Source organism: Mus caroli, unplaced genomic scaffold (genome assembly GCF_978045245.1).
Source record: "Mus caroli unplaced genomic scaffold, Mus_caroli_1 scaffold_17, whole genome shotgun sequence".
Taxonomy (NCBI): domain Eukaryota; kingdom Metazoa; phylum Chordata; class Mammalia; order Rodentia; family Muridae; genus Mus; species Mus caroli.
The window spans coordinates 14,303,182-14,442,837 of record NW_028227272.1 but is presented as its reverse complement, the minus strand read 5'-3'; the positions used below and the strand labels follow the sequence as shown (position 1 = coordinate 14,442,837).

General features: G+C 47.6%; 7 protein-coding genes and 1 non-coding gene across 22 annotated transcripts; 4 read left to right on the top strand and 4 right to left on the bottom strand.

Moving 5' to 3' along the window:
• The first annotated feature begins 13,933 nt into the window (after positions 1-13,933).
• Positions 13,934-17,702, top strand: Slc7a4 (solute carrier family 7 member 4). Of its 5 annotated transcripts, none has more exons than XM_021184814.3 (6): positions 13,963-14,014; positions 14,447-14,569; positions 14,685-15,698; positions 16,072-16,712; positions 16,995-17,103; positions 17,207-17,702. In XM_021184814.3, exons 3-6 carry the CDS (start codon positions 14,717-14,719, stop codon positions 17,380-17,382), a joined length of 1,908 nt encoding a protein of 635 aa, XP_021040473.1. In that variant the 5' UTR covers positions 13,963-14,014; positions 14,447-14,569; positions 14,685-14,716; the 3' UTR covers positions 17,383-17,702. The 5 variants fall into 5 exon arrangements, with proteins under 5 accessions (XP_021040472.1, XP_029326667.1, XP_021040473.1 ...); XM_029470808.2 differs by having other exon boundaries at positions 14,682-15,698; XM_021184813.3 differs by lacking the exon at positions 14,447-14,569 and having other exon boundaries at positions 13,934-14,014.
• Positions 17,703-19,471: 1,769 nt separating this feature from the next.
• P2rx6 (purinergic receptor P2X 6) lies at positions 19,472-28,608 on the bottom strand. The gene is made up of 12 exons (XM_021184811.2): positions 28,397-28,608; positions 27,709-27,859; positions 25,532-25,603; positions 23,091-23,166; positions 22,805-22,898; positions 22,650-22,730; positions 22,429-22,570; positions 22,233-22,342; positions 20,222-20,315; positions 20,075-20,140; positions 19,857-19,934; positions 19,472-19,744 (listed from the first exon to the last, which is right to left on the bottom strand). The coding sequence occupies exons 1-12, from the start codon at positions 28,564-28,566 to the stop codon at positions 19,709-19,711; spliced, it is 1,170 nt and encodes a 389-aa protein (XP_021040470.1). The 5' UTR covers positions 28,567-28,608; the 3' UTR covers positions 19,472-19,708.
• Positions 28,609-29,342: 734 nt separating this feature from the next.
• Positions 29,343-46,801, top strand: Lrrc74b (leucine rich repeat containing 74B). Of its 3 annotated transcripts, none has more exons than XM_021185493.2 (9): positions 29,343-29,504; positions 30,319-30,461; positions 30,809-30,941; positions 31,743-31,949; positions 37,169-37,278; positions 38,145-38,260; positions 40,515-40,593; positions 41,572-41,667; positions 44,693-46,801. In XM_021185493.2, exons 1-9 carry the CDS (start codon positions 29,372-29,374, stop codon positions 44,849-44,851), a joined length of 1,176 nt encoding a protein of 391 aa, XP_021041152.1. In that variant the 5' UTR covers positions 29,343-29,371; the 3' UTR covers positions 44,852-46,801. The 3 variants fall into 3 exon arrangements, with proteins under 3 accessions (XP_021041152.1, XP_085688381.1, XP_021041153.1); XM_085832255.1 differs by having other exon boundaries at positions 41,572-41,712; positions 44,693-44,778; XM_021185494.2 differs by lacking the exon at positions 41,572-41,667.
• A 12,916-nt stretch (positions 46,802-59,717) lies between these two features.
• Positions 59,718-62,980, top strand: Thap7 (THAP domain containing 7). The gene is given in 6 exon segments (XM_085832420.1): positions 59,718-59,817; positions 59,985-60,111; positions 60,114-60,165; positions 60,457-60,612; positions 61,982-62,122; positions 62,318-62,980. Coding segments are annotated over 5 exon segments (1,029 nt in total). The 5' UTR covers positions 59,718-59,817; the 3' UTR covers positions 62,871-62,980.
• Positions 62,981-64,740: 1,760 nt separating this feature from the next.
• Lztr1 (leucine zipper like post translational regulator 1) lies at positions 64,741-82,697 on the bottom strand. 3 transcript variants are annotated; one of them, XM_021184769.3, is made up of 21 exons: positions 82,148-82,694; positions 81,671-81,733; positions 79,200-79,256; positions 75,494-75,573; positions 75,299-75,407; positions 73,418-73,501; positions 72,329-72,386; positions 71,375-71,514; positions 70,258-70,459; positions 69,849-70,004; positions 69,324-69,434; positions 68,633-68,725; positions 68,406-68,501; positions 68,159-68,324; positions 67,745-67,914; positions 67,449-67,605; positions 66,667-66,793; positions 66,432-66,581; positions 65,746-65,851; positions 65,587-65,667; positions 64,741-65,404 (listed from the first exon to the last, which is right to left on the bottom strand). In XM_021184769.3, the coding sequence occupies exons 1-21, from the start codon at positions 82,336-82,338 to the stop codon at positions 65,288-65,290; spliced, it is 2,514 nt and encodes an 837-aa protein (XP_021040428.1). In that variant the 5' UTR covers positions 82,339-82,694; the 3' UTR covers positions 64,741-65,287. The 3 variants fall into 3 exon arrangements, with proteins under 3 accessions (XP_021040428.1, XP_085688545.1, XP_021040429.1); XM_085832419.1 differs by having other exon boundaries at positions 64,741-65,667; positions 82,148-82,697; XM_021184770.3 differs by lacking the exons at positions 73,418-73,501; positions 75,299-75,407; positions 75,494-75,573; ... (1 more) ...; positions 81,671-81,733; positions 82,148-82,694 and adding an exon at positions 72,638-73,411.
• Positions 82,698-83,880: 1,183 nt separating this feature from the next.
• On the bottom strand, positions 83,881-101,644 carry Aifm3 (AIF family member 3). Of its 7 annotated transcripts, none has more exons than XM_029470767.2 (22): positions 101,353-101,439; positions 99,758-99,948; positions 99,140-99,322; positions 91,611-91,824; positions 91,265-91,374; positions 90,977-91,086; positions 90,841-90,885; positions 90,515-90,611; positions 90,320-90,432; positions 89,804-89,890; positions 89,173-89,264; positions 88,959-89,089; positions 88,744-88,859; positions 88,571-88,642; positions 88,398-88,461; positions 87,813-87,889; positions 87,594-87,711; positions 86,355-86,453; positions 85,595-85,670; positions 85,019-85,123; positions 84,446-84,466; positions 83,881-84,236 (listed from the first exon to the last, which is right to left on the bottom strand). In XM_029470767.2, the coding sequence occupies exons 3-22, from the start codon at positions 99,168-99,170 to the stop codon at positions 84,197-84,199; spliced, it is 1,818 nt and encodes a 605-aa protein (XP_029326627.1). In that variant the 5' UTR covers positions 99,171-99,322; positions 99,758-99,948; positions 101,353-101,439; the 3' UTR covers positions 83,881-84,196. The 7 variants fall into 7 exon arrangements, with proteins under 7 accessions (XP_029326627.1, XP_021040366.1, XP_029326633.1 ...); XM_029470772.2 differs by having other exon boundaries at positions 84,148-84,236; positions 85,024-85,123; XM_021184707.3 differs by lacking the exon at positions 84,446-84,466.
• A 2,748-nt stretch (positions 101,645-104,392) lies between these two features.
• On the bottom strand, positions 104,393-139,387 carry Crkl (CRK like proto-oncogene, adaptor protein). The gene is made up of 3 exons (XM_021184986.1): positions 138,582-139,387; positions 121,860-122,325; positions 104,393-108,167 (listed from the first exon to the last, which is right to left on the bottom strand). Exons 1-3 carry the CDS (start codon positions 138,890-138,892, stop codon positions 108,033-108,035), a joined length of 912 nt encoding a protein of 303 aa, XP_021040645.1. The 5' UTR covers positions 138,893-139,387; the 3' UTR covers positions 104,393-108,032.
• Positions 108,643-108,747, top strand: LOC115029698 (U6 spliceosomal RNA). The gene has a single exon (XR_003835244.1). It is a non-coding gene; the product is annotated as a U6 spliceosomal RNA (small nuclear RNA).
• Positions 139,388-139,656: the final 269 nt, after the last annotated feature.

Below are 139,656 nucleotides of genomic sequence, written 5' to 3'. Positions count from 1 at the left end.
AAAGTGAGTTCCAGGACAGCCAGGGCTACACAGAGAAACCCTGTCTAAAAAAAAAAAAAAAAAAAAAAAAAAAAAAAAAAAAAAAAAAAGACAGGTTTACCTATGCAACTGTTGGGATCAAACAAATGAGACTTATCCTAAGTGCTGCCATTTTGTTTTCAGACTCCATTTTGATCATAAGGTGAAAATAAGAGTTCAAGTTCCCAGGCCCTAGGGGAGCTCTCCAGATGGCTAGCCGAAGTCCTCCTTATTCTTTCTGTCTTCCTCAGAACATAATTATTGTTCCTAACCACAAAAGAACAAATGATTCTGATTGATAAGAACATTTCGACAGATGTTTATGGTTTTCATGCTATACTGTGACACTCTGGCTGGGGGTAGAGCAGGTCTCAGTTCAACTCCTAAGTCTGCTCTTCAGTCCTGAGTACATTACATTTTTGTCATCTGCAATCACTCCCGAGTCTGTGCTGTTGTCTCTGACCACTCAGATTTTGCTCTGTAATCCAAATAAAGAGCTTCCTTTGCTGGACTCTTGTGCCTGCTTGGGATGCGTGGGATTTCTGGACCCCAAGAGAGGAGTCAAATTTCCTTTCAAGCCCCAGTGACTCCTGAGGTCAAGCTCCTCAACTGGCCTTGACAGTAAAAACAGTTTAATTCTGACCACTTACGTGCTTTTAAACACTCAGCAAAGAGACTGTAACCCAAACCTAAAATGATTGGTATTTTTTAACAGTTAAGGGATCCCAGTCCCCAGACACTAGACTTAAATCCAAAGGAGATGTTATTTAGACAACCATTTCTCATCAATACTTTCTGTTTTGTGACAGAGTCTAACTGTGTAGCCCTGGCTAGATTGGAACGTGCTGTGTAGAGTATGCTGGCCTCAACTCACAGCAATCCCCCTGTTTCTGCCTCCTGAGTACTAGGGCTAAAGGCTAGTGCCACTATACTCAGCTAATCTTATTGCTAAGAGGATGCTGTTCAGATAAAGAATGTCAGATCTTGTCTCGCTTCGCGGCTATCTATGTCAGAGAGACAGGTTTACTTAAAAAAAAAAATTAGCCAGTGGAAATGGACACATCCTCTATGTTGTGTTCTCCTAGGTCCCTGCTTAGGACTTGTAAAGCTAATAACTCGTATCTTCTCCTTCCCTCACGTCTCTTTTCCCACACAGTCACTGACTTCCCTACGTCTGACAGATAGGGTCTTGCTGATAGGCTCTCTGGAAGGGCACCCCAAAACTAACATATACAACACCCTAGATTAAGCTGGAAGAAGCCAGATGGGTCATCACCCCAATCCCACAATGCTAGTGAGAGTTATCTCTTCAGAGGGAGGGGGATAATATGAAAAGAAGGTATAAATTGGCTAAGCAGTTTAGGGTAAATAAGACCCACCTCCCCCCCAAAAAAAAAGTAACAGTTTTTTTCTTAGCTAAAAGTAAAAAATGTCCTTAGGCCCCTTGGCATGAAAGAACCTAGTGGGGAAACCCCCACTCAATTCCCGATTTGGAGTGCACCCAAAGAAACACGAGAGACCGTCTTGATGCAAACACATGAGGTAGTTTAATGACGGAGCTCTGGGCCAAAAACGTATATCACACAGGAGACAGCAGTTGTCGGTCACGTGGCTTGAAAGCTAGGGGGTTTTATAGAAAAGGGTCTGGGGCTGGGGGGGAGGAATTGGCGCGGTTTCACATGATTGGTTCATTTAAACATTAGCAGACTGTACGTGCAGATAGAGGAACAGCAGAGCATCTGGTTAACATTTAACTTGGGTCAGAAGGGCGGGAGATAGGGAGGCGCTGGGCCAGTCTGGACATTCTTGTATGTCTTCCCTATCTTTATGGCTAGTTGGTTCCTGGGATGACTTTACAGCCTTCGTTCTTTGCTCTAGGCTCAAAAAGTCCTCCTAACTAGCAAGCCACATGAGTCATGGACCTTGAATTTTAATTTTCTTTCTTTCAGGTAGAGACCAGGTACTCCTTCAGAGAGGAGAACAGAACAATATCAGCAAAGGACTGGCAAGACAAAACTCTGATCAAGAAAGTAGAATTTTTGGCCAGGGTGAAACTTCATATTCCACTTGGGCCAGGTTGGCTGCTTAGTCAAGAAACAAGTCCTAGGAAGGGGGCAGCTCATCTCAGACCATTGTCTCACTTATCAGGATCATAACATACTCTTATTAGGGACTTCAAAAGGCCAACATAGCTGGAAAAATTTGAAAAAAGAGATAAAATAAAAATGTGGTAATTATGAGAAACTTTTTTAAAAACAAAAGGTAGTTAGCCCAGCACGGACTCATGTCTAAATTACTTTCATCACCTGTGCTGATCTCATAGACTGTGAAGTTGAACTCTCACCAATGGCTGAGAGCCAGTCATTGTGAGACCCCGACTTAGTGTTTCTCCCTGGAAGGTAAAGCCCCTGGACGTTCCCCAAGCTTGTTTTCCCTGATCTCTAAAAGTACAGCCAGAAAGAAGCTCTTTGTTCTCTATAGCCAGCAAAAAGCCTTTTTGTTTCTGTGCCTTACAGCCAGAGATGCGATAATTGTAGGAAGACCTACAAGGACATGGACCAGAGAGGAGCTACAGCTCACTCCCCACCCCTCTCCAGAAAGGAGCTGTAGCCAACTCTCCTCCCAACTCCTCCCAACTCCTCAGCTAGCTGTTAAAAGCCCCCTACTGTTACTGCTCAGGGTCAAACTCCCCTGCCCTGCACTGTGGAAGGAGTTCGTCCTCCCCTCGCTGACAATAAAGCCTCTTACAGTTTGCATCAGGTGTGGTTTTCTCTCGAGTTGTTGGGGTGCCAGCCAGCTCATCCCGGGACTTGAGCAGAGGCCCAGCTTTGGGGGTCTTACAGTTGAAGTTAGACATGGTGGTACATACCTTTAGAGCCAGCTCTTGCAGACAGAGGCTGGCAGATCTCTGTGAGTTCAAGGCCAGCCTGGCCAACAAAGGGAGTCCAGGACAGCCAGAGTTCTTACACAGCCAGTGAAAGGACCTAGTGGGGAAACCCCCACTCCATTCCCGATTCGGCGTGCACCCAAAAAATCATGAAGGACCATCTTGATGTAATTACATGAGGCCCAGACAAGATAGCCCTGCTTGTCCTTGCATTTTTTTCATTTTTACAGTCAAGCTGTTCTTAGGAATGTCTTAACAACAGCCCTGTCTGTCCTGCTTTGTTCTTGGCCGCAGGCTGCGGGCTCATAGACAACTCTTTTACATGAATCACAGGTTACAAAATCTCATTTTCCTTCATTAGAAACCCTGTCTCTAAAAGAAAACAAAACAAAAGATGGGAGCCATGCAGGCCCTACGTGCTCTGCTGGCCTCTTCTGGGTCTGGGTTCTGGTTCACTCTTTTTGCAAAAAAGATGTGTCTGCCCAGTCGCTTCTGTTTCTAACATCACCACACTTTTTTTATATCACACCAAGGAGGCACCATCAGACCTCCATGTTGGGTTTCTTTTTTCTTTTTTACTTTTGTTTGGTTTGGTTTTAATTTTGAGACTTTTTGTTGTTGTTGTTTTGTTTTCTTTTGTTTTTCGAGACAGGGTTTCTCTGTGTAGCCTTGTCTGTCCTGGAACTCTGTAGACCAGGCTGGTCTCGAACTCAGAAATCTGCCTGCCTCTGCCTCCCAAGTGCTGGGATTAAAGGCGTGCGCCACCACGCCCGGCTGCCTTGCTGGATTTAATGTTTCTTACAAGCTCTCTGCAACTAGCGGGTTACACAGGGAGTGTTAATGAAGGTGACCTGTCAACCATTCCAAAGCTTAGGCTTGTCTCTTAGATTTCACTTCCCCCTAGAGTGAGAATTTTGGTTTCTTTAAAAACCTAGTTCTGTTATGTGACTATGTTTTGGTTTTAAGCTCGAGTGTGGGACATGGGGCTGCTCAGATTGTCCACAGCCACGAACTATGATTTGTCTCGTGCTCTAGGAGGAGTGAGACTTTTGCCAGCTGCAGATAGTTTATGTTTGGAATTCTGGAGTCGCTTGAGAGAATATAAATGCAAGAGCCCTAGAGGGCTTGTGGTGGCGGCAGCTCCCCCTGCTCGCTGCACTGGCTATTTTGCTGTATTGCTGGATATTCTGACAAGAAAGAATGGACCTGCCCCAGGAAACTGAATGACCATAATCAACAGGAAGAAGTCTAAATAGGTCTACATCCCCTTTCCCCTCTAATCTTTTTTCTCTTCTAACTAGTGTTGGGAGTTGGGATGGATTGAAGTGGAATAAGGATTGGAAGGGTGGTAGATACAAGAACCCAATAAAGTGGCCCCAAAAATGCACCTACAATTACCTTTTTAATCTTATTGCTTCTCTCTCTCTCTTTTTTTTAAAGATTTTAAAATTTTATTTTATGAGTACACTGTAGCTGTCCTCAAACACACCAGAAGAGGGCATCAGATCCGATTATAGATGTGAGTCACCATGTGGTTGCTGGGAATTGAACTCAGGACCTCTGGAAGAACAGTCAGTGCTCTTAACCACCGAGCCCCTGTTGCTTTGCTTTGCTTTCTTTCTTTCTTTCTTTTTTTTTTTTTTTTTTTTTTTTTTGAGACAGCATCTCACTATATAGCCCTGGCTAGCTTGGAACTTGCTATGTAGATCAGGCTGGCCTTGAACTCAAGTCTGCCTGCCTCTGCCTCCTGAGTGCTGGAATTAAAGGTGAGGCTGGAATTAAATCTTGCTTAGCCAGATTTAACCATCTAAATGTTTATGGATAATGTAGCTAAATAGAGAGAAGCAGGGGGCTTTAGCAGAGGGCTTGAGTGTTCCAAGTTTGGGAAGGACTCTGAGTCTAATGTTCCTGCATCCAGGGTGAAGCGTTATTCAGGATACACACTGTTAACAGTGTGGTGTTCCTGACTGCCTCACTGTGCACACTATACTATGGAGTCCACATGTACTCTTACAACATAGAATGTAAAGAAGCTCCCATCTGCTCCTCCTGTCCCCCATCACCAAGACCCTTTTGTCTTCTTTCCAACAAGCAGTGAGTGATTACGTCACCTCTCTCTGCAGCATCTCTTGTCTCTGTAGTTGGCATTTGGGGAAGGGGGTGAGCCTGTGGGAATGCTGGAGTTACTGCTTCCCTGGCCATGGACACAGATGTATGTAAGCCATGAGCTCCATTAGTTTGTTTTGAATAGGCTCTCACTATGCAGCTCTGGCTGCCTAGAACTTGCTATGTAGGTCAAGGCAAGAGGGTCAAGAGTTCGAGGCCTTTTCTAGCTACATTAGGAAGTTTAAGATCAGCCTGAGACACACGAGACCCTGTTTGGAAGAAATCCGAAAGGCAAAACACCAAAACCAGGAAACAGGGTTTCTTTCAAGATCTCCTAAGGAAGCAAGGTCTGCCTTGTTAATAAGGCGTATAAGACTGAGACCACCAAGGAAAGGCCACCAGAGCATCGGCATCTTGGAACAAAGAGACACCTTCTGCCAGATTCCAGTGGGTTGCTGCCTTGGACCCGCCAATGGAGAGCAGAACTTCAGCACTGGCCACAAAGCCAAGGCTTCAAGATCTGAAACAAGCCAGGAGTCTTATCTTTTTCTCTTCTGGTAAACTACACAAAATAGAGATAAGAAAATACTGAGTACAGGCTGCGGCCTGTGAATCTCGAGCCATAAATACACAGCGTGACACTCACAAAACCAAAACTTCAAAGGGCTGATTGTTACGAGGGGCCATTTTACTCATCTCTCAATCAACAAGACAGAATCCAACAGGGCTGACTTTGGCCTTCTTCTTACTCAGGCTCATCCTCTCAGGATCTCATCTCCAGAGAAAATGGGGGTCCCATCATCCGCAGCAGAAAATGGAGGCAGGGGAAGCCCTCCTTTCACTCTCTAAGGGCCACCGCCTAATCTGAGACTTAAACCAATGTGCAGCAGACTAATAGGAAAAAGGCATAATAAGACAGCAGTTTACATGTTATAGGAACGATTTCAAGCAAAAAAAGACCCCAAGCGACAGCTCCTTATTTATTCCGTTCGATAAGGAATAGGAAGTTGTGAAGAAGCAACTGAATTATGTGGTGAGTGCTTCTTTCTCCACCGGGGGATCTGGGTATCCAACTCAGACGCTCAAGGCTGTGGGGCAGTGCTTGCCTTTGTTTTCGAGACAGTCTTGTGTATTTCAGGCTCCGCTGACATGCCATGTGCTCACTATGTAGTCAAGGATAACCTTGAAGTTCTGATCCTCTTGTTCCTCACTCCCACATGCTGTGGCCATAGAGACGTACTGCTGTGCCCAGTTATGCTGTGGTGAGGATTGACCCCAAGGCCTCCTCCAGACTGGGCAAGCACTCTAGCAAACATCTCTCTTTGACCATCTTAAATTTCTTAAAATGTAGAGTGTGTGTGTGTGTGTGTGTGTGTGTGTGTGTGTGTGTGTGTGTCTGTGTGTGTGTCTGTGTCTGTGTCTGTGTGTCTCTGTGTGTGTGTTTCCCCAGGGGCCAGAAGCAGGTGTTGAATCCCCTGATTCTGGAATTATAAGCAGTTGTGGGCTTCCTGGCATGGGTGCTAGGAACCAAACCTGGTTCTTTGCAAAAAGCAGCAAGAGCTTATAACCACTGGGTCTTGTCTCCAGCCACTGGGCCATGTCTCCAGCCACTGGGCCTTGTCTCCAGCCACTGGGCCTTGTCTCCAGCCACTGGGCCTTGTCTCCAGCCACTGGGCCTTGTCTCCAGCCACTGGGCCTTGTCTCCAGCCACTGGGCCTTGTCTCCAGCCACTGGGCCTTGTCTCCAGCCACTGGGCCTTGTCTCCAGCCACTGGGCTTTGTCTCCAGCCACTGGGCTTTGTCTCCAGCCACTGGGCCATGTCTCCAGCCCCTTCTTCTAATGGTTTTTAACTTACATCTTTTTACTTAGGAGGTAGAATCAGGAGGATCAGGAGTTCTAGTCTATTTTCAGTTGTAAAGGAAGCATGAGACTATGCCGGGGCCTAGCAAACACAGGAGTGGATGCTCACTGTCAGCTATTGGATGGATCACAGGGCTCCCAATGGAGGAGCTAGAGAAAGTACCCAAGGAGTTAAAGGGATCTGCAACCCTATAGGGGGAACAACATGATGAACTAACCAGTACCCCAGAGCTCTTGTCTCTAGCTGCATATGTATCGAAAGATGGCCTAGTCGGCCATCACTGGAAAGAGAGGCCCATTGGACTTGCTAACTTTATATGCCCCAGTACAGGGGAATACCAGGGCCAGGGGAATGGGAATGGGTGGGTAGGGAAGTGGGGGGGGGTATATGGGGGACTTTTGGGATAGCATTGGAAATGTAATTGAGGAAAATACGGAATAAAAATAAATAAATAAATAAATAAATAAATAAATAAATAAATAAAAAAGGAAGCATGAAGCCAGCCTTAATTGTTGAAATCATTTGTTCTCTGTGGGGTGGAGACTGGAGCACAGGGCCTCTCATGTACTGCCTTTTTTCCCTGCCAGACTTTCCTTTCCTCCCTCCCTCCTCCCTCCCTCCTTCCCCCTCTTTCTTTCTCTCTTTATTTTTTTTTTCTTCTTTTCTTTCGTGAGACAGGGTCTCACTATGCAGCCCTGGTTGTTCTGGAACTCACTATGTAGACTGGGCCAGCCTCAAACAGAGATTTGCCTGCCTCTGCCTTCCAAGTGCTGGTAGCAAAGGCATAGGACATATGCTAAGTCTTTATACTTTCTCAGTGACAAGTGGCACAAAAGCCTTCTATTTTGATAAGGCAATGACAAAGCCCGTTTTATAAATATTTATAAAAGCATTATTCATAATTTCTAAAACTCGGAAGCCACCAAAGAAGGTGACCTTTCAGCAAGTGACGAATAGATGAGCTGTCAAAACACAGAGACACAGAAGCACCATGTTTAAGTCAGAAAAGCTAATCTAAAAGACTCCATATTGTGCAATTATTTTTCTTTTAAAATTGTTTGTGTTGCCAGACAGCAGTGGTGCACACCTTTAATCACAACACTCAGGAGGCAGAGGCAGGTGGAGCTCTGAGTTCAAGAACAACCTGGTCTACAGATCAAGTTCCACAACACCCAGGTCTACACAGAGAAGCCCTTGTCAGGAAAAATTAAATAAGAAGAGACTAGAATAGAATACATTTTTGGGTGGGTGTCACTGTTGGAGTGGTGCATGTGGATGCAGTACATAAGGAGGCCAGGAGAGGGCAGTAGTTCCCCTGCAGCTGGAGCAGCAGGCCATTGTGCACCACCCACCTGGATCCTGGGAACTGAACGGGAATCCCCTACAAAAGTAGTTCACCCTCTACACTGCGGAGCGATCTTCAACCATTTGATAGTCTAAGAAAGGTAAGCTGCATATAGTGCTGTCCACCCCTCAGAAGGCGGAGGCAGGAGAGCGATGGGTTCCAGGTCTTAAACATTCACTGTGCTGGGCATGGTGGCTCTTATCTAAAATCCCTGGACCTGAGTGGCTGAGGCAGGAAGATGAGGAAAGGTTCAATCCTGCGATTTCCAGAGAGTGAGACCATGTCTTAGTAAACAAAATCATCATCATCAACGTGCTAAGAATGTAACGCGGTGGTAGATCATGTACACTCAGAGAGAGAGAGAGCGAGAGCGAGAGCGAGAGCGAGAGAGAGAGAGAGAGAGAGAGAGAGAGAACTAGTTATGATAGTGAAAATGAGCGTCTCTCAGGGACTTTAGGGAGAAGCAGAGTAGGTGAATGAAGAACGATTTTAGAGCAGAAAGTATTCTGTGTGATGCTGTAGTTGTGCAAACACATCTGCTGGAACCCCTGGGATGTGCAGCATGGGAGGGGGAGGGGGCTGGGAACCCCTGGGATGTGCAGCATGGGAGGGGGAGGGGGCTGGGAACCTAATATAAACCATGGACTGGGGATGACAGTGTCTGTGGGAGTTATTGGTTATAAGAAATGTGTCCTTTCTGGTGCCTGATATCAGCAGTAAGAAAAGGCTGTGTACTTGGGGGCAGGGCATTTTGGGAACTCGCTGTACTTTCTGTCCAATATTGCTGTGAACTTAAAGTTTCTCTCATAAATAAAGTCTATTTTTAAAAACCAACTGATCCTAAGTCTAAGAATTGAATTCTGAAAATTTTTTGAGACAGGGTTTCTTTGTGCAGCTCTGGCTGTCCTGGAACTCACTCTGTAGACCAGGCTGGCCTCGAACTCAGAGATCCACCTGCCTCTGCCTCCTGAGTGCTGGGATAAAAGTCATGAATATACTATCAGGTCCAGCCTGATTTCTAGATTTTTAATTCTAGTCAGTTAAAGTCTATGCCTAGTCATACATTAATACTCATCCTAATTACTGTTACTTTGAAGCCAGTTTAAAAATCAGGAGCTTAGGGACTGGAATGATTAAGAACACATAAGTGCTTTCAGAGGACTGAGGTTTGGTTCCTAGCACCCACATGGTGACTCTTGGCCATCCGTAACTCCAGTTCCAGAAGATCCAATGCCCTCTGTTGTCCTCAGCAGACATGCATGTGTGGACATACATATATACATGCAGGCAAAACACTCATATACATAAACATAAAATATATAAATCTTTCTAAAAATAAAATGAAAACTGGGGAACTTGGCCAGGTATGGTAGTGCACACCTTTAATTCCTGCGCTCAGAATGCAATGCAGGCAGGTCACCCGAGTCTGAGGCCAACCTGTACTGTATAACAAGTTCCAGGCTAACCAGGGCTAAACTGTGAGAGCCCGTCTCTAAATAAACAACAGAAACCGGGGCTGCGGAGAGGGCTCTGTGGTTAAGAGCACTGGCTGCCTTTGCAGAGGCCCTAGGTTCAGTTCCCAGCACCTGAATGACAACTCACAACCACTGGAGACAGGCAGATTGTCACGCCTTCCAGGCCCGGCTGGTCTATGTTTCATGTCTACCTGGACTACAGAGTGAGATTCTGTATGGGATTTCATACAGAAATGCAGCTTGAGAGCCATGTAGGAGACCCTGGGTTTGATCCCCAGTATCACTAAAAAGGAAAAGTAACATTCAAGGCCATAAGCTGCACGTGTTTCCACGTGGTTTAAATCTTTAATAATGTTTAATGGTGCTGGGCAGTGGTGGCGCACGCCTTTAATCCCAGCACTTGGGAGGCAGAGGCTGGTGGATTTCTGAGTTCAAGGCTAGCCTGGTCTACAGAGTGAGTCCCAGGACAGGGCTACACAGAGAAACCCTGTCTCGAAAAACAAAAAGAACAACAACAACAAAAATTATGTTTAATGGTTTGCAATACATATATTTTTTAAAATCAATCTCTCTCTCTCTCTCTCTCTCTCTCTCTCTCTCTCTCTCTCTCTCGCTTGCTTTCTGGCTTGCTGAGAAAGGGTCTCAGGTAACCCAGGTTGGCCTTGAGCTCACTGTGCAGGATGACCTTGAACTCCTGCTCCCCCTACCTTAACCTCCCAAGTGCTGGATCACACAACCACATGTACTTGACCTTCACAAGGTGGAGGCAAGAGCTGACTTCCCAAAGTTGTCTAGCCTCCATATGCATGCCACGGCATGTGCATGTGTACATGCATGTGCACACACAATCAATACATTAATTAGAATATATTCTAAGTGTCTTGTTTTATGTTATATGAACAGATTTGTTTCCCTAATTCCATTCCATGTTAACACATTATTAGTGTATAGAAATACAATTGATTGTTGTGTATTAATCTTTGCTGAACTTATAAATTCTAATGCTTTTTTCTTGTTTTTGTTTTTTGAGATAGGGTTTCTTTATGTAGAGTTCCGCCTGTCCTGGAACTCACTTTGTATACTCAGAGATCCGCCTGTCTCTGCCTCCAGAGTGCTGGACTAAAGGTTTGTGCACAACAGCCTTTTCTGAAATTACAGATTCCTTGGGTCTTTATCTACATAAGGGATAGTTTTCTTTCTTTCTATTCCAGGCTTCTTTTACTGATTTTACTTTTCCTCCTTGCCTTGGCTGAAGCTACCACTGTAGCCTTAGGACAAGTGTGGTTAATGAATGTCCTTAATGCTGTCACTAACCTTGGGTGAGGACATTTACACAAAGAAGACTTTCTGACATTTACTACAGTAGCTGTAGATTTTTTTTTTTTTTTTTTTTTTTTTTTTTTGGTTTTTCGAGACGGGGTTTCTCTGTGTAGCCTTGGCTGTCCTGGAACTCACTTTGTAGACCAGGCTGGCCTCGAACTCAGAAATCCGCCTGCCTCTGCCTCCCGAGTGCTGGGACTAAAGGCGTGCGCCACCACGCCCGGCTCATAGATTGCTTTTTATATATCAAGTCAACTTTGCATTCTTGGGATATATCCAGTGTGACTCTGTGTGTGTGTGTGTGTGTGTGTGTGTGTGTGTGTGTGTGTTTAATTTGTTAGCATTTTTTCTTTTGAAAAGCTTTTAGGGCTAGAGAGATTTCTCAGTGGCTGTTCTTCCAGAAAACCTGTGTTTGATTCCCAGTACTCATACGGCAACCCACAGCTGTCTGTAACTCCTGCTTTTGGGAATCCAGTACCCTAAAACAGCCAATACCTGCAGCTAAAACATCAATGTACATAAAATAAAAATAAATAAACTAGGGTCTGGAGAGATGACTCAGTGGTAAAGAGTGCATGTTGCTCTTGTATAGGACCCAAGTTCAGTTCCCAGCACCCACATCAGGTGCTACAACTGCCTGTAACTCCAGCTCCAGGGGATCAGGTGTCCTCTTATGGCATATGTGGGCACTGTATTCTCTTGCACATGTCTCTTGCCCACACATAAACACATAATTAAAATAAATTAATACAAATAAAATCTTAAAAAATATGACTTGTTAGATAGTGTGTGTGCATGCATGCATGTGCACATGCCACAGTACACATGTAGAGGTCAGAGGACAACTTACTGCAGTCAGGTCTCTCTTTCCATCATGCTTAGGAAGTGGAACTCAAATGGTCATGGTAGGCAGCAGGTGTCTGCCTGCTGAGTGGTCTCTCTGGCTCTTTGCTAGCATTTTGCTGAGGAGTCCTGGATCTGCCCAAATATGGGATATCACTGGCTGGGAGCTCAGTTTCTCATGTGCTGTCCATTTCAGTGTCAGGTACTCCAGGCCTTTCAGAGTCAGTGGGAAATGTGTCTTCCTCTGTCTTCCCTGGTGCTTCCTCTTCACGGCATCCTTAGAAGGCTGCTCCGTGTCATGGCCTTGCTCACTGAGGTCCAGCACTTGCTCAACCTCATAACTAGAACGTAGAACACGTTGTTGCATCGCCCAGCGTTAGCATCAAATACCAATTGTATGCTGGTGCTTATGGTGGCAGTGAGATGAGGTTAGCACTACAGAAACGCCCAGGTCTCTTGGTCTGCTTGCTTCTTTCTAGGCTTTTGTGGAAGTGTCTCATGATGAGGAGCACTGGCTTGGTTAAGTCCAGGAAGTGAGGGCGAGGAGATGGGGGAGTGTGCTAAACAGCAGCAGCACCTTCAGATGATATCGGCTATTAGGAGGTCACAGTGTTCCAAGTGTCCCTGTGTATCTGGAATGTCACCCAACCACTTTGTCCTCATCTGAACGAGTCATGCAGACTGCATTCTAAGATTCCAGTAACCATCCATAAATTTGAATATTTGTGTGTGTGAAATATAGATTTTAGTGGTGTATTTATATCACTATCATCATATATAGTCAAGTTATATATTATATAGTTGTATATTTATTTTATTGCATATACATACTAACTACATTAGATATGTGTTGTAGATCAAATATATAAAGTTCTGGGAGAAACATGCCTACCTCAGTTTTGCCCGACTTGGCTTCGCTGGGCTATTGTCTTGCTGTCAACAAGTCAGCACCTCACCACATATGTATTGCCACACATACATATATGAGAACTACGTATACATACTTATACATGGTCTTCAATCTTTTGATCCTCCAGAATTACAGGCATAGGTCACCCTACCTAGCTGCCACCTTTGTTTTCAATCTGAAAAGAAGAGAAAGAAAAAGATTCCTGGGCTGGCGAGATGGCTCAGTGGTTAAGAGCACCGACTGCTCTTCTGAAGGTCCTGAGTTCAAATCCCAGCAACCACATGGTGGCTCACAACCACCCGTAATGAGATCTGATGTCCTCTTCTGGTGCATCTGAAGACAGCTACAGTGTACTTACATATAATAATAAATAAATCTGAAAAAAAAAAAAAGATTCCTCAGAGCTAAGCATAAGCGGACCCTGGAGACTTTATGCTGTAGCTGACCCAGGCACTCTGATGGTGGGAACGCTGGCGACAAATACGGAGTGCTGCTGGCTATCACGAATGGAGAGCCGATGTTGGAGTCCCTTAAGAATGTCCAGGTCCTGTCAGGTGCTCTGAGGTTGTCAGTGATATTTGAGGGCGTAAATGGCAGTCCTGCTGTAGAGTTGCAAGCTGTCTTCTGATGCTGGCTACTGTCTTTTTATGGGACACTACCAGACAGACAATAGCTTTGTAAATTCTGCCAATTCACAGAACACATCCAGAAGGCTGCCCTCTCTAGCCTAATGTGCAAGGTGCTTACTGCCACTCCACTGAGGTTTAGAGTGCCAGGGTCACTCTGCCAGACCCCTGTCTTCATCTCACTGTGCTGGACATTTGCAGGCCCCGTGGTGGGGACCTGGACGTTTTCCAATTGTAGTTGTGTTGGGGTGGAGGGAGATCAAGGAGAGTAATTGCTCTGGGGCGGTATCAGGCTTGACTCTACCCCCAACCTGGACCCAGAGAAGGGGTTCAGCAGGTTAGTAGAGCAGCTTCCTCACCTAGGGAGGTGGATGAAATGTGGAGTAAGCCCTAGGACCCTGGTCAGCTCTAGTCTCGACTAGAAGTTTGGAAGTTTACTCGCTTAGAGGGTTATTCTGCTACGTGACGCGGTGCGGGGACCCTGTACAGAACCCAACCAGGGATGTGAGTCGTGATGCTCGGGCTTATCTGGCGCCTGGCAGCGAGGGGCGGGCCCTGCACGCAGGCGTTGTAAACTAGCGGGGCAGGCGCAGTGCGCACGGTGGCAGCGACGGCGACAGCAGGTGGGTCATAGCGGGTCTGGAGGGACCGCTGCTGCGGGAACGTAAATGCAAGAGAAGGCTTGGGTGTCTAGGGGCACAGGGACATGGCGGAGGCAGCTAGCCTCAGCAGCCGTGGCTGCGGAGCTTATGGCGAGGGGAGGTGCACCACAGCTTTCACATCCGGGAATCGGGCCCTCCCTTGCAGCCCTGGCCTCCTGGCTTCAGGTGAGCTGTTCCTCCAACCTGGCAGAAGAGGGGGTGATCGCTTTTCTCTGAGGCCATGTCCCTTTGGCCGCGTTCCCGGCTGCAGGAGCGGCTCCTGTTCCGGGTCCTGACAACCTGGCACTGCTCCAGGGAAGCCTCCCATTTCTTCTTGCTCATGGTGCAGCCTGTTCCAAGCCTGTTCTTAAGCAACCTCCCACTCACTCACAGAACCACCTACCTGGTTCGCAGGTCTGCTGCAGGTCTGCTTCTCCCTGCCAGTTCCACTGCCCTGAAAGCTGACAGGAAGGACTTCCATGCGTTCTATCCCTCTGCCCACAGTCCCTGACACGCGTCCCATCCAAGCCTTCTAAAGTAGGTTCATGGTGCAGCTGTCCTGGGCTCCTAAGGAGAGGAGGCGAGGACTGGGGTGGGCTGTCTATGAAAGAATGGAGGATGGTTGGTTATTCCCGCTGTCTGTCCCCAGTAGGTTCCAGAAACTGGTTCAGTACTCCGTCTGCCATGGCCCGGGGACTGCCCAGTACTGCCCATTTGGCACGCTTCTGCCAGAAACTGAACCGTCTGAAGCCACTGGAAGAGTCTAGCATGGAGACATCACTGCGGCGCTGCCTGTCCACACTGGACTTGACCCTACTGGGTGTGGGTGGCATGGTGGGATCTGGGCTCTATGTGCTCACAGGCACAGTGGCCAAGGACATGGCTGGCCCTGCTGTGCTCTTGTCCTTTTTGGTGGCCGCTGTGGCCTCCCTGCTGGCGGCCCTATGCTATGCAGAGTTTGGAGCCCGTGTGCCCCGTACTGGCTCAGCATACCTATTCACGTACGTGTCCATGGGGGAGATATGGGCATTCCTCATAGGCTGGAATGTGCTTCTAGAATACCTCATTGGAGGTGCCGCTGTAGCCCGTGCCTGGAGTGGCTATTTGGATGCCATCTTTAACCACAGCATTCGCAACTTCACGGAGTCTCACCTGGGCGTCTGGCAGGTGCCCTTCCTAGCTCACTATCCAGATTTTCTGGCCGCTGGCATTTTACTCGTGGCTTCTGCCTTTGTCTCCTGCGGAGCCCGAGTCTCCTCCTGGCTTAACCACACGTTCTCAGCCATCAGTCTGATTGTGATCCTCTTCATCATTGTCCTGGGTTTCATCCTGGCCCGCCCTCACAACTGGAGCGCAGAAGAAGGTGGTTTCGCACCCTTCGGCTTCTCTGGCATCCTGGCTGGCACAGCCACCTGTTTCTATGCCTTTGTGGGATTTGATGTTATTGCTGCCTCCAGTGAGGAGGCCAAAAACCCACGGTGGGCGGTGCCCATGGCCATTGCCATCTCCCTCAGCCTGGCAGCTGGTGCCTATATTCTGGTCTCCACTGTGTTAACCCTCATGGTACCTTGGCACAGCCTAGACCCTGACTCGGCGCTTGCGGATGCTTTCTACAGGCGGGGTTACAGCTGGGCTGGCTTCATTGTGGCAGTTGGCTCTATCTGTGGTAAGGGACCCTTCTGGGCAGGGTGGGAGGGGACAAGGTAGAGGGCCCTGCCCCAAACCTCTCAAAATACTTCTATCCATGCTCCAGCTTTACTACTTGTATAATAAGTTTATGAAAACAAAGACTTGCTGGCAGACCCTCTCCCCACAAATTGTACACAGAATATCAGTCTGGTGGCACATGCCTACAGGTCCTGCTTACAGGCAGTCGTTGAGCTTTCAAAAGGTTCATTAATTGGCCTGAACAGAAGTGCCCCAGTCCTGGGTGGGAGGTGAGAAGCTGACACCCTCATTACACATTCTATCTGTGAGCCTAGCAGTGGCCCGCTCTGAGCTTATCTGCTGTGCTGACTGCTCCCTGTGCTCTGCTGCAGCCATGAACACCGTCCTGCTCAGCAACCTCTTCTCCCTGCCACGCATTGTCTACGCCATGGCTGCCGATGGGCTCTTCTTCCAGGTGTTTGCCCGTGTACACCCCCGGACACAGGTGCCTGTGGTAGGAATCCTGGTGTTTGGGGTCCTCATGGCCCTCCTGGCACTGCTGCTGGACCTTGAGGCACTGGTCCAGTTCCTATCCATCGGCACCCTGCTGGCCTATACCTTTGTAGCCACCAGCATCATTGTGCTGCGTTTCCAAAAAGCTTCTCCACCCAGCTCCCCTTGCCTAGCCAGCCCTGGCCCCACAGCTAAGAAATATGACTCCTTTTCAGACCATATACAGCTAGTGGGTGCTGAGCAGACCTCAATGTCTGAGCCTGGGCAGCTGAGGCCAGCCCTGAAGCCCTTCCTGGGCTTCCTGGATGGATGCAGCCCTGGAACCGCTGTAGCCTGGGCGCTTGGCATCTTGGTAGCCTCGGCTATCTCTCTGGCGTGTGTGCTGGTCTTCGGGAACTCAGACCTACACCTCCCACAGTGGGGCTATGTCTTGCTGCTGGTCATCAGTGGTGCTGTCTTTCTGTCCAGCCTCCTGGTCCTGGGGGCTCATCAGCAGCAAAAGAAGCAAGACACTTTCCAGGTACACCTCCCCCCTCCCCCATGCCTCATTGATCCCGTTCCTTCTCAGTCCTCCCTGTTCCCTGTGCCTAGCCCTCTTAGGCTACCTGAGAATGCACAGGGCTCATGGGGCTAGGGAGATAGGTTTGTCCGTTCTTACTTGCTCCAGCTTTCTGCATGGTGTGGGTACACATGGCTCCAACTCTCCAGAGGTGAGGAAGGGTTCTGTGGAATTTCCACAGTCAGGCTCCGGGCTGGCGTATATATCCTATAGCCACGCTTAGACTCACCCTTGTACCCCCAGATCCCTTTGGTGCCCCTGACTCCAGCCCTGAGCATCCTTCTCAACACTTGCCTCATGCTGAAGCTGAGCTACCTGACCTGGCTACGCTTTATCTTCTGGCTGCTGGTCGGTGAGTGGGGCCTGGGCTTGGACCCAAGTGTATTACAATGGGAAGATCAAAGAGGTCAGGTGGGGTTGGAACCTGGCCCTCACACTCTCACCCATTCCTGCAGGACTTGTCGTGTATTTTGGCTATGGCATCTGGCACAGCAAGGAGAACCAGAGGGAGCCATTGGAGCTGACTACAGCACACTACGTGGTATTCCCCAGTGGCAGCCTGGAGGAAACTGTGCAAGCTGTGCAGCCCTCTAGTCAATCACCAGTCCAGGAGTCAGGTTGTGCTGAGTAGCTGGCCACGGAGGCTTGCTCATGGAGGTCTCCATCCCCAGCATCCAGAGGCCAGACGAATTGGCAGCTGCCTACTTAAGGAAGCTTGGGTTTGAAGCCTGCCCAGACTGGGCTGGGAGTGTTCTCAGAGCCTCAACACAGGAACGGAGTCTTTGGCTATCATGGACTAGGCTGAGGCTAGTGCTGGTGTGGACTTGTTGCTCACTGTCTTCCTGTTTATGATTAACTCTGGATACCTGGGCAGGTGGGGCAGAGTGGGCAGGGAAGTGGCCTCAGCCCCTGAGACCCAGAATAATAACTAATCAGGTAGTGTTGTGACCAGCTGTCATGTACACTGTGGTATTCTTCATAGCGCTGAGTTCTCACCTGCCTGGAGAACCAAGCAGTTGTTCCTAGTCCACAGCAGAGACACTGAAGGCTTGTCAAAGTCTTTCTGAGGAGGAAAGTTCCATGCATGATGTGAAGAGGAGTATATGACAAGACAGGAACAGATTTCTGACATGTTCTCAGCAGCGTGTGCATGTGCATGCGGGTGTGCACACATGTATGTTCATATGTGAGTGTGTGAGTACGTGTGTGTGTGTGTGTGTGTGTGTGTGTGTGCACGCGCACACATGCACAGGTGGTACTTGAGGTGGGAGCCAGGTCCTTGAGATTGTTAGACAAGCATTCCACTACTGACATATACCACCCCCCCCCCAAGATCCCTGACATGTTCTCTAGCAGGGAATATCTATCACAATCTGGATTTAAAATGGGTAACTCAAAAAGGCATTGGATGTCAGGATCTTTTGATTTTCCTGGGCTTCCAGGAAACATGTGCTCAAGGTCTGCTTAGGGCCACTGAAATGCACTGAACAAGCAATGCCCCCAAGACACTCTCCCTAGCACATTCCTGCACGCTCGGGGCAGCCACCCTTGCAGTACACACTATGTACAGACTGAATTGACTGATGTTTCCAGATTCAGGCTCCTGGCCACAGCTCATTCTCTTATTGTCTCTGTATACCTGGGAAATGTTTTCAGATGGATCCCTTGGGTTCTCTGCTACCTAGTCATCTCCAGGGCAACAGTGTCCCTGGGAGGTGGGCTTGGATTAGTGCATGAGTGATACACTTGGGTATGCACAGGTACTTGGACCTGCATCCACTACTTCCAGCCTACGGCTAGAGTTCAGAGAAGGAGAAAACCCTAGGTCTACTCTGAGCCTCCTGCTGGGGTCCCCATGGCTGGGCCATCTCCCTTTTCTTGTTCCTCCCTTTAAGGACTACACAGGACTACGACTACTTCCGGCTTTGGCAAGCTTTACTTCAGCAGTGATATCAGGGGTCTTTGGGTCCCCCTCCCCCCAGGACTACTGTGTCCACGTGAACCACCTCCAGGAGCCGCGCCTTCCCATCATAGTCCTTTGCAGGGCACAGTCCTGAGAGCTGAGTGGCACCAGGAACTCCAAAGGTTTTTTTGGAGGCTGTGGAAACCTGGAGATCCCAGCTGTTGCTGCTGTTTTCACCTCAGCCTTGGTTCTCTCTCGGTGACCACACATGCACAACAAAACTGCCTCTGTACTTCCTAAACTATGCCCTACACTTGGACCAGGTTCGTCTCTGCAGCCTGTCCTTGCCATCCTTTCTATGGGCTCTGGTGCGCAGGGAAAGTCTCACTGAGGGAAGGATCACGGCCTCACATGGTTATAGATCCAGAACCAGCCAGCCCTAAGGAACCTTAGTGCGCTTCATCGAGATTATACCTCAAAACTATGGCGCTCTGGCTGGGGCCAGAGTTAAGGTTCTGGCAGGCACGTGCTTCAGAGTAGGCTGAGGTTTCCAGGACTGACTAGATGGCAGTAAATCCTAGACATGCAATTTCTCACACCTTAGGCTCCTGAGAAACCTGGTAACCAGGGCCAGGGCAGGGATGGAGGACATGAACTGGATGGCAGAGTCCCCCAGCAGACATATAGAAAGTTCCAAGGATGCCAGCCACCACTCATTCAGCCACATCGCCCCCCACCCCACCCCTCTGACCGAACCCAGGAGAGATTCTGCATTCGGAGTCTGTCGGAATTATCCCAACCCACCTCTAGTCCCGCTGAAGCTTTGTCCTCCGTCTTCCCAAGCCAGAACCCTCTTCATTCCCAAGCCCTAGACTTTAACCAGCAGGGAGAGGGTGTAAGCCTCAGGAATGAATAGGCCAGTGGGTGACAGCCATCCAGACAGGCCACGGGTGTGTGGATGCCTGGATCCCATCAGCAGGAGACATGGGGCAGGTGCAAACCACTCCTAGGACACTTGGGTAACAGGGTTAGCGGGTGAGAAGGCTGGCTCTGTCTATGCACTGTTGGTAGTCGTCTTTGGGGCTCTTGCCTACAAAAGCAACAGATTAGGAATCAAGCTAACATCTCCCCTGAGTGAGGCAGAACCCAGTGTTTAGGCAGAGTGACCTCAGCTCTGGGACACAAGCAGGCCCACAACTCACCTCTTCATATTTGGTTCTCCAGTAGAAACCGGCCTCTCTATCCACGTACAGTAGCAGCAGGTCACAGAGGAAGGTGACCTGGAAGAGGCAGGACCTACCATGTTCCTGAGTTCTCAACTTGCCCACCCTCCGGAAACAATATGTAGATCCAGCAGGTGCCAGCAGGCCCTGGCTGGTGGTTACTGCAGCCCAAGAGAACCTTAGGTGACTAAACTCACCATGCCCAGCCAAGCCGCTCCTGTGCCCACTGTGATGGCCGTAGGGATGAGCGCAAACTTCCCTGCCTGAGAGACCTGGGATGAAGCTCTCGGACTGTGGCTGTCCTCCCCACCCTCCACTGATCCTTCCCCTGGTCTGAACTTTACCTGCCCAGTGACAAGAATGTCAAAACGGATTCCATAGAGCTTGAGCAGGCTCCGGGTCTCCACACCTGAGGCTGCCCACCAGTGATTGGCTGTCCTGGGGATAGCAGAGAAGACTCCAGTGCTTGCATACTGTGTTCCAGGCTAGCTTATCCATGGACTCTACCTGGTCTTGAGTCCTAAGGCTCCACATAGGTTTTCAGGATAGCGGAAGCAAATCAGAACCTGAGCAGGGCCTGACTGAAGGGAGAGCCCTGCTTCTGAGAGTCAGAGAGGCAGGAAGCATGCCGATCTAGATCTCGGCAGCACAGGTCTGAGAGAAGGAAGGCAGAATAGCCGTGAGGGCTGGAGGAACTCTGAGGCAAGGAAGTCCTGTAGCACAGAACCAGGGAAGAAAGCAATGCGGGTGCTGATGCGGGTGCTGTGGCAGGCTTCAGAAGAGGCATCCCAACAGAGAGGTGCCAGCAAGGGCCCGAAGGCCAAGAAGCCTTCTGCAGAAGGTTGTACAAGGTGGGGAGCCAAGCACAATGAGTCACTGCCATTAAACCTATGGCCACCTGTGCACACCAGCTACTACGTGTAATAAAATGATATTACATGGCAGGAGGAGCCCAAGATTCTCTTGGGAAACTAAAAGATAGGACAATATTTGTAATTTAAGATTTCTGGGTGCTTCTGGGATCAGAAAATAAAATATTCAGGAACACTAATAACACAGTGGGGGAAATATAAAATGTTAACTTAATCTACCAATAGCCTTTCCCTACTTCCTTCTTTCTCCTCCCGCCTCTGTCGTCCCCTCCCTCCCTCCCTCCCTCCCTCCCTCCTCCTCCTCTCCTTCACCAGGTTGCCTCAGACTGGCTACAAAGCAAAGGATGACTCTGAGCTCCTAATCCTTCTCTGCCTCCTGAGGACTGGGATTAGGGATCACAAGCCTGTACCATGACCGCCTATCCAAGTCCAGAGTTGTCTGTGACAATGGGACGGTAGTGGAAGCATTCCGTGACAGTATTGGGAAGGGTGAGCACACACTATCTAATATTTACTCTCAAATAGTTCTGAGGTCACAGGTCCAATCCCTAGTGCTGCCAAGGAAAGAAAAGGCAACACTAGCAAACCAGGTACGGTGGTTTGACTAGGAAAGGCCCCATAGACTCATGTGTGTGAATGCTTGGCCCATAAGGACTGGCACTATTTATTAAGAGGTATGGCCTTGCTGGAGTGGGTGTAGCTTTGTTGGATGAAGTGTGTCACTGTGGAGGTGGGACTTTGAGGTCTCCTATGTTCAAGCTATGCCCAGTGTGGAACACAGAGATGTAGAACTTTAGGCTCCTCCAGTACCATATCTTGCCTGCACTCCACCATGCTTCCTTCCATGATAATAATAGGCTAAATCTCTGAAACTGAAGCCAGCCCCTATGAAATGTTTCCTTTTAAGAGCTGCCATGGTCATTATGCCCCTTCACAGCAAGGAAGAAACCAGGTCAGAAGTACATGAATATTTGTTTTACTAGTCTGAATTTTCCCACAGAATTTTTGGGGAAATTTTTAAGATAAAGTCCTACAGGGAAATTAAAAATGTAAAGGGTCAGGCTGGAGAGTTGGCTCAATGGTTAAGAGCAGTGACTGCTCTTACAGAGGTCCTGAGTTCAATTTCCAGCAACCACATGGTGGCTTACAACCATCTGTAATGGAATACGATGCCCTCTTCTGGTGTGTCTGAAGACAGCTACAGTGTACTCATATAAATAATAGATAAATAAAACTTTTTTAAAAATGAAAAGTGTCCTTGCTCTAGGGACACAGGGTCACCTGGGAGAGGCCATGAGAAGATCTGCAGGTGGGTAGCAGGCAAGTGAGGGAAGCAAGGTGGAGCCCGGGGACCGGGAACACCCAGAATCCTTGTACACACAGCAGAGACCCTGAGTCCAAGCTGGGTATGTTCCTACAGATCTAGGTGGAGGAGGCCCTGAACCAGGAACAGCAGCCAGCATTCGAGCAGTTAGGGCCATACCTGAAGTTGTACCCCTTCTGCTGCAGCTGGAAGGAGTACTGGGGACAGCAGTCAGAGCCTTTCGTGTCCAGGTTGCAATCCCAGTGAATGCTGATGCCCACAGCACCACCCTGCACACAACACAGCCTGTTCCACTGGTGTATGGTCCTGGGAACCTGCCCCTGAGCTACACAGGACTCTGCCCCAAATAACTTACCAGCAAGGCCAGGTCCTCAAAGTCCCCTCCAGCCATGGCCACAAGGTCCCCGATGCGGAACACTGGGCAGTACGGACTGGAGAGTGGATCATAGAGACAATGCTTGAAATATGTGCTGTCCCAGGTTAATAAGGCATTGGTTCTAGAAAGGACATTGATAGCAATCAGATGACTCAAGAAGCATGAAGGATATGGGCTCAGCCAAGACCTGCCCAAGCTACCTGGAGAAGTTGAACTTGCTGAAGGTTACAGTATTTTTGATGAAGAGTGTGAAGTTCTTGGCCTGAGCTAGCAGGGGCTTCCTGAAGATAGACGGTATGCTGGCATCATTTTGCTTATTCTGGGACCCTGCCCTGGGAGAGAGAGGGAAGCTTACCTGGGCACAGCACCACTCTCCACTGGGCACCAGCTCCAGATCTCACAGGTCCTATGGGTTCCGTTGAATACCACACACTGACCAGTTTTTATGCCTTGAAAATACAAAATGAGCTCCAAGTCCTCTCATCTCCATGGATCCTGAGGAGGCTGTGGAGTATGGGCTTGTTGGCAGAATGGGATGCTGCACAGACAAGCTCAGCGGGGCCTGCATTCAGGGACCCCCAAGTATTCCCTCCCCTTCCCTTATTCTAGCAGAGACACGAGAGGTCCAAGGCCACAGTTACCATGGCTGTATGTCCCCGTCTCTCCTTCGGGGCAGTCTTCATCAGCCCAGCAGTTAGCCAGAGGAACGGAAGGATGCTGAGGTAGGTAAGAGAGACCCTAGTCATCAATAGCACAGAGGATGCCTCCAGTTTGTGACTCAGCATCACAGACTGCAAAGACAAGAACTCCAGCTTCGTCCCAGGCAGCCTGGGTCTGGAAGCACAGGGAAGGTGAAAACTACAACCTAGGAGGGAAGAGCCATCAGCAACATGGTGAGATGCTGGTACAGGGCTGTGTGCCCAGAGCTCTCTGTTCAGCTCTGTTCCTGAGACTCAGCTCTTCTGTCCAGTGTAGCTGGGATAACAGAGTGGGGGTGGGGTGCTAAAGAACTACAGAAGGACAAACTGGTGACACTCAGTATGTGGTAGGTGTAGCTATCCAAGAGGGACCTATACAGGGTGGAAAGCCCCCTCCCCCCTGGGCCAATCTTTTTTGCCATACATGGATGGACATTATGTCTACATAATGTCAAAGAGTCATGGGGGGAGCACATCAAGGAAAATGTGGGTGAGCTTCCTGGGGGTCCCTGACCTAAGAGAGGAAGCAGCCTTGAGTTTCAGGACCCTTATGGGGGTTCAGTTTATAGGGAACTCCAGGAGGACCACAATACCATGGAAGCAAGAATGGCTGAGGGATTGAAAAGCCAGGAGACTTAGGACTTTTGTGAAGGATGGCCTAGGATCCAAGGTCAGAGGACAGCTACCTTCTCTGTTTTGCTGTCCCAACCTGTGTCTATGTCTCCAAATCCTTCTGACTCTGAGATGAGAGGTGGGCGCCTCTACCCAGCAGCCTGAAAGATGAGAGGCTGAGAGTCTCTTCCACACACTCATTCTGCTCATACATTAAGTCCAGATTCTTAGCAGAACTCAGAGGGCCCATGATATCTTGGGCTGTCCTTTCTGTAACCTAACCCAGATCTATGCTCTAGCCACACTGAGCAGCAGGAATGTATCCTGAGACACTTCATCCCCTTAAACATGGCCTCTGCCCATGAGGCTCCTTCTGCCTTGGCATCCTGCTGCAGCCACACTGATCTACATCACCAGCTCCTTTAAGATTTAGCCCATGCACTTCCCTGAGTCTCCGCACTGTGGCCTCTGCCTTGTGTGAGCATCATGGAACCTGCTGCCTTGGCTGGACAGTAACTGCAACTTGAAGTACAGGGGGTTGGAGCTCTCTGCCAGCCCAACACAGGGCCTATCCTAGATGTCGTGCAGGGGAGGGGGAGTGTCAAGAAAGCTTTGCAGAGGGATATGACACTCGAGATCATTGAGCACGTGCTTGGAGGGACCCAGTCCCTCACCCAACTCATCAGGTCTGGTGAGCAACTGCCCAGTTACTAGAAGTTCACAAGAAGAATCAAGAGCCTCCGACAGGGAAAGAGGAAGGACCATGTGCTTTTTAAGAAGTTGACACATAGGTTTGATGACATTTTGGAGCTGTCTACATGCTGAATCTGAAATCGATGTCTTCTTAGCGTCTAGAGGTGTGATTCTCCCTAGGTCCCCTGAGGGAGAATCATCCTTTGTACACATATGTCACCTCCTTTGTGGATAGGTGTCAACCATGGACATGTGACAGCCCCTGGAACTGTAATGTGACCAAATACCAGAGCCTGGAGTCCTGCTGAGCAGAAGTTGGCCTTGAATGTGGTGCATATATATGGGATGGATCCTAACTGTTCACACAGAAGCCTTGGTTGGTGAGAGCTAATATGCTCTTTGAAGGATTTTCTGGAATATTCCCAAACAAGGGGAAAAGGTGAGATTGGGAGTGGGTGTGTGGATGCCCCCATGGCTGTGTCAGAATCTAAGAATCGGGGAGAAGGCTGAAACAGGAACACAGTTGGGCTGAAAAGCACCCAGACATCATATATTACCGGAAGGCAAAGCAGAGTGTGCTAGCCAGTCCCCCAGATGACATCGGACTCTGCATATACTAATAAAAGCTGGCAAAGAGGAGAGGTGATCTTCTAGCCTGCCTTTTGCCATTAATGCTCAGGTGAGTGTGTGCCTGGCTATAACCCAGAGGCAGGACCAGCATGGAAAAGACACTGGACATCTCAATGAAACTGTCCCACATCAAGGTCTGGTGTTGTGAAGGTTGGAGACCCCAAGGGGTGTCCTCAGATACTGTGCCGGTAACCCATACTTGGGGTACCCTTGGAAAAGTGATTGGACATATGGAGCCCTAATCACCTGTTTAATGGGAATTAAAGTATTCCTGGTGAACAGCAGATGTAAAGACTCGGTGAAATGACTTCTAGAAAAGTGTAGCTCTTTGCCTGGGATAGACATACCAAGCTGGGACTGAGCTTTGAGCCATGAGTGAAGGAGAAAGGAGACAGGGCTGATGAGAGAAATAGGGGTGTGTGTGTGTTAGAGGCTCTGGACAAGCTTACCTCTGGGCATCTGCCCTGGACTTGAGCTGGTGTCACGAGGAAGTTGGTTACCAGGAAGAACACGTTCTCTCCCTAGAAGGCAAGGCTGAAGGTTGGTCTCAACTGAGAAGATAGAAGCTGACAGCCTGGTTTGTTTGCTTTTTGTTGCTCTCAGTGCTGGGAATGGAACTCCGGATCTCAGACAGGCTAGGCCAGCACCCTCTGAGGTAGAGCCCAGCCTGGGTAGCCTGGATTTTGTGGGAATAGTTTTTGGTCCCATCTAGTTGCCAACTTTGTCCTGCAGAAAATGGCGTCCAGTCCAGTGAAGCAGGTGAAGCTGACTAGGTTTATGGCCTCCCCTGAGCTCAGAGAGTGTCATGCCTCTATCCGTATCTTCCATACAAGTGTCATTTCAAATTCTCATGCACTCACCCAAAGTGGGGACAGAGGGAGCCTGCTGATGTGTGTGTGTGTGTGTGTGTGTGTGTGTGTGAGAGAGAGAGAGAGAGACAGACAGACAGACAGACAGAGACAGACAGAGAGAGAGCAAGCATGCTCCCATAGAAAGCTACTGCCACCTGGAGCCAACAGATGATAGCTGCCTGAGTCACTGGTGCTCCTGTAAGTACCCCTCACTTATGCCTACAGGGAACCACAATTAGTCACTGGTTCACAGAACTAATTTGGAATGAAATTGGTTCATTGTTGGTGCCCTATCTGAGGTATACAGACATTTGTTTATGTCTCCTCAGGAAATGTCACGTAACAGCTGGTAACTGGGTCTAGGTGGAGGGAGAAGAGAAGATGTTCCCTAAGAAAGACAAAGAGGGGCATGTGAGTGACATGAAAGGAATCAGATTGTACTGTGACAGGCAAGGATGGGGGAAGGGTGGTGCATATATCACAGGTCCATCAACTCCCAGCCTCTTCCTCACCACTTCCTTCCAAGACAAAGGCTTGGTGAACTTTTTTTTTTCCTGCCAGAAGGATCCCCCTCTGGATGAGTGGTCTAGACTAGTCCAGTTATATTCAAGGCTGGTCCTGGGCATGTCTCAGCTTGCATGAACCTCTGGACTTATCAGCTTCTTCTTTTAAGCTGATAATCCAAAATTCAGGACAGAGGCACCCATCCTATCCCACCACAGATATTTAAAACCAGCAGCCCTCCATGGGAGAATGGATTTTGGTTTCTAAATTCCCTTCCCTCTGGTGGGAAGCCTGTCTCTTTTGTGTGTGGGATGTGTGCACTCTCACTTTTAATGAGACATGTATTTGCTCTGACTGTGACTTATTTCTTGCCTCTTCATTCTATTTTTGAGCAGGGTTTTTTTTTTTTTTTGGTTTTTTTTTTCTTTGTTTTATTTCGAGACAGGCTTTCTCTGTGTAGCCTTGACTATCCTGGAACTTGCTGTGTAGACCCAGGCTGGCCTTGAAACTCAGAGCTCTACCTGCATCTGCCTCTTGAGTGCTGGGATTACAGGCATGTGCTGAGCATCCAGCCGATTTATTTTATTTTATTTAATGTGTGTGTGTGTGTGTGTGTGTGTGTGTGTGTGTGTGTGTGTGCCTGAAGCCCTCAGAGGCCAGAAGACAGCATAGAATCCCCTGGAACTGAAATGACAGAAAGCTACGAGCTACCATGTGGGTTCTAGGAACAGAACCTGTATTTTCTGCAAGAGCAGCCGGTGTTCTCAACAACTGAGCCATCTCTCCAGCCTCTGCCTTTTAATTCTTTCATCAATGGAAAAAAAATGAACTTGACCCAAGATCCCTAAATGATAGCAAGGGAACTTCTTAACTTCAGCAAGATCAAGCCCTGGGTTCCCGTCCCCTACCTTTCACTTCCAAGCATAAATCATGAACCGAATCACATATATCTCTGTGTGGGTGCTGGGTAGGTGGGGTGGGTGGTATTTTTGTTTTTGCTTGTTTGGTTGGTGGTTCTAGCATTGAAACTCGGAAGCTATGCATGCCAGGCAAGCTCTCTGCCACTTAGCTGCATCGTTAATCTTCCTTTAAAGGAAGTTCCGCAGGCACTGGCTTCTTGACTTGGGAAGCTACACATCTCTGAAAGCTGTTTTCTCACACTGACTCAGAACCCTTCCTCCTGCATCCTATGTCTCTCATGCACGGCAGCTGTGCGGTTGGTAGTGGTGGCTGAAGAATTCTAGCCTCCTGCAGCAGCACTGGGGACCTACCTGTGATGGCTTCACAAAGTCAGCCACGTCCCACAGCCGGTTCTCCAGCTCCTTAACCTGGGTTACAGAAACCCCCTTGAGTTTGGTGATGACAGAAGTCTGGGGGGCCAAGTCCCGTTCCTGGTAGCCTTTTTTGGCCAAGAGGGCCCACCTAGGGAAAGGATGATGGATAGTGTAATGTCCAGATAAGGAGTAGCAGTGCTCACACACTAGGCTCCCAGACCAGCATGGAGGCCTCCACCTTCTGTCTAGCTGCGCCTCTTGCTCTATACCCCTGAGCAGGTGGAGCTCTCAAATGGATGATGGTCACTTTTCACAGCCAGTGCCTTCACACACTCAGCAAACCCAGCTCCCTTCTCAAAGACTTTTCAGATATCCAGCTGGTGGTCTCTCTGAGAGGCTTAGTGCTGTGCTGCTCAGAGAATTACTGCCTCCTGCTGCATCAGGGTACCTTAGGGCAGGAGAACTGCAGACGCTAACAGAGACCAAGATGAAACTGGAGACAAAGTCCCTTTCGTGGGCGAATGGATCTTCCGCTGTTCTCTGAATGGACTAAAATCCCTTCTGACTACCTCTCACCCCCATTCCCACTTTCCCACCAGCTGGGGTTCTAAAAAGCCAATTTTTATCCCTCGGCAAGCAAGACCCCCACAGCAGGCTCTGCAGTCTGGCCAGGAGCAGTTCTTACCCTATCACGTAGGCTACCACTGCCAGCTGCAGCAGCCTCTGGGAGACACCCACCCGACAGTTCCTGGTTAGCACATATTTCTCCGTCTTGTAATCCAGAAACCCCCAGCTCACGAGTGCTGCTGCGGCTGCAGAAGCCATGTTCCCAGTTCCTGCTGGCTGCAACTGCATGAGTCAGCAGGCAACTTCAGCCGCAGCTGAACTGGAGGCCAAGAAGCCATGCATGGGATTCAGGCCAGTGTTGTTAAAGGGACATCTCAAATTCAGCAGGAGCTGGCTCCTGCCTCAGTCCCAAACCCTAGCTGGTGTAGCCCCGCCCCCTTTTGTCCAGAGTCCCTGGGTTGGACCCTATGCATAGAGAGAGGCATAGACCTGTCCCTACCCATCCACTTTGCTTTCTTATATGGTGGGCAGTCAACAAGGGGTAACAGAAGCCCAGAGAAGGGGCTCTGAACTCAAACTTGCACATTCCAAAGAGTACAAATTGGGTTTGAGATACCCCTGCTGGCGCAGCAGCATAGCAACGTCTAGATCTTGAGAGAAAGCTGAGACCCTCAGGCAGTGACCGCATAGCTGTGGCCCCAGAGAAAAACTATTGCTAGGCTACAGATCTGTAGAGCCGCTGTCTGCTCCAAGCGCAGTAACTAAAACACTAGTTCTGGGGTCAGACTGGAAATGTTTGTGAAAAGAACATGAAGGAGTGACTACCCCGGTGTATGGCAGCGGTACGTGCGGTAGTCAGCCCTGGGAAAGAGCGTGCCAAGGTTGTGTTTTCTTCTGCAAACAAGACCCAGTTCCCAGGACGACCGCAGGGTGGGAGGGCGGGCACCGTTAATGGCCAGAGACCACCTGTTGTCCGTAGATCAGATCGATTGGTCAAGGAGGCCAGAGGGACCGCCCACATCCCTGGGAAGAGTTCCAGGCGTTGAGCTGTGTGCTCTGAGTCTGCGTCCCTGACTGGGTAGTGAGAGTAAACATGAACGGTCCTGGCGAGGTTCAGAAGAATGAAGATCAAGAGGGAGAAGCTGCGGCCACTGGGCCTCAGGCAGAGACCCTGGAGGCCAAAAGGTCCTGGACTGCAGATTCACACTCTGCTCTGGAAGCAGAAGGTGCCTCATCGTCCGCGTGGGATCCCGGTTGGAATCCTCACTTGAGGATATTCCTGCAAAAGTGGTGGGAGGGCGGCTAGAACAGACCAGCACCCTCTGTTGGGGCGCATTTCCCAGTATCAGCGGCTGATACTCCTCAAGTCCTTGCCCTCCTGGAGGAATGAGGAGGCCTAACATTTAGAACCGTCTTCTGGAAAACCTGCAAATGAAACACCCTGACAGGCAGTTGTGTCTCAAACTGGAAGAGTTCGGGGCTGGGTGTTCCAACCTATAGGAAAAACCTAGCTAATGGATATATTGAATTTAGGATTGTTTCCAGCCCTCTGCTCCTAGGGTGTTTATATAGACCTTATGACCTGTGGACTGAGAATGTAGCTCAGTGTAGAGAGTGCTTGCCTAGCATGGTTGAACCATTGAGCTCAAGGCTGAACTTAACCAGCAAGCTGGAGGCCAACTTTGGTGGTGGTGGTGGTGGTGGTGGAGATGGTGTGTGTCTGTGTGTGTGTGTGTGTGTGTGTGTGTATGTGTGTGTGTGTGTGTGTGTGTGTGTGTGTGTGTATGTCTGTTTGGGAAGGTGATCTATGATACCTGGACGCAGTGGGGCAAGGACAGCAAACATTTCAGCATTAGGCAAATGCTCCCTTTGGTTCTGACTAGTTTGGTGGCTTTGAGAAAATAATTAATTTGAAGTGTGGAGGTCCTCATCTGGAATATGGGCACAGCAGCCAGCAGAACAAGAAGAAATGGCAGGGACAGGAAAGGGTCTAGGCTATGCTAATAATTAGTTCCTTCTTTGTCTCCCATCTACTGCTAGGCACCCATGGGTTTGGAGAACGGGTCATGGCTACCCTCTATCTGGAGTCTTGCCGGGCCAATAGTGTTGTGCCAGTTTCTTGTCTTCTGCGCCAAGAGAGTGCCTCTGAATTGAACCTTCGGCACCGTGGCCTGGGGCCCCAGGTATCTGTTGGGGGACACTAGAACCACACTTGGCAGGGGGGATGTAGGAGGTAGTGGCCATCTTGTCCTTGATTCTATCTCAGACACTCATAGCTGTCTGTGCCACGCAAGTCCCCATAGCCCATGGGTGGAGGCTGTGTGACAGAGATGAGGGTGGAATTGTAGGAAGGACTCCAGGAAATGAGATTGGGTGGTACCTAGAGGTAGAAGCTGATGTTCTCTGGAGGAGGCGGGAGCTCTGGGGATTTAAACTGAAATTATGACCATCTGTATCTCAATCCAGGGAAGGACCAGGCCCCCTAGGCCACTATGTTTCTCACCCCTTGTACCTCTCTGCTCTGTTCCAGGGGGTCCGGGCGTTGGCTTCTGTATTGACCTCTAATCCCTACATCAAGCGTCTGGATCTTCGGGACAATGGGCTCTGTGGTGCTGGAGCAGATGCTCTGGCTGATGTCCTGCGTAAGAACAACATTATCTCTGGTAGGTAGTGCAGGACTTCTGAGAAGCAGGCAAGCTTGGGGCCCCTCTTTCCCAGGGAAGTGGCTCCCTCCCCAGGCCTTCGATCTTGAGATGTTGCTAGGAGATGAGGAGGGAAGTGTGGGCTAGGTCTGCGGGTTAACCCATGCTGAGCTGCTCTTTGTCTGACCCTCTCCATTGCTCTCACTGGCCTCTCCCTGGTGAGCAGCCTCCCCCCACGCAGTAGACTCCCAGTGCCTGAGTGCAGGGCAGGAGAGCACAGAGAAGCAGGCACTGAGGGAGGGAGAACTGGAAGGGCAAGGTGGGGGCTGGGGGAGGCTGCTTCCAGCTCTGCCGATGAAGCACAAGCTGACCCAGGCAGGCAATCACTGAGCCTGTTTTCAGCTTGTAAAGTGGCCACCGCAGCACTACTTTGCTCTCTGGGCTGTGGCAAACTTAAAAGGAAACGACAGAAGTGGACATCTAAGCTTACACCGCCAGTCCCTAGCAATAGGACAGTGGGGTTATGCTGTTACATCAACCATCACAGAGTAGCTGACATGCTACCACAGCATTCTTCACAGACAATCATGGGGTGGGGAGACCATAGACCCAAGGTAACCCAGCCAACAGTGGCAAGGCTGTCACCATGCTGCCCCCAGATAAATCAGATTGCAAAGCCCCTTCCTTCCCTCAGGCCCGGAGTATTTGTGAGATACAGAGAAGTGAAAGAGGGTGGTGACTGGCTGGGGGTCCCTCTGACCAGGCAGAGTGTGTGGCGCCTGGCTGCAGGTCCCTCTGACCAGGCAGTATTGCTGCCCTCAGATGTGGACCTGTCAGAGAATCAGATTGGAGCTGCAGGGCTCCAGGCGATCTGCACTGCCCTTGCCTTAAACCCAACTGTTGAGAAGATGCAGCTGCAAGGGAACAGGCTGGAGGAACAGGCAGCCCAGCACCTCGCTGCTCTTCTGCTGCATCACAGGGGCCTGAAATCTCTAGACCTCAGCTATAATCAGCTCAATGACCTGGCAGGTAACAAAGTCTGGGCAGTCATGGGTCATGGGTACTTATCGCCCCCTGGTGGCAGGGAAGGGGAATGGGCAGGACGGCACCCAGCTTCTGCCTGAGAATATCAATGTGCTGGTTTCTGCTCATGATACCTCCTCCTCTGGCTGTCCTTCCACTCCAGCCACGGAATTCAATGAGTTCCAGGCATAGCTCACTGCCCTCTGCTGTGAGGAATCTATCTATGAACAAAACAAAGTTCCTGACCTCAAGGAACATACACTCTCAAGACCATTCTCAGGAGTGACCTTCATAAAGAAGCAACTATGAGTCTAGAAAATAATGGATCCACCTGCTATAAAGGGGCAGAAGTTTAAGCAGAAATCTGTGCCTTGGGTAAAAAGGAGTCAGCCATGGCAAGATCATGAAGCTGATGAACTCTTATCATGCAGGCCTGTTTCCTCGACTGGTAGACACCAGTGTGATTGGGCTGGTGGTCTAGGGGAGAATGACCAGGCAATGCTTTGCAAAGGAAGCAGAGGCTATATGCCCATAGATTATGGAAGAAGGCATGGAGGTTTCATCCCAAGTGCTTTTGCAAAAGGGGTTGTAGTATATCTCAGAGGTAAGGTACTTGTCCAGTGTGTGTGAGATCTTGGGCTAAGTGCTAGGGAAGACATGGGAAGGCAACCTTGATCCAGTCATTGTCTCCCAGTGCCTCTGCACGGGCCAGACTGCTGTGCTAGGAATATAAATACCCACCTGTGTCACTCATGTCTAAATGTGTCAATCAGCTATACAAATCAGACCTAGGCAGACCTGTAAGCTCAACTACGTGGAAGATCAGTTGAGCTTAGAGACTTGGGGACAGTCTGGTGACATAAAAGGGCCACTCAGGCCCTGGATCAGCTGAAGCAAATTCTTTTTCCTAAATGTGTGTGTGTGTGTGTGTGTGAGAGAGAGAGAGAGAGAGAGAGAGAGAGAGAGAGAGAGAGAGAGAGAGGTATGCGGGTGCCTGTGGAGGCTAGGACATCTCATCCTCCGCATTAGGAGTAGCAGATGGTCATGAGACATCCCATGTGGGTGCTGGGAAATGAACTCAGATCCTCTTGCGGAGCAGCTGGTGCTCTTAGCTGCTCAGACACTTCTCCAGCATCTGACAGGAATTCTTAGATCATTGCAATGGATATGCCAGAACAACTGTCTAACAGGAGTTTTGGAATTTCTGGTCTGTCCCAAGCTGCTTAGACAATCGAGTGGTGGAGTGGTGCTAACCTTGGTTCTGGAGTTTACCTGCTAAAGCCGAGTGTCTTCTAAGAAAGTCATTGTGAGAGCTCTGTGGAAGTAAAGGAGCAGCTCACATCAGTTCCGACAAACCGTGGCTGTGTCTCTGGGACTTGAGAACTGAGTAGCCAGCTTGCTGCTACTTTAATGAATGTTGCAGGCAAGCCTCTTCTTCTTCTTCTTCTTCTTCTTCTTCTTCTTCTTCTTCTTCTTCTTCTTCTTCTTCTTCTTCTTCTTCTTTTGGTTTTTCGAGACAAGGTTTCTCTCTGTAGCCTTCGCTATCCTGGAACTCACTCTGTAGACCAGGCTGGCCTTGAACTCAGAAATCCACCTGCCTCTGCCTCCCAAGTGCTGGGATTAAAGGAGTGTGCCACCACCGCCTGGCTGCAGGCAAGCATCTTATAAAGGGAAATAATGCATTTTTGGCTTATAGATTTGGAGAGTTCAGCTTTTGATGGTTTAGCCTGCGGCTGAGCCAACATTAGAGAAGAGTCATTCAGCTGTCGAAAGGGAAGAGACTGGGGTCATGTGATCTCCTGAGGGGAACCCACAGTGCCCTAAGACTTTAGATATTTTCATCTGCCACATCCCAATATTGAGAACCAAGCTTTTTAGAAGAGACTTTATTTTATTCTGTGCATATGAGTGTTTGTATGTCTGTGTACATGTGTCGGTTCACATGGAGGCCAGAAGAAGGCCTCCTGAAACTGAAGTCAGTCAGCGGTCAGTCAGCCACTAGCCTGCATGCAGGTGCTGGGAATGAAGCCTGGATCCTCTGCAAGAGGCCAGTGCTGTGCCACCTGGGCAGCCCAGGGAGCAAGCCTTTACAGCACTGGAAGATCTTTGGGGTGGCTTATTATATAAGTTACCAACTAGAGCAGGCAAATGACACAGAGGTGGTGGGAACAGAGGGCCGGAATCTGAAGTCCTATGGGTGTGCAGGGAAGAAAGGGCAGACTATTTAGCTTCTCCAGTGGGGATCTGAGGCTGTTACTGAGCAGTGAAGGAGCTTGAGCCTCAATCACCCACGATCTGTGCCAATGGAGAACCTACCTCAGGTGTAGGCCTCACAGGATGGTAACTGGGTGGGTCACAGACATAGTGTTGCCGTTACAGACCAGTAGAAGAGTGAGCCTCACCCTCCAGCTGTTCAATAGAAGAGGGGCTAGAAGACACCTGCTGTTCTCGCCCAGCTTTAGCAGTGTCCAGGAAAGGTGGGAGGCTCCTGTATCTGAGAGCCTAGAGGTGTCAGCTGAGGTGCTAATATGTCTGCTGCTGCAGGTGCTAGCCAAGCAGGTAGCTGGACACACTCTGTCTACACAGGTGCAAATGCACACACAGCTTGCCTTAGTTTGAGCTAGTTTAATTTGGATTAGTTTTTGAAGCCAGGGTCTCACTATGCTGCCCAGAATAGCTTGGAATTCACTCTAGCATTCAGACTGACTTCAGTCTTCTGTATGCTCGGATAACAGGAGTGGACCACTGCAACAACCCCTCTGAACACTTCAAACCAGCTTCTCTTCTCTAGCAGCCAAGAAAATGAGAAGAGGCCAAACTTTATTCCCAAGGGACTCCAGTCTAGCCACAGAGATCAGCCAGGCAGCGTAAGGGGGGGCCTTAGGGCTCACAAGGCTAGATTAGTGTGAGAAGATGGAATGACAGTAAACATGGCTTCTGAGGGAGCCCACCTAGCTAGGACAAAGTCTGCAAACCCAGGTTATGAGGCTGAGCCCTGGCTGGCCAGGAGGAGAACAGGGTACTGTGGGGCAATGGGCTATGCACAGACAGCCTGGTCTCCAGTTGAGCTGAGGTCTTGAACCCCAGTGGTACTCAGTGGTGGTAATTTTCACCTACATGGGACAGAAGGCGCTTCCTCATGTCTCCTGGACCCCTGGCTCCTGTTGAAGTTATCGACCCCACAGCCCCCACAGCCCCCACAGGAGAGGCTCATGGCGTTCAAACACGTGGCCTTCTGGCTAGACTCCTCCCCACAGTTACCTAGCAACAGCAAGATAACAAGCCCACTATAAGAGAGGCTGTTTGGCCCCTCCTCGCTCTCTTAAGCTTTTACTTTCCTTACTGTCTCTCTCTAAGTTTTTACTTCTCTCTCTCTAAGCCTTCACCTTTCTTTCTTTCTTTCTTTCTTTTTTAAAGATTTATTTATTATATATAAGTACACTGTAGCTGTCTTCAGACACTCCAGAAGAGGGCGCCAGATCTCGTTGCGGATGGTTGTGAGCCACCATGTGGTTGCTGGGATTTGAACTCTGGACCTTCGGAAGAGCAGTCGGGTGCTCTTACCCACTGAGCCATCTCACCAGCCCTCTTTCTTTCTCTCTCTCTCTCTCTCTCTCTCTCTCTCTCTCTCTCTCTCTCTCTCTCTCTCTTTCTTTCTTTCTTTCTTCTTGGCCATGGCCAGTCAGTCTCTCTCTCTTTTTATCTTCTCTCTTTCCCCCTGCCTTTCTACAATAAAGCTCTAAAACCATAGACTGTCTCTGTTTTTCAAGGCCCAGACTAAAGACTCTCGCCTGTGTGGGAACCACCCAGTGCCCCTTCTTTCTCCCTGCCCTCTCTTCCTATACCTCCAGGGCCTAGTGCTGCCCTGGGGCCCCTGTTCTGTTCTCAGCTCCTCTGCTGTATCCAGCATGGGATGCCAGAGACTGAGAACCTGGTACCGGGGACTGCCCCTTGTCCACCCCCCGCCGTGTGGGTTCCGTGGCTTCACACAGCCAGATGCCCACCCGGGGCCGCGTGGAAAGTGTCCGGCAGTCCTGTGTCTGCCCACCCAGAGCGCAGGAACTCTGGCCGGACGGGGGCTCTCTCCCTCTCCACTCTTCCCCTACACCCACGGCCCCGCAGGGTACCTGCATTGAGAACCAGAGTGGGACATAGATGGAGCTGCGGCTGTGGAGAACTGGCAGCAAGTCACGCCCACCAGTGCTAACAGAATGGAAAGCTGGCTGGCTGGCTGTAAGGTGCACTTCTGCCCTTGAGACAGCTAGGCATCTGTCATGGCTCCACCCACTTCCTTTAGCAACTCCTGACTTGGAGGGCTCTGTCTCTGCTGGTGCTACCCAGCCAATAGGAATCTTGCTGGGGTACTCAGCTCGCCTCCAGGCCCTCAACCACACGGAGAGCAACACCTGAGCTCCTGGCTTAGCACCAACTGCTCCCTCGGGCGGGCGTTCCTTACTTCCTGCGCCTGCTTACTCAGGCCTCTCCCCAACTCCAGCATCAGCTGAGCTGCTTTTCCCTCTCTCTTCACCATGTGTGCAGACATGGGGATCTCTTGATTCTAGGTTACCTGTTCTATCCTCACTTCCAGATCCCACCAACCTGACCACTGCATCGCTACCCGTTTTTGTTTGTAGATCAGAATAGCTGGAATTTCCTTAGTTTAAATCCATACCTTCCAGGCTGAGAGATGGCTCAGTGGTTAAGAGCACTCACTGCTCTTCTAGAGGTCCTGAGTTCAATTCCCAGCAACCACATGGTGGCTCACAACCATCTGTAATGGGATCTGATGCCCTCTTCTGGTGTGTCTAAAGACAGCAACAGCGTATTCATACATATAAATAAATAAATAAATCTTTAAAAAAATTATACCTTCCCAATCACACCTGGATTCTTTGCTGGGCATAGTGTCTCTTGTGTGCATTGTCAGCACAATGGAGGTAACAATGGAGGTAACAATAAGACAGTCTGGAGTTCAAGCCAGTCTGGGTGCAGAGTGAGTTCTAGACCTGTCTGTGTTGTAGGACAAGACCTTAAACACACACACACACACACACACTTCCTTGGAGGTAATCCAGGTACACACTGGATATTGTGATCCAGTTACACTACTGAAGTGCTGGCGCACGGTGAGCATCAGGTCACTTTTTGAACTTCTTCTTGTGATGGTGCTAGGTTGTTTGTTTGTTTGTTTGTTTGTTGCTATAAAATCTCTTGGTGCTCCTCAGGAGAGATACTTGGCCCTGCTGTGGCAGAAAACACAGGACTCACAGAGCTTAACCTCAGTTGGAATTGCCTGCGAGGTCTGGGAGCCGCCGCGTTTGCCCGAGGCCTGGAGGTGTGAGACGCTCGCCCAGTCAGCCCTGCCTGTCCTTTGGAAAGTTTTCCCTGAGCCAGTTCTTGGTATTGTAACTCTTCAGAAATGAACTTCAGCCCTTTTCAGCACGATGTACATGTGCATCTTTGATGACTTGTTTTCCTGCCCCCATCTAGTGATATAATACACTGCACTGACTCTCATCTCATTTCCTAAGGGGTACACAGATAAATATCAGCTGCCTCCTCCAGAAATCACATTCAACTGTGGGGGACACCTATGCCATCTGGTGGCATCACTGTTTACACATGCTGATGCTTTTCTACACCCCTCTCATTGCTTCCCTGTAAGTTTACAGACCTTGAAATGTATTGATCAAGCCCTACCAGGGTTTCATAAAGGGCCTTAGGAAATAACAGTCACTACTTTCCCCTCTTACAGAGCCTAACTGCGGGGGTTCCTGACCTACTGGTCGAGGTGGCAAGTCAGAGCACTCTCTCCCTCTTGCTCTGTCCTAGCTTGCTCTGCACCCACCTCCGGCCAGAGTACTCACTCTTGACCCCATCACAGGCTTCATATAACACCCCACCACCAAGTCAATGGGCACATGCTGTCTCTGTGACCCAGGATGCCTGCCTTGAGCATTTTCCCTTAGGTGAGGATCTGGTCACTGCACCTCATCTCTGAGAAGTATTCACAGCTGGCCCGTCATCCTCTGCTGATCTTCGGGTTGTTTGGCCTGAGAGTTCTTACTAACTCTGCCTCAAGACCTCTACTCTCTGTCCTTAGTCACTGCTCAGACTCTCCTGGGCTCTGACACTGTGGCCCTGGCCCTGTTGCTCTCTGTACCATCAGATGCGAGCTTATGTCTTTACTCTGTGTCCTAGGCAAATATATTCTTGAAAGTCCTAGACATCTCTCATAATGGCTTTGGAGACTCTGGTGCCAGTGCGATTGGTGATGCCCTCAGGGTCAACAATGTCTTAGAAGAACTGAATATGAGGTGAGAAACACAGGTTCTTGCTGTGTACATTCGCATGCACATGCGCAGGGGCTCTTAGGGCCACATGCAGTGGTCTGGCTGCTGTTCACAATGTGTCCTGTGGCTTGAGCTGCAATCCTACAGCACTCTGTCCTTCTCTTTCAAGGTTGTTGCTTGGGGGCCTGGGATGCAGCTCAGTTGTCTGAGTGTTGTCTAGCATGTGTGAAGGATGTGGGTTCACGTCCCAGTATCATATGGTATCTTACTCCTGGTTTCATTTCTGTTGCTGTAGTGAAACAGTCTGATCGAACACAGCTTTAGAGGACTGGTTTATTCAGCTTGCAATACCAGTTATGGTGGGCATTTCAGAGAATCTCATCACATGCACAGTCAAGCACAGGGCTGCTCCAAGATACTTGCACTCAAACATAATTTTAAAAATGAAAAAAAAAACTTTAAAAATTCAGAGTCTGTAATTAGATTCCTATAAAAATCAAAAGCAAGCTACATACTTAAACATTCGTATTCCAAGTGGGAAGAACTGGGGAATTAAAAACAATCACAGCCAAGCAAAAGTGGAGTAAAGACCATCCTGTGGCCATACCCAGCACCTGAGACTCACAATCTGCTAGGCTCCAGTGGGCTTGGGCAGCCCTGCAGTCTCTGCAGCTTTGGCATCTGCAGCAAACACAGCTCTTCCTAGGCTGACTCCACACAAAACCCGCATCTCTCCTTGGTAGACACCGCAGTCCAGACATTTCAAATAGCCTGAGGTCTCCATAGCAACTGAGGCCTCACCTTCATCAGTGGTCTCTGTGAGCCTCACTGCAGGGACTCTGAACACAAGGTGCGAAGTCTCAGCTGCGCTGTAGGACATTTTCAATCAAGCATCACGCCTTCAAAACCAGTACTACATGGACCCTGCTTCTGATTCTGCCAAGTTCTGCCACTTGAGGTGTAGCCTGGCCTACCGAGATCAGCTTCTGGTGCTGACCCTGAGAGAATATTTCCCTTTTGTCTCTGAAGCACAGAAGGTCTTATCTCAGCCATGCTAATCTTTTTGTTTGTTTGCTTATTTACTTATTTGTTTTTGTTTTGTTGGTTGGTTGGAGGGTTTTTTTTTGGGGGGGGGGCAGAGTTTTTTGTGTAGTCTTAGCTATCCTGGAACTTGCTGTGTAAACCAGGCTAGCCTCAAACTCACAGAGATCCACCTGCCTCTGCCTCCCAAGTGCTGGGATTAGAGGCATGCACCACTATGTCCAGCTGATCTATCACTACAGTTGATTCTTCACCCCCAGGAATCAGCATCCTACTGTCCCAATGACCTGGCTCTAGAAACAAAACTTTGGAGGGGAGGGAGAAGCAGGCTCCAGAGCATACACTATTGTGGTGATTCCGGCTGGCACAAAATGCATGGGAGATCTTCTGAACTCAAGAAGCGTAGGTGCAACCCCTCATCTCCACTGTGGGGAGGGCACTCCACATGGGACAGCATACACAGCTTGTAGCTGTGGACTGGGGCCTGGGCATGAGTGGAGGGTTGTGCTCAGAATCCTGGGCTGCCAGATGCTGTAGCAACTCAGGCAGGAGCTCCGAGTCATTGAGCTTGCGAACTGGTAAGCTGTAATACGGACATATTTTCAGGTCTAACATTGTCAATAGGCTTAGATGCAATAGCTCCATACATGCCTGCAGAGAGCACTGACCCCATCCAGTCTCCATTGATTGATTGATTGATTGATTTTCTTTTTCTCCTCTTTGTGTTCTTTCCAAGCACAAGTTTCTAAGAACTGCTAAGAGTACATTTTCCAGGCTGTTAGTGTTAGTGTTTGTATATGAGAGAAAACTTGACTTGTTCTCCACATTCTCTGTCTGGCTTATTTCACTTAACAAAATGCCCCCACCCCATCCATTCACTTCAAATGACACAGTGCTTCTCTCTCCTTCATGGCTGAATAGACTCTGTTGAGTGTACACAGTATATTGATTCATCCATCCATCTATCACTGGGCACTTTGGCTGGCCTCATGGTTTTTTTGTTTGTTTGTTTGTTTTTAAGATTTATTTTATTATATTTAAGTACACTGTAGCTGTCTTCAGACATGCCAGAAGAGGGCACTGGATAGCATTACAGATGATTGTGAGCCACCATGTGGATGCTGGGATTTGAACTCAGGACCTGTGGAAGAGCAGTCAGTGCTCTTAACCACTGAGCCACCTCTCCAGCCCATGGCCTCATGTTTTAACTACGATACATGTGTCTCTCTTGTTGCAGAAACAACCGAATCTCCGTGTCAGGAGCCCTGAAGTTGGGGTTAGGTCTGCAAGTCAATCAGACGCTGCGGATTCTTATTGTAAGCTCAAGCCTGGTAGGGGAGGCTCCAGTACAGACTGGCCCTGTGTCTCTTCATACAGTCTTTTCACCCACAGATGGGCTCCTGTGTCCAGATGAGGCTCTCTGGGAGGGACCTCCTGGCTTCTTATGACCACTTCCTACCTCCAACTCCTCTGTTTCACTCTTTTCCAGCTGTTGTGCCAACACCTTGCAGTCCTTTCTCTCAGAAGCTGCATTGTGGGGAAGGCAGACAGCACAGCCCCTTGGTTTACTTTCATCTTCTCCCCTGTAACACTCCTGTCCTTGCTAGAACCCAGCATCAACCGGGGGAGGGGGATTGGGTGGTACTTACTGAGCACAGTTCAGACATGCATTTGTATCCAGAGGTTCCTTTCTTCAGGTTTGCTGGTGATGAGAGGGGAACCCTAGACACAGTAATAGCAGAGACTGAAAGGAAAGAGTCAAATGAGTTGGAGCAGGTCTCAGCTATACCAACATGTGTGAGGCAAGGGGCTGAAAAGAACGGGGTATCTCCAGCATTGGGGATGGGTGCACCTGGCTCTGCATGGTCCTTCGCTTCCCACTCCTAGCTTTGCTCATTAGCAATTTCACCTCCTGTGACACTGGAACCAAGACCTATTTTTAGCTTGGGTCCACATTTTTCAGACATCTGCTAGACAACCACCAAGTCACAGTGAGTCCCAGAATCCTACACGGATTGCTTGCATGTATGCCTGGTACCCTTGGGGGCAAGAAGAAGGTATCAGATCCCCTGAGACTAGTGTTACAGGCAGTTGAAACCCACTATGTAGATGCTGGGAACTGAACTCAGGTTCTCTGGAAGAGAAGCCAGTGTTCCTAGCCACTGAGCCATCTCCAACCCCTAGACTGGCCTCTTAACTTGGTAATTAGTGTGGAACTGTTAATCCTCCTGAGTGCTGGGACTGTGGGTGCTGTCATAAAAGGTCACGTGATATCTTGTATGCATCTTCCTTAGATTTCCAAGAATCCTATTCGCAGTGACGGCTGTGTTGGCCTCCTTAAGTCTGTCCGGAACAACAAATCATCTGCCCTAGAACTGCTGGATGTGTCTGTAAGAGCTTCTTGCTAGCCTCATCCCGGAGCTGCCAGAGGCTCAGTGAGCTACTGACATGTCCATATTAAAGGGATGAAGTGAGAGTTAGTTACAGTGCTCTGCCCAGATGCACTGAATTCCAGCTCCAGCATGTGTGTCAGAAAGCCACTCCAACTCTGTGCCATTGTATGTTAGAAATATACAATTTAAATTTTTATTTTACAGGGTGTTACAAGTAAGAGATTGCCTTGAGTCTCTGAAGGACTTCAGATTTTGAAAGAGTGTTTTGGTTTTTGGTTTTTGGTTTTTTGGGTTTTTTGTTTGTTTGTTTTTGGTTTTTTGGTTTTTTTGGTTTTTTTGAGACAGGGTTTCTCTGTATAGCCCTGGCTGTCCTAGAACTCACTTTGTAGACCAGGCTGGCCTCGAACTCAGAAATCCGCCTGCCTCTGCCTCCTGAGTGCTGGGATTAAAGGCGTGCGCCCCCACGCCCGGCTTGAGTGTTTTGTTTTATTTTATTTTGAGATGCAATCTCTCTATGTAGCCCTGGCTGTCCTAGAAGTCATTATGTATACCAGGCTAGTCTTATATACTTTTTTGCATACTCATATAGATCTGTCTTCCTCTGTCTCCAAGTTCTGGGATTAATGGCAGACTACCACACCTGGCTTTTAAACAGTCTTGAGACTGAAAGATTATGGGAACCTTTGAAGTTGAACTAAATGCATTTTGTGCCCTGATATGGCCAAAAGCCTATAGGGGCCAGGGAGTGGAATGTGGTAGTTTGAATGAGAACAGTCCCCGTAGGCTCATATGTTCAAATGCTAAGTCTCCAGCTGGTGGAACTGTTTGGGAAGGATTAGGAGGTGTGGCTGAGGTGTGTCACTGGGGCTGGGCTTTGAAATTTCAAAAACTCACGCTATCCCAGTTAGCATGCTCTCTCTCCCTCTTCTGCTCCCCTTTTCTCATCCTTCTCCCTCTCTTTCCCTCTCCCTCTCCCTGCCCTCCTCTCTGCACCCCATACTTGTGGTGCTTAGCACCACTCCTGCCTGCCTGGTGCTATGATCTCCGCGTGATGGTCATGAACTCTAAGCCTCCAGAACCGTGAGTTCCAATTAAATGTTTTCTTTATAAGTTGCCATGATCATGGTGCTATTTCACAGCAATAGAGAAGCAACTAAGAAACCAAAGCTCACAAAGGGTACAAGGCCACAGTGCAAGTGACATTATGATGACATGGGATCTTTAAGATAGAACTCTTTGTTAGTGCACGTGTCGGGGAACAATCCCTGATATCTGCATTTCTGGTATAGTGGAGACAACCTAACTGTAGCTGTAAGGACGTTTAAGCATAAACATTTTGGGCTAGGCAACTGTGGCAAAACAAGGTCTGATTTAGTTAGCTCACAGCTGGGGGAAGGGCACAAATGAGGCAGGGGATTGTTCCAGAGAATTCTTGGCAACATAGTGACATCCTATAGCCAAAATAATTATATAATTTTTTTAGGTTTATCTTTTTTATTATGAGTATTTTTCCTGCATGTATGTATGTAGGTTCATGCCTGCATGCCTGGTGCCCAGAGGCCAGAAGAAGGCACCATATACTGGAGTTACCAACTCTTGTAAGCTGCTATGTGGTGCTGAGAATCAAATTTATGACCTCTGCAAAAGCAGCAAGCATTGTTTTGTTTTGTTTTGTTTTGTTTTGTTTTGTTTTGTTTATCGAGACAGGGTTTCTCTGTATAGCCCTGGCTGTCCTGGAACTCACTCTGTAGACCAGGCTGGCCTCGAACTCAGAGATCCGCCTGCCTCTGCCTCCCAAGTGCTGGGATTAAAGGTGTGTGCTACTACGCCCGGCAGCAGCAAGCACTCTTACCTGCTCAGCCATCCCTAGTCTTCCCTTATTTTATACTTTAAAGGATTTTCAACCTTGTCTTAATAAACATACAAACAAAATCCACTTAAAATTGGAAAGCTGGGATGAGATGATAAAACTGTAGAAGGGGCTTACATGAGTGCTGGAGAGATGGCTCAGCAAATGAGAGCACTTATTGGTCTTACAGAGGACCCAAGTTTAATCCCTAGCACCAGCACGGTGGTTCACAACCATCCATAACTCTAATCCCAGGGAGTCTAATGCCATTTTCCAGACATGGATGTGGTGAACAGATATACATGCAATGAAAAAACTCATGCATACATAATAATAAAATAAGGAAGAGGAACATGCTTACATGAGACTGCATCAGCACTGTTCTCTTCAACGCATTGGTTTAATAATTTAATGGTTCAATTCCAGCACTTGGAGGCAGGTATAAAAGTGCACAGTTCAGAATGAGTTCAAGGCTGTCATCAACCACATAGCGAGCGTGAGGCCTGACTACACTATTCGAGACCTTGTCTCCAAACGCAAACAAATGAAAACAAACAAAAATGAATCAAAAGCTACACATAGATTAAATAGAGTTATCACAAAGCATACCCTCATGTGAGTAAGCCAGATCAAGAAATGGAACACACCTGTCTTAATTATTTTTGTATTTCTTAAAAACATAATGACCAAGGCAACTTATAGAAAGTAAACATTTAATTTTGGACTCATGGCTTCAGACAGTGAGAGACAGTGAGTCCATGACCACCATGGCAGGGAGCATGGCAGCAGGTAGGCAAGGCATGATGCTGGAGCAGTTGCTGAGAGCTCACATCCTTGTCCATAAGTGTGAAGCACAGAGAGAGCTAACTGGTTATAGTGTGGGATTTTGAAAACCCAAGTCCCCATCCCCTAGTGATACAACTCCTCCAAAAAAGCTAGACCTTCCTAATCCTTTACCAAACAATTCAACCAACTGGGGATCAAATATGCAAGTATATGAGTCTCCAAGGGTCACTCTTAACTTTCCTATTTTAATAGTTGGAGGAGGGGGGTCATGAGATTATCATCCACAAGAGAGAAAATACCTGAAAGAGCTTCTCTGAGCCCTGGGAATGCAAATGAGAACAATCAAATCCTCAGAAGGACTATAACCATGTCCCAATGTTCTCTTAGGATATTCAAGTAAGCAGAGAATGTGAGGACCTCGCTAGCTCCATGAACGAAATTCTTCCAGGACTCTGTATAAAGCTTTATACTTCTAGAAGAAAAGACTGGCCACAGGCCTCTACACCATCCCAGCCAGCATCTGCACCAAGTGACTCTGGTCTCTAATATGTTACTTTAACATTCACATTGCTGGTCATTTAATGCACAACATGAGTATCTTCCTTTCTGCTCTGGCATCTTCCATAATCTGGCTTCATTTGCTGTGGTTTATTCATTCAACCAAAAATCTGCCCATGAACAACACTGAACACAAGGTCCATGACATTCATGTCATCCAGATCTTCATGTTCTGGTGACTCTGTTCAACAAATCATAAAGGAGATATGCAAATGGATTTCCCAAGCTCTCTTGCAAGAAGACAGTCATAACCCATTGGAAGGCAACTGATCATTACATTCTGAATTATAAAATCACCCATGTGCTTCCGGTTTCCATCTGTGCCCCAGAGCTGACTCTGTGCCATAGCTCTCCATACCCAAATCCCGCTGGGAGAGAGCTGGTCCCCAGCTGACACAGCTGTGAGCATAGGTGAGACTACCACTTCTGCTCAAATTCCTGGTTGAAGAGGGACCAAGGAACAGCCAGTGAACAGATCCTTCCAGTTTCCATCTTCATTCAGAGCTGAGCCTGTACCACAGCTCCTCATACCCAAATCCCACCGGGAGAGAACTGGTCTCCCAAGGAGTGCTGACACAGACTTATAGGAGGAACAAGTCACAGTCAGAGACAGCAAAACCAGCTAACACCACAGATAACCAGATTTTGAGAGTCAAGGGCAATAACGTAAGCAACAGAAAACACGGCTACTTGGCATCATCAGAACCCAGTTCTCCCACCACAGCTAGCCCTGGATACCCCAATACACTGGAAAGGCAAGATTCTAATTTAAAATAACATCTCATGATGATGATAGAGGACTTTAAGAAGGACATAAATAGGGCTGAAGAGATAGCTCAGTGGTTAAGAGCACTGACTGTTCTTCCAGAGGTCCTGAGTTCAATTCCCAGCAACCACATGGTGGCCCACAACCATCTGTAATGGGATCCAGTGCCCTCTTCTGGTGTGTCTGAAGATAACCACAGTGTACTTATATACATAAAATAAATGAATAAATCTAAAAAAAAAAAAAAAGGACATAAATAACTCCCTTAAAGAAATACAGGAGAGGGCGGGCAGTGGTGGCGCATGCCTTTAATCCCAGCACTTGAGAGGCAGAGGCAGGCAGATTTCTGAGTTCGAGGCCAGCCTGGTCTACAAAGTGAGTTCCAGGAGAGCCAGGACTACACAGAAAAACCCTGTCTCGAAAAAACCAAAAAAAAAAAAAAAAAAAAAAATTACAAAGGGAGACAACCCTGGAGATAGAAACCCTAGGAAAGAGATCAGGAGTCATAGACGCAAGCATCACCAACAGCAGACGATACCATAGGAAACATTGACACAACTGTCAAAAAATGCAAAATGCAAAAAGCTCCTAACCCAAAACATCCAGGAAATCCAGGACATAATGAGAAGACCAAACCTAAAGATAATAGGTATAGAAGAGAGAAATTACCAAATTAAAGGGCCAGTAAATATCTTCAACAAAATTATAATAGTAAATTTCCCTAACCTAAAGAAAGAGATGCCCATAAACATACAAGAAGCCTACAGAACTCCAAATAGATTGGACCAGAAAAGAAATTCCTCCCATCACATAATAGTCAAAACACCAAATGCACAAAACAAAGAAAGGATATTAAAAGCAGTAAGGGGAAAAGATCAAGTAACATATAAAGGCAGACCAGACTTCTCAACAGAGACTATAAAGCTAGAAGGTCCTGGGCAGATGTCATACAGACCCTAAGAAAACACAAATGCCAGCCCAGCAAAACTCTTAATTACCATAGATGGAGAAAACAAGATATTCTATGACAATAACAAATTTACACAATATCTCTCCACAAATCCAGCCCTACAAAGGATAAATAGATGGAAAACTCCAATACAAGGAGGGAAACTACACCGTAGAAAAAGCAAGAAAGTAATCTTCTTTCAATAAACACAAAAGACGATGGCCACACAAACATAATTCCACCTCTAACAACAAAAATAACAGGAAGCAACAATCACTATTCCTTAATATCTCTTAACATCAATGGACTCAGTTCCCCAGTAAAAAGACATAGACTGGAGCTAGGGAGATGGCTCAGTGGTTAAGAGTATTGACTGCTCTTCCACGGGACCTGAGTTCAATTCCTAGCAACCAGGTGGTGGCTCACAACCATCTGTAATGGAATCCAAAGCCCTCTTCTGGTGTGTCTGAAGGCATCAACGATGTACTCATATACATAAAATAAATAAATCTCTAAAATAAAAATGAAAAGACATAGACTAACAAACTGGATAAGTAAACAGGGGGGGGGGTAGAGGATCACCCTCATAGAAGCAGGGTGAGGGGGATGGGATGGGGGTTTGCAGAGGGGAAACCACTGAGAAAAGGGATAACATTTGAAATGTAAACAAACAAAATATCCAATTAAAAGAAAATAAAACCACCCTGATTCAGTCTAGTCAACTGACTAATTTGCTCTACAGAAACAACCAGAGCTGCATAGGAAAACTACTGCTGACTGGCCAGGCTGTATGACTCAGCAGTGTTTGCCTGGCATACAGGAAACCTTTGGTTGATTCTACACCACTGTAGAGAAAGCATGATGTTGCATGCCTGTAATTGTAGCACACCAGAAGTTCAAGTTACATAAGACCCTGACTCAAAAAAGAAAAAATAAAAAAAATTGTGTGTATATATAGAGACTTGGTGACACATGCCTGTGATTCTATAACTTTGAAGACTGAGTCAGAAGCATGGTGGCTTAAGACCAGACAGGGGTACGTAGCAATATCCTGTATAAAAGAGATCTAGCCACATACTTTGTCTCCAGATGTCTTTCACATCAATTTTCTGATCATGTTCTTTCCAAGTCCCTGTCAATGCATCCAGTCTATTTGGCTACAGCCCATGAGCCAATGAACAATCAGTCGTACATCTGGCCACTTCTTGCAAACCAAACAAGTGGCCAAGTGTACTGCCAAAAATTCTGTTTACTGAAGTCTTCCCTTTTTCAGTGTCTCTCAAAATTGTCTAGAAAGGGGATATAGCACTGTAACAGGAACAGAAACCACAGGTATTTAGGCAACTTCTACATGTAACCTGCTTGTGTCCTCGAGACCTGCTTGGGGACCTGATCATTCATATATATATACGTATATATCATATATATACGTATATATATACACACACACATATATAATATGTGCGCGCACACACACACACACACACACACATATATATATATATATATATATATATATATATATATATAAACTTTCAGTTGATAATGGATTGATGCAGTGCATATCTTATTTTATGGTTTGGTTGGTCAGATAATACCCAGTTCATATTGGGAACTTCATGACCAGGAGTCCAAAGTAATTGCTACCTTCTGCTTACTTGGTAAGCAAAATGCTGTGGTCCATATAGTGAACCACTGTGATATTTTGTGGAAGAGACAGATGACCAAGAACCCTTCAAATAAAGTTATGGCACAGAACTGGAAAGTTAATATCTTTGAAGTAAAGCTGTAAAGGTATACTGCTAGCATTGCCAACTGAAAGCAAATTGCTTCTGGTGGTTCTTATGGACAGACACCAAGAAAAAGGCATTTGCCAGATCAATAGCTGCATACCACGTACCAGGAGATGTGTTCATCTGCTTAAGTACGGACAGAACATCCAGTACAGCAGTTGCAGTCAAAGTCACTCTTGACTGAGTTTGCAATCCTCAGCTGTCATTTTCCATGATCCATCTGTCTTCTGCACTGGGCGTATAGGAGAGTTACAGGAAGATGCGTTAGCATCTTTCAAGTCCTTGAAGGTGGCACAGATTTCTGCAATTCCTCCTGGGGTATGATATTGTCTTTGATTCGTTGTCTTCCCTGGTAGAGGCAACTCCAGTGGCTTCCATTTGGCCTTTCCAACCATAGTAGCTCTTACTACACAGATCAGGGAACTAATGTGACAATAATGCCAACTTCTAAGTCTGTCTATCCCAATTATACATTCTGGAGCTGGGAAAATAACTACAGGATAAGTTCATGGACTTTCAGTCAAAACTTCATTAATGCCGGGCGTGGTGGCGCATGCCTTTAATCTCAGCACTCGGGAGGCAGAGGCAGGCAGATTTCTGAGTTCGAGGCCAGCCTGGTCTACAGAGTGAGTTCCAGGACAACCAGAGCTATACAGAGAAACCCTGTCTCGAAAAACCAAAACCAAACCAAACCAAAACAAAAAAACCCTTCATTAATAACCCGACCTCCATAAACCCCAACTACCTGGACATCATAATGCTTCTTGAGGCCTCCCAGAATTAGGGTCAACCAGTATTCAATAGATCCTGGAAAGTCTGGTTGCTTCCTTGCCCTCAGTCTAGTCACCCTTGTTAAAAAGGCCATAGGTCCCTCTGTGGAAGGACAAGAGAATGCAGTTTTTAACTATGCAAGGTTCCATGATAAACCTAGAATCTCCACTCTCTGGGCCCATATCAATAAACTCAGCCTGATAAAACATTTTTTAGGCATTCCCACAATTTTAAAATCCATTCCCACACATATGTCCCAGATTCCTGCTGAAAGAATCAGCAAATTTATTAAGCTCTTTCGTGGTGTAGCATACCTCCTCATGGAATGCACTCTCTACCTTCCCTCCAATAACTGCCTCTAGATCTATAACCACACTTAGGGCGAAGCAAGCGACTTTTGGAGGGCCCTGGGAAATGTCAGTATTACCTTCTTGGCACCTCCTTTAGTGAAAAGTCACTGCTCTTCCCAAGATGATAAAGGATTAGCTCCCCAGGCAAAGGTGGAAAGAACCATGCTGCAGGAGGTAGAGGTGGAGATGCATCCGCAGCTGAGACACTGCTTCCTCGGGCAAAAGAAGTCCTTCAGGATCTGAGTGTTCAGTCCTCGGTCCCAGTAGGGTCCCTCCAAATACCTTCAACTGAGTTATAGCATCCCATTTCTTCACCCTTATGGTGAGCACTGGGTCTCTCTGAGGCTGGGACTTGAACTTTCATTGTAATTCAGCCAAGCTTATGCTTGGCTGTGGGACTTGGGCACCGGGGGAATAAAGGGGTGGGAGAAAACCCGCGTCTCGCCAGAGTTCCAGTGCTCTGGGCAGGCGGACTCGGGAGCCCTGCCGCATGCTTTCCATGCGGACCCGGGTGGGTGACTCGCTGTGTGAAGCCACTGACCCAGCTCAGAGGGTCATGGACAAGGGACAGTCCTAGGCACCAGGTTCCCAGCTCTGGCATCCCAATCCCTCGCTGGATACCACAGAGGAGCTGAGAACAAATGGAGGCCCTGGGTGGCTAGGTCAGCTCCAGGGCCCAAGGGAGGAGAGGGCAGGGGGATATGGGGTGTTGGATGGTTCCCATGCGGGCAAGAGTCCTTGGTCCAGTCAGAGGCTGGAGCGCAGGAAGACCTTCTGGCAGGAGGTTAGATGTGGCTTGTTAGGGGAAAGCCTATCCCATCATTCAAGCATTTTGGGCCTTGCTGTAGAAAGGCAGGGAGAAAGAGAGAAGGTAGAGAGAGATACAGCCCATGGTCATGTGGAGAGAGGGGAGAAGGGAGAGAGAGAAGGAAGGCTAGAGAGTAAGAAATGTGAGAGCTAAAAGAGAGGGAGGAGGGGCCAGGCAGCCCCTCTTATAGTGGGCTGGGCTCTCTTGCTGTTGCCAGGTAACTGTGGGGAAGAGCATACCTGGCTATAGTCAGGTAACTGTGGGGGTGGAGTCTAGACAGAATGCCAGACGCTTAGGACATTATCTGTGTGGCTGATAGTAACAGAATTATGGAGTTGGAGGCTCTGTGGTGTAGGGCACCTGGCTCTGGGAACGTGGCTCACTTTTCTATCCTTTGTAGAGTTCTCTACTGGGTCGCCGGAGCAAGCCCCATTCAACCAAAATAGGCTGCCTATCACAGCCCCACACTTTGCTTTCGTTTGATTTCCCAAAGCTTGAGCTCTGTGGCTGCTGGGGAGAAGATTCTTCCCAGGGCACACTCCGAGCCCCAGGCTGTTTCTGAGCACCAGCACGCTCTTGGTTATCTCACTGAGTTCTTTCTTTTGCTTTGCACTGTATCCTGAGATGCTAAATGGCTACATTTGTCATAAAACTCATTCTTCCCTTTTGTCAATTTATCCAATGTATCATGCTAGAAACAATGATACAACATTCTTATTTTTCTGCAAATTGTCAAAATTTGTGGATAGAGTCACTAAATTCTTTTTTTCTCTGCAGCAAGCCCTTCAAATATTTTTAACCATGGGCTTTCAGTCTTGATGAGTTGCAAAACCTGTTCCAGATACTTAAGAAATTCAGCTATACAATTCTGTTTCTCAGTCTAGAGCCACTTCTTGTTGTGGATTGGTCTACACGTCTGCCTGTAAGATGCTGAGGGTCCCTGGCCACAGTTGGTTCTAACTGGTAAATAAAGTTGTCGGTGGCCAGTGGCTGGGCATGCCAGGAAAGGAATAGGATGCAAGCTTGAAAGCTGCAGAAGACATTGAACCAGCTATGTGAGAATCGGGGAAACCCGCACACTGGGTCTCGGGTTGCAGAAATGAAATATAAATTTTAGTAAGAAATAATTCAAGAATATCGGAGGGGAGAGTGTGTGAGTCGCAGGAGGTTTGGAAGTGCCCAGCCATTGCGCTGTTTAAGACATATTAAAATTAGGCCGGTGCATGTGCGTGCATTCGTGTGTGCCTGTGACTTTCATTCGAAAATACAGAGCATTTTGGCGGGTGTTGAGAAGTGCACGTGCACCTGCCAGGGAGTTTAGAGCCGCTTAACAAAACTACCGCTTCAACTTCTGGTACCACATCTGTGTTAGTCAGCATTCTCTATAGAAGCAGGACTGATAAAATTATTTCATAAGAATCAGGAGTCCTAATCTGGTGCCGAGTGTGGTAGCCATCCCACAGAGCTTCAGGTCTTCAGTCTACACTGTAATGGAGAAGTAGGTTCTAGCACAGTGATCAGGGTATATGAGCTTGCCAGGAGAGTGGCAAAAGCAGACAAAAAAGCAAATGTTTCCTTCTTCCTGGCCCTTTGAATGAGGACTGCCACCAGAAGGCATAGCCCAGACTTAGGTTGGGTCTCCCACCTCAAATAACCCGATCCAGAAAAAACCCTCACTGATCAGGACGTAAAGCAAATAAATCAAATAGTTAATGAGAAAAAAACCCAACAAGTAGATAGTGGGAGGAAAACATACTGAATAAAATTGTGCGTTGCCAGTTTAAAAAGAAAAACTCTCCACAGTTATCTAATAAGTTTACAACAGTGAGTGAATGTTTACACACATGTCCATTAGGAGTAATTATCTGGCTAAATATTGACCATCTGTCATAGCTCCACAGGTTCATGGAGAGTTGAAAACCATAACTAAGTTACTAGTGAAGTTTTGTATAGTTAAATCCAGTCAATATTTTATCTTCTAATAAACAGTAGTTCCCTTTTTATGACCTTTGGTTAATGATTTTACAACCTTTCTGAATGTGCTCCGAGTACTAGACGCAATTAATGGGTGACACATGGGAGACTGGCAGAGTTCTCATTGAAGTTTTGACTATCAGAAAAGGACTTAATAGCAGCCCCACTATAAAAAAAAAGCTTAATAAATACTGATATAATTTTAGAAATTCTTATAGGGTCATCATTAAGAAGTCGGGGCTGGAGAGATGGCTCAGCGGTTAAGAGCACTGACTGCTCTTCTGAAGGTCCTGAGTTCAAATCCCAGCAACCACATGGTGGCTCACAACCATATGTAATGAGGCACCCTCTTCTGGTGCATCTGAAGACAGCTACAGTGTACTTAGATATAATAAAATCTTTTTTAAAAAGTATTAAGAATGGGCTGGTGAGATGGCTCAGTGGGTAAGAGCACCCGACTGCTCTTCCGAAGGTCCGGAGTTCAAATCCCAGCAACCACATGGTGGCTCACAACCATCCGTAACGAGATCTGGCGCCCTCTTCTGGAGTGTCTGAAGACAGCTACAGTGTACTTACATATAATAAATAAATAAATCTAAAAAAAAAAAAGTATTAAGAAGTCATCTATTTGTCTATATAGCATCACTACATGACAGTACATCTTTGTAGATCTGCAGAGATCTGCTCAAAAGGGTGGGCTAATACCTAGTGATTGTTGTCTATGTTTAATAATAACAGGAAAAGCATATTAATAGCAGTGATCTTTCCTAAAATGATTTTCTCCTGGGCCTTTTCTATAAGAGTAAATCTGTTATGGATTATTTTAATCCGAGGCAGACCATCTCAGAAAGATCACTTGCTAGTTATTACCTGGTACTATGTTGGCTCATGACAGTTTTGCCTGCATGTATGACTGTGTGAGGGTGCCAAGTTCCCTGTACCTGCAGTTACAGACAGTTGTGAACTGCCATGTGGTGCTGGGAATTGAACCCAGGTCCTTTGGAAGAGCAATCAGTGCTTGTAACTGCTGATTCATCTCTCCAGCCCTTAGCTGTATCTTTTAATGACACACAAAAAAGCCCTCTCTTCAGTGACCTTATATTCATTATCAGTACCACGAATAAGAAGACAAGTTGAGCCAAATTTGAAACATCAGTGCTGACATCAGTCACAAGGAGTCGCATTTTAAATTAGATCAACCAGGTGTCATGGTGCATACCTTTAATGCTGCCTGGGAGGCAGAGGCAGAGGGTTGTCTATGAGTGTGCCTGGTCTACATATCCAAACTTCAGGCTAGTCTTGGCTATGCAGTGAGACTCTATCTCAAAAAAAAAAAAAAAAAAAAAAAAAAAAAAAAAGAAAGAATAAAGGGGGCTGGTGAGATAGCACCGTGGTTAAGAACACTGGCTGCTCTTTCATAGGTCCTGAGTTCAATTCCCAGCAACCACATGGTGGCTCACAACCATCTACAATGGGATCTGATGGTCTCTTCTGGCATTCAGATGTACATGGAGAGAGAGCACTCATATACATAAAATAAATAAATAAATCTTTTTTAAAAAAGAAAAGGTTCTCTGCCCCAGCCTTCTCATGTGTATCTAGTGTCTTCAGTCTGGCAGGCTATTGTCTAATGAGATGAGCTGGGTTTAGAAATACCACATCCGGGGATCTTCTGTCTTCAGTGCTCCTTATACATTGCTTAATGTAGTCACCATCAGTAAATGTTAACCATTTGCTATTAGACATGCTATAGTATAACGTTTGCCAGAAACTTCATCTGAGCTTTCAACTTTAAAGACATTTTTGTTGAGAAGTCATTTTTTTCAGTTCTGTTATTTTGTCTTTACAATACAGACTTTTATGCAATAAATTTGCTGCATATTCCACATATAAGGGCTTTTCAAATTATAATATTTGAAAATGTAATAGAAATTTTTAAAGAATTAATCAGAGTGCCTGATAACCAAAAAGCCATTGTCCACCCTTCACCCAACAAGTTGCCTTCATCTGTAATCTTTTGGGGTAGGGGTTCCATGTTGAGGTGTTGTAGAAGCCATGCTGCATATTTTAAAAAAAGAAAAAGTACGAGACTGTATTTGTTTTTATTTTTGAAAGTTAATTCACAGAAAACTAGAAAGCAAGCTTTGGGTCCTTCCATGTCTCAGCTGCCAATCACTGGTGATGTATGAGGTACATCCAGGGGTGGCAGTGTACCCCTGTAACATCAAATAGGATGAGATTCCTAGCATTCACAGTGGTAGGGTAACACAGTACTGGTTCTTTTTGTTTGTTTGTTTTTGTTTTTCAAGACAGGATTTCTCTGTAGCCCTGGCTGTCCTGGAACTCACTCTGTAGACCAGGCTGGCCTTGAACTCAGAAATCGGCCTGCCTCTGCCTCCCAAGTGCTGGGATCAAAGGTGTGTGCCACCATGCCCAGCAATACTGGTTCTTGATGCATCCCACTTGCCAAGTCACTGGTGAAAAGCTCATGCAACATCTGATGGGACCACTTGGAAGGCATCAATGAGAGCCACTCACAAACAGAAAGGGGTAAATGTGTACAAATAGCAAATACATTCCAGAGCTGTGTGAGTAACAGATCACAAATCACAAAGAACATTCACTATTCTGTATTAGACTGCATTTAAGCTGCCCTGGGCTGCCTGGGCATATGGCTACTGGTTGGAGACCCCAGTATAGCATATGTAAGGTCCTACAGACTTCACGTTATCTCATCTGTTTGTGAGGATGACTTGTTTAAATGTGAACAAGTGACTAGTGAGTGTGTAACTAGGTGCCCAACACAGACTAGGTGCCATTCGGAATTGGTGCCTTGAGGAGAATCTACAGAGGGCTTATTTATAGGGTAGCCATGCCGCCGCAGGTATGTAACTCCATGTATCAGGAGGTGAAACAGGAGGGCCAAGGCCATCCTGTTATAAATGTAAGTGCTGCAGCTCGGAAGAGACAGGCTTCCCCTAGAGAAGTTCTGCACGAGCGGGGGAAAGTGTTACAGCTCTGTTCTGAGAGGTATCCTGGCAGTTAGGAGCCAAAGAATGTCACAAAGTCACACTGTATGACAAGCCTCACAAAAGACATTTATTGGGAGGGAAAAACCCAGGAGGGTGGCTGTCTCTGCTCAGGTGAGAAGCAGCAAAGAACTGAGCAGAAAGCAGGCTTTATACAGGGGTTGGGGTGGGGGTGGGGTGGGGGGAGGAGGCGTTATAGAGCTTTCCAGTGGGGCCTGGGATTGGAAGAATTATGTGGCCTAATGTTTGAAACAAGCTCAGGAATTGGTGCAATTTTTTTTTTTCCCTCTGGAAGAGTCTGGCCGCTGGAGCTCCTCAGGCTGGGCCTGGCCACTCTGGTGCAGTGAGGGTTTACAAAGTTTATAAAGAGAGTCCATGGCAGGGAAAGCCTTCCCTGATGCTGAAATTGGCATGAGTAGTCAACAATAAAACCTTATAAAGGTGACCTTAAAGAGACCATAATGTAGCTGGGCATGGTATCACAGGCCTTTAATCCCAGAGGCAGAGGCAGGCAGATCTGTGAGTCTAAGGCCAGCCTGGTCTACAGAGTGAGTTCCAGGACAGCCAGGGCTACACAGAGAAACCCTCTTTCGAAAAAAAAAAAAAAAAAAAAAACAGAGAGAGATTGATTCTTCAGAGCTAGAGCTGCAGAAGTATGCCATGTTCCTGTAATAAACCCCTCACTTATGCTCAAGTGTGTGTTCGCAGCCGTATAAGGATAGGTAGAACTTCACCACACTTGGGACATCTCTCTGAGAGAACAGCAGGAATGGGGCCTGCTCCCTACCCAGATCAGCCTTGGGCCTATTAGTTATAAAAGCTTAGGCATGATAGCGGGCTACCTCCCAGGCTAGCTTGATGAATTTATTTTTTTTTTTAATTTTATTAGGTATTTTCTTTATTTACATTTCAAATGCTATCCCGAAAGTTCCCTATACCCTCCCCCCTGCCCTGCTCAACTACCCACCCACTCCCACTTCTTGGCCCTGGAGTTTCCCTGTACTGGGGCATATAAAGTTTGCTAGACCAGGGGGCCTCTCTTCCCAATGATGGCCGACTAGGCCATCTTCTGCTACATATGCAGCTAGAGACACAAGCTCTGGGGGGTACTGGTTAGTTCATATTGTTGTTCCACCTATAGGGTTGCAGACCCCTTCAGCTCCTTGGGTGCTTTCTCTAGCTCCTCCATTGGGGGCCCTGTGTTCTATCCTATAGATGACTGTGAGCATCCACTTCTGTATTTGCCAGGCACTGGCATAGCCTCACATGAGACAGCTATATCAGGGTCCCTTCAGCAAAATCTTGCTGGCATGTGCAATAGTGTCTGGATTTGGTGGCTGATTATGGGATGGATCCCCGGGTGGGGTAGTCTCTAGATGATCCATCCTTTCGTCTTAGCTCTAAACTTTGTCTCTGTAACTCCTTCCATGGGTATTTTGTTCCCTACTCTAAGGAGGAATGAAGTATCCACACTTTGGTCTTCCTTCTTCTTGATTTTCTTGTGTTTTGCAAATTGTATCTTGGGTATTCTAAGTTTCTGGGCTAATATCCACTTATCAGTGAGTGCATATCTAGTGACTTCTTTTGTGATTGGGTTACCTCACTAAGGATGATATCCTCCAGATACATCCATTTGCCCAAGAATTTTATAAAGTCACTGTTTTTAATAGCTGAGTAGTACTCCATTGTGTAAATGTACCACGTTTTCTGTATCCATTCCTCTGTTGAGGGACATCTGGGTTCTTTCCAGCTTCTGGCTATTATAAATAGGGCTGCTATGAACATAGTGGAGCATGTGTCCTTTTTACCGGTTGGGACATCTTCTGGATATATGCCCAGGAGAGGTATTGCGGGATCCTCTGGTAGTACTATGTCCAATTTTCTGAGGAACCGCCAGACTGATATCCAGAGTGGTTGTACAAGCTTGCAATCCCACCAGCAATGGAGAAGCGTTCCTCTTTCTCCACATCCTCTCCAGCATCTGCTGTCACCTGAATTTTTGATTTTAGCCATTCTGACTGGTGTGTAGCTCGATGAATTTAATAAATCCATGTCTGTAACGTGGCCTATTATCTTTTTCTCACTCACTAAGTCCGAGCTACTCCGTGTCAACTTGATTCTTCCAACAGAGTCCATCTCTGCCCAGAAGTCCCGCCTCTCCTCTCCTGCCTTAGCTACTGGCCATCAGATCTTTGTTAAACCAATCAAAAGGTGAGGGAGGTGTATGTTTACAAAATACTGAAGCAGGTGATGATCCATAAAAATAACCAATACCAAAGTCCAGCCAGCACTCAACTCGTCATTGGTACAGAAATCAACATTTGAATAGTATAAAGACAAACTTTACACTGTGGGGAAAAAACATTACCCCAACAGACTGCGGTCTGCTAATCTAATACACTTGGAAGATCCCTGCCCCCGCTACAACACTTCCTCAGTCATCCTTTTACTTCCCCTCCCCTCTGACTTGAGCTACATCAGTTAGCCCCGCTATTTCAATAAAATACTCACCATTGCCTGAGACCCTGCTCCCCAGCTCCTCTGCATCCTGAGACCACCAGTGATCAACGGCCAGTCAGGAGCAAAGGACCCACATCTGGGGCTCAAACAGGGATGCTCGGAAGATGTCAAGGATTTCCTTCTGAGGGACATCAACATCCCAACCTGAGGATCCTCGGCTGGTTCTTCCTTCTTCCTTTACCTTCAATTTGAGGCATCGCAAGGGTCTGACTACGGTGAAGGGGCAACTTCTTTTGGTCGGGGCTAGCCTTGTACAGGCTGAATCAGACCTTGTTTTGCCACAGTCGCCTAGCCCACCTAGGGTGGAGTCTTCCAACCTAGATGAAGTCTATTGTCTGGCCACATCTTTGGAGCGCCCTGAAGACTGCCCCTAGGTGGAGCTCACTGCCCTTGAATGAGCCATTGAATATATTAGAAAATGACCCGTCCCATCCACACACACCCTCTTTATCCCCCACTGGTGCCTTATGCCCCCCTGCCTCCCTCACACCCTAAGAACACTCATAGAACTCTTTTTTTTTTTTTTTTTTTTTTGGTTTTTCGAGACAGGGTTTCTCTGTATAGCCCTGGCTGTCCTGGAACTCACTTTGTAGACCAGGCAGGCCTCGAACTCAGGCCTCGAACTCAGAAATCCACCTGCCTCTGCCTCCCGAGTGCTAGGATTACAGGCGTGCGCCACCACTCCCGGCTCACTCATAGAACTCTTGAAGGCTCCGTTTCTTCTACCTCCCACACCCACACCCACCAACTATGTGAAATTAGAGATTCTTCCAAACTTCAGCACAAATAAAGTAACACCTGGGCTCTCCATGTTTTCAACCCACTTACTCTCTGCCCCTACTCTGGTATCCCTACCGGGCCAATGAATTAAGAGGTTAGACAATCAATAGGAGGATGGTACTCATGCACCCTGGGCCAAATCCGTTCTTCTGAGTCTTGTGCAGCTCTAAGTACACTACTGGGCCAGCACATCGGTTGGTCCTTCTTGCCCCCTATTCCTTGAATGGGAGGCTTCATATAGGGATGAATGCCTCCAACAGATCAGGAAAAATCAAAACAATCAAATAGGGGCTTCGATGACCTTTTCAGCCAAGGTAACTCCTCTACAGGAGCATAACAGGCTACCCAACCTCCCCAGTACTTAGATCAAGTATGCCTTCAGTCCTGGAGTCCCATAGCCTCCCCTTCTGCACCCTAAGATTGTAATTGCTCACCTCTCTTCCCCCAGCAGAAACCCAAGGAAACCATCTCTGACTTTGTTCCAGCTAAAAAAAAAAAATGAGCCTAGAATGTAAAATCCCTGATCCTGTGGTCAGAGAAATCCTCCTTCAAAGCATCACTGGGGAAACCGTGCCCTCACGGCTAGCGTCTCAGGGTTTGAAAAATGAACATTCCGATAACTGGACAGTTGCCACTTAGTATATTGGGACGGCTTCCCATAAGGTCACTACCTTCACCCAGGCCTTTACGAGGCCATTAAAACAAAATGTTCTAAATGTGTCGTTAATATTTTATTTTGTGCATATGTATGGGGATCAAGGGACAATTACTGGACGTTGGTTCTCTCCTTCCAGCAGGTTGCGTCCTGGGGATCAAATTCAATCTTCAGGGTTGGTAGCAAGTGCTGAGCCATCACACCAGCCCGTGGCCGAGTTCTTTCAGCAAAGAGCCCAGGTTTTTCTTGGTGGTGGATTTTTTTTCAACCAGTGTCCGCGTACGCTGTTCAGGGAGCAGTACAGACCACACCCAGCTGCTTCGTCCAAACGACAGCCGCTCAAACAAAACAGGGAGCCGAAACTACTGATCCAGAAACCTCAACTCGGGAGCAAAGATCGCCATTCCTCACTCCCAACATCCGGTGGCCCGCCCCGCCAGGATCTCTTCCGGTCCCGCCCCTTGGGGGCCCGCGCCACGGGCGACGGAGTGTCTCTGCTCCCAACTTCCGCGTCGACCCACCCATCGCGAGATTTTGGCGGCGCAGCAATGGCAAGACCGTGAGTACCGCTGACGGGAGTCTATAGAACGAGCTAGGACGAGACTGGTACGGGGTCGGGCCTCGGGGAGCCGACCGGCTCGGGCCCTCTGGAGGGAATGACAGCTGGGCGTGAAGACAGTCCTCCCCCGACTGCCGCCCACCACCCAGATCCCGCCCCTTCCCCAGATGCCGCGACACTGCTCCGCCGCCGGCTGCTGCACACGGGATACGCGCGAGACTCGCAACCGCGGCATCTCCTTCCACAGGTCAGCGCGCGTGCGTAGTGGCACGCGAGGGCTCACAGGCGCAGGCGCCGGTATTGCCGCACCTTAGGCCTCGCTGGAGACGGCGCTTTCCCGAGGTCGATGTGAGGCTTGAACTTGTGAGCGGAGGGTGACAGGGAAGGGTGCATAGTCTCGAGTCCAGCCGGAAAAAGGACTGGACGCTTACCTGGCTTGGATTTACAGCTCTGACTCATTCCTGCTAGATGATGCTGAGCCGGCCCCTTTCTTTCTCTCGTTCTCAGTTTCTCCTTTCCCCCAGCGGGTGGTAATCTGAAAGGGTCGCGGGGAGGTCTGCCATTCTTGCTTGGGGAGCTTGGGCATCCTGAACGCAGGACTGTAGACAGTCTGGTGCTCACGGTTTTGTGGCTCTGCAGACTTCCCAAGAAAGACAACCCCAGGCGCGGCTTGTGGCTGGCCAACTGTCAGCGGCTGGACCCCAGCGGCCAGGGCCTGTGGGATCCGACCTCTGAGTACATCTACTTCTGCTCCAAACACTTCGAGGAAAACTGCTTTGAGCTGGTGGGAATCAGGTGGGTCTTTCTGCCAGCTAACACCAGGACAGGTTGTGAGGCATCAGAGCAGTGGGTCAAATGAGGCAGCTCTTTGCCCTGGTGGAGTCCATGCACATCTGCTGGCATGCTCAAGAGACAAGCAGACCAGTTGTCAAGCGTGCAGTAGCCTCTTTCCAGTTTTGTGCATTTAAAGCATGGTCCCAGGATCACTGTGCCAGTGACATTAGAGAAAATCAGGCTTTCCAGGCTGGGGAAATAGCCCCCCTTTGCTAAAGACTTGGTATGCAAGCATTAGAACCTGATTTCAGATTCAAGGACCCAAATAAAAAGCCACGTGTAATTGCTTGTTCCTTTAATCCCAGTCCTGGAGAAGACAAAACAAAAGGATCCTAGGGACTTATGGAAAAGCTAGTCTAGATGAGTTGTTGAGCCCTGTGTTGAGTTGAGAAACTGTCTTTAAAAAACTAAGGTAGAAGGGCTGGAGAGATAGCTTAGCCATTTCAGAGCACTTACTACTCTTACAGAGGACTGGGGATCAATCTACCTCTGAGGGCATGGGTACACATATGTACATGCAGGCAAAATATTCATACACATCAATAGAGCTGGCTCAGAGGTTACGAGCACTCACTGGCTGTTCTTCCAGAAGACCTGTGTTCATTCCCCACCACCCACATAATGGATTATAGCAGTCTGGAACTGGCTCACTCCATTTCCAAGTGATCCATTATCCTTTTTTTTAAAAAAATATTTATTGATTTATTTATTATATGTAAGTACACTGTAGCTGTCTTCAGACATTCTAGAAGAGGGAATCAGATCTCGTTACGGATGGTTGTGAGCCACCATGTGGTTGCTGGGATTTGAACTCCGGACCTTCAGAAGAGCAGTCAGGTGCTCTTACCCACTGAGCTATCTCACCAGCCCCCCCCCCCCCCCATTATCCTTTTCTAACCTCTGTAGGTACTAGGCACGCATTCGGTGAACAGTCATAGGCGAACACTCATACACATAAAAATAAAAAATGTTTTTAAGGAAAAAAATCTTTAAAAACAAAGGTAGAGAATGATTAAAGAAGTCACCTGAGGTTAGCCGCTCCATGCAAGAGAAAAACAGCTTTTTCATAGGATGTTTAGCACCTAGTTCTTCCAGCCGTCCACCTATCCCTGCTGGTGGGTTCTCCATTCACCTTAACCCTGGAAGCTCATTCACAGGGAAGAGGAGTTTGATTTTACCACACTTGGCATTCTTGAGATTGCTACTGGCAGTGTGCCTTGGGCCTTTCTCATCCCTAGAGGTCCTATGCCTCTGCGGGGCCTTATGTGGGGACTCAGGGGACGTGGCAGCGTTCTTTTCTCCAGCTCATCTGGGCTGCTTTTCCCCACAGTGGGTATCACAGGCTGAAGGAGGGGGCAGTCCCCACCATATTTGAGTCTTTCTCCAAGTTGCGTCGAACAGCCAAGACCAAGGGGCATGGTTATCCACCTGGCCTGCCTGACGTCAGCCGGCTCCGGCGATGCAGGAAGCGGTATGTGCTGTAGGAACCGGGGGATGCCCCACCCTCACCCCAGGGCTGAGGGGCTGGACCTAGGGTGAATGCCGGCATCTTCACTGAACTATCTTGCTATCTAGACCCAGTAAAGGGGGCTCAGATGTTAGGGAGACTAAATGGGTTAATAAGAGGAGCCTGGCATGCCTTAGTTTCTTTCTGTTTCCCCTCCAGCTGCTCCGAAAGGCAAGGACCCACAACTCCCTTTTCTCCACCTCCTCGTGCTGATATCATCTGCTTTCCTGTGGAAGAAGCTTCAGCACCTGCCACTCTGCCCGCATCCCCAGCTGTGAGGCTGGACCCTGGCCTTAACAGCCCCTTCTCAGATCTCCTGGGCCCTCTAGGTGCTCAGGCAGATGAAGCGGGCTGTAGCACACAGCCCTCACCAGAGCAGCACCCCTCCCCTCTTGAGCCACAGCCTGCCTCCCCATCTGCATACATGTTAAGGCTGCCACCTCCTGCTGGAGCCTACATCCAGAATGAGCACAGCTACCAAGTGGGGAGCGCCTTGCTCTGGAAGAGGCGAGCTGAAGCAGCTCTTGATGCTCTGGACAAGACCCAGCGCCAGCTGCAGGCCTGCAAGCGACGGGAGCAGCGGCTTAGGCTGCGACTAACCAAGCTGCAGCAGGAACGGGCACGGGAGAAGCGAGCACAGGCGGATGCCCGCCAGACTCTGAAGGACCATGTACAGGACTTTGCTATGCAGCTGAGCAGCAGCATGGCCTGAGAGAGGGACTACACGCCCAGGCTCTGGCTTCTTTTTCTCAGAGACACTTGACCAGAACTGCATCCACTGGGCTGGCCAAATGTCACAATAAAGTGGATGCTAGAAAGAGACTGCTGTTTGGCTTGGCTGGAGGTGCCTGGCTCCTCCCCAGACCATGGCCAAAGCCCTAGAGAGCTCAGATCCTGGCATGCCACCTCTTGACCCTGGGGAAATCTCTGTTTGCAGTCCCTCTGCCTGTTTAGTTACTCATGTAAGAAAGTCAGCTCCTCAGAGATTAGCTCAGCCCCCTCCCCCTCTTTGAGTCAGGGTTTCATATAGTCCAGGCTGGTGTGTTTGTAGCCATACAGATAGGTGCCATCATGCCCAGCATCAGACTTGGAATGTATGTAGAGGCACAAGCTTCAGCCCACGGGCCTCATCTGTTTGGCCAGTCCCTTGCACCGACCACACTAGCCCCTTTGCCCTCAAAACCAACATAGGGCACCCTACACTTGTCAGGCTGTAAGGCTGTACCTAGAGAAATGCTTTTGGATATAGTGTTTGAGGTCCTGGCCTAGATACTATATACCTTGGGAATGTAGGCTTCTCGCTCCAGCCGTGTCCATGGTAAACATCAAGTGTACACCCTCTCCCTGCTGTTCCTTAGCTCAAGCACAGTTGAGGTGATGGCTGTAGTTGGTACACGAGGTTCTCAGAGTTTTCTTTTTTGGAGCTCTGGGTGTGTATGTTTATTTGTGTCCTGTGTAGGAGGGCTGGTTGAAGGGCCAGTTACAGTGGGCATCATGAAGATTTCACATGGTCCTTCAGAATAGATTTGGATGAGGCCACCTTTGGGAAATGGCTCTGACAACACAGCTGACTCATAACAAGCCTGCCTGGCTAGCCCCTTCCACTTAGCTTAGCTGCTACTTGAGTCAGCTACCAGCCTCAGCTTGTGCCTGGTACCTCCCTGTCTTCCCAGCGCATCTTGCAATCAGATCACTTCTTGTCTGTCATTTTGGGACACTGCCACCCAGGGCACCTTTCTACCCGGAGCCCCACAGCATGGGGTGAATGAAGCACAGAAGAGAAATGTGTTCTAAGGCCAGGAAGAGCCAAACAGAAAATGAGTTCTGGTTTCCTAGGAAATAAGACAGAGTAGGTTTCTGAACTCAAAAACAGGTCCACTGTGCTGTATTGGGATATAGGCTTCCGTGGCCTGCTGTCAGATAACAAGGATGGATACCTTGGACAGTGTAGGGCTCTGAGGAAATAGCTATGCCGTTTCTTCTCCCTTGTGACTGACACAATGTATTGACATGGGCAGAACAGGGAAAATGTACTAAACCCACATCTATCCTGAGCTGTATAACTGTCACATGCTACAGCAGGACAGACCAGTGATGGCAACCATGCCAGGCAAGTGTGTAAGCAGCATTGCCACAGCTGTAATAGAGACATGGTGATGACAGAATACAGACATATGAACATCTCCACTTTCTCTGGCCCAAATACGCACACTGTGTGGCCCAGAATATGCAGCCTCTGGGAGGCTGAGCTATGCTTACTGCCCTATGGGCTGGGAGCAAAACCTTCCAAAGTTCATGTCTAAGATCTGACCACTGTTATTAATCCCCATTCCTAACTTGTGGATAAGGAGTGGGGTATAGCTAGAATAACTTGCTGAGCCTTCATCCCCTGACAGTAGGATTCTATGCTGGATCCATAACACCTGCTGGTACTACAAAGCCACACTCCCATCATCTTTCTACCACCAGGTGCTGACCCTGAGCCCTGGTCTTGGGACTGCCGGTGCAAAGTCCAACAGTCCTCTGAGAGGCGAGTAAGGATGATTATAGGAAAGATGGAAAAGAAGACTCAGAGACAAAGGTTAGAAATTGAGAGGGCTGTTCAGTTAGTACTGCTGCAGCTCTGAGTTTAATAATAACTCTCATAGGCTTTATATACTTTACAGTATCTCGGGAAACAAAGTCACAAGCCAGCAGAGACAATGGCTGACATACATTGGATATCTGTACCTATCTGGAGGCCTCCTTGTCCCTTACTCCAAGATTAACTGAACATTCAGCCCCTCACCTTGAGCTTCAAGTGTATCCCCTCTTACCGTTTCATGAGTCAGCAGGCTAGAAAATCTGCCAGCAGACCCTGGCCTGACTTGACTCCGCCTGATAGGCAGGCTTTCACAGAAGCAAGCAAAATGGCTCCTTCCTGACAGAGAGGTGCCAGCTGGAAAGGAGTTTGCTTTATTTGCTATTCCCTGTGGGGCCTGTGTCCTCAATGAAGTGCAGGCTTTAGGGGTCCCTGTACACCTCAGCCCCCCGTAGAAGCTGAGAACCCTTGACCCCACAGGTGTGATCACTCTGCAGGTGGAGATGTGGCCAATTGGTTGGGTGTCTTCACTCTCCAAACAGAGATCCTCAGATGTCAGCACCCAGCTCTGCACACTGCTTGTCAGAGATGTGGGAGGCCAAGGAGTCTATGATGTCCAGCAGCAGCTGCTGGCTCAGCAACCGCAGCGTGGGCAGCTTAGAGACCTGCACAGATGACCAAAACTAGATGAAACCAGACTCCCAGGAGGACCAGGGTGGGCAGAAGAGTCCTCTTGGGGTCTAGCCTGCTCAGGCCTAGGCTGTCTGAGGACAGTGGACAATGGCCAAGAGGTGCCCAGGCCTGCTGGGGAGAGCTGGGACCTAGAACACTGGGGCCAGAGCCTGACCTTGGTGAATTGGTGTACAATGATGTGCAAACAGTGCCGCTTCATGTCCAGTGCCTGCGTCTTGTCAGCCGCCTCCAGAATCTGCAATGGCAAGAACCATGAGGCCCTGTCGCAGCTCGCCCTTGAAGGAAGGCGTGGCCTGAGGGGACTAAGCACTACCTGCAGCACATTCTGAACTGTGACATTCATCTCTAGGTTTTGCTTGCAGTAAGCCTGCAGTCGGTTATTGTAGAAGCCGTAATAGTACGGGGCTGCAAACAGGTAGCTGGATGAAAGTTAAGGAGCTGCCAAGTCAAAAGACATGTTTTCACCTGCATCCACCTATCCTGCCACATCCCTTGTCCTCCTGGGAACTACACAAACCCCAGAACCCAGAGCTAGAACCCAGCTGGCTTGCTCTCTAAACTGGTTCTGAACCATTTCAGGCTCAAAGCCCCATTCAAGATCCAAAGAACACCTTAATCCTCTCATTCCCACGTGTGCATTCCCATAATTTTTCCAAGCCCTCTGGTCCTATCAGGTATCCTTGCACCTCAGGTTTAAACACTTGACAGAAAACACAAGGAATCACTTTGTCCACCTCCTGTTTGTTGAACAGTAGTAACTAGCCCACTTGTCCCCTACAGTTGTAAAGGTTAAGACTCAACTAAGCTAGCCGGAAGGTGTTCTCTCCTGCTGCCCACCTGCTTGGAACCTTTGGAGACCAGTAGATCCAGTATCAGCATTTGGCACTGCTCTAAAATTAGTTACCAAGCCAAGATCAGCAAGCCAACAAAGCAACAGGATTCCGACATGTCTACAACTCCCCAGTGGTGACCCGGGAGCACCAACATGTAAAAGGATGCAGTGAGTCCTCAGGGGGCATGTTGACCTCGCCATAGTAGATGTAGCGTAGCATAGACTCAAAGGCCTGTCTGCTGGGAACCATCTCCCCAATGGAGATGTTCACCTGCCCATCCTCTGGCATGAACGACCGAAACATGGCCTCAAAGTAGCTGCAAATAGGAGGCAGATCCCAGCTCTCAGAAGAAGGAAGTCAGCATCAAGGTCCTGCCCTGCCCTCATAGGCCTGTAACATACCTAGAACGGGCAGCTAGGATGGCTTTGTGGGCTGGCCGTGGGTGACCATCTAGCAGTAGTGTGATGTCACAGAACTCCGAGCCTGCTCCCTCCAGGTAAGCCTTCATGTCTTGGATCAGAGATGTGCCTGGGGAGTGAGTGTAGAAGGACCTTGAGAAGGCTCCCACCTTGACCCTGAATGAATAAACCAACTTTGTTTTCTGGCCCAAGAGCCCTACCCAGTGTTATTGCCCTGCTCAAAGTTTCCCCAAGCCAGAAGTGCCAGTCATTCCTTCCCCCAGTCTTTCTGTTCACCTGGAAATCCTCACAGATGCTGTACCAATACCTTATCTCCTCCCACGTGCTCTGTATGTCCAGCTCCCAGTCTCGTGCGACACATCCCTCCAGGCCCAGCTTTTGGACTATCATGCCAGTGGCAAGGGTCAGTCAGTACAAGGCCCAGAGTGAGCTGGGGTAGTGAAGGTGTTAGGAATCTCCAGTGGGTACAATGTAAAGAAGAACTGGGCCATACACAGCTGCAGCTGCCTCACTAACCTGACCGTAAGACGTGAGATCTGACTAGCCAACCAGAGAATGCATGGGTCACCCTCAAGAGTGGGTTTCATGGGTACCCAGGCTTGCTGGCACATAGCTTACTATTAAAAGCCCCTGTCCTTCCCAGTCCCTGTTCCAGGGACCTGAGTGGGTCACAGAGCCACCCTTACCTCAAGGGCCTGGCAGGTAAGTGGATCTAAGTCTCTTACCACTTCCCTATACTCAGGACATGAAGAGAGGTTCCCTACCAATGTCCACAGGCTGATCGGAGGATGTGCGAGGAGGTGGCTGCTGCTTCCGTCGAACTATCTCTACAATCAGTGGGGATGAGAGGCGCTCAAACTCCTTCATCATGATCACCTGATTGAAGTGGGATTCCTTCACTATGAAGTTCAGGCAATGCTCCTGGGACAGACAAAACACAACAGGAAAGTGGAGTCAGGCCAAGTCCCAGGCTGGGCAACAGAGCATGTAGCAAGGAGCACGGGCACCCACCCCACCCTACCCAGGAAGGCCTGGGCTGGCAGGCATCCCCAGCTTGTACCTTGAGCTGGCCCAGCTGTAGCCTGGCAGCACTCTCACACACAACCAGAACATTCTGCAGATCCACAGAGGCCTCGATGTACTGCCGACACAGCTGCTCAAGGCGACACAGCTGGAAGCTCAGCGCCAACTTGTACACATCCATGATGAGCAGCACATCTTCTACATGGCCTGCACCAAAAAGTCCCTGAGCCTAGGGGCCCCTGGAGAGGGGGGCCTAAAAGAGGGCCCAGGGCTCCAAACATGAACTAGAGGGCCAGGGCTGCAAGATGGCACCTAGACTGCAGGTCAACTGCTATCATCAAGGGTAACTGGCTTGTGCCTCAAGCATATCTGTGACACACCTAGCAGCACCACCTCTAGCTCTGCTGCCCACACCCCACCTTGGTGCACATCACCCATGTCCCAGGCAGACCTTTCCGTGGGTACTTGATCTTGTCTGTGTAGAGAAACTGCATGAGCACCTCAAATGGTCGGGCCTCAGCCTCACGGATGGCCACACGTAACAGGGGTGGCCGTGCCCTGCCCACAGCTGGGCCAGGGGCCTCCTTGGGAGCTAGGGCCCCATCTTCCTCTAGCTTCTGTGGGGAAAAGGGAACTCAGGGCACCCCTGCAGACAGTAGGCAAACCTTCCCAGTCATGGGGGCTAAAGGAGACCTGACCTGGGCCAGCCACTCTTGAGCCTGTACGATCTTCCTACGAAGCCACCGGCTCCTTGCAGTGACGATGGCAACATGTCCTTGCACACACTCTTCCTTCTGCATGACAAACGAATGATACATGGGCAAAAGCACAGGACCCCTACTGCAGGGGACACAGGCCAGCAGGCCAGGGAAAAGCTCAACTCAGCACATACAGCAAGCGAGGCTGGTATAGGTCAGTCACCTACCTCACCAAGCACAAACTCCACATCACAGAACTGGCGGCCCTCCCATAGGCGTCCATAATCTTCATGCAGTGTGCACTTAGGGTAGCAAGAGAACTGCAGAGGGAGAACCAGTGAGCGAGCAACAAAAGCCTATAACCAGCCAGCCCTGGGACCCTCAGACCAGGGATCAGGTGAGGCCAGCTGAGGATTGTCCTGCTCTGGCCATGACCATGAGGGCCTACCACTTTATGGTCTTGCACTGACAGAGGCTCCCCAGGTTGTACTCTTTCTAATAAACGTGGACCCAGGAATTCAAGCAACCCCATCCCACCCCTACCCACCATTGAAATATTTATCCATGCCTCCACTATGGCACAGGCCCCTGTCCTAAGCATCAGTTCCTCCAGTTTGGGAACAGGCTGCTATGATTTCTCTGGAGCCCCTAGCACAGAGCCCAGATTGGCCACTGCTTTGCTGGTTCTGCGAGCTGACCTGCCATTCTTCTCTGAAACAGAGGCTCTGCTAAGCCTCACTGTAGTAAGGGTCCCTTCTCCCTACCTGGACCTACAGCACCTCTAACCCTCTCCACCAGGCTGCTCAGAGATGCCACCATCCCCAGGCTCAGGTACCACTGTGTACCTTGACATCAACTTGTCCCTGCTCACTGGACCCACCTGCCCCAGCAGGCCTCACAGAACTTCTAGCTACTCACCTGGAACCTGTACATTTCCCCACTGCGAATGTTGTTGTCTACAGTGCCCCCAAAGATGTACATGGCATCAGAGATGACAGCAGCAGCATGGAAGAGCCTCCCGCTGGGCAGCTGAGAAAGACAAGTGAACAAAGCAATGGCATGGGACCCAGTCTCCGACACTAGATCCAGCTGTGGCCAAGCTGTGGCCAGGTTATAGCTCCATGTGGCCATGAAAGAAGAAAGGCCAAAGCTCCTAGTCCCTTGAACAGAGGTTTCCTGGGTGCTCCTGCAGGTGTGGAGGAAAGCTGGGGTCATGGGGTAGGGAAGGCAGGGGGCAAGGCAGGTTGTGCATTAACTTTATGTCAGTGGAGGACTTAGTCCAGAGTACCTCACTAGGGTACAGGGGATAAAGCCTGGGACTCCCAGAGCCATGTGTTGCTGTGTGACCTGAGTAAGGAGCTCCTTCCAGGAGCCCTATGCTACCATCTGAAATTTCCTGCTTCTGAAAGTAATGGAATTTTAATAAGGGTCCTTGACACTCACCTCTGATGCCAGATGGACAGGCTGCTTGGCTGAAGTGGTGCCAAAGTCTAAGCCAAACACATCTCTGGACTTCTTAAAGCTGCTCCGCTCTTCAGAGGTTAGAGTAGACGCATCCTCAGAAGAGGAAGCTCTCTCAGGCATCTCGGCCCCACCAACCTTGTAGAAAACATGTGCAAGAAGGTAATAAGCCATCATCCCTTCCAGAGCTTGCTCTAGGCTCCAGAGGAGGCACAAGACAATGGGTAAGGCTGGGAGGGTGGTCAGAATGCTTTCCAGAGCTCTTCAGGATAGCAGCCCAGTGCCACAAGATGAAATGCAGGCAGGAAAAACTGAAGGCTATAGGGCCTTGAAGGTTCTCAAGTTGCTCTTCTTAGCAATGTGAAACCCAGGGAACCCAGCCAGGACTCACCTCACTGTCAGAGCTGGGCTGGACAACCTCCCAGGTCTGGAAGTCCACATCATAGCAGTGCAACTCATTGGGCAGTGTATTGTCCGCTGCACCCCCAAACACATAGAGATGGCGGTCAAAGGCCACCATGGTGTGTCCGTAGCGCCGCTGTGGCGGGGGTGGGGAGCCCCGAAGCAGGTGCTCAGTAGGGATGCGTGTCCACCTGGGGCCATGACCATGAACCAACAGTGGGGTGGGAGCTCTGCTCTCTCACACACTCCCCACAAAAGGTCCTCCTATGAAGTCCCCCTAAAGTGCTTGGAGTGCCAGCCCATGGTCTAAAGGGAAGACCCAGGCCTCTGTGTCCAGCATCTCTTGACCTGTTTAGTTCAGGTACTGGCCCTATCCAGCTCCGTGCAACCTACCATGGGGCCCCACCCTACTCCCTCTCCTCACATCATTATAGAGAGGACAGCAGTGACAGGGCAGAGTCTCTGCTAGTTTGCTCTGGGAATGGAGCTGTGCTGCTCACTGCCCAAACAGTAGAGTCCCTGCCTGGGAGATGCCTGCCCAGGAACATGCTCCTCCTAGGACTTTTCAACAGGTCCCTTTTCTGCTAAGTTAGCAGAAGAACCAACACAGATGCAGGCTATTCCATCTGGCTCCATGATACCCCAGAACTTTATTCTCTCTACCCAGGAATTCTGGTACTTCTTTGTACCCTGATCTGTGGGGTAAGTTTGGAGTCCTCTCCCAAGCCTTATTCCCTTTCCTCTGTTAGTTCCAGAGTCAAAGACTAACCCTATCATAGGGTCCAAGGATAGACAGCAGCCAAAGGAAGTAGAGAGCCTACGTTACCCTGCTTATCTTTTGCTAGCACATGATATTGGCACTGGCCACATTTGTTACCAGTGGCCATATATAGTACAGGGCTATCCTTCACACTCAGGACAGCCATGGGACCCTGATCCAGGCCATGTCTTGCTAAGCTACAGCCATAACCCAAAGGCCTTTCAGGGTCAAATACTCATACTCCAGGCTATATGTGTTCCTGCTATATGTGGAAACTAGGAGATCACAACAGTTACCAGACATGGGCATGAATATATTAGTGTCCCTCAAGACCCAGAGAACTCACGTCTTGTCTTTGAATTCAAACTGGAAGAGGTTGTTAGTTATCTTGGCTCCACTCTGTCCTGAGAACACGAACATCTTATCCCGGCACACAGCCACAGGGAAGTTGCAGCAGGACGGAGGGATCTCACCACTCTGGGCCACCTGGGGTATGGGCACAGCTCAGCCAGGGCCTCCAAGGCCTGAGGCTACACTATCCTAAACTTTGAAATGAATAAACACAAACTTACATCCTCATCACACCACACAGCCTGTTCTCATCAGCTAAGGCTAAAATCATGAGGTTCATTTGGAGCTTAAAATACAATTTCTACAAGAGGGGAAAATGGTGAGCAAAACGTGGCTGTCACTATGTTCACAGATCACATCTGTCACCTGTGGCACCCTGCCCATCCAGGACTCACAGCTTTTTTTCTTCCTTTGACTCCACTTTCATTGCTAGGGTCAAAGACGGGGACTTTAGCCTGGACTATAGCCTTAGCTCCAAAGCCTTTTATTATTTACTCACTCATTCATTTTGGAGGCAGGGTTGGTCTCACTGTACAGATCTGGCTAGCCTAGAACTCTCTATGTAGCTAAGGCTGACCTCAAACTCACTCTGTAGCTAAGGATCACCTCAAATTTCTGACCCACCTCCCAAGTACTGGGATTACAGGCATGCACCTCCACGCCCAGATTATGTAGGTCTGGGGATGAAACCAGGTCTTCGTGCATGCTGCATTACCAACTAAGCTACAAGCCCGCTCAACTGGAGTCTAGTCAATAATGGAATTGGGCTGAGGGAAGGTCAAGGAGGAAAAGAGGCTAGGCCTTGGGAAGGGAAGAAGACAGCCTCTGTTATATCCCTCCCCAGCACCTCTTACCCGAGGACCAGCTTCCTCTACCCCTCACCTCCCCACACTGCAACCCGGCCCCAGTGCCCGACTTCCCACCGGCTGCATGCTCCCTGTTCCCTCACCTCCTCCCAGCATGTGAGCTCTCTGTCTTGGAGGCCAATTGTCCACATGTCGTTCAACCTGCATCAGGACAGAGGAGTCAGGATCCTTTGGTCCTGAGCTCTGGAAAAGAACCACTTGCCATGTGTGTCAGGGGACAACTATGCCAGATTTCTTGAAAAAACAAAAAAAACAAAAAAACAGGTGTTTCATGGGAAGAAGGTGGTATATCAAATCCCTGCACTGGGCCCCAGCCGCCCTCACTTCCTGCTGGCTCTCTGACCAGCCAAGACAGAATAGCTTTACACATAACATCTGTGGTAATGAGTCACCTGAGACAGGGAAATGGCCACATCCACATGCAGAACCGACTGCTCCACTGTGTCATTCTTAGCTTCTGCGATGTTCAAGTTTAGAATGAACACATGCTGCTTTGGTTATTAGACGAACACAGCAAAAGTACTTTTTTTTTTATTTTCTTTTTGGTTTTTTGAGACAGGGTTTCTCTGTGTAGCCCTGGCTGTCCTGGAACTCACTTTGTAGACCAGGCTGGCCTCAAACTCAGAAATCCGCCTGCCTCTGCCTCCCGTGTACTGGGATTAAAGGTGTGCGCCACCACGCCCAGCTAAAAGTACTTTTCTGAAATAAGGCGGTAGTCTGGTGTGGAGGCCCACCCCTTTAATCCCAGCACTCAAGAAGCAGAGGAAGGAGGATCTCTGTGAGTTGGAAGCCAGTCTCTACACAGAGGGTTCCAGGACAGCCAGGGCTACATACATAGCAACCTTGTCTTAAAACAAAAGCAAAACAAAAAAAAAAAAAACCAAATCAATAGAGAACACTGCAACACAGGAACTCAGAGCTAGGTTTGAGCTGAGACGCTTCCTGCTTCCAGGCCCCACCAGTAAGTTCCAAATATCCTCATCTGAGAAAATCAAGGGGCCAACAACTGAGCTGAGAGCTCCACTCAGAAGTCTTACCTCCACACCCAGCTCCTGAGGAACTCAAAACCTACCAGGGTAACTTACCCCAGCCTGAGCACTTAGGTGCCAAGAGAGCTTATTCTGCCCTTGAGGGCATGCAGAGTTAGGAGACATGGCCAGCTACGCGCCTACCTGGCATTGCCATCATAACCAGCAAAGATCCAGAGCTTATCACTGTACACTGTAGCCCCATGGGCTGACCTGGCAACAGGCAACCTAGAACACAAAGGAAAAAAAAAATGAGGACTGCCCAGAAAGAAGGCTCAGAATTGAAGAGCGCTGGCTGTTCTTCAGAAGGTCCAGGTTGCACCCACAGGGCAGCTTGCAACCATCCCTGTAACTCCAATCCCAGGGGACCTGATGCCCTCTTCAGGTCTCCTCAGGCACCAGGCATACACGTTGTGCAACATACAGGCCAGCAAAACACCCAAACAGAATTAAAAAAAAAAAAAGTTTTACATATACACATTAACATATATGTATGTATATAATATATCTACATATAATATATATAAATGATATATATTTATATTATTTATATTATTTATTATTTATTTTAGATGGAGGAAAGAGGTCATTAGGGGAGGCTGCAGTGCAGGGCTGCATGTGTCCTGTGTTGAGCAGGCCCACGTCTGCCTGACACTGGGACTCAAAGAGCAGTGCAAGCAAACAACTGCACAAGATGTGTAAGAAATCCAGATGTTGAAACCATGCATGACAGCATGTCTGTAAATGCTGACACTGGGGAGATGAAAGGAAGAGGCTCTGAAGTTCAAGACCAGCCTCAGCTATACAGCAAGCCAGTGGTCAGTTGGACTATGTGAGACCCTGATTCAAAACAAACACCAACAAAGGCAAAACCAAACCAAACCCTCCTAAGGGGTGGCAACATGTCTCCGTTTGTAGGTTGCTTTTAAGAAGCCCTGGGTTTGTCTTTCCTGCTTCTTTCCTCTGCCCTTCACCTCTCCATGCCTTACCTGCCTCTCCTCATCTTTCCCCTCCTGCCCTTGCTCGAATCCAGGGATGGCCTGCGCCTCCATGGCCCCGACTACCTCCCCTAGCTCCTGTCTCTGCTCCTCCCCCGTTACCACATCCTTCTCTTTCCTCCCATTCAACCCCTCCTGTTGCTCTCCTCTCTGTCCCAGTATCCATTTCTCCCTCTCATTTCTCTCTGTCCCCTTTTCCTCTGTTTCCCCTTCTCCTTCCTCCTCTGGCAGTTCAGGGCCCTCCTCTTCCTTGTCTCATCAATCCTGGGCCTAGCCCTGCCACGCCCATCCTCCCTTCCCTCCTCTCTAAAAAAAAAAAAAAAAAAAAAAGAAAGAAGCCCTGGGTTTGATTCCCAACACCACAAAAAAACAGACATAAGCTGGGCGGTGGTGGTGCATGCCTTTAATCCCAGCACTCGGGAGGCAGAGGCAGGTGGATTTCTGAGTTTGAGGCCAGCCTGGTCTACAAAGTGAGTTCCAGGACAGCTAGGGCTATACAGAGAAACCCTGTCTTGAAAAAAAAAAAAAAAAAAACAAACCACCAAAAAACAGACATAGTGTGGTACACCTGTAACCGCAGCACTCAGGCTCAAAGCTAGGCTAGCCTACAGATCCTACTGCAAAGATAGGAGTCAAAAATCAGATGTAGGGAGCGTAGTTCAACGACAGAAAGTTTGCCTCCTATCAGCAAGGCCTTGGGTTCCATCCAGCGATGAGAAACCAAACAAAGGACAACCAACGAGATCTGGGGTCCACTCAGACACAGCACCTCCCAGCTGCTAAGAGAACAGTGGGCTCATAGAGCAGGCAGGAGATGTGAACCTGGGAGCAGGCAGTGCAACAAGGACTCAGTACCAGTTCCTGGCTTCCTGCCTGTGCCCTCACCGGACTTAGCAGAGATGAAAATTAAGCAGTAAATGAACATCTCCCAGCCACAGGCTCCTCGTGTGGGTTGTGGCAGGAGGCACACAGGGCTGAATACCATTAGGCCTCGCTTACTATAAAAGTTCTCAGCAGAATCTCTTACCTCCCTTCAATCTTCCACTCCGTCCACTGGCCAGTTGCAAATTTGTATTCAAAGAGGTCATTTTTATTCTTCAAGTTAGAATTGGAATAAATATCTCCAGTATAGCCCCCTGGAAGACAAGAATGAAAGTGAAGGGTTATATCTATGGTACTACTTTGGTCTGTGGGTTCAGGAGAGCAAGAGGCTGCTGCTTACCAAAGACGAACATGCTGCTCCCATAGACCACAGCAGAGTGGTGGTAACGGGGGGCTGGAGGGGTGCCGGTGGTGAAGGCTCTGGAGAGGCACAAGGGGAGGTCAGTGAGGCCCCCGCCAGGCAGTCCAAGCACTACAGCCTCTGATTCCAACATGCTCTCTCTTTCCTTCCCTGGCTCTCTTTGACCTACCCTCCCTCTCCCCTGCTCTTCAAGTTATGGTGTTGCTGCAAGTATCTAGGCTGCCACGTAACTCATTAGGCTACGTAGTCCTGGTCAGCCTCAAGCTTATCACCCTCCTATCACAGTCTCCTCCATAATAGAATTCAAGGGCGCCATCCCCATGACTGCAGTAATCTGCTAATTCTTTCAGACAGATTATCACTATGGTGCCCAAGTTTGCCTCAATTATGGTTCAAGCAATCTTTTACCTCAGCCACCCAAGAGGGGAGGAGAGATGTGAGCCAGGGGTCAGGTTTGTTTTTCTTCTGTATTTCAAAGGTGTCATTTCTCTCACTGAGCCCTTTAAAACATACTAATCAGGAGAAAACCAAATAGGCATTAAAATTCCTACTTACCTACCTGGAGCAGGCCCTCACTCTCTACCCTTCTACTGAATACCTCTGAGAGGCCTCTCGGGAATTTTTTTGAGAAAGGGTCTCTGGCTGTTCTGAAACTATGCAGACCAGGCTGGCCTTAAACTCAGAGATCCACCTACTTTTGCCTCTCCAGTGCTGAGATTAAAAAACCACCGTTCCTGACTCCCCGCCCCCACTTTAAACAGGGTCTTACTATGTAGCCTTAGCTGGCCTAGAAGTAGACATAGAAAGTAGAAGTAGAATGTAGACCAGACTGGCCTCAACTCACAGAGCTCTGCCTGAATGTTGGGGTTAAATGTGTGAGCCAAGCAGGGCAGAGGTGGCGCACATCTTTAATCCCAGCACTTGGGAGGCAGAGGCAGGCCAGCCTGGTCTAGAATGAGTTCTAGGACATTCAGGGATACACAGAGAAACCCTGTCTCAAAAAATCAATCAATCAATCAATACATGTGTGAGCCATTGGTGATACCTGGCTGGGACTTTTTTTTGTTTGTTTAGTTTTTGTTTTTTGAATCATTTGAAAGGTATTTTATAATTTGTTTTTTCAAGTAGGCAACAGAATTTGACTTGGTCCTGGTCTCAGGATGCTGGGATTTTGGAAAGGTAGCTCTATGCTTGTGATGGTTTGTATATTCTCGGTCCAGGGAGTGGCACCATTCGGAGGTATGGCCTTGTTGGAATAGGTGTGACCTGGTTGGAATAGGTGTGTCACTGTGGGTGTGGGCTTAAGACCCTCACCCTAGTTGCCTGGAAGTCAGTCTTCCACTAGCAGCCTTTGGATGAAGACATAGAACTCTTAGCTCCTCCTGTGCCATGCCTGCCTGGATACTGCCATGTTCCCAACTTGATGATAATGGACTGAACCTCTGAGCCTGTAAGCCAGCCCCAAATAAATGTTTTTTATAAGACTTGCCTTAGTCATGGTGTCTGTTCACAGCAGTAAAACCCTAACTAAGACAATGCTCAACTTAAGCAATTCATTTCTGCTTGTTTTTTGAGGTCTTGCTATGTAACCAGGCTAGTCTCAGATTTGCAAAGCTCCTGCTTGCCTCTCAGAACTAAAATGTTAAGTGTCTACACCCACCATACTAGACTGTATGTGAATTTTCTGCAGTGTTGGGTAATGAACCCAGGACCTTGGACATGCTAGGCAAACACTACTACCATTGAGCTACAGCCTTAGAACTGGGGAAGGCCAGTCTTGAACTCAGGTTGGTCTTGAACTTAGGATCCTTTTGTGTTAGCTTCCTGAGTGCTAGTATTACAGGTATATACCACTTTGTCTGCCTTTCTTAAGCACCTTTTGACTGACAGTTCCAAAGTTCCAAAGTGGTTTTCATTTTTGCACCAGGCTAAGAATCCCATGTGTGCCTGTGGAAGTGAGAGGGCAGCTGTGTGTGAGCTTGCTCTCTCCTTCCACCTTCTCTCAGGTTCTGAGGGCAGAACTCAGGTCACCAGGCCAGCACAGCAAGTTCTCTCCCTGCCGAGTCATCTCGCTGGCCAGTCAAAGCAATCATTAAAATCAACTGAGGACTGGACCTGGAAATGGAGTTCAATTAATAAAGTGCTTGCTTAGCCTGCACTAAGCCTGCCTAGCCAAAGCCCTAAGTTAGATGCTCAGTACTACATAAACTGGGCATGGTAGCAAGCACCTGTCGTCCCAGCTCTCAGATTCAGGGTAAGAGGTCATGGTCATCCTTACCTACATAGCAAGTCTGAAGCCAGTCTGGGGTACACACGAGATCCTGTCTCAGAAAACAAACAAACAAATACAAGGAAGGCTGGGAAGACGGCTCAGAGGCAGAGTGCTTGCCTGGCATGCACTAATCCCTGGGTTTTGTATCCAGAAAAGGAAAGAGAGGTAGAAGAATCTGTAGCAGTTGTGTAAAGATCAAGTTCAAGAGAAACACTTGCAGCTGCTATGCAGGTGCTATGGGAAAACCAAGCAGAGGTGGGTGTCCTAGTTGGTGGTGGGGTTTTGTTGTTTCTACTTGTTTGTTTTTGTTAATTTGATGCAAGCTACAGTTATATGAAAACAGGGAAACACAATAGAGAAGATGTCTCCATAATATTGGGCTACAGGCAAGCCTATAGGCATTTCCTTTATTGGTGGTGTGGGAAGTCTCAGCCCATTGTAGGTAGGGCCACCTCCAGCCAGGTGGTCCTGGGTGGTGTAAGAAAGCAGGCTGAGCACATCATGAGGCACAAGCTAGTAGCATTCCTCCATGGCTTCTGTTCCTGACTCCAGATACCTACCTTAAGCCCCTGCCTTGACTTCCTTATGACACAGAATAGTAATGTGAGGTAAACACTTTCCTGCCCTAACTAAGACAGTGCATGATGCCAAGTAGAGCTACCCAGCCTGGTTCAATGTCCAGGGCAGTCACACAATCGCCAGAGCCCTGAATCCTCCTGACAAAAGAGACCCCATTCCAGAAGGCTGCTAGGGACCAAGGGGCATGTCCTACAGACTACAGAGCATGTAGCAGAAGGGGCTGTGTGGCACTGTGCTCCTGTGTGAGCAGGTGATGGAGCTAGTGAGCCCAGTACATCCTGACCCTCAGGACTGTGTCTCCCCATCAGCTGTCAGCTGCTGCCAGATCAGGTTCTGCTGCAGAAAACACGAATACGTGTGGCACCCACCAAAGGCAGGCAGCTCCTGTCCAAGGCCACACGGCTGAGGTTGTCACTCATAGGGTTTTCATGCTGCGCAACAACTGTGTGGGGTCTACTGGCATGCGACTAGCCCTATGAGACAAAGGTTGGACAAAAGGCTCTGCTGACAGCCTTGAGATGGAACTCTGAGAAAACTGTCTAAGCTGAGGCCTGTCCATACCCTGAGATCTCACAGCTGCTCCTGGCCCAGGACAAATTCTAGTGATCGAAGGTCCCACCCAAGTCAGAATCTACTTTCCACCAACCAGACCAAATGCAGCCTGTAGCTCACAGGACTTGGGATAATATAGGATAATCATTCTCACAGAAAGCCATGAGAAGAGAAGCCATTCAAGGCTCTCATCTGAGCTGACTCTCTAAGCCAGTGAATCCGGCCCAGTGCTGCTGCTCTCTAGAAAGACAGGCAGGATCCTGGAGCCCAGGGGTTACCCACCTGCACCAGGAGCAATCCTTCACATCGAAACGCAGGAGATCATTGAGCATCGTCTTTCTGAAAGGCAATCAGAGAGAAAGAATGGCAGCTGCCAGGATATTGCAAGGTGTCACCTCCTCAGGATCTTCAAGATGGGAGAAGGCATGCATCTAGGGTTGGAGGCAGTAAGAAGGGCCTGACTCACTGACCTGTCAGACAACTCGTCAATGTCCAAAGCTCAAAACTAGTGACTAGGTGATATGGGCAACTAGGGCTCCCACGCAGGCAAGGCCAGCTTGATCACACCACCAGTGGCCCACTCAAGGGCCCAGGGCTGGCGTCCTCACTCACACCTCACCCAGCCTCCAGAAGTCCTGTCCTGCACTGAACCCTTCCAAGGCTGCCCCGCAATGACAACACTCGGGCTCAAACATCAGTGGAGACCTGCATGCTTTCCATCTGCTGCCATCTGACATGACAACTGCATCAGAGGTAATTCCACTGCTCACTGGGCCAGCTTGCATTTAATATGCAAGTTGGGCATATTACCAATTTGTTGATGTGGAAGAAAGGTGAACCAATAGGATCTCAAACACCCGCTCCAAGCCAGGCCTTTGCAGGGCATCTCTCCCTGCCTTGCTCAGGCTGTGCTAGGTGGGTGCCCTTCCTAACTTCATTTTATGGCCAAGATGTCAAACCTGAGATGCTAGTATCATGTCTAGTTCCTGCCCTTCCTCATTTAACCCCCTACTTAAACTTAGTGGCACTTGTTAAACAAAATGATGGGAGACTACTGTTTTAAACTAATTTCCTATACTAGGTCCCCAAAGACCAGGGCAAAAGAACAGTTACCAAGGTCAAAAGCCTCATAAACCGAAAGCTGTTGATCCCAAAACCTAACAGTTTTCCCTAAAACCAGGAGACCGTAGTCTACCTGAGCCAGTGTGATAAGGAAGCCCCCCTGCTGTAACCCTCAAGAGTCTAACTTAACTGACCAGGCCTCACCCCCACTGCCAGGTTTCCTGGCTCCTACCTTCCCAATACCCAAAGTTGCCGCTGCCCAGAAGGAACTCTTCTTTCCACTCTGTTAATGGAGGGCGCCCTGGTTTATCATAACTCACAGCCAAATAAATGTGTAGCTGGCCTTCTCTAACTTTTCTTTTGAAAACGCATACTGAGACCACTTCTGTTTATTACCACATAGTTGTCTACCTGCTCCAGTAGATGCTGAGGACAGCATTCCTAATATCCTACCCACCCTATGCTAGATGCCAGCCTTTTTGGTGTAGAAATTCTTACTAAGGCTCGTTCTTTTCTTCTGCTTAGTAAATGAGTACATCTGGACACTGCTGTAGGAAACAGTAAGGAAATGGATCTCGGCCAACACCAGGGGCAAGTGGCACTTAAAAGAGATGAGAGGGCACAAGGCCTCACCCAAAAGAACATTAGAAGAGGACAGAAGTGTGCAAGGGAAGGAACAACATTGCAAATGGCTAGGCAGCAAGGATGGGGACAATCCAAAGGCAAGGTCATCAAAGAGACAGGACAGCACTAACAAGCAGGCCATACCCTCCTATTAGGACAAAGAAGACAGAGGCATTCAGAACTGTGAACCAAGTAACTCGCACTCTGACGTGCAGTTGTACATGAATCCCCAACTGCTCATGGAGAAAGAGACTGTGGAGATGAGCTAAAATCCCAGACGGTCATGGCCAAGTTTGTATGTCCTAATAGACCTGAAAATCTCACTTGCTCTAGGTCAGCTACCTCAGGTAGTCTACAGGACCAAGGCTATAGTCCCTGTCCTGGGCTTTAGGCCAGGTTCTAGGCCTGAGAGGAGGGAGTCAGTCATATGTAAATACATAACCTCAGCTTACTTGGTGGAAGTCTATGTGCATGGAGATGTGCTTACTAGGTCATTTCCAGGAATATTGTTTTCCAGGAGGTTAAAGCAACACAGGGAAATCTCTACCAAATGTGTATACAACATCAAGAAAACTGTTTTAGAGGTAGTGAGATGACTCAACAAGACTTGCCTCCATGTCTTGCAACCTGACTTCAAGCCCTGGTACCCATACTAGGAGAAATGATTCCTGCTAGCTGTTGTCTGATCTCCACATTTGCGCCGCCCCCCCCCCCCCCACACACACACATAAGAGATGTTACAAAACAAGCATTTGGGCAAAGCCTAGAGAGAAGTGTAGGGAAAGAAGAAAAGTGCCAGTAGGGCTAGCAAGAGTACACATGTTTCTTCCAAAGCTGTCTCCTCATTCAAAACAAGGATATTTCCATGAACCTAGCACAGCTGCCATTTGAATGCTGGATAACAGGGCTTTAGGGGTAGGATCTTCCTCACCGTAACATGGGAATCAAGTGCAAAGCACCACACAGATGGCGAAACAGAGGCTCACAGGGCATGGCTAATGACGCCCATCCTCTGTCTCTCTGTCATCATCCCCTGCCACCACTTCGATCAAAACAGGCAAACTCACCCGTTGTCTCCACCAAACACATAGATGGCATCCTTATATGCCACGACTGTGTGCTTGCTGCGCCTAGAAAGAAAGAAGGGGTGAAGGGTGGTGAGACCGGAACTCTCCCAGCTGGCACCCAAGAAATGGGACTACACACATGGTTGCTACCACATAAGTTTGGACAAAGCCTCTCAACTGCTAAGATCTATAGAGATCCTTCAGTTCTTCAGACAGCAAGGACACCTGATACATCAGGGACGCTTCAGACTTCCCACTCATACCTCACAGCTCAGGGACCCAAACAGGATCCTCAGAAACACAAGTCTGGTACCCTGCCTAGAATCACTACTGTGCTACTCCCTGGGAACTCAGCTTTGGGAATGACCAATCCATACTCCAAGACATCACACGGGATTTCGTCCCTAGAGCCCGTCCTAAGACTTCAGCTCTCGTCCCTACTACCAGTGTCTTCAGGATCCCTGTACACTGTCGTACCGGGCGCCCACGAATTCGTCGCAGGGTGGGAGGCGCCGCCAGCGATGCACGGTTTCGAAGGGTCCAAAGTTGAGCGTCAGGTACTCGACACTGTCTGAGCAGCTGTGGTCAAAGTCCACGCTCGGAGCCACCTTGGAGCGTACCCCTCCTGTCAAGGCCCCGGACCCAATGGGGCCTCCGGAGCCAGCCATCCCTGGTTCAGGCTGGATAGGCCGCCAGGTTGCAGGACTCACGGCCACCGCCCGGGCAGAGCCAAAGGACCACACTTCCCAGAGAGCCCTGCGCCGCTGGTGTAGCACTTCCGGCCGGTTTGTCGGGCCTCCCGACAAACCTCGCGCTCCCCGCGACGCGGCTCGCTATCGAGGAACCTGGCGGCCCGGCTCCTCGCATTATCGTATATCGAGCACGTCACATTCTGGAAAGTATTTCTGGCCAAGTCTCGATTTGGGTTTCCTCTTTCAGGATACGCACTCTGACCACAGTAAACCACTGACATTCTCAAGGCAGCGGCGAGCTCCCGGCATGCCTTGTAGTCGGGCTTTGCCGTCTTCCGGAAGGTCCTCCCGCCCTCCTCCAGGATGAGGTTTCGGACGTGCAAGCGAGCAGCTCAACTGTCCACCTTCTGTTTGTGCTCCCCAAACCTGATCTTCACTGCTCCCCCTCTGCTCTTTCTTGGCATTCTTATTGTCTGGGACTCTTGATGGCGGGGCACCTTTGGGTTCTCAGTTGAGAGCAGTATCTTCATTTATTTCTCTCCTCTCTCTTCCTCCCCCTCCCTCTCCCTCTTTCTCTGTTTTGCTATGGGTTTTGAACCTAGGATTTGATCGGCATGCACTCTGCCACAAGGCTACACCACAATTTGTGTGTGTGTGTGTTTTATTTGTAGTCTGCTGCCAGCTGAATCACCTGTGAAATGATTCAGGAAGTTCAGGCACAAGGGACACATGTAGTGAAATGGATATCACGTCAATTGGTCTAGTTTCATTTTTTTTTTTTTTTTTTTTTTTTTTTTTTTTTTTTTTTTTTTGGTTTTTCGAGACAGGGTTTCTCTGTGTAGCCCTGGCTGTCCTGGAACTCACTTTGTAGACCAGGCTGGCCTCGAACTCAGAAATCCGCCTGCCTCTGCCTCCCAAGTGCTGGGATTAAAGGCGTGCGCCACCACGCCCGGCTTAGTTTCATATTTTTTTTGTAAGAGCTTATAAATGTAAAATAGTGAAAGTCAAGAGCAGCTTCACAATGGCTATCCTAACTGTACAAAAACAAAACAAAACCTAGAGATATACAGAATGTGACTGGATAGGTTTTTGAGTGACTACTGTAATCCAGCAGAGTGTATTTGTGAGTTAATAACAATGAGGTGATTTTCATTTTGTTTTATTTCAGACAGAGTTTCTCTGTGTAGCTCTGGCTGTCCTGGAACTCACTGTAGATTAGGCTGACCTTGAATTCAGAGATCTGCCTGCCTCTGCCTCCCAGGCACTGGGATTAAAGGTGTGTGCCACCACCTCCTGGTCTGAGCTCAGGTTTCTGTGGCAGCATGGAGTCTGCAGGACCCAGCTCCCATCTCTCTCAAGTGGACAAATACAAAAGCTGTCTCTGGCTTGTGAAGCTTTAAAAAAAAAAAAAAAAGACTGAGACTTCTAACCCTCCTGCCTCTGTCCTGAGTGCCACTATTACAGATGTGTCACATCATGCCTGGCTCTAAGTGTCGGCCCAATTACACTAGGACGCAGTTCTGCTGAGACATGCGTTTTAATTTTAAGGTAATGTTGAAGGGACTTGCTGGGAAAATCCTAATAGAGGAAACCGAGGCAGAGCCTGTCCTGCCAATACACCCAGCTGTCAGTGACAGCTGAGGCATTGAGAATGGACCATCTTCTGGAGGCTGTGGTAGCCTGGCTGGAGGCGAGGCAGACAGGTCAAGGCAAGCCTTGGAGGACTCAGATTCCACGGTGAGGGATCCTGGGAAATTGGAGTTGGCACTTGCCCCAGGACTTGGTCTCTGACCTTGGTACCCCAGAAACCTGCCCAAGTCCACCACAGGAGAGCTCAGGATCCTTTTCCTGTGAGCCAAGACATGTCACCGGTTCTGCAGGAATGAGAGGAGGATGGGTCAGGGCAGAAGAGGAGATAGGTTCCCCACTCTAGGCACCATGAGCCAATGATTCTTGAATACAGCAGCAGGGACTGATCTGTGTCAAAGCCCCGTAGGTAATGGACTTGGGCAAGGTGGGAGGGTTCAGTCATTGGGCTGGGGAAGAAAGGCTGAGAACAGTCAACAAGAAACAATGCACGTACTTGCTGTGTAGCATAAACAACCTTTTCGAAGGCAAGAGGGAAAAACAGAAGGCCAAAGAAAGTATATCATTTATCAGATCCACTCTGAGTCTTCCACTCTAGGATTTACCCTGACACATAGCCATCAGTCACCTCTGGCCTGTCTCTCGTCCTGGGAAGTTCTCTGTACACAGGTTAAGCTACTGGGGACTCACTGGCACTGTGCTGGGATGATGGTAATGGCTCATGTCCACTGCTTCCCAGATGTCATGTAACCACCCCACTTCTCTGTGGATGGCACATCTGGGGGCATCACCTGCTATGTTTCTCCACCTAAGTTCTGCCAAGCACAGATCACATTGCCTCCACCGCCCAACATTGGCTCCTCTCTGGGCCACACACCCGGTTCTTTGCAATCATATCCTGTCAACTTCTAAACCAAATTTACCCCCATCTCACCCAGGAACCATGGGAACTGAAAGTGAGGAGAAGAACTCTATAGGACTGAGCGGGCAACAGGCTGCCATGGTAGCTTTAATAGATCCTATCCAGGACACCCACACACACCCTACAGCCTCCCACACCCGCACTCACTCCACCTCCCGCTTCCGGATGGCTCGACCTGAGGCTAGCACCTCAGCCACCTTGGATACGATGGGATCGTAGTTCATGCTGGCCACAGCAATCACTTCGTCACCTCTATGGAGAGAAGGAGCCCAAGCCTGAGGACCACTAGCAGCAGTGATCCTTCTTGAGATCCTAACACCTTCTGGTCCACCTGGGATGCCGGGAAGGCTCTTGTCCAGGGAAACAAGATGTCTTGAGCACCCAGCCCTCCATTTGGTCCCAGCACTGTCAGCTGCCCAAAGAAACCCTTGGCACAGAGCAGGGATGGGCCCAGCCTTAGCATCAGCTTGTCTACACCAGTCTGTCTTTCCTTGTTGTAGACACCTACCTACCTCAGTGTCAACACTTACCTCAAAGAAATATCCAGAAGACACAGTATTGTTCGATGCACGGGAGGACGGTTGTTGCTTCCTCCTCATCTCCTGCCCAACACCCCCATGCGACCATTCACTTGTCTTTTAGCCCCTGCTGCTTTGCTAACACTATCGATTCCCAACAGCACTCCCACTGCTCCATGCTCCCATCGCACCCCATTGCTCTCACTTGGTATAAAAAGCCACAAACTTCAGCTCCTCCAGATCCCCCTGAATGATGACATCATCGAAGCCTTCTCCGTAGCCTGTGGGAGGGCGCCCATGTGAACTGGGGAAGGGGACAGTCTTCATAGGCTCCCTAGCTCCTGTCTAAACAACAGACCTCCCTCCCCACCTTTCCTCTCTCTCTCTCCCTCTTGTTTTTCTGAGACAGGGTTTCTCTGTGTAGCCCTGGCTGTCCTAAAACTCACTCTGTAGATCAGGCCAGCCTTGAACTCAAGAGATCCATTTGGCTCTGCTCTCAAGTGCTGGGACTAAACTCCTGTGCCACTATACCTGGATCCTACTCCGACTTTTTTAAAATGACATTTATTATTTCATGTGTATGCACACATGCATGTATGGAGATCAGAGGACAATTTGCAGGAGGTGATTTTTCACCTTCCACTATGTGGGTTCTAAGAATTGAACTCGTCATCAGTATGGCAGCAAGAACCCTTACCCACTGAGCCATCTGGTCAACCCTCTGCTCTCCTAAGCAGTTCCTGGCTCCACCATCTAAGACTCAGATTGCTCTCCAATTCCTGATCTTCCCAGATTGGTCTCCAGTTCCTGCTTCCCATTTTAGCCTCTGGACTGCTGGGATTGCAGTATGCACCTGAGCCAAGCCAGTTCTTATTTGCCAATTCTTCTTCTTACTGGACCCAACTCCCATACTTAATCCTGAAGTGCCTTCAGGACCCCATCCCAGGAGACAAGCTTTTAGTTACCAGCGTAGCGAAGGCTTTTGCCGAACATGGCAGTCCACAGATAGGGTACCGTGTTGATCTCAGCCTCCTGTGCCAGCATGTTCTGAGCTGCTACCCGCCCTGAAAAATCCAGGGTGGTGTGAACTCAATCCTTCCTTCTCTCACCACCCCAGCTGCCTGCTCTCAGCCCACTCCAGGGACCCTTGACAGGTATGGGTTTTTTTTTGCCCAGGCCTCCTAAAAAAGAATCATGTTCAGCCCATAGGCCACCTTTGGATGCAGTTAGTGAGTACAGTTAGCTTGGCCCCAGAGATCCACTTACATTCGTCCTCTTTGAATGATGTGTTGTACATCTGAAAGGTCTACTGGGGTTGTGAGCTACTTCACAACTGTGTACACAGACAACTGATCAGATGTAGCAGGTGTAAAGAGGGAAGACAATGGGGCACAAAGGCCAGACAGGAGAGATGACAGGCCCACAGAGTTAGCACAGGTGGCTTCCCGCTTCTAAAGCTCCACCTAAATCTACAATTGAATACATCTAAGAATCTCCAGAGAGCCCTAAGTCCTAATTATATTTGGCCAAGGAGTACCTTTGGATCCTTATTCTCTAGTAGCAATTTTAAACAGATACTGGAGTTGGGAGATACCACTACCATCAGCCTTTTAGATAATGGTGAAGGAAGAAGAAAGGGAAGGTAAGACGTAGGAGAAATCCCTGTCCAAGACTAGAGATGTGGAGGTCCTTTATAAGGTCTTGAGGCGATTAACACACTGGTGCCTGCATCCTAGGGACTGAGAGCAAAGTCCATAGTCCATGAAGCTCAGGAGATCTGGTGGCTACCAAAAAAATGTCAGGGGAGGTAATTCCACAAAAACCACAATAACCCAACCGAGTCACAGAGTGGTGCAAGAAAGACAAGGCCCTGAGTAAGAAGCTAGCCTACTAAATAAATCCTTCCTCCCTCTCAGAGGTGATTGCTGGTCAAGCAGCAATTCTACCAAATACATAACCCTGAGAACAAAAAAGGGGAGGGTAGCAAAAAGACAGCTGGGCTGGAGAGGGTTTTATCCAGCAAGTATGCAGAGGGTCTCAGGAGAGAGGCCACTCTGTACACCGACTGATCACTGGATAAGACTCGCTGAACCACCAACCCTTGAACTTAAGACCCCAGACCAACAACTGCGGTCTGGACCTGAAGGTGACTGAGACCCTGGGATAGCCTTCCAGCCCTTAACTTGCCTCGGGGCTGGCCATACCCTGGGCGTGAGCCATCTGCCAGTGTGGGATGTTCACTTTCCGATTGTTCCTCCAGGCAAGAGGAAAGGTGACAGCATCACCTGCAGCAAACACTCCTGGGACATTGGTCTGCATCATCTGTGGGGAGAGGGCCAGGGCTCTGTGGGTGGTACAGGGGAGCTGACATGGTCATCCAGCCATGCTCCACCCCGCATCCTACCCACTTCATCCAGCCCCACCTTGTTGACTGGGATGAAACCTCGGGAATCCAGACCAATGCCACTCTGCCTCAGGAAGCCTGTGGCAGGCACCGCACCTAACAGGACAGAAGCCATGCATCCACACCCTGGTCCCGCCATTCTGTCTCATCTCTCTCTCCATTCCTGCCGTATCTGCCAGCCCCAGATTAGTCACCCATAGGATGCCCACCTGGGGACTTCCTGCATCCTGCCCTCTGTCAGCCCATCTCTAGGCTCTGTGCTCCCCATTTAGCCTCAGGAACTGTCTCCCCAATAAGTGCTATAGAACTCTCCTGATAGGGATCCCAAGACATGCTTCTCCAACCCTGTGTTACCACCTTCCAGCTTGGCTCCTCCCCAAACTATTATGTGGGTTGGCATAGGAACCAATCAGAAACTTGTCTGTGTCCTATGTATCAGCTGGTATCATAGAGAGCAGTCACCTGCTCCATGAGAGGCCTAGACTAAGCCCAGTAAACAATGGTCCTGTGAAGTGGGTACCATTGGAGTCCCATTTTTCAGATGTGGAAACTGAGGCTCAAGTAACAGTTCTGTTTACTACTACTTGCTTGTCTACCTACTCACCAATGCCTAACACGCAGACATCTGCTCGCAGGACTTTGCTGCTCTTCAGCACCACCTCCTGCAGCTGTGGGGAGGGAATGGGTGACTGAGTGGGCACAGCTCCTGAGCACAGGGAGAGACACAGACTCCAGCAGCAGCAACAGCAGCAGCAGCAACAGCAGAGAAAAGCCTACCTTTCCCTCTTGAGCCCGCAGCTCTGACACCTCTGTCTGCATATAGAACTTCACCCGGTTGTTTTCAAACATCTGTACAAGCAAGGAGGAACATGGATAGTGGGTGAGACTCTGGCCTGGGGCCAGGCAAGTCAACTAGGGCATCTAGAGGCCAAGCATCGAAACAGACTCGCCTTCATAAGTGCACGACCAACACGTTCCCCCAGGAACCTCCGGAAGGGTGTCTCCTCCAGCTCTACCACAGATACTGAGTGGGCTTTCTCAGTCAGATAAGCAGCGACCTCCATCCCTGGGTGGTGGGCAGGGAGTAGCAAGGCTAGCACTCTACTCACGCCCTAGGACTGGGTATGGTAGCTAACCACTACCCACCTCCCCTGCAGCTACTCACCCAGAAAGCCTGCTCCCACAACAACAGCATTGCGGCCCCGGGCGAGCCGCAGCACGCGGTTGGCATCCTCGGGCGTGCGAATGGTGAATACATTCTCTACATCTTTCCCTTTGCAGGTCAGGGTCTTAGGGCTAAGATTCGGTGGGATCAGTGAGGCTCTCCCACCCTGGCTGATGTCCAGCTGCCTAGTGTCTGGCAGAAGACATTTACCTACCTACTCCCTGGTGCCAGCAGCAGCTTGCTGTACTCTAGCTTGAAGCCATCCTTGAACACAACCTTCTTATTTCTCACGTCCACTGTGACTACCTGCAAACCCCAGAGGGCAGCAAGAGTTTTCAGCACAGGCTTGGGTCTTGTGGCTTAGAGTTCCACAAGACCCCCAGAACCCGAACTTAGACTTCTAAGGTGCAGCTTCAGGGGAGTCCCGACCCTTCAAAGTTGTCTTTAAATTCTTTCTTTCCTTCTTTCCTTCCTTCCTTCCTTCTTTCTTTTTCTTTTCTTTTCTTTCTTTTTTTTTTTTTTTTGGTTTTTCGAGACAGGGTTTCTCTGTATAGCCCTGGCTGTCCTGGAACTCACTTTGTAGACCAGGCTGGCCTTGAACTCAGAAATCTGCCTGCCTCTGCCTCCCGAGTGCTGGGATTGAGGCGTGCGCCACCGCGCCCAGCCTTTATATACTTTCGAGTCCCACAAGGCTCCCTTGTCTTAGCTGGGACCAGACTATCCCCATACCTCTGCCAGGAAGAAGGCTCGGTGCTGGGCACCCATCACACCTCCAGGGGTACCCTCGGCCTCTTGTTTCCTTAGACATTTTCATTGACTGCCCCCAGTCCTCACTTTCTTCATACCTGAGCCTCAGTGAGCATCTCAATGCCATAGGCCCGGAAGAATTCCTTGGGTCTCAGGGCCAGCTGTTCAGGTTGTGCATCCAGGGACTGAGGAACATGGTCATGAGTCAGGGTCAGATGGTGAGATGGTGGCTATTTTATTTTATTTTTATTTATTAACTTTTTTGAGACAGGGTCTCTGTTTGTAGCTCTGGCTGGCCTGGAACTAGCTATGTATACCAAACTCACAGAGATCTACCTGCCTCTACCTCCCAGGTGCTAAGATTTAAAACATATATATTACACTCCTGACATTTCATTGTACTGAAGAGGATGCAGACCCCAGGGAGGGTGAAGACACTGCATCACACTGGGGCTTTGGGACAGAACTCAACAAACCCAGATCTCTTACAAGCACCATAGACAGGCTTGGGAGACTGCAGAGAATACTCGGCTAGACCTCTAGTGCGTACATGCAGGCAAGGCTCCATGTATACATGATGGATCTGGGGACAGGGTACACCGTTCCATCCCTACCTTGCTGAGCTTGGCCCGGTCATAGGGCAGATGTCGATCCAGTGTGCAAAGGACAATCCGGTCTGAGAAGCCCTCCTGCCTCAGTGTTTCTGCACATACTAGGCCAGCAGCACCTGAGTGACAGGACCATAGACCAAGGCCAAGGCCTCTCCCACCTTCCAAGCTCCCCCTTTCCTTCATTAGCCCCACACCAACCTGCACCCACTATGAGCACATTGGTGCTACTGCTGTGGCCTGCACTTGGAGAGATACACTTGGCCATCACCTTTGTCCTCCGCTGTAGCTGCAGGGCCTGAGAGTGGGGAAGCGCAGCACGGAGCTTGGATCCTGAGGTTCCAGCCCAGCCTCATCTCCATCCTACAATCCCTCATTCCCCTCCCACGCCAGGCTCCCTTCCACCACAGGGCTTTGCCTCATGCCAAAGAGTATCTCCAGCCAAGATACCCTCCCAGCCTTGGTCTTTAACCCTCAAAACCCTTCCTCTTAAACCTGGGCCTTGGTGACCTGAGTCTCCCTGGTACCTGCTTGCTTGCCCGAATGGTCACCTTCTCCTTCTCAATCTTCACCTGAGAGGGCAGTATCAGCACCAGACTTTGAGATGCTTCAGTCTCTGACTCCACAGCACAGGCTCCCACCATGTCACTTTCCCAGCCCTACCTGGAACTTATGCAGACTGTCCAGGCCTGGGAAGTCCTCTAGGTCCCCAGTACTAATGTTGAAGCAGGCACCATGCCAGGGGCAGCGCACACGTCCCCGGGACAGTACACCTAGGAGAGACAAATGAGTGCCAGTCTAGCGCCATGCCCAGAAGGGACTGGACCCTGCTGGACCTCTCCCCAACCCAGGAGCCCTCACAAATGGCTGAAGGCCCTGGGGCCTTCTAGACTCCCTATATAGGCATGGATGGCATATCCCACCTCCCATGTATACCTCACACTTTCTTACCTTTCACCAGGGGCGCTCCATAGTGAGGACACTTATGGCCCAGGGCATGGAATTCCCCATTGTCCTTTACCAGCAACACCTTTCCCCAGCCCAGCTCCACTTCCCGCATCCTGGGGAGGGGCTGTGCTCAGAGATCAAACCAGAAGCTAGTCATGTCCTCCTGTAAGCACCTCCTCCCAGGGTCCAATATTTGGGAAGCCCAGAACAGCTGAAGCACAAAGCTTAGCATCAGGGAGCCAAGAGCTACAGCCCATTTCATACAAGGCCTCAGCCCAACCCCTCATGTGTGGTCTCTCCCATGCCCCCACCTCAGGTCCTACCACCACCCTTGCAGCCCAGCACCCACTGGCCATTCTCGAGGTCCTTGACATGGCAAACAGTAGCCTCCACACAGTCCTGAGGGCTGGGATAGGGTTGTGGGGTGGGCAGTCGCTCTTCAGCATGGAAGTGGCGTGCTGTGCCGTTGCCCTGGTAACCCCGGGGGCTGCCCTTTCCGCTGGCTGACAGCTCCTCCTTGCCCCGCTCTTTCTCTGGCAGCACCACTTCAATCTTGAGCTCCACTGTGGACAGAGCAGCCATGAGCCCTAGTTGAACCAGTCCTGTTCCCACCCCACAGGCATGCAGAGGCCAGCAACAGGTGCTTGACTTCAATTCACTTTCGTGTGTATTTTCTTCTTGTTGAAGAACCCAGGGCCTCCCTCGGGTCAGGCTAGTACTCCACCACCAAACTACAGCCAGACCAGAAACTTCTATTCTTTCCAGTGATAAAATCAGTAAGGGAGTCACAGAACACAGCTTTTCACCTGGAGCCAGTCTGGAGGAAAGAACCTCATGCCCAACTCATCTATCTATCTAATGAGAGACAAAGGTGATGTCCCTGCCTGGAGACACATTTACAGCTCAGTTCCCAGCCAGTGAATCTGGGCAATGGAAGAGTGCTCACTGTTCTCTTGGGCCAGTGGATCACACCTACAATCTCAGTACTCCAGAGCCTGAGCAGGACTCCCATGAGTTCTAGACCAACCTAGAATACAAAGTGAGACCCTACATCAAAAACCAAGAAGGCTGGGGGTGGGGACAAGAATCACTGTCCTTACAACTTTCCCATTAGCTTTAAATGTTTTTTGTTATGTGAGGGTTTTGTTTGATTTTAAACAGTCTCATGTAGTCGGACTATGATAGCCTCACATTCAGTCTACAGCTGATGGCATCTCTGACCTCTTGATCCTCCTGCTTTGCTTCCCGAGCTGTAGGATCCCGGGCAGGCACTGCTTGAATCATTGGCATTCCAGCTTCAATAGGTTGTTGTTCAAAATTAAAAATTAAAAAACCCGACTGTCTGTTGCTCAGTGGTCTAGTGCCTGAGGCTTGCACAGGCTTTAGCCCATCCTCAGGACTGCAACAACAGCAGTAACAGCGAACAAATCACGTTTAAAACACACACGGCATCGCAGTGAGCACCTGTGATCCTGACTTAGGAGGCAAGGCAGGAGGTCCTCCTCAGGTACATAAGAGTCTGCAGCCAACCTGAGGAAAAAAATGTACTCAGGCTGGGGCAGTCTTAGTGGCAGAATGGCCTGGCATGGGTGACACTGGGATCAGTGTCCCAATACCACAAAAAGGAAGGCAAAGTACACGACAAAATTTCAACTTTTTCTTTATCGATACAACTTTTAAAAAATAATTACTTGCCAGACGGTGGTGGCACACGCCTTTAATCCCAGCACTTGGGAGGCAGAGGCAGGTGGATTTCTGAGTTCAAGGCCAGCCTGGTCTACAGAGTGAGTTCCAGGACAGCCAGGGCTACACAGAGAAACCCTGCCTCAAAAAACCAAATAAAATAAAATAAAATAATAATAATTACTTATTTATGCATGTGCATATTTTGTCTATATGTATATCTCTACACCAGAAGGGGCATCAGATCTTTTGGGACTATAGTTATAGACAGTTGTGATCTGCTATGTGGATTCTGAAAGAGCAGCCAGTGCTCTTAACTGCTGGGTCATCTCTCCAGACCTTTATATATAAATATTTAAAAATGACTTTATGTATGTAGATGTTTTGCCTGCATGCATATCTGGGGACCATGTGTGTGCCTGGTACCCACGGAGACCCGAAGAGGACATTAGGTTTCCTAGACATGGAGTTATAAACAGTTATGAGCTGCCATGTGGGTTCCTCTAGAAGAGGCCCTAATTTCAACAACTTCTTTTTATTTTATCTATTTATCTATCTATTGGTTTATTGAAACAGGGTTTCTCTGTGTAGCCCTTGGCTGTCCTCCAGCTCGATTTGTACTGCAGGCTGGCCTTGAGCTTAGAGATCAGCCTGTATCTCCCTCCCAAGTGCTAAGATTAAAAGCATACACTACCACCTCTCAGCTTTCAGCTTCTTAATATGTCTACGTCAATCAGTTGGAGATCTCTTTAGCATTTACCGAACCCCATGTGGTTGACATATCTGTGCACAGGGTCTGTAGCCCTGGCAGTGAAACCACTAAGGGTACATACTTATGTGCAGCACAGACAAGCAGACTCATGGCTCCCACACAGAGGCTGCACAGTGTCCATGGGGCTACTCCAGGAGAGCAGGAGTAGGTAGCTAAAGACTGACATTTCCTTCTTTGAACTTTCTTGCATTTTCCCAAATCTCCATGACGTGCCTGGTTTCTTTTTCTTTTTTCTTTCTTTTCTTTTCTTTTTTTTTTTTTTTTAATTAGAAGGGAACAATAAACAGAATTTTGAGCAGCTGTAATCCCATCTCCTGGGCTGCTACAGTAGGGAGGAGGCCAAGGAGGAGGAAGCTAGGCTCTGGCACAGCATGGGCTATCCTGGGAGCAGGTGGCTCGCTCTCTATGCCCCCAGGCATCAAAGCCTCTCTCCTGCTTTTACCTCTGAACCCCTTCACCTCAGACCTGATACCCCAGAAACAAAGGACACAAGGATTAACCTGGCTGCTGAGTTGCTGCCCTGACCCCACCATTCTCTCCCCCCTCCACCACCACACACAGTGTGAGCCCACTAGCTCAGGTAGAGTTTCCATGGTTCTTGATCCTTGCTTGCTGGGCCAAGTTCCCCTCCATGCCGGCATCCCAACCTTCTCCTCAGGCCTAGCTACTGCAGGGGAGAAAGGCAAAGGCTCTTTAACTGGGCCTGGTGAAGAGGACACAAGAGCATGCCGCCACACTATGGAGGCTGTCGTGTGGGGGTAGGGACTCTAACTAACACACTTTATGTAATGGTGTTAGAATGTTTTTGGAAGAATTAAGACGAAAAACATGCCAGGCTCAGCTGCTCTCAGTGGTGAGAGCTGTGGGAGTCCACAGGAACAGCCTGGCAGGATGCCAGGGAGCCTCCAAGTCAGGCTGCTATTCTCTGCATGCTTCCAGAAGGCTCCAAGGCAAGCTCACTGATGTTCTCCTGGGCAGTCATTAAGTCAGGAGCAGAAAGGACGGCTTAGAGGAGGACCCTGCTTACCCACAGAGCCAGGTCATGATCCCATCAGCTGCCCAGTCACTGTCATTACCTCTTGGTCCTCAAGACACCTTAGGCACAAAATGAGAATAGGCTGTGGTAGAGACAACTGATGGGGTCACGCTTAGCATGGCAAGGTCCTGGGTTCCATCCCCAGCATCAAGGGTGAGGAACAAACTGTCAGGAGTAGTGTCTGACCCCTGTAATTGTAGCACTTGGGACGATAAGGTAGAAAACTGCCAAGAGCTCAGGGTAAGCCTGGGCTTCATTGTTAATTCCAGGCCAGCCTGAGTTATAGCGTGAGACCCTGCCTCAAAAAAGGGGTAGGGAAGGACGAGGAGCACTGCCCATGCGCTGATCGTACATGTAACCGGGACAAAAGCTCTATTGTGGAAACTACAATAGTGGTTTGGGATTGTGTGTGTGTGTGTGGTGGGGGGGTGTGGTTTGGTTTTGGTGCTAGGGATTAAACACAGGGTCTCTGCCATCTTCAGTGGTCATTCTAACTACTGAGCATCCTATCCCAGCTCTGGTAAGAGAGATTTATCAGCTAGCTCTGAACTTACTGGAAGACATGACAAAGAGCAAAAGCCCAATAAAAGGCAGACAGACAGACAGATCAAGAGAACTGTACTTCCTATTAGCTCTTTGGTTTTTTGTTTTTGTTTTTAATAGTGTGTGGCTGGGCATTTAAGATGGGGGTAGGAGTGTGTGTGTGTGTGCGCGCACGCATGCACACGTGAGCACAGGTTTTAGAGGGGTGTACACACATATATCTGTGAGTACGTGTGAAGGCCAGCAGTTGGTGTCAGAAGTCTTTATCCCTCCAACCCCTCCTCTCTCTCTTTTTTTTTCCCCAGAGCTGAGGACTGAACCCAGGGCCTTGCGCTTGCTAGGCAAGCGCTCTACCACTGAGCTAAATCCCCAACCTCTCTCCCCTCTTTTTTTGAGACAGGAAATCTCCCACTGACTCTAGACCTCATGACTGGCTACTTGGCTACATTACCTGTCTCTCCCCAGCCCCAAAACTAGCTTTTTTTGTTTTTGTTTTTTGAAACAGGGTTTCTCTGTGTAGCCCTGGCTGTCCTGGAACTCACTTTGTAGACCAGGCTGGCCTCGAACTCATAAATCCGCCTGCCTCTGCCTACCAAGGGCTGGGATTAAAGGCGTGCGCCACCACGCCCGGCTACTCCTGGCTTTCATGTGGGCTCTGGGTATTTGAACCCAGATCCTGATGTTTGTGTGGTAGGTACCATATTTACTGAGCCATCTCCTCAGCCACTTGTAACAGTTCTGACACAGGTAAGCAACTGGCTGAAAGTCTTAGGAAGAAAAAAGAACTGTCAGAAATGCACGACTTTAATCCCAGCACTCGGGTGACAGAAGCAGGCAGGTCTGTGACTTCAAAGCCAGCATGGTCTACAAAGCAAGTTCCAGGCCAGCTAGAGCTGTACGGCGAAGCCCTGTCTCAAGAACAAGACAGGAGGGACTCAGGAGGCAAATGCTGCTATCACTAAGACACAGCCACAAAGAGTGGCAGAGATAGGGGAGAATTTACACAAAGGTCTTCCATTTGCTCTGGTCTCTTCATGGGCCCTGCTGACCACTGCTCCATTCATGCCTCACTCTCATACCTACATCCTGAAGCTCCCTGAGCCAAGCCCCCACTAGAGCCTGAGCCTGGGGCCGCAACCCAGAATCCACCTCAGAAAGGAAGAAAACAATCACAGTTACAAGTGCTCCTGCATGCCAGGGTCAGAGTCAGGCGAGCCACCCTGTATTCTACATGGGGAGACGGAGGACCAGAGTGCGGTCATCAGCCCCTGGCCACACCACCAAGACTTTAAAGACCCCAAGTTTGAACGTTGTCTCTGGGCAGTAAGAATAGCCAGACACTTTGAGACCAGCCCAGAGCAGAACAGTAAGTTCCTGGAGAAAGAGAAAGAGAGCCGTTGAATGTTCTCTCCGCCACAGAGCTGTCTGCAGCCAGGCCTTCACCATGACAGAATGTGACCCTCAAATTGTAAGCCAAAATAAACTTCTCATTCCTTAAAACACAAAGTTTTTAAAACATAAAATGGGTATGCTGGCTCAAGTCTGTAATCCCAGCACATGGGAGGCTCACAATACAATCAAGATCAGCCTGGTCTAAGTGGTGAGTTCTAGGTCATTCAGGGCTACATAGTAAACGCTGTCTTTTAGTGAAAGGAAAGGAAGGGGTGAGGACAGCTCAGAGGTCAAGGGTATTTGCTGCTTTTGCAGAGAACCCACCTTGATTCCCAGCACCCACACCATGGCTCACAGTTAACCATGTGTACCTCCAGGTTCAGGCGGTCAGATGAATTCTTCTGGCCTCTACAGGCATTGCACACATGCTATGCATTTAGATACACGAAGGCAAAAATGCTCATTTTATAAAACAAAAATAAACAAACAAACAAACAAAACAAAACAAAACCAGTGCTGGAGCACATACTATTCTTCTAGAGAAGCTGAGTTTGAGTTCCAGCAGCCAGGAGGCTCAGAACAGCCCATAACCCTAGTCCAAGGGCATCTGTTTCTTCTGACCTCTGCATGCACCTCCATTCACTCACGCACACACATGCACACGCACACACGCACGCACACACACACACACGCACACACACACACACAAAATTTAAATGATTAAAAATTAAAAATAAAAATTTAAAAAACAGGGCTGGAGAGATGGCTCAGTGGTTAAGAGCACTGACTGCTCTTCCAGAGGTCCTGAGTTCAATTCCCAGCAACCACATGGTGCTTACAACCATCTGTAATGAGATCTGATGCCTTCTTCTAATACGTCTGAGGAGAGCAACAATGTACTCACATACATAAAATAAATAAGTCTTTAAAATTTTTTTTTAAATAAAACAAACATCCTAACTGGAAGAATGTTTGCCTGGCATTTCCAAAGCTTTGGGTTCTATCCCCAGTACTAAGTAAAAGTGATTATAATTGTACACTCCTGCAGTTCCAGCACCAGTGAGGGGGGTAGGAGGCTGTTAAGTTAAGATCATTTTCAAACCCATAGTGAGTCTGGGGCCAGCCTGGGCTAGATGAAATCTTATCTTAAAATAAAATTACAAAAGCAAACTGACAAGATTCAGGTCAGGGGATAATGGCTAGCTCCAGATCTGAAGTGCTGAGTCAGGGGTCCCTGATTAGGCCAGCTCGTTGAGACTGAATGGCATCTTGTCCCCCACCATGTCCTGCCAGCCAAGCAGTCCCTCAGGTGCCCAGTATGGGACTCCCATGGGATCTTGCAGGCACATTCCTGTCCACTCTATGAAGAAACTGAGACAAAGACAGTGGGCACCTATGGCAGAGGCTGTAGGATCTGGCATAGACTCAGGCGAGGACGGACAATCCCCACCAATACTGCCAGTGGGTGGGTCACAGCTCCGTGTTCTCCCCCAAGTCCTACCTCAGACCCAAGAAAGGAAGAGAAGTCTTATGAGTCCCAAGGTAACCGAGCTGACGGGTATCAGGTAAGGAGAGCTGAGCAAGCTGGCAGAGTGAGCCAGCCAGGGCAAGCTGGGTGGGTGGGGCACTCACTGGGCTCTGAAGTCCTCAGTTTCTGCATCCCTGTCATGGCTACAGGTCCTGCTTCCTGAATGTTATGACTAGGGTAGAAGGAATGTGCAGACTGAGGGAGAAACCCAAAGGCATGAGTCCCCTGGCAGGGCAGATCCTAAGTACTGTCGTACCTTGGAATGATCCTACCCCTGGCTGGAGTTTCTAGGGCTAGGCAAGATTTCCTATATACATGGAGAAGACAGAGGAGTGGTACATGCCTTTCATCCTAGCACTTGCAAGACACAGGCAGGAGGATCTCTGTGAGTATGAGACCAGCCTGGTCTACATAGTGAGATCTTGTCTCAAAAGACAAAACCCAAACAAAAACACAAAACAGGAGATGAGGCCCAGAGAAGCCAAGATGATGTCCGATATGTCACAGGATGATAAGAGTAGGGACCTGTCCACGATACCCTGTCAGTCACCAGAAGAGGGCAGTGTTCAGCTCTATTCTATAGAGAGGGAAACTGAGGCTCAAAGAGGTTACACTGTGGCTAAGAACATCCCCCAAAGCCTCTCTTCTCCAGAATGGAGAAGTAGCCCTTAGCAATGCGCAGTGTAAGAGGAACCTTCTAGACTCAACTTTCTAAGAAGGATTAGCTGTTGTCCCCACCACTAACACCCAAAGTCCCAAATAAAAAGGGGGATGCTACAGGAGAGGAGTCCAGGAGAGCCTTCCTAGGTTTTTACCCTTCTTGCCTGCAGTGCATTAGCATTCTGGGCTCCTGCCTAGCCTGACCTACTTTGGAGGTTGGTGAAGTACAGAGGGAGGGGGAGGCTGTCAGAGAAGGGGAGGTACCTGGCTTGGGCTTGGAGAAGCAGCCGCCCATGGTGAACGGTGGCCTGGGATCTGGCCCGGCTGGTGGGAGCACGATGGCAGGCTGTCCAGCTGTCCAAGGACTAGGATGTGCCCTGCAGGACTGGACCCCCTGTGGCCCTCAGAGACACTGGAGCTGCCATGCCAGCTAGACAGCTTTAGGACCTGCAGAGGAGATGGGAAATTGGGTCCTAGCACTGATGCAGGTCTGGGTAGAGTCAGAGGCATCTTTGAGGAATCCTGGAAGTCTTACATGAGGAGGGCAGATCTTGTTTGTAGGGCATCTGTCTCCCTTTGAGGTTTCCAGGCATAGGAACCTCAGATTCTCCTTACTGTATCCTTTGTTGGAGACCCTCTGTGCTCTTAATGTCTGGTACTGCCCATAAACCTGCGACTACACAGACCTAGCCCCAGATTCCCCCTTTCTAAGTCCCACAAATCTGGGGACTCTGGGACTCTCCATTTCCCTAGATAAGACCACCAAGTCTACAGAAAACCTGATAATCAGAGTCCCCAGAATCCTTCTTCTTCCACTGAGAGTGACAAGGGTCTCAGCCCAGCCTTGGCCACTGCCCTGACTAGCAACCTCTAGTCACCTACCTCTTTCCCTGGGAGTCACTGCTCCTTGCTCCCAGCCCAGCGATGGAGAGAGACTACTGGGCCTTGGTCAGCAGGGCACGGAGGGCCAGTGTCCTGGAGGGTCCAGCCCGCCTTCTAGCATGAGTTGTGGCCAGGAGGGGGCTGTGGGTGTGGGGCTAGGCCAAGCCACTGGTCCCCAGGGAAACCCAGCTCTGTGGGGAAAAAAGCGGGCAGCCAGCCCAGGACTGATGGGGTTGGGGGAAGAGGGAAACCAAGCACACAGCTCTGCCCCATGCCCAGCAGCCATAAGTTTCCCCACCCCTCAGGCGGCTGTGCAGTGCCGAGGTCATGCCCCACAGAAGATAGAAAGACTGGGGTCCAAGGTCTCACCAAGGTCAAGCAGTTAGGGGCATTTGTGTGGTCTTCCCCACTCCTCACCCTAATAAATCCTAAGATAAGCAAGGCCTTGGGACGTGCCCAGGTCACTCTAAGGCTCCAAACGGGAGAGCAAGACTACCTGGTAAACAGATCACTGCGGCCATTGTGTCCTTGTGGCCATAGGTGGGCCTTCTAGAAGATGTGGACTTTGGAAGGCTCAAGACAAAGCTGTAACTACCCTGTTTACAACTGATCTGTCCAAATTCTACCCAGCAGTCGGCTCTGGGTCACCTGGAAATTCTTCCTGAAGCCTGCACTGAACCATGCTGGGAGTCACTAGGTTAGCCCAGTCCCCATGTCAAGAAGGAAGTACAGAGTGGGAAAGGGCCAGCCACTGCTAACTCCTGACTTTCGCAGCAAATTACAGGTGAGGAACCCAAGGCTCTTGTCACCAGGGCAAGGGGAGACAACTCAAGGGATAAAACTCAGTTGCTAACTGCCCCTCTAGCTCCCTTCCTGGGAACCAGAGAACCCTTTCGAAGGCCCTGGTCTCACCCAGGTCTCAGCGTTGCCCACCTCTTTCCGGTCTGGTTTCAGCCCTCACTCGTTGGGACTGAGAACGTACAAACAGACTAGACTGGCTTTTGGATCTGGGGTCCCTCCCTTACCGGGAGTTTATTCTTGGGGCCTTGGGCTTAGCGGGAGATTTGGTGGGGACCATGCCTTCCACCTATGATGTGCTAGGCCAGCTTAGAGCCAGTGATTCCAACTCAAAGACAAAGTTTCTTGGGCCTGCGAGAAGAGACCTCTGCATTTTGTTGCCCAGAAAAGTTCTAACACTGCCCCGCTGCACACACACATCAGGTGGACACTTCATGTCCCAGGAACTCCAGCAACCTGAAGCAGGTTCTGAGTTACCCCCACCTCACAGAGGGTTCCGCATGACTCCGGGACCCCCCTGGGTGCAGGCCAGCATGAAGCTTGTTTCTTTTTCCATGCCAGGTCCCACTCTTCGCTCGCTCCTAGTGTGTGTTGAGTGAGAGAGGCCGTCCCCCCAACTCCCAACCCCCAGCTTATCCTAGGCCCTAGGTGGAGTCAGGGGCCCTGGAGATTGCTGCCTCGGAGCGCCTCAGTTTGTGATTCACCTGTCGGGGCCCTAACGCCAACTTACTGTCCACTCTCCCTGCCTTGGCACGTGCAGTTTCCTCGGGCTCGGAAACCTTTTCCAGCACCCTTACCGGCTTCTTTGCGGCTCCCTCGCTGGACGCAGCAGCCAACCAACGGACCAGCACAAGGTAGGGAGGGCTCCAGGGAGCCGAAAGGGGTGCTGGGGAGCAGCAGCAAGGACCGGGGTCGCTGCAGCCTCCTGAGTGCCTCACTCGGCCACCAGGGTAGAAATCCGCGAGCGAGCTGGCCCGGGGCGCGTGCGGGACAGGGACAGGCGCGCTCACCTGGCTTGGTGGCCGCGGGCGGGCGAGTGGGCGGGCGAGATCCGCTCGGGGCTGCGGCCGGCCTGCAGGGCGGAGCGGGCGGGGGCGGGGCCGGCGCTGCGGCTACACTGCGGGCCTGGAGCCCGAGGCGTCCGCTCCGCCCCTTAGCCACCTGCCTGTGTTTGAGCCAGGGAGGCAGGGGAGCTGCAGCCCTAAGTAGAGCAAGCTGGCCTTGAACTCACTGAGATCCACCTGCCGGTCTCCAGAGTGCTTGGGTTAAAAGTGTAGGTCACCATGTCATGCCTGAAATATTTTTTTAAAAAAAATATTTTCATTTCATTTCATGTGTGTGTGTGTTTTGCCCATTTGTATGTTTGTGTAGCATGCACATGCAGTGTCTGTGAAGTCTGAAGGCGGCGTTGGATCCTCTGGAACTGGAGTTAACATGCAACGCAGATGCTGGGAACCATTCAGCAAGTGCCCTTAACACTGGACTACCTATCCTAGAAGTGAACTCTTTCAGCCTCAGCTTCCTGAGTAGCAGATCACCGCCACATGCAGCCTGGCTTACTATTTGTTATTTATTATTTTAATTATTTTGAAATTCTTAGGATTCAACCCATGGTCTCATCCATGCTAGATGAGCGCTCTGACACTAATCTATATCCCTAACTGCTTTTGTATTTTTCTTTTTTTTTTTTTTTTTTTTTTTTGTATTTTTCTTTTGTTGGTTTTTTGAGACAAGAGTTTCTCTGTGTAGACCAGACTGGCTCTGAACTCAAGAGATCTGCCTCCCTCTGCCTCCCGAGTGCTGGGACTGAAGGTGTGCGCCCACTGCTGGTTATGTTTTTGTACGTTTATTTTGGAACAAGGTCTCACTAAATTGCCCAGACAGACAGGCAGGCCTTGAACTGGCTCTCTGGTCCAGGCAGGACTTGAACTTTCATTTCCACTGCCTCTTGATAGTTGAGATAACAGTTATACACCAGCAGGGTTGATAGCATTTATTCTTCATAACTAGTCAGAGCATGGGGAAATTGAGGTTCAGAGAGATTAGGGACCCCTCCCCCCTAGGGCACATAGCTGATAGGTGACAGGGCTGGGACTTGAACAGATAGGCTGTCCTGGTGTATGAGATGTGGGAATTGGAGGGAAGATGCTTCGACCCCCAGCCCAATCTACAGAGTCCAAGTTCTGCAGAATCTCTTTGCTGCAGCTTCCTAGGATTGTTGGCAAAACAAGACAGACTCAGAGTCAGACATACAGGAAGTAGATAGAATAGGAGCTATTGAGTTTGAGGTGCCAAAGATGAAATTGGAAGGACATTATTAATGTAGTAGTTGCGAAGCAGATGAATACTTGTGAAGAAACCCTAGCATGTGTTAAGTTCATTATGATACCATTGAGGCCCAGGGCACCAGGCTTCAGGTTTCTGTTGTGTCCCAGGGCAGAAGTGGCAAGAGCTTCATAGAGCAAACAATAAACACAAGGACACCTTCAGAAAGGCCCTCAGACCCAAGGATAGCTCATGTCACAAGAGAATCAGGAAGATCCTGAAAGATGCTGTGTCCTGAAGCCTGAGGTCCCAATTTCATCCCAGGGATGCTTCTGGCAAGGTGACACATCCTAGCACTCTGATGTTTTGGTTGCTTAAGTAACGAGTGTAGGGTCTGCTTATGGCCTGGAAAAACGGGGAACTCCATGCTCCTCAGCCATAGGGCACCTCAGCACAGGGCTTCCTACTCTTTACTTTTTTTTTTTTAAAAAAGAATTATTTATTTTATGTATGTAGGAGTACACTGTAGCTGTCTTCAGACATACCAGAAGGCGGCATCAGATTCCATTACAGATGGAATCTGTGAGCCACCATGTGGTTGCTGGGACTTGAACTCAGGACCTTCGCAAGAGCAGTTGGTGCTCTTAACCGCTGAGCCATCTCTCCAGCCCCCCTACTCTTTACTCTTAAGTGGTACTGTGTGTGCCTAACATGAACAAAGTCCTGGGTTCTATCCCAGCAATGAATGAACCAGGCTTGGTGACACAAACCTGTAAGTAATCCCAGAAGTCTGAGGCCAGCCTGAGCTGGAGAGTGAGAGCGAGAGCTAGTGAGCCTCCCGCTCTTTAGGACAGAGTGAGAAGCCAGAGCTATGTAGAGACCCTGCCTCCTAAGAAGGTGGTAGAGAAATAAGACAGGCAGACAGAAAGGAAAGGATGAAACTTGCTTATTAGGTTTACACAAGGGAAACATGAGCCCTGCAAAGGTTGTTTTGAGGCAGGGTTTTTCCTATGTAGTCTTGGTTGTCCTGGAACTCAACTCTGTAGATTAATCCACTTGCCTCTGCCTCCCAAATGCTCTGACTGAAGGTGTTCACCACCATCACCCAGCAGTTTGTGACACTTGCATTCAGGAATGCTTAAGGAACATAAATTCCCTCCCCAAAGATCCTCAAAGCTCACAAGGAGATTCATATACAAATAGGAATGGCAGTTGACATCAGCCAGGGCAGCGTGCTCTCCCTGACCACTGAGCTCCTCATGGTTAGCTAATGCTCGGCAAATACTCAGCAGAGCACAGCCTTCCGGTGCAGGTGGTAGGACCAACCACCCCACTGGTTCCCCGAGTGCACCTCCTGCTCGGAATGCTCAGTTAAGTGCTTGCTTCCACAACACCCAGAAAACAGTTATTTCCTTTTGGAGGAGGCTCCCATGTTAGGAAGCTGTCATTTTTGAACGAGGGAGGCAGGAGCAGCGTTGAGTGGGTCTCTGGGGAGTACCAGGGGCTTCAGCACAGTTGAACTGTTGGGAGACTCTGGTGGGGCTGACTGAGGAGACACTGAAACACCGAGGCTGCTGCCATGCCGGCTGGTGCAAGTTTTATTGAGACAATGTACAAACAGGCCATGGAAACAAGGGTTTTGATGCTGGGACCAGTAACGAAAAATGGAATACAAAAATAAAAAGGCACTAATCTGTTAAGAAAAGACACTCAATGTATTCTAAGAATATAAGTCATTTAATACTGTTAATTTTTATAGCACAAAATAAAACAAGCTATGATCCCCAAAAATAATTTTAAAAGCTTACACAGAAAATATTATTGCCTGATGCTTATGTTCTTTAAGTTATACACGTCAAAAGAGTTTTATGTCATTTTAAAACACACAGTGAAGACCGTCTAGAAGCAAGGCCACTGTCCTCCTGTCTCAGAACTGTCCTCCTGCTCCTTCAGAATATACAAGCAGCTCAGCGTCCACGCTCACAGCAGTTAACCAGGGAGGGGTTCTCTGGTTCCAGAGTGAGGAGTCCACAGAAAGCATTAGTCTTAGGTACTGTGTTAAAACAATCAAGAATTCACTCATTTTAAGAGGTTAATGAACATAATATTAAAAGATTAAATTATGAACACCTGGAACAAAAACACATCATCCCTTTTTTTTTTTTAAATGCTCATTATTCTTTTGAGTAAAGGTTACAAGAGCAGTGGCCATCAGTCTTGGCCCATCTTGTCTGTAAACAGCTGTAGAGGAAGGCTGGCACAGTGCCAGGATCGTGCAACTCGAAAAGAGGGCAGAGTCTCTTCCGGTGAGCACAGAGGGTTGCGTCTGGATGACCAAAGCCAGGACACCCTGTCAACCTCGAAACAGGTGGCATCAGAGCAGTGCAGAGTGACAAGCATGCCTTCTGAATGGGGCTGGAGGTGGAGGTGGGGGGCTGTCACCCAGGACTAACTAGCCCTTAAAGCCCTCAACTACCTAATTGTTTCCTTCTCAGATACAACAGCCATAGCAAGTGGGCTTATCATCCCAGTACTTTCTACAACCTGGCAGAGCAGACCACGCAGCTCTGATGATGAGAAAAGGAAGCCTCCATCGTACTCCCCTGAAGCCAAGTGTCTTCCCAGAAGAGTGGGACTTGGGGAAGATGCTGCTTTCTATCAGTGAGAGAGATTTCCATGATTAAAAATCGATGAGCTTCTAAGTCAGAGAATTACTATTGTTGGCACGCACGCACGTATCCTGAGAGTTCAAAAAGTTGAGTCTTTATTTTGAGATCTGGATCTCTGAGGAAGCTGCATAGACATTTACATGTGCCAAATTAACTGATTACATAAACCAAACTCCAGGGTTATGGGACATCCTGATCATGAAGTATTCCTTAGAGTCTTGCTCGTCAACAGTCTTGGGAAAAGGGAAACCCTGTTCTCAAAAATGGCTGTTTGTGCTAAGCAAGGTGCTATAATCAAAAGGCACCAAGCCCTTCAGTTAAATGTAGTTTTAAAAGACCTTAAGAGCTGGGTGTGGTGACTCAAACCTTTATAATTTCAGCTGAGGCTGCGATGGAAATCTTGAAGCCAGCATGGGCAATTTATAGAGATCCCATCTCGGATTTCAAAAGCTTACTGGCAGCCGGTTATCTAGCACGTGTAAGGCATGAGGTTCAGGCCCCAGTGATGGGGTATCCCTTGGGGGTTGTGCCCTCAGTGAACAAGGCGTGTATTCCAGTGGAGACATCAAAGGCCTGGGGCTAAACTGTGTAACTGGCCAGAAGGCAAGTCTTAAATCTTGTTTTAGGCAGAGTCTGGGGCCGAAACACTTAACTCAATAGGTCTGGCTAGAAATGGCAGCTTTCAGAGACAAAAAGAAGTAACCTCTACAGACATGACACTCCCCATACCCCAAATGACCATTACTTTGTCACATGAACATTCTTTACTATAGCACTTAGCCTGATGGACTACTGATTTAAAGAGAAACTGGGGCTCAAGAAATGGCTCAGTGGTTAAGGTCTCCTTGCAGAGGACCCAGGTTCAATTCCTAGAACCCACAGAGTAACTCCACAGTTCCAGAGGATCCAACCAAGAGCCTCTTCTGGCCTCCTAACAAACTGTACCCATGTGATACACATACATACATGTAGTGGAAACACCCATATACAGTTTTTTGGGGGGTGGGTGGGTGGGTGGGGGTTGGGCCATCTTCTGATACAAGGTATGTATGTAGGTCTGCCTGTCCTGTGACACACTACATAGACCAGGATAGCCTTGAACTCTCAGAGATCCACTTGCCTTCGTCTTTCTGAGTACTGGGATTAAAAGTGTGGCCACCATGCCCAACATAAACAAAAATTTAAAGTCTTTAAGAGAAATAAATATAGTGGACAAATGGTTTTGTTGGTTTTGCCACCTGAATATGTTCCATTAGTTCTCAAAGCCTCAGGCCTGCAGAGCCAGGGCCATGGTTACAGAAGATATTCTGTAAATGCTAGAGCTGCTCACTAGCCACTACTACATCTCTAGGTCTGCTACGTTCATTCCGTGTGGAGGTGTGTCCTCATCAGGGTCCAACTGAAAAGAGTGCACTCTAGAAAGGTTCTAGAGCTCTGGTTTGCCATGTGTGGATGAGGGATCAGACACATATCTGTACTAGCTGACATGCAAGGAAAAATGGCTCATGATTGAGGGGTGTCTTCTTTTGCTCAGAAGCACTGTATTCTGGTTCTATACAGGCTGTGGAACCAGAACAGACACCACTCTCAAGCTGCCTGGATAAGCTAGGTCAGTACAGGAAGGGCTGGGTGGCCTCTGTGGTAGAACACAGAAATGCAATTTAACTCACGGATGGATCTAGTAAGCCCACAGACTTCAAATGTTTTCACTGAAGAGGCCCACCCTGTCTGCTCCTGTCAGAGGCAGTGATAACAGCAGGCCCACCCCCACCTTGGTGCTTCACAGCACGGTATACCATGACTGCTGCTGTGTGCACTGTTTGCCACATGGTAAACAAGGTACTGTGGCAACCAAAAGATAAAGGCCCCTACTTGAGGGGGTCTTTTCCTATTTTAGTTACGTACAGTGGCTTCAGTTTGGAAGCTCAGAGACATGGATTGTTCCTTAGACCATCACAGACCAACCTACTATTTAAAAATCTGTTCAGAACACACAACTATAATTAATTAGTCTTCCAAAAACAAAACTAAACAAAAGAAAATAAAAACCAGCCAGACTTGAGGAGTTCAGGACAGAATTGTCTGGAGTTTTACTTCCTCTGTCGTCCAAAGAAAATTGAGTTGGTGGCAAAGCCACTGTTCTGTAGACCAGCAAAGCAAGACCTTGCCAAGCCTCACCGTCTCCATGCAGACCATCAGCAGGCTTGCTTGCTCTCTCTGTCAGCCTCCAGTACAAACAAGGCAGGGATGGATAGGAAGGAAGAGCCACTCTGGGTTCCAGTCTCTACTGTGTGCTTCCACCAGTGTTTCCAGTTCACAATCCACAAGAACTCTAAACCAGCTACTCTTTGACAGCATGACTATGATACAAATGCCGAGCGAGCCAGCGAGGCAGCTGCTGAGGCATTTCGTATGTGCAGGGACTGCCAATGTATGGAAAGCTGGCCGCCAGCAGCTCGGTGTAACTTGCATGTGACAGAGTGCTTCCCACTTCAAAGGAGACTGACAGGCAGAAGGAGGCAGCAGCAGGGACAGCACAGCAATCACTCATTGTCATCGGGGTTCTGAGGATCAAAGATTTTAACATGTGTGAAGGGGAAAAGCCCCTTGCGCCCATTCACCTCGCCTTCCCATTGGCCATTGATATTCATCCTTGTGACTTTCACAATGTCACCAACCTGTAAGGGCAGAGGGAAGGAAAACAAAATTAGCATCAGTACAAACAAGGGAGACAGAATCAACTAGGACAAAGACTCGAGATGCCACCAACCACCCAGGACACCTGTCCTAGCAAAAACTCAGGAAGCAGCCTCTCAACACAGAGCAGCCACTCCCTCCAGCGTTACTAATAAATGGACATGCATGAGCATCCGACTCTGAGAACGTGCATGTTAAGCTGAATAAAAGGGTGAGAAGTGCGGACTGGTGGCACATACCTTCAAACCCAGCCATTGGGAGGCAGAGGCAGGCAGATCTCTGAGCCAGCCTCGTTGACAGAGCGAGTTCCAGGACAGCCAATGGCTACACAGAGAAACGCTGTCTGGGGAGGAAAGTGGGAAGTAGCCAGGTGTGGTGCTTATAACCCAACAGACAACACACAGCAGGCTAAGAGGACCTCCAGTTTGAGACCAGCATGGACTTAATAAAACCATCTTGCTCTGACAGTATATTTATATAAAACTGAAATGATACAGAGATAATTAGCATGGCCCCTGCACAAATGTGTTAAGCATTTCATACTAAAAGTCCACTACAGCAAACAAAACCAATCCAGAGCTGGTGAGAAATTCAGTGGGAGAAGGCGTTGAAGTGCTTGTCATGACAATGTAAGGATTTGAATTTCATCTCCAGAATGCATGAAAAAGGACAGACAATGGTGACATGGAGCTGGTGGGGCAGAGAAAGGTGAGTCCCTGACAGTCTGGCCTACTTGGTGAGTTCCAGGGTCACCTAGAAACCTTGTCTCAAACACAAGGTGGATAGAGCATAAGGAACAACACATGATGCTGACCTCTGCTCTCCTCATATACAGAACACAACCCAACACACAATGACAAAACACGTGTCTGAAGGAAGGGAAGAAAGAGGAAGAGAGGAAGAAAGGAGGACTCTGCCCACCTCAAATCAATTCAAAAGGCGCAACTGCTATCGGCAATGTCACCTCTCTCACTAAGGAGGGAGCTGTTCCCAACCGTCTATGGGCAGTCCCTGGGGAAAGCAGCACAGCTCTCAACTTTTCTGGGAGTGGGGACAGGGTCTTACTACTTACGTAACTCAGGCTAGCCTGCAAGACACCCATACCCATACAACTTTTCAAGAAATGCTTATTTACATTTATGTATTTGTGTGTACTGTGTGCACATATGTATGAGTGTGGGTGGAGGGCATATGAGTGGAAAGGACAATTTTCAGGAGTCAGTTCTTTCTACCAAGTTAGTTCCAGGTATTGGACTCAGGTTCTCAGACTGGGGAGCAAGCACCTAACCCACTGAGCCACATGGCTGGCCCTTTAACTTACATTTTCAACTTTATCATTAACAGGGGTTCTATCAGAACGGATAAAGGGGAGCTAGGGGTAGGAATGTAAACTTGCTGATACAACACTTGTCTAGGGTCCCAGGGTTTCAGTCTCAATACTGCTAAGGGCAGGGAAGGAGACAACACATAAGAAAAAAAGGCATTTCAGAATGACGTTAAGAGAAATGAAGGGGCTGGTGAGATGGCTCAGTGGGTAAGAGCACTGACTGCTCTTCCGAAGATCCTGAGTTCAAATCCCAGCAACCACATGGTGGCTCACAACCATCCGCAACGAGATCTGGCGCCCTCTTCTGGAGTGTCTGAAGACAGCTACAGTGTACTTACATATAATAAATAAATAAATCTTAAAAAAAAAAAAAAAAGAGAGAAATGAAGGAGGAAACTTGCACACAAAGTCACATAGTGTGTGTGTTTTTAATCTGGTACTTGGAAGGTAGAGGAAAAGAGGATCAGGGAATCAGGGGCAGCCTCAGTTACACACTGAGTTCAAGACCAGCAGCCTTACCTCCTCGAGGTGATGCCTCAAAGAACCAAAACCAATTAACCAATCAACCAACTCCCTCCAAAACACCCTTACAAGCAAATAGGATAATGGATGCAGAAGACCTTAAAACAGTGTCTAATAAATCATTCCAATGGGTTCAACAGGTGAAAGACAACAGGAAGACAGAACAGAGTGTGTCAAATACTGAAAATCACACACTTTTAACTTTCCACCAGGATTCTACCTAATCGGTTTAAGGCAGTTCCTAATCCTTAATGAACTTCCCTATCTCTGCTGCGGTTACACAGTGAACATTCAGCAGTACAGATACGGCCCATACTCATTGACTATATGAGATAACAATATGACAAAATGACAATATGATACACACACATACATGTTATATATTTATATATATAAATAATTGAATCCACACTACAAAACACATGAAAAATGAGCTATTGCTCTGGTAAAGGAGCCTGGATGTTTAGAGATGGGGCAGAAAGGCTAGGAAGCAGGTCTAGTTCTTCCCAGTAATGGAGACAGTGCCTTTTGCCATGCTAATAAACAAGTGCTCTAGCACAGAGCTATAGGCTCATCCCTTTTACTGTTACTAACATTTATTTTATTATTTTAATTGTGTGTCTGTGTATAGGTATGTGCATGTGAATATGGGTGCTTAAGGAGCCCAGAGGTGTTATACAGCTGGAGTTCATAAGAACCTGACATGGGGCCCTCCACAAAAGCAACAGGCACTCTTAACCACGAAGCCTTGGACATTACTCCACATAAAATATAAATAGTCCATATGTAAACTAACATGTGCGTTTTAGGAAAAATATCAACAAGAGATGGCTCAGCAGTTACGAACACTGACTGCTCTTCCAGAGGTTCTTAGTTCAGTTCCCAGAAACCACATGGTGGCTCACAACCATCTGTAATGAGATCTGATGCCCTCTTCTGGTGTGTCTGAAGACAGCAACAATGGAGAGAGAGGAATAGATAGATAGATAGATAGATAGATAGATAGATAGATAGATAGATATCAGGGGGCTGGCAAAATGGCTGGGTGCTGGATGCACAAACCTGGGGAGCTGAATTCAATCCTAAGAACCCACAAAAAGATAGAAGAGAACTGGCTCTAAAGTTGTCCTCTGACTGCCACATGTACACAGTAGCATGTATGGACCTACCTCTCAAGATGAACACACACACACCAAGACAGGAGTATTGGTTCCAGCACACAGTAGGATATACTGCAGAGTTTGAGGTCAGACTGGGCTATGAGTTTATGTGAGACTGACTCAAAAAAATTACCATATCAATTTCAGAGTATTCTTGTCCAATTTACACATTAAAAAAACCCACCTCCCATTTTGGCATTTATGTCTATATGCATATGCATGTGTGTCACACACATATATACATGAAGGCCTGAGGCTCATCTTGGGTGTCATTCCTTCAGGAGCCTCTGCCTTGTTTTTTGCGATAGAGTTTCTCACTAAGACCTAGGGCTCATCAATTAGGTTAGGCTAGCTGGTAAGTGAGCCCCAAGTATCCAAGTATTCCCTTCTTCCTAGTATTGGGATTACAAATGTGTGCCACCATTCCTGATTTCTCTCCCTCCCCCACTCCCCAAGAGACAGGGTTTCTCTGTGTAGCCCTGGCTGTCCTGGAACTCTGGAGATCCTCCTGCCTCTGCCTCCTGGGTGCTGAGTTTAAAGGCATGAACGACTCGACCACCACCTGGTTCGCTCTTGGCTTTTTACATGGGTTTTGAGAAACAAACCCAAGTCCTTCTGCTAGTGCAGCAAGTGCTTTACAGAGTGACCTGTCCCCACAAGCAAACAAAATCCTTTAAAGAACAATTAATTTTGATTTATAAGTCAATGATAAGATTTACCAACTGAAAGGTTTTTTTAATCAAAAATGTGAGAAGCAGATCTCTTTTGAGTTCCAGGCCAGCCAGGACTACACAAGTGAGACCTTGTGGAGAACCTGAGGTTGCAAGATGGCTCAATAGATATAGCACTTGCCAGACATGTTCAAGTACTATCCCCAGGACCCACATGGTAGAAGAAAGAACAACCAATAATTTCAAGCTGTTCTTAGACACACACACACACACACACACACACACACACACACACACAGAGTAAAAGAAGACAAGCACTTTCCCCACTGAACTAAATTCCCTGATATCTGAAGGATTTTCTAAAGACACCTTTTTAGAGGAATAATGGATATGATGGTCCATCCCTATAATTCTAGTACTCGAGATGCTAATGCAGGAGGCTTGCTTATCTTGAGACCATCCTGGGTTCCTGAGAGCCTGTATTAACAGACATACCTATTCTTTTGGCAGTCACATCTCACAATGTTTATGTAGCCCAGAATGGCCTGGAATACACCATGTAACCCAGGCTAGCCTTGAACTTTTAATCCTCTTACTTCAGCCTCTAAGGCTGTGATTACAAGTGTATTTCAACATCCAGGGATCATTCTTACTTTTGACTTGGTAGTGTGATCACGAGGGAAAAAAGCATCTCTGGCACTAAAGAAATAGAAAAATATAAAATTTCTAAAAATGAGCTGCTACAAATGAGAACTGATATAAGATTCAAGACAGAAAAAAGGGGGCGGGGGGGGGGCTGGAGAGATGGCTCAGTGGTTAAGAGCACTGACTGCTCTCCCAAAGGTCCTGAGTTCAAATCCTCACAACCACATGGTGGCTCACAACCATCTGTAATGAGATCTGACGTCCTCTTCTGGTGTGTCTGAAGACAGCTATAGTGTAGTCACATATAATAAATAAATAAATCTTAAAAAAAAAAAGTTTCAAGACAGAAGTCAAAAGACGGGGGGTGGGGTTGGGAGGGGGTGGGGGGGTTTACCTGTACTGCTAGCTATTCGACTAGGACTCAAAACACAGCAAGGCCTACTTCAAAAACAAGAATTAGAGCCTGGTCAGTCCTCGTGAAAAATAAGGGCCCTGGACATTCATTCACACAGCAGCCCAGCAGAGGTCGGTCCTTCAGAATGTGAGGACTAATAAATCTTAGGGCAAAGCTGCACGTAGCTGGGACGGCACAGAGGTGAGGGAAAGCAGCCTTATTATACTGAGAAGCTGTGGAAGGACCTTGTATGGCCCTCTAGGGTGAGTCAGATGCTTCTGGATGCACATGTGGAGAGGACCAATACAATGTGGACATGAACTGCTGGCTACTCACTCACTGGAATTTATGATTATCTCTGAGACTGAGCACTGTAACCAGTGCTACTGTGAGGCATGGTTTTCTGTCTTCAAAGATAGTGTACCACCAAGGGCCAATGTTCAGTAAGTCTTCCCTGATCTTACAAAGTCTGTATGCATACTTTTTAATCTTTTAATCTCAACCCTCCCCCAAGTGGTAAACCCCTCCTCCCAGAACTTGGCTGACTCCTCCTTTGTGGTGGTTCTTTTATAATCACCATCTGCATTAAAATAAAAACCAAGAGAACTTCCCGTCCCAGATGCCGGTCTGGGTCTATAAACAAAGAGTTGCCTGGCTGAGCTGCTTTTGCCTTGTTTGTGTGTTCCTTTGTGACTGTGAGATTATTCTAACACACTAAACCTCATTATGCCTGGCATACTGCTTCATCTTAGTAAGCAAAAGTAGTTAAGAAGAAATTGTTATTGCAAGCTACACATGGTAGCACATTGCTGTGAGACAGGAGGATCCTCAGAAATGCAAGGCAAAGCTGGAGGAAAGGGAGGGACATAGTGAATTTAGAGTATCCTGGCTATATAGCACTACCCTGTCTAAAACAGTTACAACACTGTTAATGTGAATTTAATTCTAACCAACAAAAGAAAACCAACTGACCAAAATAGAAATCTGAGAATTTGAGCCATTCAGTGAAAGGAACTTGCACAATAGGCTTTGAGAAAGAGATATAATCCAAATAATTGGGAGTTCACATCATTGGGCAGCTCTCAACTGCCTGCAACTCCAACTTTAGGGGATCTAACACTTCTGGCTGCTGAGGATGCCTGCACATACATGGTTCACATACACATATTCAAGCACATACAAATACACATTAAATAACTGAATCTTTAAGGGAATCCAAGAAGAAATTCCAATAGAATCATGTATGACCTCCAGTGGGAGTAAAGAATGCTAGTGAGAGCTGGACGTGGTGGCGCACGCCTTTAATCCCAGTCCCAGGACAGTCAGGGCTATACAGAGAAACCCTGTCTCGAAAAACCAAATGCTAGTGAGCTCAAAGATGACGGAGTATCATAAGAGACCATGACAAACCTGGAATGGTGGTGGATTTGTATAATCCCATCACTTGGTAGGTAGAGGCAGAAGGATCAAGAACTTCAGGTCTACACAAGAGTTATACAATGAATTCAAGGCCAACTAGGCTACATAAGATCCTGTCTCAAAAATAAATAAATAAATAAATAAATAAATAAATAAATAAATAAATAAATAATAAAAAAATACATGAGCTGGAAACATCAGACAGTGGTTCAGAGCACTGGCTGCTGTTCTGAAGGACCCAGGTTCAAGTCTCACATTCAGTTCACAACCATCTGTGACTCCAGTTCAAGATCTGACACCTTCTGGCCTCTTCCAGTAACAGGTTCAGATGTGGTGCACAGACATACATGCAGGCAAAACAAAAATACACATAAACAAAAAATTTAAAACTGAGACACCAAAGATAAAAAGGATGGACTGAAGACTGGGCAAATATACTTGCAAGCAGAGTAGGGGTCTAAGACTGTTCTGTCACAGACAAAGTACACCAGAAGAGAGTGGCAGACTTAAGCAAGGTCAAGTCTCTTGGTTTGTGTCAAATAGGTAAATTCTATAGATGTGCTTAAAATCAACCAGGACAAAATGCCAGAAGAGATTATTAGTGAACAAAAGATATCAGAGGAGAAGCTGCACAGAAGACTTTAGTATAAATATCTGACTGTTTCTTTTAAAAATTGTTTTGTGAGGGGATAGTATAAGATATTACCTAGCACACACAAAGACTTGGGTTTGATTCCTAGTACTGTATAAACCAGGAGTGCAGGCTAGTCTTAGGTCAACTTGACAGAAGCTGAGTCATCTGAGAGGAGGGAACCTCAATTAAGAAAATGCCTCCCTAATATAGGGCTGTAGTCAAACCTGTAGGGCACTTTCTTTTCTTTCCTTTCCTTTCTTTCTTTAAAGATCTATTTATTTATTTTATGTATATGAGTACACTGTAGCTGTACAGATGGTTGTAAGCCATCATGTGGTTGCTGGGAATTGAACTCAGAACTTCTGCTCACTCTGGCCCTGCTCGCTCCAGCCCAACAAAGTGAGTTCCAGGACAGCCAGGGCTATACAGAGAAACCCTGTCTGGAAAAAACAAAAAAAATTTAAAAAATAAAAAATTTATTTATTATAGTATGTAAGTATACTGTAGCTGTCTTCAGACACACCAGAAGAGGGAATCAGATCTCATTACGGATGGTTGTGAGCCACCATGTGGTTGCTGGGATTTGAACCCAGGACCTTCGGAAGAGCAGTCAGTGCTCTTAACCCCTGAGCCATCTCTCTAGCCTGGACATTTTCTTAATTAGTGATTGATGGGGGAGGGCTCAGACCATTGTGGGTGGTGCCAGCTATGGGCAGGTGGTCCTGGGGTCTACAAGAGAGCAGGCTGAGGAGTAAGACAGTAAGCAGTGTTCTTCCATAGGTCCATAGCATCAGCTCCTGCCTCCAGGTTTCTGCCCTGTTTGAATGCCCATCCTCATGTTTTTGAAGGCTTTTGTTCACTACAGTGTCCCAGATTGTTGTCTGTTAGTTAATTCTGTTGAAGGGGTCAGTGGAGTTAGACATTGTAGAAAGTCAAAATATCTGTGAGATGTTGGACTAAGCTCTATGGAATCATTACAACTTAATTTCTCCTCAGTTTTGCAAAGTCTATTCTGAGCCACTTTATATTACTTGAAGCTTGTGACATGGGATACTCTCCATGCACAGATTGTATCCTCCTAACTAATTCCTATAGAACACCAGGAATAACCAATTGTTGTGTGGGGGTCAGAAGACAATCCTGGGTGCCATTCTTCAGCATTTTCCACCTGTGATTTGAGCTAGAGTCTCTCGTGGACTAGACTAGCTGGCAGGGACCCTGCAGGGGTAAATGTGTCTCTGCCTCTCACCTCACCATCACAGAAACTGTAGGCACAGATGCCACTCCAGCTTCCTGTGTGGGTTCTAATGCTCAGACTCAGGCCTTCACCACTGCAAAGGACACATATTACTATCTCCTCAACCATGTTTCTTAACCTCGATCATACAGGCTCTGTGGCTGAAGCTCCATTTAGATATTCATGTAGCCCAGGACCATCCCAGGCTGCTGCTGACCCTGTCTCCTTCCAAGTGCTGGGTCTGTAGATGTGCACCACTGCACCTCGCTCTTCCCTTTCTTTTTAGTAATAAACAAATACTAGAATGAGTGAGAGCATCTTTAGAAGGAAATAAAGCATTTTCTGTGAAATTTAAAATTAACAAGGAGGCACAATCCCTAAAACCAGTTTTGAGAAACTGGGTATTTTCATGCTTCAAATTAAAGCAATGCCTAGAAGAAAGTTAGTCTCGCTGGCTCTTTTATAATCTGTACAAGCCGCTCCCCGGCTGCCTTTTGTCACATGGGCCCTTTCTCCCACCTGCTCTGTCACCTCAGGTGGCTGCTCTGTGGTGTCAAGGCCCTCCATGCTTACTCATTCCCCTGTCTCTCCTGCTTTACCAGTTTGCTCAGCTCATCCTTCAAAACTCAGTCCAAGGGTTGCCTTCTCCAGGAAACCTTTCCAGACCAACATCTAGCTGCACACTCTTCTCTATCGTCCCTCTGTTCACACTGTGGGCTCCTTGGTATATACATCACTACAAGCTGGTTACATGAATGGATAACTAATGGGCAAATGTCACTTTTTTGAGCCAGGTTGTTTAGAAAACTTAAGTAATTTGCCCAAAACTATACCAATAAAAGTCAACCTTTAAGTACACTTTTGATCCCAGCACTAGAAAGGCAGAGACAGATGAGTGTGAAGTTAGCCTGTATATAGATCAAGTTCCAGGACAGCCAGGGCTACACAGAGAAACCCTCTCTCAAAAATTCAAAAACAAAAGACCAGCCAAACCAAAAAAAAAGTGCCAGGATTTAAAATAGGTCCAACCTTTTTCACTATTTCACTTCTCAGATAAGGAACTTTGACTACAAATATTCTCTAACAACAGCACATTTCTTCAGCTCCAGCTATTATCTTCTGATTAAAGATCTTTTAGGTTGCAATTGCTTGTTACTCCAGGGCCAGGGGATCTGACACCCTCTTCTGGCCTCTGGGAGGTACTACAACTCATGTACACAAACCCACTTACAAGCTCTTACAAAGAGCAGGCAGGCTAGACTGCTTTCATCAATCTGGGAACTTCCCTGGGCATATGATGAGCTTTCACAGCAGCCCCTTGTAGTTCCACTGAGGCCAGTGGAGCTCTGCTGTCTGTCTTCCTGTCTTCCTTCCTTCCTTCCATCCATCCTGAGTGAAACCACTCAACCTTCCCTCCCCTTGCCCCCGCTTCACTTTCTGGGACAAGACCTCACTGAGTTAGTTGCTTAGGCTAGCTTTAACCTATCTTTCTGCTTCAGCCTCTCAAGTTACTAGGATTACAGTTCCACACCAACAGACCTGGCTAGAGCTACTGTCTTCAACAATTGAGGACACACACCTCCACTTCTTACATGGGTCACAAAACAACTCACTTCTTAAGAAGAAACCAGAAGAAAACAGCTAACACTTTTTAAATTGTCTCTATTTGCAGGGACTCTTTCAAAAGTCAACTTATGTATTTAAATTCTGTAGAGCTGGAAATCAAACTGAGGGCTGAGCTACATTCCCACTCTCAAAGACTATTTTTCAGGGAAGAACAAAACGAACATCTTTGAAATACTCAGAGAATACTGCTCAGCAACGCCACTCTTCTTCTCCCTGACACTAGCTAAAGGAATAAGAGAGTTCCAATTACTGGCACATGCTGCCCTACTTTTCCCACTGTCCCTCAACTGAATTTTAATACTTTCCCCAATAACCTAGTTGCAACAGTCCCAAGAGAATCGCTTTTAACAAGATCAGACAGGCAGAGAAACACTATTTCTTATGTTACAGCTTGATAGGAAACATCCTCAGTGGAGCAGCAAAGGTCTTCAAGGTTCCACCAACATATTCTTGCAGTGAAGCATCACACAGAGCAAATAATGATGAAGGATTAGTGACAGCTGGGTCAGTAGCATGAGAAATGGGGGCTGAGAGTCTAGGGAGATGTGTAATGGCCTAGTGTATAAGTCATCTTAAAAACTACATCATTGACCTGGCTCTCCTACTCAGGCCATCCCTCTACTACACCTCCAACCCTACTCTGCACATGCCAAAGAATGCACCATATAGCAGACACTGACCTCTAAACACTATCTTACAATAAAAGATCAAGCCAGGTATATAGTTAGGGTTGCAGAGATGGCTCAGTGGTTAAGAGCACTGACTGCTCTTCCAGAGGTCCAGAGTTCAATTCCCAGTGACTACATGGTGACTCACAACCATCTGTAATGGGATCTGATGCTCTCTTCTGGTGTGTCTGAAGACAGCTAAAGTGTACTCATATACATTAAATAAGTATTTTTTTTAAAAAGCTAGGCATGGTTAGTATATTCTCATAATCTTAACACTCAAGGATGCTGAGGCAGGAGCTTGAGGCCAGCCTGGGATGCATAGTGAAATCCTGTCTAGAAAAGAAAAACAAGCAAACAACTCAGAATCAGAGGTTCAACAAACAAGGGCCTGCAAGCTCTTATCCTAGCAACAACAGCCAATGGTCTAATATATTCTGAGTCCTAGTGTAAGATGACAAATATCTTGAAAGGCTGAAACAGGATCTCATCATCTAGCCTGTCCTCCAGCTCCTAATCTTGCCTCTACCTCTCCAGTGCTAGGATTGTTAAGTATGTGCTATCACACTCAGAACCAAGCTGGAAGGTATTAACAGCCAAAGCATCCATGTTATCCAGAAGTGGTGAGGTGTGGACTACTCAAGAGGGGTGGATGGAGGATGGAGAGATGGCTCAGCAGTTAAGAGCACTGGCTGCTCTTCCAGAGGACCCACGTTGTTCCCCACCCCCACCCCCCTGCACCTACATGGTGCCTCACAACTGCCTGTTAACTTTAGTTCCAGGGGATCCAAGATTGTCTTCTAGCCTCAGAGGGCACTGCATCTACATGGTGAACAGACATATGTAAAGGAAACATAGTCAAAACACCCATACACATAAAATGCTAAAATAATCAAAGAAAATAGAGCTGAGTATGGTAGCACGTGCCTTTAATCTTAGCACTCGGGCAGCATAGGCAGTTGGGTATCTGTGAGTTCAGCCTTGGCTATATATCAAGTCTAGGATAACCAGAACTAAGTAAGAGTCCCGAATTCCGAAGGTCCTGAGTTCAAACCTCAGCAATCACATGGTGGCTCACAACCATCCATAATGAGATCTGATGCCCTCTTCTGGTGTGTCAGAAGACAGCTACAGTGTACTTATTTATAATAATAATAAATAAATCTTTGTGCTGGAGCAAGCAGGGACTGATGGGGGGCGGGGAGGGGGGCAGATTGACTGGAGCGAGCCGAGGTCCTAAATTCAATTCCCAACAACCAGATGAAGGCTCACAACCACCTGTACAGCTACAGTGTGTACTCATATACATAAAATAAATAAATAAATAAATCTTAGAAAGAAGAGCTTGTCTCAGAGACAAACAAACAAAGGAACTGAAGGCCAGTCTCAACTACAGGCACTGTGGGCTATTTTGTTTTCAAAGCAGTCAGGTCCATTCCATTCCTGTGGGATACCTGGGCTTTCCCTCAACTTTCTCCTATTTCCACCTCTGGATGATACAAAATAGCCAAGTTTATCTTAGTTTCTCTAACATATACAATGTGATAGCACTAAGCAAGCATATCCAACTGTCATCATAGTGATACTTACATAGCACTCTGTGATTTGCAAAGCATCTTCACAAGTAGCATGTTATTTGGTTTCATAACAATATATTGAAGATGGTATAACTAAGCTACTTGCATTTTACAGAGGACAAAGCTGAAAGAGTGAAGGTCTGCCGGGCGTTGGTGGCGCACGCCTTTAATCCCAGCACTCGGGAGGCAGAGGCAGGCGGATTTCTGAGTTCGAGGCCAGCCTGGTCTACAAAGGGAGTTCCAGGACAGCCAGGGCTATACAGAGAAACCCTGTCTGGAAAAACCAAAAAAAAAAAAAAAAAAAAAGAGTGAAGGTCTGTGACATACAATTCCCCATTTTCAAATACTCAGCAATCACCTGTTGTACTTTACATCTTAGAAAATATAAATATATATGTATATGTGTGTGTGTGTGTGTGTATGTATACACGTTCTTCAACCTACTTTATTTCTCATTCTTTTCTCCTAGGCCAAATGGGATCTGTGCTCAGAGGTAGGAAGACTGTCCAATATTTGAGAATAGCTTGGTCTACATAATTCCAAATTAGCCAGAGCTAGGACAATAGCTCTGCTGGTAAAGTGTTCACCTGCCTTGTAAGCATGAGGATCTGAGTTTTATTTCCAGAACCCACATAAAGAAGTTGGGTATGATAATGCTCTTAACTCCAGCACAGGGGAGGCAGAAACAGGCAGATCCCTGGGGCTCACTGGCCAGCCAGTCCAGCCTAATTGGTGGGTTCCAACCAGTGAGAGACTTGTTCTCAAAAACAATACAAAACACCTTCCAAAAATCAAGACAACTGACCAAGCAACAGCACATAAGCTGTCTTCACACCCATGCACACACATACACGAACACCCTCACACTTACTGAGCAACAGCAAATAAACTGTCTTCACACCCATGCACACACATACGCGAACACTCTCACACTTACGTGAAAGGACCAAAGACCCTTAAGCCTGTCTATTTCCTGTAAGAGCAGTGGCATGCTTGTAAGCCAGCACTTGGAAAGGAGAGATGGAGGATCTAGAATGTTGGTTAGCTTCAGCTGCATAGTATGGTGGAGGTCAACCTCAGTTACATTTAAGACTCCGTCTTAAAACAAAACCTGAAACTTCTGAGACAATAGCTTCTCCAATAACCTCATTAACACAGATCTTCAGGACTATTTGTCTTATTTCAGCAGGCCACAGAAACAATGCTAATGCTGGCAAAAGTCTTTAATTAAAAGACAACAACTGCCAGGCAGTGGTGGGTACATACACTTCTAGCACTCAGGAGGCAGAGGCAGGAGGCCAGGACAGCTGGGACTACAGAGGAAAAGCCTGTTTCAAACAAACAAACAAACAAACAAAAAAAACAAAAAGAAAAACAAAAAAAGACAGTGACTTGGTAATGAAAATGTTCAAGTTCTTTCTACTTTATTCTATCATGATTTACAAAATCTGTAACAGGCAAAGGTTAGTAAACTCATTTCTCTGCCTAGACACTTTATTTGTATTACTCCTTAATTACAATGTAATGATATGGATCTATACAAGTAGTCTGTACCTCTGATTGCTAATTTTACTCATGGGTAATGGGTCTAATTATCACTTTCCCTGCTGGGAGCACAGGAGAGGGGGAGTAGGCTAAGAACCTGGACTGAAGGGATGGCTTGGTAAGGACAAGCATAGCAAGTCTATCCTGTGAACTCTCTAGTCTCATTCTCAAGAACACAGGCACCTCTAAAGGGATGACTGACTTAAATGAAAACCCACGTTCAAAAACCAGTCTTGATAAATGTTTACCTCCAATGCCAAGGCAGTCTTGTCATAAGCACAAGGTACTCTCTTCTGGATTGCTTTTGCAAAGACAGGTCCATTCTGTGTGGATGGCAAAGGGTTGATCGCTGCCCCAGGAGTACTGGCAACTGTAGGTAGAGGAGTTGTGGTCTGAGGTTGAGCATACGCATGAGCAGGTTCTGGGATGCCATAACTGTTAGAATTCCTATTTCCATGCTTTCCATGTGGCGACGACCTCACAAGCTTTTCAACGTAAGGGACAGGAATCATCCCAACCCGGCCTTCCTTGTTGCGGGCACTCCACCACTGCTCTTCAGGCTTTTCTATTATCACTAGAAGCTCGCCCTTTTTAAAGGGTAGGTCTTCAGCATCATTCCCAGGAAAATCATACAGGGTCCGTACATATTCCAGATTTTCTTCTGCTGTAGGTAAGTTGGGTGCTGAGACAGAACCCACTGGTGGGCTTGGGTACCTTAAGAGAAAAACACAATTATTCTGAAGAGAAATCTTATTCTATGCTGGTATGTGTCAAAAACATATAGAGTTCCTTCCCCTATAGGGAACTGTTCCTTCACTGTATTCTCAGTAAGTGAGGATGTTCTGTCATTGTGCGTTCTGTAGTCTACAACAATATCCTAAATATTCTTTGTGTCATGTGTGTACAAGGACATATGCACCATCACCACAATCTGTTGCTAAGAATGTTTTGTTTTCAGATCATCTGAACCTATTTTTTAACTCTTAAGTAAGTTCTATTGCTGTCTTCTTTTGTTACACCTGTCCTCACAGTCCTCATTACTGGCTCTCGTCCTGCATAGGTCACCAAGTTACAAAGGATGTGACATATGAAAGTTAACTGCTCGCTGGTACAGTGTCTACTGTGCAAACCTTAAGTTTGATTTCTAAAATCAACGCAAATGGTGGAGGAAACAAACTCCAAAAGGTTATCATCTTGACTTGCACATATCTTGATGATCCTCCTCCCCTGGCTGATAAACAATAATGAAGACCAGAAAAAGAAGCCAAGTGTATAGTGACTGGAGAGGGGGGAACACTAAATATGGTGGCACATACTTTTGTTTGTTTACTGAGACAGGACTTTTCTCTGTAACACTGGCTGCCCTGGAACTCACTCTATAAACCAGGCTGTCTATGAACTCAGAGATCTATTTGCCTGCCTCTGCCTCCCCAGGGCTGGGATTAAAGGTGTGTACCACCTAGCTAGGAGGTGGTGGAGCCCTAGAAAGACAGATCTCTAAATTCAAGGCCAGTATTCTTTATATAGCAAGTTCCAGGCCAGCCAGCCAGAGCTGCACATAATCCCCTGTCTCAGCAAGAAAAAGGGAGGGAGGTAGAGAGCTTGTCTAGTATGTACAAGGTCCTAGATTTAATTCCCAGTATGAAGAAAGATGCTGTTTCTAATAAGTGAAACCAAAACCAAAAGCAGATAAATTCCATTTTAATGCAAGTTTTGAAAATTCAAGTTGAACTAGGCTCTAGTCTCCCAATGTTCTTTTGTTTCACTGTTCTAAGGAAGTTTCACTGTAAAAACAAAACAAAGAACAATAAAAAGAGAGAAAACTACGACAGAGAGATGGCCATTAAAGGGCTGGTGACACAAGCATCAACACCTGAGTTGGAACCTCTAATGCCTAAGTCAGGCATGGCCTGAAGAACCTGCCAGAAGGAAGGTCAGCACAGGGGAGAGAGGCAAAGGCAGGGAGACTCCAAGGATTTATTGGCCAGACTAGTAGAATCAGTAGAATCTAGTAGAATCAGTCAACTACAGGTTTGGTGAGACCCTATCTCAAAAGAGAAGTTGGAGGGGCCAGAGAAGTTACTCAGTGGGGAAAGGTGTTGGCTGTGCTGGCCTACCAATCTGAGTCGAATCCCTTTGGCACTCTGAGAAGCTGGATGTGGTCAGAGTCCAGACGAGACACACCCAGTAGCTCGAAGGCTAGCTAGCCTTGAGTACTCTCTGGATCTGGAACTGCAGAAACCAGAACAATCCTACTGAATCAAGGTGGAAAGTAAGAACCCACTCCTGAAAGCGATCCTTTGACTTCCACATGTGCACTGTGGCAGAGTGCTCCCCTGGCCCCAGGAAAGGTGGAGAATTCTTTTTTTTAATGTTATCTCATTTGTATGGGCATGTATTTTACTATAGAGAAGTCACTTCCAGGATCAGCTACACATGAAGTTCCCAATGGAGCACAGCTCAGCCGTATGGCAGCACTTCACTTACTTGCCTCGCTAGCATGCACAAAGCTCTGGCTTCTGCCCCAGCAACAGTTAAGGAAAATAAAAGGATTTAAAAAACCTGCTCTTCATTAACAGCCCATGTGAAACTAGCACAGAAGTCTCTCTTAACCAAGAAATATTCTGAAAACACGCAACTGTGCCTAATTCGGGGGGAAACTATTCACCGCTACCTTTCTCAATGTTTTCTGAAGAAGACTCTATACCAGATTGAAAAGAATCACAATCTCCAACAGTCTCCTTAGGGGACGGCTTCAGCAGCAAGACCATCGTCATTCCCATTCTAGCACTGTGCTAAAGATACAGGATGTATAGGTTTAATCATTCATATTCATAGATCACTCTAATATGTTTTTTAATTTATTTTTTTAATTAGGCGTCTAATATGTTTTATCTGCACGTAGCTATTGGTAATTTTCTTTCTTCTGATTAGTGACCTAAGTAATAATAGTCCCTATAGCTACCTTGAAGTGTTTTATGTTTGTTTATTTAGTGTGTATTTTTGTGTATGCACATGTCTGAAGTGTACACAGAGGTCAAAGGGTAACTTGCAGGAGTCCATTCTCTCCTTCAACCATGTAGATCCCAGAGATTAAACTTATGCTCTCAGGTTTGATGGCAAGGACCTTTACCTGCTGAGCAATTTCACTGGCCTTTAAAGCATTTGCTTTTGTTTTCTTTTTTGAGACAGTCTCAAAACAGCCTGACTGGCCTGAACTCACTATGTAAACCAGGCTGGCTTCAAACTCAAGAGATGTACCTGCCTCTGCCTCTCTAAATTCTGGGATTAGAGGTATGCCAACACGCTCAGCCAGTTTATGGCTGCCTTAAAGTCTTAGATCTACCTACCTATTCTTTCTTTCTTTTTTATTTTAAAGATTTTATTTATTTTATGTATGTGAGTTACATCATGGCTCTCCTTGGACACACCAGAGGAGGGCATCGGATCCTATTACAGATGGTTGTGAGCCACCATGTGGTTGCTAGGAATTGAATTCGGACCTCTGGAAGAAGAGCCAGTGCTTAGTCGCTGAGCCATCTCTCCAGCCCAGCAATTTCTTTACTTAATGCTAGTACAGATGTTTCTGTCTGCTTCATGGTTACCTTTATGATAGAATGATATTGTATTCTGTAAGGCTACTTAATGAAGCATTCCTGGGTATTAGGGTTTTTTTCTAATTCTCCTCAAATCCTCTGCAAGAGCAACAAGTGCTCTAAACTGTAGAGCCATCTCTCCAGCTCCAAGCTTCCTCAATGTCATGAACCCTTTTGAGCATATTTTTGGTTTCTTTTCTCTTTTTCTTGGTGTTGGGAATTAAATTTGTGATCTTGAGCACATTATACACTCTCTCATTATGCATATTTTCTCCAACATTACACTTTATGTAAATGTTCTAAATTAAAGAACTGAATTGTTTTATGGTCCTTGGTACAGTCTACTATATTGTGAAGGGCACAATTGTTTCTCAAAAGGCATCTTTCATAATTGGCAAACTTACATCTTTATTAGTAATAAAATTACATTTTATTAGTAATACAAGTAACTACTTAAATTGAAAAAACTAAAATACAAAACAAAACAAAAACCCATGAGCAAGTGGCTTATACCAGTCCACCTGGAGACAGAGTGGCAGCAGTGAAAGAGTTAATATCTATTTATAGAAAGCACTTTAACACCCTTTGTGTTTATTTTAAAGGTTTGCTTGTATGTTTAATCATGTGCACAGGTGCATGGGTATGTGCATATGAATGCAGGTGTCTGGAGAGAATTTTAGATGCCCTGGGGCTTAAGTAAGTTGTGAACTGCCTCACATGTGTGCTGGAAACCAAACTCAGTCATCTGAAAGAACAGTAGGTGCTTTTAGCAGAGAAACCATCTCTGAAGGCCCAACCTTTCTATTTTTATTTTTTTTTTTTAAAGATTTATTTATTTATTATATGTAAGTACACTGTAGCTGTCTTCAGACACACCAGAAGAGGGAGTCAGATCTCATTACAGATGGTTGTGAGCCACCATGTGGTTGCTGGGATTTGAACTCTGGACCTTCGGAAGAGCAGTCGGGTGCTCTTACCCACTGAGCCATCTCACCAGCCCCTATTTTTATTTTTTTAAAGATTTATTTTATTTTATATGTATGGATATTTTCCCTGCATGTATGTAAGCACCCTTAAATAAATGCCTGGCATCTCAGAGGGCCAACGTCGGATCCCTTGGCATTTGAGTTGTGGATGACTGTGAGCCGCTGTGTAGGTGCTGAGAATTGGACAGATCCTTTGCAAGAGCAACTGCTGGAGGAATGTTTTGTACACTGTATGAAGATGTGTCTCTGTCCTTTCTTGCCTGCCTAAGGTGCCTTCTGATTGGTTTATTGAAGAACTAATGGCCTATCACAAAGCCAGAAAGTGAAAGGTCTGGGAAAGAGTCAGGTGTTGGACCTTTGTCACACAGAAGAAGTCAGGTGCATGAAACTGAGGAGCGGCAACAGCCATGTGGCAGACACAGAATAGTATAAATGGGTTAATTAATATAAGAGCTAGTTGAAGAACAAGTTTAGCTTAAGACCTAGGCCTTTATTAGTAAATATAAAAAAGACTTTGTGTCATTATTCAGGAACTAGGGCATACATAGAAAAACCCAAAAGGTGACAAGCAACAAGTACTCTAAAAAACTGCATCATCTCTCCAGCCCCAAATCGTTTTGAAAATGATCTCACTATGTATAGCCTAGGTTGGCCTTTAGCTTACAATTCTCCTGCTTCCATTTTCTAAATGCTGGAACTACAGGGATATACCACCAAGCTTGTGGTTTGGGGTCTCTTGGTGATACTATTTAATTACTAAATAATCCAGAGGCACAGATTCTGGTATCTCCATTTTACAGACAAGAAAAGCAAATACATAGGGTAGGTAAATGTACAACCAGAACATCTAAAGTTAATTAGCCTCAAGGACAGACTGTATCTTTTAGGTAAAGCGTTTATGCCAATGCATTTGAGACATTCACAAGGATTCCTGTTAGGTAAACTCTTTTGTGTGTTGTTCACATACACCTTAAAAGCATATCCCTGTTCCTATTCCAAGTTTGGTGTGTATCACACAGACAGAGCTAACTAGACAGCACAGTAAGCTCTATTTCAACTCTTACCCAAGGATGTTTATTTTAGCATTTGTATGGTTTTAGACAGTTAAACAGCTGGGCATGCATGGGAGGTAGAGGCAGGAGGGTCTCTGTGAGCTGAAGGCCAGTCTGATCTACATACTGAATTCCAGGATAGCCAAGACTACATAGAGATCCTGTCTCAAAAACAAACACAAAAGGACGAACAACATAGCTCCTAACAAACAAGACAGATCAAGAGGGCACCATTACAACCTGACCATGGACTCAAGTTAATGAAGTCCATGAACCAGACAGCCACTAGCCCCATGACGTATTAAGTATTTATGAGACCAAAAATATGAATAAAACTAACTGTTTTTGAAAGACTATAGTTTAGAGATAGAGATGGAATAAAACTAAGCATAAAGCATAACTACTGTGTGTCAGGGCAGGAGTTGATAAAACCCAGGACAGTTTAAGGAAAAGGTAAAGTTGAAAAGACAGAACAAGTGTTTTCAATGTAAAATGTCCCCCATAGGCTCATGTGTTTTAACACTTGGTCCCTAGGTGATGGCACTGTTTTGGAACTGTCAGGAGAAGCCCCACAGAAGGAAGAGAGTCACTAGAAGCACATCTTGAAGGTTGGTGGCCTGGCTACTCTCTGTTCTCTGATTGGTGAGACTATGTGATGTTCTATCTGCTTATAGATGTTGTTATCATGCCTTCTCAGCCATGACGACTGGATTTCTTCTCTTCTTAAGTTTTTTTTTTTTTTTTTTGGTTTTTCGAGACAGGGTTTCTCTGTATAGCCCTGGCTGTCCTGGAACTCACTCTGTAGACCAGGCTGGCTCGAACTCAGAAATCCACCTGCCTCTGCCTCCCGAGTGCTGGGATTAAAGGCGTGCGCCACCACGCCCGGCTTCTTCTTAAGTTTTAAGCTAAAATAAACTTCCTTTGTCTCTTGTCAAGTATCTAGTCACAGAAATTGAAAAGGCAAATGTGATTAAAAAAAAAAAAAAAAAAAGAGGCTATGAATACTAGCCCTTCTAAGATTTTGTTTAAGATAGGCTTAGTAGACCACACTCCCAGAGACTCATATGCTCTGTAACCCCCTCCCCCCCAAAGAAACAGAAACTCTGCTGAAGGGTTTCCAGAAGAAAGCAAACTTCTGGGCTGGTGAGATGGCTCAGTTGGTAAGAGCACCCGACTGCTCTTCCGAAGGTCCAGAGTTCAAATCCCAGCAACCACATGGTGGCTCACAACCATCCGAAACGAGATCTGGCGCCCTCTTCTGGAGTGTCTGAAGACAGCTACAGTGTGCTTATGTATAATAAATAAATAAATCTTTAAAAAAAAAAAAAGAAAGCAAACTTCTGTGAAGTACCAGATTGTACAAACTTCAGGATCTGCAAGCTACAAGTGATTTTTACTTTTTAATGGAGGCATAGTGCCACACATTATTTTTAAAATTACTACTTTTCATTTTATTTGTACGTGTGTACCATATTGTGTGGGTATATTCACCCATGTGTACACATGTATAAGATAGAGCAAGCAAAAACTAGGTATCTCCCTCTTGAGAGGGTCTCTCAGTGAACTAGCAGCTCACCATTTTTTGGCTAAGCTAGCAGGGCAGCAACTTTCAAGGATACACTTGTCTTCTGCTCCCAAAATGCTGGGATTACAAGTACTTGCAGCCATGTTGAAAAAAATCATTTTCCCTCTCTAAGACAAGGTCTTACTATTTTGTTGTGAAGTCTTGCTGCCCTAAAACTTGCTATGTGGACCAGGCTGGAACTCATAAGAGATCTTCCTGCTTCTGCCTTCCGAGTACTGGGATTAACAGCGTGTATTACCACACTCAGATTTTTATATGAGTACTAAAGATTTGAACAAAAGTCTTTATGTATTCAGAACAAATGCTCTTAACTACTGAACCATCTCTCCAGTCTTTATTTTGCCCCTTTTATTAGACTCAATAACTAAAGAAAAATTTGAGTCATCAATTCTAAAGCAGGCAGAGTGGCCCATGCCTACAATTTCAGCACTTGGTACTTTGAGGCAGTTTGGGCTACAGAATAAGGCCCTGTCTCAAAATCAAGAACAAGAAAAAGAAAGGGAGGAGAAGGAGGAGGAAGAGGAGGAGGAAAAAGAAGAAGAATCATCGTCATCCAAGAAAACTGGCAAATTACTTGCTGTTGTATGATAAGATAAAACTCCATGACTAAGAACAATTTATAGGCACTGGAAAGATGGCTCAGAGGTTAAGAGCACTAGCTGCTCTTTCAGAGGACCTGAGTTCAGTTCCCAGTACTCAGATGGCAGCTCACAACCATATGTAAGTCCAGTTCCAAGAGATCCCACCCCCTCTTCTGGTCTCCCAGAGGCATACATAAAATGCACATACATATATGCAGGTAAAACTTTCATATACATGAAATACATCATAAAACATAAAAAAGACCAACTTCAAGGTTATTTGAGTTGTTTCAGAGGGTTAGAGTCCATAATGGCAAGAGTGACAGAGTATCAGGTGGCCACAACAGGAAAACAAGAAATTCTCCCTCAGCTGCACACAGGAAGCAGAGACAAGAAGCAGGACTAAATATCACCAAAGCCCAACCCTACTGACCTACTTCTTTTATTAAGGCTATATCTCCCTAAAATAACTGTTATTACTTTTCTGTTATGTAATATTATACCAGGACCAGCAGTAACTCCCTGGGTAGCACAAGTGAGGGCGCATTTCTCACTTAAATCACAACAGTAACCATCTTCTTTCCCTTTTCTTGAGACAGGATCTGTATTCTGTAGTCCAGGAGGGCTTCACATTAGTGGGAGAGTTGCCTGACCCAGTCTGCGAAGAACTGGGATTACAAGCATGAGTCTATTACAGTTGCTCCAGGTGACACCTGGAGTAGCATTTATCTTCCAACTCCAAGCTGAGGACTGAACTCAGAGCCCCACTAATGATAGGCAGCAAGTGCTCTACCACTGAAACATATCTCCATTTATTTTTTAAAAAAATTAACAATTTTTCTGCTGAGCCAAAACTTGAACCCAGGGCCTCTCTTATCTAAACACATGTACAGAGTTACACGCCCAGCGTCCACTCAGTGACATTTAGTAAGTTCTCCCGATTCTCTGTACTGGTATTTTATTCAGGCCAACAATAACAGCACGCTACCTCCTTACATATCCTCTCTTGCTATGTATATTTCTGTTCTGCCTGGTTATCTGAGCAATCCTATCTTAGTTTAAGGTTCCAAAATCTATTATTCTGGCCCTGCCTTTTTTTCTCATTAAAGCCATCAGACTAACAACACTTCACTCTTTTCAAGTTCAATAAACAAAACCCAAAGTTACTCTTGGTCAGGTGAGAGGGCCCAGTGGGTCAAAGTGCTTGCTTGCTGCCCACACCTGACCATGGGAATCTGATCCCATGGTGAAAAGTACCAATTCCTTAAAATCGTCCTCTGCCCTCTGCACATGCAATGACACTCACACCTGCACTCACACAGACACACAGTAATAGATTCTTAGAGGCTGTAGAGGTGACTCAGGTTAAAAGCACTTGCTGCTCTTGAAAGGGTCCCAGGTTTGATTGTTAGCACCTACACAGAAGCTGAAAGCCATCTGTAACTCCAGTTCCCATATATCTTAGGGTTTCTGTGACTGTGATAAAACACCATGACTTGGGGAAAGGGTTTATTTCAGTTTGCAATCTCACAGCACGTGCCCACATAAATATGGGCATAATTAAAACTAATACAAATTCATTTATTTGTATACTATGTGCATGTATGGTTCGTTGTCTACATATATGTCCATGTACGTGCAGTATCTGCAGAGGCCAGAGGAGGGCATCAGATCCTCTGGAACTAGGGTTACAAAAGGTTCTGAGCTGAAGGGATGGCTTTGTAGTTAAGAGATTTAGGAACTTTATTTACTGCACAGGGCGTGGTGGCGCACGCCTTTGATCCCAGTACTCGGGAGGCAGAAGCAGGCAGAGGCCAGCCTGGTCTACAGAGTGAGTTCCAGGACAACCAGGGCTACACAGAGAAACCCTGTCTCAAAAAAAACAACAAAAAAAGAACACTGACTGCTGTTCTTCAGCGATTTCCAGCACCCACATGGTGGCTCATGATTATCTGTAATTTCAATTACTGCATGCACATGTTGCACCAGCATACATGCAGAGAAAATACTCATAACACATAAAGTCATTTTTAAATGAATATGTAATTTTTTAAAGGGGGTTTTGGCTGGGAATAGTAGCACAATGCTATTAATCTCTGTACTTTGGATGAAGAGGCAGACCAATTCTAGTGAGTTTAAGCCCAGGCAAGGCTTGTTCCAGGAGGCCTATGACGCACCCAAAACAACACAGGCTATTGCCATTATTCACCGTTACCTACCGCAGCTAGATGGTTAACACCTTACTGAGAAGAGAGTCTCTCAGTGAACTAGCAGCTCACCATTTTTTACTGTCTGGTACTGTTACCATGATCAGACCTCATTGAGGTCAAAGGCTCTAGGGAGACCCTATTTCTATTGACTTGCTAGAAGGATGTGCTGTCAAACTTTTAAAATATTTTATATTTACCATATAAATTAGTGTTGCCCTCAATGCTGGCCAAAGCTTGTGTCTGCTGTGGCTAACAGTTAATGCAGACTCAGAACTGGTCGAAGTACAGAGGTACTCCATTGAGTGCTCAGCCCTAGATGGTACATAAAACCAATCCCTTCCCAAATAAGGCTCAGGGAAAGCCATGGCAGAGGGGTTACATAAAGAATACAAGAGCCAGCCAGGCGTGGTGGTGCACGCCTTTAATCCCAGCACTCGGGAGGCAGAGGCAGGCGGTGAGTTCGAGGCCAGCCTGGTCTACAAAGTGAGTTCCAGGACAGCCAGGGCTACACAGAGAAACCCTGTTTCGAAAAAAACAAAAAAACAAAAAAAGCCCCAACAAACTGGGGCTGAGCTTACTGACACGGACCCACTGAGGGAGAGCTACATTTAACAGGAAAGCTTGCAGAGTTTTTAAAGGGGTTAAAAATTTGAATGATTGGCTGAAGCATTTGTCAAAAGGAGTATGAGATGCCTAATATCCCTTGGCTTAGTGCTGATGAAGGGAACTAAAGGCTCAGGGAAAGTGCAATCAATGCTACAGTGGGTTCACTGTATAAATCTTGATCCTCCAGTAATGGGAAGAAGGCCTTCACTGATCCTGTAAGATGCAAAACAGTGAGAGTGCAGTAAGGTACTAGCACATCTAAAGAGCTCTGTTGTCATTCTTTGTGCCAGGTCTTAGGGTAGAGATGCAGGTGCTTAGTTGGATGAATTAAATGCTATGAGTTTAATGGGGCCTCAAAGCAGTAGGGGTCATGGGGCAGCACTAAATCACTAAAGGCAAGGCAAGGTGATAACAGTCATTGTAATGGTTAGCACAGACACAGCAGGGTCCATAATGGCCTAACCCATGAGCACACAAAGCCATTTTTATGGCATGACTCCAGTGAACCTTCAATACTTGCTAATCAATCATGGTGTTTCCAGGCATAAAATAGATAGGAAGTCTACTGGGTTTTTTTTGTTTGATTTGTTTGTTGTTTGTTTGTTTTTGAGACAGGGTTTCTCTGTATAGCCCTGGCTGTCCTGGAACTCACTCTATAGACCAGGCTGGCCTCGAACTCAGAAATCCACCTGCCTCTGCCTCCTGAGTGCTGGGATTAAAGGCGTGCGCCACCACACCCGGCTTTTTGTTTGATTTGTATAAGCAGGAAAATTCTCAAACAAATTAAAGGAATGTTAGATTGGACAGTGGCAAAAGGGAATCTCAGCTGATGAATCAATTTCTAGTCTTGAGCCAGTTTGGAGACCCAAAACCCCTTGAATGAAGGGAAGGCAAAGTTCCTGAGGACATGATAAAATAAGAGTTTTACTGTTAGCCTTTCTCCAGTTGTTCCAAGGACCTACACCAGGGAAAAGGAAACAGACTATCCAGAGTCTACTGTAAACTGGTTCTGAATTGACACTGATTCTGGGAGACCCCAAGAAACACTGTGGCCCTCCAGTTAAAGTTGGGGCTTATGGAGCTTTGGCCAAAGTCTAACTCACAATAGGTCTAGTGGGTCCCTGAATTCATCCTGTTATTAACCCAGATCCAAAATGTATGTTTGGGATAGATATATGTAGAAGTTGGGAGAATTCTCACACTGGCTCCCTGACCTGTATGTAGTGAAGGCTATTATGATTGAAAAAAAGCTAAATGGAAGCCGGGTGTGGTGGCACACACCTTTCTTTAATCCCAGCACTTGGGAGGCAGAGGCAGGCAGATTTCTGAGTTCGAGGCCAGCCTGGTCTACAAAGTGAGTTCCAGGATAGCCAGAGCTACACAGAGAAACCCTGTCTCGAAAAACAAAACAAAACAGCTAAATGGATGCCCCTAGAGGTGCCTCTACCAGGAAAAATAGTTAATCAAAACCAGTATCATATGCCTGGAGGAACTGCAGAAATCAGTACCACTGTGAAGGTGCTGAAAGATGCAGGTGTGGTGGTTCCCACCATATCTCTCTTTAACTCTATCTGCCCAGTCCAGCAGACAAATGGATGGTGATTAACAGTTGACTATCAAAAACTCAACACAGTAGTGATTCCAACTGCAGCTGCTGTACCAGATGTGGTATCCTTACTTGAGCAGATTAACACATCTCTTGATACATGGCATGTAGCTACTGATCTAGCAAATGCCCTTGGTATTTCTTGGTATTTGTCCATAAACACCACCAAAAGCAATTTGCTGTCACTAGCAGTGACAGCCGTATACATTCACAGCTTTACTTTATTAGGATATATTAATTGCAACTGTGTCATAACTTAGAAGGGATCCTGATTGTCTGTATCTTCTAGAGCATCACACTGGCTCACTATACCGAAGACACTATGCTGACAGGATCAAGTGAGCAAGAGGTTTAGACTTGTTAACACTTGCACATCAGAGGATAGGAAATAAATCCAACCAAAACTCAAGGGCTCAGTGAAATCCTTAGGAGTCCAGTGGTGTGGGGCATGCAGAGATAGATGAAGGATATGCTATTGCACATGGCCTCTCCCACCACCAAGAAAGAAGCACAATGTTTAGTGGGCCCATTAGGATTCTGGAGACAGCACATTCCTCACTTGGGTGTGTTACTCTGGCCCATATGCTAAGTGACTCAGAAAGCTGCTAACTTTGAAAAGTGCCTGGAACAGAAGACTTTTTAATGGGCCCAGACTGCTGGGCACACTGCTGTACCACTTGGACTATAGGATCCAGGAGACCAGATGGCACCTGAGGTGTTAATGGCAGACAGGGATGCTGTCTGGAGTCTTTGGCCATAGATGAATCACAAGAAGACCTTTAGGATTTTGGATCAAGGTTCTATCATTATCTGTAGACAACTACTCTCCATTGAGACAGCTCTTGGTCTGCTATTGGGCCTAAGAGGAAACTGAACATTTTTCAATGTGCTACCAAGTTCCCATGGGACTTATGCTGCCCATCATGATCTGGGTGTTATCTGACCCATCAAGCCATTTAGTAGGTCATACACAGCAGCAATCTATTATCAAGTGAAAGTCGTACACACATGATAGGGTCTGAGCAGGTCCTGAAGACATAAGCAAGTTACATGAAGGTAATAATAGGTCCAAATGTCTATGCTACGGTTTCTACTCCCATTACAATGCTGAATGCTGCCAAGCATGCACCTCATGGGATGTATCCTATTACTGGTTGGCTGAGAAGAAAAAAATAAGGTCTGGTTTATTAATGGTTCTACACAATGTGCAAGGACCACTCAGGAAGTGGACATCTGCAGCATTACAACCCCTTTCTGGAACAACCTTGAAAGATAACAGCAAAGGGAAATCTTTGTGCAGAACTCCAGGCAATACACATAGTCATACATTTTGTTTGGAAGGAGAAATGGTCAGATGAGTGATTTTCATTGATTTTTGAGATATATAGTGGAGTGGCTATATAGATAAGGACTTGAAGAGTGTGATTAGAAAATTGATGAGAAAGACATATGAGAAAGATATAGACAGATCTCTACAAATGGGCAAAGCATATGAAGATACTGTGTCCCATGTAAATGTCTAACAATAGGTGACTTATACAGAGGAGGAATTCACTAATCAAGTAGACAGAATGACCCATTCTGTGGACAAGGCTTTTCCCCTAGCCATCCCTATTATTACCCAATGAGCCCACAAACAAAGTGGCCATGTTGGCAGAGATGGAAGTTACGCATGGGCTCAACAACATGGACTTCCATTCACCAAGGCTGACCGTGCTATAGCTGCTGCCGAGTGCCAGATATGCCAAAAGGAGAGACCAGTACTAAGTCCCAGATATGGCACCATTCCTTGGGGTAACCAGTCCGTGACCTGGTGGCAGGTTGACTACACTGGATCACTTCTTCTATGGAAAGCACAAGCCTTTGTCCTTACTGGAGTAGATACTTAAATTCTGGTTATAGATTTCCCTTTCCTGACAAAACCACGATCCATGAACTTATAGAATGCCTAATACAGTCATGGTATTCCACACAGTATTGCTTCTGACCAAAGAACTTACTTCACAGCCCAAGAATTGCAACAGTGGGCCTATAAACATGAAACCCACTGGTTTTACCATGTCCCCCACCATCCTGAAGCCTGATGGCCTGACATGGAGATGGAAGAGCCTTTTGAAGACACAGTTACAGTACAGATTAGATTAGGTAGCAGCAGCCTACCCATGGGTTCAAGAATGGTTGGAAGAGGAAATGGTCCCACTCACTATCACCCCTAGTGACCCACTAGGAAATTTTTTGCTTCCTGTTCTGGCAACCTTAAATTCTGCTGTCTTAGAAATTTTGGTTCTAGTGGGGGAAGGGTTCCTGCCAGGAGACACAACAAACATTCCACTGAATGAAAGCTCAGGCTTCCCTCTGGCCACCATGGGTTTCTGATGCCCTTACGTCAACAGGCTAAGAAAGGAAAACAGTGTTAAGAGGGGTAACTGGTCTAGATTATCAAGGGAGAATTGGATTGCTTCTCCACGATGGAGGAAGAAAGATGATGTCTGGAATACAGGAGATCCTTTAGGGTGTCTCTTAGTGCTACTGTGTCCCAGGTTTTTTAGTCAATGGGTTAACTATAACAGCCTAATCCAAGCAGGATGACAAAAGGCACAGAGCCATCAGGAATGAAGATATAGGTCACTGCTCCAGAAAAGGCAAGCCCTCAGGTGCTCACTGAGGGTGGAGAGACAACGTGTAGTAGAAGGGCATTTATGAGCATCCACTGAGGCCACATGACGAGTTAGGATCATAATCAACAGGACTGTTTTCACCATATTTTGTTAATTATGTGTTTGTACAAATATTCACAGTTTTCCCCTCAATTTCTTTATCATAAAGCATAACATCAATTAAGAGAATATTAGTAGTTATTATATTTAAGCTGAGATACTAAAGAATATCCCCCAAGGTACACTGCCATCTATTCCAAAATTTATAATGTACATTTTGCAGCTGTACAAGGGACAGTGATATCAAGTTAGGGATAATTATGATTTGGTTATTACTTTCATCTGGAAACTAAACAAAACAGAAAAGATAGGAATGTGTGTCAAGCAGAGCTAACGAAAAACTCAGAAAATTACATTTGGTACTTGAGAAGACACATGAAGTAGAATCAGATCTTGTAACTAGCAGGAAGCCACTGCAGTACACATTTCCCTCTTTGAGGTGACTCTAATAACTAACTTAAACTTTCTCCAACACCTGTCACATTGTTGCATGTTTTAATAAAGGCCTGAAGTTAATAACATAATGTTCACAAATTCAGGAAGTGAATTTATTTAAATATACTACTAAAGACTATCCATCCTAAGTCTCTTCAAGCTCTTACACTGAAGATGATTCAAGTTGACAGTACCTGCCAGCATCTACTAGGAACTTCATGTGTCACAGAATTTTGTATCCTCATCTGGATAACACATCACTTTTTACAGTCGCTTGTCTGTGTTTTACATTTTTAACAATTCTTTGTGTGTGGTACTCACTCAGCACACGGAGGCTAAGGTCAACTCTGTGGGGTGGGCTCTCTGTCCACAGCCCCATCACCCAGCTTTCACTGCAAACACTTCCCTCACTCATCATCAGGCTTAGCCTTCTCCACACTTCTGAAAATCCACTGTGTCTGGCGACGGTTAATCATACATTCACTGTACCATCCCAGTTTCATTATTCTATCCTAAAGAAGAAACTCTTTGGATTTAAGTAGGTGCCCTTAATTAATTATAGTATCTTTTCATTTTCAAAGTTCAGAGCAAATTTCACCTCTATGAAGTCACCTCACCCTGAAAAATCTAAATCAGCCTTCAATTCTTTTTTAGAAAATAGCTTAGAAATAAACTGGGCAGTAAAATATCTTTTAAAGTCTCTAGACACCTTTTCAATTCACACTATATCATTTGATGATATTCGTTAGGGAAATTAAAGCAAATTATAAAATAATGCATTTTACTTGAAAAAGAGAACACTTGGGATCAATATCTTTCTCTTTAAGACAGGGTCTTGCTACAGCTCAAGTCTGACTTGGAATCAAGGTCCTCTTTCCTTAGGGGATTTAGGGGTGTGTATCTCTCTCAGCTAGCTCTACTTAGGGGTCTTTAAAGCGTATGTTAAACCACTAGACTTAATTAAAAAAAAAAAACCTAAAATTGGATTAATGTAGAATTTAGGTAAATACACTTCCCACCCCTGAGGAAGGAACGGTGATGATACAAATTTCTTCAAATATAACCCCACTTTCTTCCCTTGGTAATCCCAGTTTTAAAAAAGAGTGCTACAGAATCAGATTCTGAGATTTCTACACTTTCGATCCATTTTAAGGATTATTTCAAAGGCCAAAGGCCACTTTGTAACCTGCAGTTAGTTGAAAAATGCAGGAGTTACAAAAACCTTAAATGATGTACAAGAATTTCGAGAAAGGAGGAGTCATGGCCATCTTCAGAATCTCAAGGAAGTCTATATATATTTTAACGTCGTTAATAAGAATTCTGCATTAGTATTACAGTCAAGTAAAGTTGCAAAACTGTATATATGTGGGGGGCTGAGGTTGCATTTAAACAATGCAAGCACTGCTAAATGTCTAAATAAAATGCATCCTTTCATCCAATGACCCAGATCCTGATATTGGCCTTCTAATCCTAAAGTCTTCTGATTTAGAATGAGGAAAAGGAGTTCTATCCCTTACCCCTACCCCCAAAATTTAATCTTTTATCCCTCCGCATCCGGTCAGGTTCTGAGCCGGAGAAGGGCAGGAGCTCGCGTACCTGGGCGCCGGTTCGATTAAGGTGGTAGTGTCCAGATAGTGGATCTTGTAGAACTCCAGCAAGGCCGGCAAATGGTCAAACTCCTGGTCCCCGATCTTAAAGCGGCGGTTGGGCAGGGAGTTGATGATGTAGTGCGAGACACGCGAGTTCTCGGACACGGACAGTACATAGTCCCCGGGGCAGGTAGATGAGTCCCGGACTAGGAACATGCCATGGCGCTGGCCCTGGAGACGAGTCTGCGCCTCCTGGCGAGTCACTGGCCCCATGTACCAGGCAGAGCGGTCTGAAGAATCAAACCTGGCGGAGGACATGGTGTTGGGCCCGGGGATGGGCGGCGTCTGCTGCTCTCGCTTGCTTGGGAAGCCTTTACCCGCTGTCGGCTTTGGGGTCGAGGAAGGGCCTCTCGGAACACTTCGAGGAACAATCAGAGGGCTTGGTCAGGACGTTCCTCTAGGCTCCGGGCCCCGCAGCATCCTCCGCCACCGCCCTCCTGCACCGGGCCGCCTCACGGAGAGCCGGTCCGGGAACACTGGGCAAAGCCCCCGGGTCGAGGTGGGCGAAGCTGAGCAGTAGCGGAGGCCGCCTCGGGCTTCTCAGCTGGCCGGAGTATAGGGGAGACTCCAGTGACTTCTGTCCTGGAACCCGCCGGCTCCGCAGCCTCAAGAGCCCGCACCGATCCCCGCGGTCACACGAAGCACCGCACTCCAACAAGAGTCGCGCCTCCCGGGCCGTCTTGCCCAGCCCGCTCCCAATAGCCACAGCAACAAAATGGCGGACGCGGGAGAAGCAACCGGGCACCTCCCCCTTGGTCCAGCGCATTCTATCTGCGCACGCGCGGAGCTGGGCTCTGCCCCCTCCACCGCGGAGGCCCTTCCTTTGACGTCACTGGGCGCTGCCAATCAGGAGTGCGTTCGCGAGGGTCCCAGCGTGAGCCACTCGCGCGGGCTCCCGCGTTCCGGGAGGAGGCAGAGGGTCAGGCCCTTCCTGGACCGCAAAGCAGCCACCGAGAAGCTGCTGCTGTCAGGCTTCCCGGGCTTGGCAGGAAAACAGCTGGAGCCGAGAGGGAACAGCGTTT

Excerpts from the sequence above, each read along its gene's own strand:
- Slc7a4 (XM_029470806.2), top strand. The coding sequence starts at position 14,098 with ATGGCGGAGGCAGCTAGCCTCAGCAGCCGTGGCTGCGGAGCTTATGGC. Across the intron at positions 16,713-16,994 it reads AGAAGCAAGACACTTTCCAG|ATCCCTTTGGTGCCCCTGAC; the intron begins GTACACCTCCCC and ends TTGTACCCCCAG. Across the intron at positions 17,104-17,206 it reads TATCTTCTGGCTGCTGGTCG|GACTTGTCGTGTATTTTGGC; the intron begins GTGAGTGGGGCC and ends CCATTCCTGCAG.
- P2rx6 (XM_021184811.2), bottom strand. The coding sequence starts at position 28,566 with ATGCAGTTGCAGCCAGCAGGAACTGGGAACATGGCTTCTGCAGCCGCA. Across the intron at positions 22,571-22,649 it reads AGCAAGTTCAACTTCTCCAG|AACCAATGCCTTATTAACCT; the intron begins GTAGCTTGGGCA and ends TGTCCTTTCTAG. Across the intron at positions 19,935-20,074 it reads GAGCGGCTTGGCTGGGCATG|GTCACCTTCCTCTGTGACCT; the intron begins GTGAGTTTAGTC and ends TGCCTCTTCCAG.
- Crkl (XM_021184986.1), bottom strand. The coding sequence starts at position 138,892 with ATGTCCTCCGCCAGGTTTGATTCTTCAGACCGCTCTGCCTGGTACATG. Across the intron at positions 122,326-138,581 it reads TTAATCGAACCGGCGCCCAG|GTACCCAAGCCCACCAGTGG; the intron begins GTACGCGAGCTC and ends TTTTCTCTTAAG. Across the intron at positions 108,168-121,859 it reads AGACTGCCTTGGCATTGGAG|GTTGGTGACATTGTGAAAGT; the intron begins GTAAACATTTAT and ends CTGCCCTTACAG.
- Lztr1 (XM_085832419.1), bottom strand. The coding sequence starts at position 82,338 with ATGGCTGGCTCCGGAGGCCCCATTGGGTCCGGGGCCTTGACAGGAGGG. Across the intron at positions 79,257-81,670 it reads GTGTTTGGTGGAGACAACGG|AAAGACGATGCTCAATGATC; the intron begins GTGAGTTTGCCT and ends ATTGCCTTTCAG. Across the intron at positions 75,408-75,493 it reads GAGCAGCATGTTCGTCTTTG|GGGGCTATACTGGAGATATT; the intron begins GTAAGCAGCAGC and ends CTTGTCTTCCAG.
- Aifm3 (XM_029470768.2), bottom strand. The coding sequence starts at position 99,170 with ATGGGCGGCTGCTTCTCCAAGCCCAAGCCAG. Across the intron at positions 89,265-89,803 it reads AGATGCTCACTGAGGCTCAG|GTAGTCACAGTGGACGTGAG; the intron begins GTATGAAGAAAG and ends TGGGGTTTGCAG. Across the intron at positions 89,090-89,172 it reads CTGCTGGCACCAGGGAGTAG|CCCTAAGACCCTGACCTGCA; the intron begins GTAGGTAAATGT and ends ACCGAATCTTAG.
- Lrrc74b (XM_021185493.2), top strand. The coding sequence starts at position 29,372 with ATGAACGGTCCTGGCGAGGTTCAGAAGAATGAAGATCAAGAGGGAGAA. Across the intron at positions 30,942-31,742 it reads TAAGAACAACATTATCTCTG|ATGTGGACCTGTCAGAGAAT; the intron begins GTAGGTAGTGCA and ends TGCTGCCCTCAG. Across the intron at positions 31,950-37,168 it reads TCAGCTCAATGACCTGGCAG|GAGAGATACTTGGCCCTGCT; the intron begins GTAACAAAGTCT and ends GGTGCTCCTCAG.